Source organism: Solanum dulcamara, chromosome 4 (assembly GCF_947179165.1).
Source record: "Solanum dulcamara chromosome 4, daSolDulc1.2, whole genome shotgun sequence".
Classification (NCBI taxonomy): Eukaryota; Viridiplantae; Streptophyta; class Magnoliopsida; order Solanales; family Solanaceae; genus Solanum; species Solanum dulcamara.
The window spans coordinates 29,796,726-29,940,904 of NC_077240.1; the positions used below are offsets into that span (position 1 = coordinate 29,796,726).

Consider the following 144,179-nt stretch of genomic DNA (forward strand, 5'->3'; position numbering starts at 1 on the left):
ACTTCATCAAAATCTGCCTCTTAGCTTGATCATAAGATTCGTTCAGACCACTCAAAAATTGCATTAATCTCTGCTCTTGCAGGTACTCAATATAATCCTTAGACTTTGGACAGCCATAATTCGAAGAAGGGGCTATCAAATCAAACTCACTCCATAACTCCTTCAATTTTGAGAAGTACATTGACACCGGGTTGGTTCCCTGTTTAAGATTCGCAATGGCCGTGTGTACCTAAAATGTTCGCACTCGATTCACCTTATCAAAGCTTTCCTTCAGGTCCTCCCAAACCAAATGTGCATTTGATGCATATACAATGCCACTCAACAAGCTCTCTGACACTGTATTCATGATCCACGAGAGCACAATCGCGTTCACTGTCTCCCATTGTTCGTGGAGAGATTCGTCAAACGATTCCTTCTTGCATGTTCCAGTTATGAACCCTAGCTTCTTCTTAGCCAGAAGCGAGATCCTCATAGCTCGGCTCCATACTCCATAGTTCTCAGATCCGATGAGTTTCACCGGTGCTAGAACACATCCCGAAGTGTCCGATGGGTGCACATACAAGGGATGGCCATGCTCTATGACTACTCTTTCACCTTGCGAAAGATCTCCCATTTTCTGCAGCTTCTTCTTCACTGTTCGTCGCCTCCGAGCTCTTATGGCTTCTCCGGCTAATCTCGTCCTCTTCGATAAACTCCAATCTTCAATTGGTGACCTGCTCTGATATCATGTTCGATGATCAACGAAAGCTGTGAAAGAAGAAGAAGAAAGGAGATGAAGAGAAGAGATGAAGATGAAGAGAGAGGTGGAGAGCAATTAGGGCTCCTCTGTATGTATTCCAAGTGGAAATGAAATTGTACTCAAAAATATCTACCTTTTCCTGTACATATACAATCCTTAATTAGTGTGGGCCCCACTATCTTAACAAACTATTAACAACTATTAACAGCTAACTAACAACCAATCTAACAACCAATCATCTAACAAGAATCAGCTAACTATTCACAACTAACAAACAACTAATTATCTTCAATAACCCATGATCAGGAAAGTCGGCCTCTTATTACTAATTTGGTCTAACAGTTCATATTTACAATATTAATATGATTTAATTTCTTAAATAATCATCTAACGTATAGTTTGTTTTTTTCTATAAAGAAAACTAGAGTCATTTTTTATTGTTTTAAAATTACAAAACTATTGTAGTCTTCTACTCATAAAAATAAATTTCATCGAAATACTGTGATCGGAAACCAAGTAGCTATGCATTCCAATCATGAACGGAGCCACCTTAGAGGAAGAGTGGCCTGCTGCACATCGTTTACTGAAAGATTATGTGGGGTGTTACAAAGATTAAATGTTATTTATATGAATATATATTTAAGTTTGCACATTCTTAATACAATAAGAAGAAAATTTGCATTTCGTTCACCAAGTTCTAGGCTCTGCCATTGATTCCAATAAATGAAAGTATCATGTTGTAAGTTTGATGATCATTTGAACGTCAATATCACTAAACTTGTGGCTTTTTACTCGTGAATTCGATGTTGTATTTGTTTGAATAAAGGGGAAAAAAAGGTCAAAATTATGGACATTTGGATGGAAGTCAAAAAAGAAGGTTAATGGTTTTCATATATTTTATCAAATATGGTGGCATAAATGTGTTCATAAGCATCAATCATGGCTCTAAATTGCCTATAGAGAAATACATGTGAGATTTAGAGAATTTTCTCTTGGAAATTTATTGGGTGTAGTATTTTAGGTATTTGGGTGTGTGAGAAAAATATTGTGTATTGTATGGTGTAATAGTTTTCATATAGTGAATATTTTTCTGGTTGATCCGTGGTTTTTCTCCAATTGAAGAGTTTTTCACATTAAATCTTTATATTGTTATTTTCTTTAAATTTCTCTGTTATTTTTTATTTGAAGGCAGTCCGAAAGGAATGGGAAAATAATCGGTGCCTTTTTTCCAACATTCGATTCTATATATCTTCTTTTTTTATTGGTTAATTTCAAAGCAAAATGTATGATATTTTAATCTTTACTAACTTTAGGAATTAGCAATCAACAGATAATATCATCTAACATAAAATATCGTACCATTAATTATTTCCAGTAGATTTCTCCACTTTTGTTTATTTACTTAAATATAAATCATCAAAGTACAGACAACTTGCCTATCACTATGACACTATCAACAAGGTTTTTGGGGTAGTTCGTCAAGAGAAAAAGAAAAGTGTCTATCACTAATACATAAAGTTGGAACAGTTTATAGTATACAACTAATTAGCCTAAAGGAAGAGTCTGGCAAAGTGCATATCACTATCACTCAACTTTTTTCTGGTCTTTACTGTATTTTTTTAGCCATCCCACCCTAAAATTCTTGTTTTTTCCACTTTATAGTGCCAAAAGATTTTTTTTCTATATATAAAATCACTGCCTTGCTTGATTTTGACATATTTACCTGTTTTAATTAAGTGAAATGTTAGTAATTATTCAACCAATTGATTTTACTCTGAGGAAAATGTTTTTCAATTAATTTTTTAATATTTAATTGATCAAAATATATAATATATAATATGTTATTTTTTATGAACAATTTTAAATATCTTACTTATGTTTTCACCAAAATTTATTTATACTTTAAGGGGGTTTAATGGAATCAATTTTGGGCCATGACTCAGTTGTTGACTCTTTCATTTTGATTTCATTTTCTTCATTGTCAATTAAGACTCAACTGGAAAGAAAAAAGTACATTATGGTAGATGACGTTGATTGTTGACAGGTGTTTTTTTCCTACCTAATTTATTTTTCTATTCATTCGTTTTGTTTTTTCATTTTGTTTTCGTGTATGATTAATAATTAAATCAAATTGAAATAAAACTGATAATAATAATCAAATCGAATAATGTATATTATATTTACTTTGATTTAGTTTAGTTTTAATAATTTAAAAATTAATTTTTTAATTTTTTTTTACTAATAACCGATCAAAATTGATCCATAAACACCCCAACCTTGTACCATTAATACTTGAGTTAATCAAGGTTTGAATTATTGACTAATTCCATTTTGATCCTTATATTATTGGACCAAGCACATAAAACAAAAAATTAATAAATAAAGCAAAGTGTGTAATTTTAGGCCGTAAACCAAAATTGGTAATAACAACAGCATTAGCGGGCGTCAAATCCCCTGCTTAACATATTTCTCGAGACAAACTTGATCAACTATACTCTTTCTGTTTTAATATAATTGTTTTTTAGAGTCAATTTGACTAATTTTAAAAGCAAAATTAGATTATATTAATTTAATATTTTAAATTAAATTTAAATATTCAAAAACTATATAAAAAGTACTATAAATTGTGACAGATATTTTCAAATGGAGGGAGGATATTCCATAGTCTTTATAATTTACCTACTACTTTCACCGAGATTAATTTTTAGTGATAAGTACAGTAAAGGGAAAACTACATAAATTGAACTCATTAGTGAAATTATTTATTTAAATTAGATCTAATCCAAATTATTTATCCTTAATAGATATATGTCCCAAACTATTTACGCGCCTATCCCCCTTTTTTTTTTATTTCACGCATGACGTCAGAATCACAACTATGAATTAATCCTATGTGATACTCCATTGGTATATTAATATCATATCGATACCATATAGGACTGAGCTTAATCTTCTGTGATACTCCGTTGGATATTGATACCATATAGGTATCATATAGGATTGAGCTCTTTTTTTAAGAAATAAATAAGAAACAATTAAGAGAAAATTATGAAAGTCACAATCTTATTTATTAAACTCTAAATTAGTAGAAAATATATTTTTATAATTTTTTTCTCTTTTTGCAAAAATTTTTTAAAAATTGTATCTAAAGTATGAATTTTTTTTAATTATTTTTAATTTAAAATACCGAATAATTGAAACATACATCAATGATACCATGACCGTATGTTGATATACCGTAATGGTATCATAGATGATTGAGTAATCTCATCGAAGAACTGAAAGTAATGGAGCATTTAAGGGTGTTTGCAATAAATTTTTGAATACTCAAAATTAACTACAATCAAAATAAATAACAAAAAATAATTTTTATTGATGAATCTTATTGAGTACAATTATGTTGTTCTCTTGATTCTTCTTTCCTAAACTTCTATGTGATTCGAGGGCCTTCATTAGCATATTTCTCGAATTGCAGAATGATTTGATCCTCCTTGATATGTGTTTGATCTCCAACAATTTTGGACATCGCTTCATTGTTTCTGGGTTGATCTCCAAACATAACTCCATTGACTAGTCCTTTGAAAAATTGTGCAGTCGATTCTTTCTCCGATGCTTGATGAATGAATTAAAAAATTATATAACCCTTCTATTTATAGTTGCTCGGCTTCATTTTGATTGATTCATGCAAGCTATCAGACTTTCACAAATCACAAATAGTTTTACTTATCATATTTGAAATTTGATTTCCGTCCAAAATGGCATGTTTTGATCAATCACGAGTAAATTCATCACATAATATATATCAATTAATTCAAAATTAATTCTAATATCAGACTTTCACAAATCACAAATATTATGTGATGAATTTACTCGTGATTGATCAAAACATGCCATTTTGGACGGAAATCAAATTTCAAATATGATAAGTAAAACTATGATTTATTTATCGTTATTGTTAATCACGGTGTTAAATAAACAAAAATCAATTTTCACTTATGATTTCTACGTCCCCAATAAATTAATCTCACATTGCACGTAGTTTGCAATCAATCATAGTTGTCAAAGTACTACTAATATTAAAATGCAGTATGCCACTAGCCTAGTATTTGACATGTGAAGTAGTAGTTAGTTGTACGCAGATTTTCATAATATGATCAATCCATTAATTGACGTATGTACGGCGGATTATGTACTAAAACAAATCCAATCCAATTAACATTTCCGTCCACCAATAATTCAAAATCTTACTACTACTATAATAATTCAAGTTGCAAGTTAAAATAATTACAAAAATTATTAGTATACTTTAGAAAGATCCATGCATCTTGGTCTGTCGTATCACCACATGTTTCTTGTATTTTTTTCAACTTTATACTGGACGAAGCTAGTAGTTCACATGCGAGTTCGATCAAATTCAATAGATTTTATTTTAACAATGTATTTGTGTTATTAAATTTATATATATATATATATATATATATATATATATAATCGTCATTATAAAATTCAGACCCTAGAACTTAATCCTCACGAGGTTTTTTGTAATTTAAATTTCAATTCAACGGTGGATATAATTTGTTTTTTTTTTAAAAAAAAATAATAAGAAAAACAACAAGTGGAGTGCCTCAAAATGAAGGGGGCTGTGTATATCTGTGGTTTCCATGATATAGACCCGTTCCTTAATCTATTAGTATACCTTTATGAGTCTTAAAAAAAAAGAAAAAAAAAATTGTGTTCACAACATAAAGATCGAAGTGTTTTATTTGTTAGTATATATATGAAATTCATAAATTAATTTCTTAATTGCTTTGAAGTAAAATGCACGAGAAATGATCAAACTTGTTCTTAGTGCATGAGGTTTGGATTATTTTAGTCTTTCATATATTATGATATTATGCATAAATTGGAGTGTTCTATTTGAAATAGAAAATTAAATTATATCTCTTGGATCTCTTAATGCAATTCCAGTTTAGAATTAGTTTAAGAATTATGGAAAGTCCATAAGGACTTGACGCATGTATACACGGTAATAATGCCAATTGGAAAAGGTTTTCAATAGGGAAAATTACAACTAATAGACCAATTGTAAAATTATTTACTTAAATTGGATCAAATCCAAACTATTAACCCTTAATAGACTCATGACCCAAACTATTTACCCTCTTACCCCACTTTTTTCCTTTTAATTTCGCGCATGATGTGATGCTGACGTCAGCATCACTGCTCCTCTAATATATTTTGATGATATCAAGCAGTTTCGCTGAAGCACTGTCTCTTCCTTCTTGATACCATCAGAGTATATATATATACTCTCATGGTATCAAACGTGTATTTATGTCAGTCCCCCTTCCCTTGTTCCTCTCTAATACCATTAGAATATATTATATTTTGATGGTATCAAATAATTTATCAAACAGTTTCTTCTTGATACCATCAAAGTATAATATACTCTGATGCTATGAAGAAGGAAGATATAGTGCTTCAGTGAAACTGTTTGATACCATCAGAGTATATTATATACTTTCATGGTATCAAATGCGCGAAATAGTTAAAAATAAGGGGTATGAAAGTAATGAGTATCCAATAGTAAATAATTTTCTTTTTTGGGATATAACAATAATTATCCCTTTCCAATATCATAAAGTTTATTGATTTTCGTAATAATATTTTATCCAAGTAAATTATCATCTTAACCAAATAGGAAAAGGGTTCTAAGGTGATGTTATATAAAAGGTGTTGTCCAAACTGTATTACTGAAATATTTAGAACAATAATTTTGCAGAACTTCATAAGAAATAACAAAGTTTAAAGTATATTTTCAAAATCAAAAAGTTAAAACCAGTAAAGAAAATCAGTAAGAAATAACAAAGTTTAAAGTATATTTTCAAAATCAAAAAGTTAAAACCAGTAAAGAAAGTATAATCTGCAACAAAACAGAAATACTATTGAAAAAAAATTGAGTTTATTGAATGCATAATGTACTGTATTTAAGGAAATTACACTTGGGACATAGTCAACTTACTAGAAGGGAAGAAGCCAATATGTTGCAAATGGATATACAAAGTCAAGTATAAAGAAACTGGAGAAATAAAAAGATTCAAAGTCAAATTAGTTGCTAAAAGCTACAGTCAGCAGGAGGATATTGACTATCAGGAGACCTTTTCTCATGTAGTTGAAATGGTCACTGTCAAGACTGTGCTAGAACTTGCAGCTTCTAAACATTGGCACATCCATCAAATGGATGTCTACAATGCATTTTTGCAAGGTGATCTTCATGAAGTGGTATACATGAAACTGCACATTGTGTAGACTCATCAAATTCTTGTATGGAATGAAATAGACACCATGACGATGGAATGTCAAGTTAGCAGAAGCTTTGCTAAAACTCAAGTTCAAACAGAGACAGTATGATCATTCTCTTATTATGCAAAAATCTGAACATGAAACTATAATAATATTTGTCTATGTTGATGACATGCTAGTAACTGGAGATAATTTGAAGCTGATTGAGGAAACAAAACAAAAACTTCAACAAGTGTTCAAAATGAAGGATTTGGGAGATCTAAAATACTTTTTTGGAATAGAGTTTGCTAGATCTATTTAAGGCATATTAATGCATCAAAAAAAGTATTTATTGGAATTGATATATGAGCTTGGTTTTGCAGGTTCTAAATCATTTGATACTCCTATAACTCCCATAGATAAAAATGTCAAATTGACAACAAGAGAATATGATGAGTGTACAACCAACAACAACGGAGAGAATTCCTTATTACCTGATACTAGTTCATATCAAAGACTAACAGGCAAATTATTGTATCTAACAATTACAAGACATGATATTTCATATAGTGTACAAACTCTAAGTCAGTATCTTCAGCAACCTAAAAAGTCACATATGGAAGTAGCATTAAGAATTGTCAGGTACATCAAGTCACAGCCTGGTTAAGTTATACTCATGTCAATAATTCTATACAAAATGTGACTGCCTTTTATGATGTTGATTGGGCAGCATGTTCACACACAAGATCGAAGGTCTATTACAGGCTTCTTAATCAAACTAGGAAATTCCTTAGTATCCTGAAAATCAAAAAAGCAAACTACCGTCTCTAGGAGTTCTGCTGAAGCAGACTACATGAGCGTAACATCTATTATGTCTGAACTCATTTGATTGCTAGGTTTACTAACTAAATTGGAAGTCCAGATTGAACTTCCAATGGACATATTCAGTGACAACAAGTCAGCACCACAAATTGTTAGCAATCCTGTTTACCATGAAAGAACAAAACATATAGAGATTGATTGTCACTTTATTAGAGAAAAAATTCAGCAAGAAAAATAGTCTGTTTGGATTGACTTATTTTTAAGCAGCTTATAAGTTGAAAACTGCTTATAAGTTTAAAAAAAAGTAGGTGCAGGCCAACTTTTTTTTTGACTTATAAGTTATTTTCAACTTATAAACTGCTTAAAATAAGTTTATCCAAATAAAATCAACTATTTATTGGGGCTTATTTTAAGCACAAAATGACTTTAAGTTGGTCAGTCAAACACTCAAAAAAAGCTGAAAACAGCTTATAAGCCAATCCAAACGGCCTCTTTAAAGCTTAATATATTCCCACTAAAGAACAACCTGCAGATCTACTTACAAAGGGACTAACTAAGGTCCAACATCATAACCTTAATTCTAAGTTAGGTGTTCTTAATATATTTGGAGTACCTAACTTGAGGAGAAGTGCTGAAGAAAGGCAATAAGACTAGCTATGCAAAGTCCCCAAAGTCAGCTAATTAGTTAATTAGCTGTTAAAAGTTAGTTAGTTAAATTTGTTAAGAATTGGTTAATTGTCTAACTCACTCAGTTAAATGTAGCCTATATAAATACTGTTAATCAGTATATTGTAGGTGTAACTTTTGATACAAGTTGATTCAAATGAGAATGTAGTACTCTTCTCCTCTGTTCTCTGCATCTCTTCTTCCTCTTCAATTTGTTACAAGTTCATTAATGGTGAACTAAATAAGTTCACTACCTTCCAAACAAACTTTAAAAATATTACTATATTTTTAAGAAATAGTCCATTTTTTACATATTGATGCATTCTTTCTGCCCAAAATCCTAACTCAAATTAAAATATATCATTTGACACTATCAATCTAACTCAAGTATTGAGTATTAATCTTTTGCAATTTGAAAATAAAGATAAAATTTGCCCCATTTAGTAATGCCACGAATATGTTTGACCTCAATTATTAACTGAAAGAAAATATAATTTTTTTTACATAGTTCAAAGTAAAAATTTGACACATTATCCTCAAACGAAACGCAAAACAGTTTACCAAACAAACAATGCAAATTAGTAAAGTTATCAATTATGACAAAATGATAAAAGGAGCCACTGATCACATGTACCTAATCCAGTTAATTAACTGTGTTAATTGATGCTTAGCCAACACTTAATTAGTGCTTAGAAGAATTTAGTTAGTATGATCAGTCCAAGTCAATTTGTTATGGAGTAAGGCAGTTAGTTTGATGATCACTAGTGTGATTAGTGATTTCTTATTGATCAAGTAATGAGACTCTATAAATAAAGCATGTGCAGTGTAATCTTTCCATTATATTAGAATAATGAAAAATCTCCTTTCTCCTCTCTTCTTTGTTATTCATAGGAGTTAGATTGATAGATTTTTTCATGGTATCAGAGCTGCGATCATTGTAGCTTCTTCATCAAATGATTCTCACCATTGTCAAGAGCTAAGAAGCCATGGTAAATTCAGAGAACACACAGGAAGAGCCTACACACATCTCGCCGATAGATTACACTCATCATCTATTTTTATAGTCATCAAATACACTAGGAGCAGTGCTAATTGATTTGAAGTTGACAGGACCATAGAACTATACACTATGGAGTAGATCGATGGGATTAGCTTTACTAGGAAAGAACAAGTTAGGCCTGATTGATGGGAGTTGTCCAAGAACCTTATACAAAGGAAAATTGGCAAAACAATGGGATCGATGCAATGCACTTATACTATCATAGATCAATAGTGTGGTGGCACTAGAATTGATTTCGAGTATAGTGTTTGTTATGTCCTATTTTCACGGAGGTTAGATAAAGCACAACTTATAGACTCTAAAAGGATTAATTATTGTATAGAGTCACCACCTAATTTATTAAGAAAAACCTATTTGATGCATGACCTGTATGACTCATGTTTCAATATATGAAAAATCAGTTTAGATTCTAGATAACAGTTTACATTATTCCAAAGGAAATGTGTTAAGCATCCTTCGAAATCCACAAATGAGGTACCCGACTAGACTTAATTTATCAAAAAGGGAGGAGATAAAATTATTATTTGTAATTATGATACACATATATATAAAGAAATTACTAAAATTGTATAAAAATATATGTATAAAAGAGTCTGTACCAAGTAAGTAATGTATATTATCGTCAACTATGTGTATGAAAATATGAGAAAGACGGTATAAATGTATATAAAAAAGGGGGTAGTTTTTTACGCAATATTAAAAGAATTACACTTTATTAATATAAAAAAAAGAACTCTTTTAAAAAAAATCTTTTGTAATGTGTGAAAAGAATAATATTTCTTTTATAAAAGAAAAAGAAAAATTATTCTCAAATAACAATTTTTAACTTACAATATCAATGAGAGGATAAATTATGAAAAATATTTTAAAGGAAAAAGATTATTTAATATTGTCTAAAAATGTGAACTAACTGATTAAATAGTTAAATCAATTAAATTTCTCTATGAAAGTATTTACGGCCTAAGTTTTGCCTAATGTCAATAATATACAGAATAATAAATTAAAAATAATATTCGAACTTCATTAAATTTGAATAGCTTCCTCGGGAAGCAACTTTGGCTGGATACCTGTAAAGACACTTAGTAAAAGTATTAGTAAGGTATAAATAATAATAATAATAATAATAATAATAATAATAATAATAATAATAATAATAATAATAATAATAATAATAATAACTAAAACAAAATCCCTCTTATAAACATGTGAGGCCCTGAAAATCGACAGTAATTTCTTCATCGGTCACTTTTAAATTACATACAAAAATATACAATAAATAAAAATACATCTCTGTAATACATAAATAAATAAAAAAATGGCCAAACAACGACAACAAACATAATTGACTACGGAAGAACTAAGTAAACATCAACAACCAATAAAATCAATCAAGTTCACCTAACAAAAATCTTATAAAAATGTAAATCATCAATTCCAACAAAATTAAAAGTGGTCAAACATGAACAAAATAAATAATAATAGTAAATGAATAAAGTAATGGGGAATAGTGAAAGTAATAGCCAAAGTAAACAAAATAATGGATTTCATTTAATCATTAATAGACTAATGTAAAATATAAACTTAAACTTAATATGAGCTTACAGTATTGGTCTGTTGGTTGTAGTTCATCGGAGCTCGAAGCAAGCCATGTGGAGTTCTAGATGTAAATTTGTGGTAAATTTTGATTGACTCTCAAAATTTGCCCAGTGTTGAATTGTGATGAGACTGTTTTCTTTTGTGATAATAGTAGAAAAGATTTAGTACCAATAGAGGAAAAATGTAATGTAAATGGCAATAGAGAAATTGGAAAGCATGTGACGTAAATGACCTCTGATTGGCAGGACAACAAAATGTAAAAGCTAGAGTGTAGATACATGCATTAAAAGATGGGTGCATGTAAAAATGTACTGCAATACCCGCATTAGAAGGTAGGTGCCTGTAAATGTACTGAAATACCTATATTAGAAGGTGGTGCCTCTAAAATGTACTAAAATAGCTGCATTAGAAGGTGGGTGCCTATAAAATGTACTGAAATATCCGCATTAGAAGGTGGATGCCTATAAAATATACTGAAATATCCGCATTAGAAGGTGGATGCCTATAAAATGTACTGAAATATCCACATTAGAAGATGAGTGTCTATAAAATATATTAAATATCTGTATTAGAAGGTGGGTGCCTATAAAATGTGTTGCAATACCGGCATTAGAAGGTGGGCGCCTATGAAAAGTGTTGAAATACCCACATTAGAAGGTTTGCGCCTATGAAATATAATGAAATACCCGCATTAGAAGGTGGGTGCCTATAAAATGTAATAAAATACTCGTATTAGAAGGTGGATGCCTGTGAGAGGTATTGAAATACCCATATTAGAAGATGAGTGCCTATAAAATATAATAAAATACCCGTATTAGAAGGTGGGTTCCTATAAAATATGTTGCAATACCCGTATTAAAAGATGGACGCCTATGGAAATTGTTGAAATACTCGCATTAGAAAGTGGGTGCCTATAAAATGTAGTAAAATATCCGCATTAAAAGGTGGTGCCTATAAAATGTATTGAAATACTTGTATTAGAAGGTGGGTGCCTATAAAATATGTTTCAATACTACATTAGAAGGTGGCGCCTATGAAAACTGCTGAAATACTCGCATTAAAAGGTAAGTGCCTATCAAATATGTTGAAATACCCGCATTAGAAGGTGGCTCCTGTAGAATGTAATGCAATACCCCTATTAGAAGGTGGACACATGTGAGATGTATTGAAATACCCATATTAGAAGGTGGTGCTTATAAAATGTAATGAAATACTCTTATTAGAAAGTGGGTGCCTGTGAGATGTATTGAAATACCAATATTAGAAGGTGGATGCCTATAAAATGTATTGAAATACCCGCATTAGAAGGTGGGCTCCTATATTTGAATTTAAAATGCCTGTATCAAGAGGCTAAAAACATGAGTTTTTTTGTGTTTATTTTTGTAAGAAATATTAAAAAGTAAACAAGACAGAATCACATCTTGACTTTAGTTGGTACCAACAATTAACATTGTGCATAAGAATTCCGCCATTTTTTCTCAGGTAACCGAGATCAACATCAAAGTAATTTCCTATAGTTTCAAGTAGTACCTCAAACATACCTAAGTGTCGCACGATTTGTTCATCTTGTTTCAAAACAAAGTTTAGAACTATATTTGTCCCTCATGTTTCAAGTGTCCTCACCAAAAAAAAACTCCTACTTTTCATATATTGGAATATTATAATTTTAGGACATTTTGAAAAGTACGTTCATGCTCAGAAAGATATTCATGCATGCAATTGTGATACCATAGGCTTGATATTCATGTAAATCTCCACTAATGTGAGAACATTTGAAATGATATCATGTAGGACTTGTTACTGTCTTGTAATGTAGGCTTAGGGAAGGGTAGGATAGTCATTTGGGATAAAAGTCACTTAATTCCTTTCTGAGCATTTCACTTAATTTGTGTTTTCAATGTTTTTGTGCTTTTAGCGCTTGATCCTCATTGTTGTCCCTTTCTTGCGTACTTTTGGACTTTTTTGAAACTTAACTTTTCTGAGTTTTTCCCTTCTCATCATTTTTTGAAGTTTCTCCTATTTGTTTGGAGTATTCTTCTTCTTTTGTTGCAATTTTGCTTGCTTGAATTTGTGGGAAATTTTTGACTTTCTTTTCTTTTGAAGGCATTCTTGCATCCTAAACTTTGAAGGAATTTTCATTTTTTGTCTTTAGCAACTTTGAATCTTGAATATTCTTTTGCAACTCACACATCTTCAGTGCGCTCAAAAGGTTCAGGCCAAGAGAGAGATAGTGCATATAAGCACTCAGAAAGGATATAGGCTAAAATGTGGTTGTCCAAAAAAAAGACTTAGGCTCAAAGTTGGATATGATAAGGATTAATGTCATTTGGTAGGCTTTGAAAGGCACAAACGGGTCAAAGAAGGCCTACAATCATTTTTTAAATCAAGCATTACTCATAATTTTGCCTCAATAAATATTTAGGCCAAGTTCTAGATCAACATTGCAATGTAATGAATTAACCTAAGGTTCATCACACAAATGCATATGAAAGAATGAGGTAGATTTCGTTCTTGAATTAGATGTATGGAAGAGAATTTTCTCAAGTGTCACTAAGGTACAATTAAGAGGTACCAAAAGAATCTATGATTTACCATGAAATTGATCCTCTACATCATAACAAATATTTCTTCCTCATGCACACTCCTAACTATGCTGGTACCAATCAAGTTCAAACTTTGATTCTTTTATTTTTTTTAAAAATAAAATAAAATAAAAATGGGACCGAACCCAAATGAGGGTTGCCTACGTATATTGTAGAAAATAAGAATCAGGTCTGCATTGTTCAGGCATAAACATACCTATGCAATTTTTGTAAGATTACTATGGATTAGTCCACTAATAACATCAAAATAAGAGACGAAAATTAATTAAATATCAAAGCAAGAAACATCAATAATTAACAATGAGTAAATAAAGTAATGATACAACCAACTCAACTCATCATGAAAGTGACTAAAGAAAAATCAACAATGCACAGAGAAAATCTTATAATAGAGAAATATCAACTAAATATAGCAACAATTAAAAAGTGGAGTATAACAACAACAATTAAGTTTTGTGTTCGACGAACCGGAATAGTTAATTTAAAATACGATGAGCCAAATATTAGGTGTCAACAATTATACTAAATAAAATACTAAAAATTTAAAATTATGAAAAAATCAATATTCTAAATTAATAACCAATGAAAATAAATAAATAATATTATTTATATAATAACGACAATAAAATTTTGAATATTATACTAAATGTAAGGTTAAGCATACAATAAATAAATAAAAATTTAAGAATACACATTTAATTAAATAGCAATCTAAAAATGGGCTATAGATCAGTCAAAATTGGGTGTCAACAGTGCTTGCTCCAACTGCGAAGAAGGTTGTGTAGAGAAATTGCTATGCAAACACAAAGTACATATTCAATTATTGTTTACTACTCGAAATTGAAGAATTGTTGGGATGAATTAGATCTGTTGGCACCTCATCCTCATATGTGTGAGTGTGTAGGATCAGATGTATATATGTTGCACTTGAATAACCAACGTTTGTTACAATTTTTTATGGGACTGAATGAGAGTTATAGTCATGTGAGAAGTGATATTCTATTAAGAACTCAGTTTTAAATGTTAATCAAGCATATTTTGTTGTTATACAAGAAGAAAGTCAGAGAAAGTTGGGTGTAGTTGATCTCAATAGAGATTCTCTAAGTTTGCTAGATGGAAGAGATAATGGATTTAGATTCATAAAGCCACAGACTGGTGGTATAATAAGAACCATTCATGGCACAGTTTGTGATCACTGTGGATACAAGGGACATTTAAAGAAGAAATGTTATAGATTGGTAGGGTATCCATCTGATTTTAAAAATAAGAGGAACGTAGGGACACATACAAGTAAAAATATTAGATCATCATCAACAGAAAAGTCCTATCCACATGTTAATCATGTTGTTGTAGAGGGAGGAGAATAAAGTGCTGGATTAGGAGGACACTATATTACAGATGAGGAGTATCAACACTACATGAACTTGAAAGGCAAATGACATGACTTGCAATCACAAGCACATGATCATACAAGTGAATATCACTATAACTTTGCAGGTATATCCTCTTTACTATCTAAAGTAGAGCAGTGTGAATGAATTATAAATTCAGGAGCATATTACCACATGACACAACTTAGCAAGGTGCTAAGTGACCTTAGACAAGTTGATAGGCAACAAGGTAATGGTGTTTAGGCTCCTACAGGAAACAAACGCAGTGTAACTAATACAGGGGACACATTTATTTTAAAGAATCATAAACTTAGAAATGTATTATATATTCCTGACTTCAAGTTCACTCTATTGTCAGTTTTCAAGATAATCAAAGAACTCTGATGTTCAGTCAATTTCTATCCAGACTTTTGCCTCTTTTAGAGACTTTACAATGACAAGGTGATGGGAGTATGATGGTCTATATTGACTACAAGAAGATGAGACAATAAATATTGCAACAACAATAATAAAAGACCGGCCAGACTCTATCTTATGGCATAACAGGCTTGGCCATCCTTATCTGAAAGTACTCAATAACATTCTGGTTTAAAGACTAAGATATGTAAGACAACTCAATAACTTTGCATAGTGCGTCCTATGGCAAAGCAAAGCAGACTCAAGTTTCCACTCAGTACAACTTCCACTACTAGTTGTTTTCAATTGATTCATGTGGATGTTTGGGGCCTTTCAAAGTTTCAACCTATGATAGAAAGTCATATTTTATCACAATTATAGATGACTTTAGTAGATACACTTGGGTTTGTCTAATTCAGTCTAAGTGTGAGGTCATTATTGTGTTGAAAGACTTTTTTGTAGAGTCAAGACTCAGTTTGATTTGAATGTTAAAATTTTGAGATCTGACAATGGCAAAGAATTCTTTAATTCTAGTTGTTCTGAATTATTTTCTTCCTTTGATATTATTCATCAAAGTAGTTGTTCATATACACCACAACAAAATGGTGTTGTGGAAAGAAAACATAGACATATTTTGAAGGTTGCAAGGGCCTTGAAATTTCAGAGTGGTGTTCCACATAAATTATGGGGTGACTGCTTGAAGACATCTGTATATCTTATTAATAAGCTACCAACTAATGTATTGCATGGGAAATCTCTTTTTGAAGTACTACATGGCAAACCTGCAGTCCTCGATCATCTTAGAGTGTTTGGATATCTTTGTTTTGCTAGCATGTTTCCTAAGGGAAGTAAGTTTGATTCTAGAGTTAGAAAAACAGTGTTACTTAGCTATGAGGAAACACAAAAGGGATATAGATAATATGATCTAGATGTTGGGACCTTTCTTGTAAGTAGAGATGTTAGTTTTAGAGAAAACATCTTCCCTTTTAAAGGAGCAAAAAGGGATATTAATGATTTTATCATCCTCCAGTTTCAGATTATAAGCAGGAACACAGTCTAATATTGCCTTCTAATGAAAGGTGTATTCCTCCTGATGAGGTTCCAACTCACACTGCAGCAAGTGAATTTATTGTCATGCCATCCATTATTCATGAGGAAATAGTTGGCATAGATGTCATGCCATCAATAACAGCTGAGGAAGAGATACCAACAACTTTTGCAGGCAATACTCTACTTACTAAAGAACCTACTATGATTACACTTGTGGTACCTGAGCAAGCACAAGAAATCAGAACTAGTAGAAGGATAGCAAAACCTCCTATTTGGATGAAGGATTATGTCATACTTAAGAAGACAGCTAGTCAAGCTTCCTTTCTTCCCATATCTGACTACATCTCTTATTCCTCTCTATTCTCTAACTATCAGGCATATTTAACTGCATTCTCAGTCTCTTTAGAACCTCAAACATTTAAAGAAGTATCCCAGGACAATAAATGAAGTAAAGCAATACAACAGGAGATTCAAGCATTAGAGGAAAATCACACTTAGGACATAATTGATCTTTCAGTAGATAAGCAAGATATAGGCTCTAAATGAGTGTATAAGATCAAATACAAGTCCAATGGAGAAATTGAAAGGTATAAAGTAAGTTTTGTGGTAAAGGGATACACTCAAAAGAAAGGCCTGAATTTCCATGATACTTTCTCACCAGTGGCAAAAATAATTTCTATGAGAACAATTATAAGTCTGGCAGCCTCGAAGAACTGATCTATATCTCAAATGAATGTTAGCAATGCCTTCTTGCAAGGGGATCTGTATGAGGAAGTATATATGAACTTACCACAAGATTTTTGTAAGAATGGAGACAGGAAGGTTTGCAAGTTAGTCAAGTCCTTGTATGGACTTAAACAAGCATCTTGACAATGGAATATCAAACTTATAAAAGCACTGGTGACTGCAGAGTATTCCCAAAGTACATATGATCATTCTTTGTTTACAAAGAAAGCTGGTACTGATATAGCTATTACCCTTGTATATGTGGATAACCTGCTGATTACAGGTAGTACCACTGCACTGATTGAAGAAGCAAAGCAAACACTACATCAACACTTCAAGGTTAAAGACTTAGGAGATTTGAGATACTTTCTTGGCATTGAAGTCATGAGGTCAGGGAAGGGAATCCTTCAAAATCAGATGAAGTACATCTTGGAGTTGATCTTAGAGGTAGGAATCAGTAGTGCTAAACCATTCCTTACTCCCTTGGAGGCAAAGCATAAATTTATCACCATGGATTATGATGTCTATGTGGGAACCAAAGGTGATAATGAGTAAGAAGATGGAGTTAGCTATAAAAAACTGGTTGGAAAGCTGATTTACCTCACCATCACTAGACCAGACATATGTTTTGTTGTACAAGTGCTTAGTTAGTTTATGAAAAGACCAAAGCAATCACATTTAGAAGCTGCTATGAGAGTGGTAAGATATCTCAAAGGGACACCAGGTCTTCATTTATTGTTTCCTTCTAATACAAACATGCGTTAACTGCCTATTGTGACTCTGATTGGACTGCATGTCCTAACACTAGAAGGCCAGTTACTGGTTATGTTGTAAATTTAGGGGGTGCCCTTCTGTCTTGAAAGTCAAAGAAGAAGCAAACAGTTAGTAGAAGTTCGGCAAAAGATGAGTATAAAAGTATGTTAGTGGCAGTTGTAGAAAGGACTTGAGTGTGTAGTCTCCTACAAGAATTGAATTGTCCCCTGCCTACTCCTATTGCCTTGTATTATGACAACCCAGCAGCTATACAGATAGCTTCTAATCCTATCTTTCATGAGAGGACTAAGCATATAGAAATTTTTGTCATTTTGTTAAAGAGAAAGTTAAGAGTGGTCTGGTTCATCCTCAATTTATTTCTACAGCATCTCAACTTGTAGATGTGTTGACAAAAAGTCTAGTACTGCACAACATCAATTGTTGATTTCCAAGCTTGGTTTGTTCAATTCTTTTCACATACCAGTTTGAGGGGGTGTGTTAATTAATGTCTAGTCAACAGTTAGTTAGTGCCTAACAAAATTTAGTTAGTATAATAAGTCCAAGTCAGTTAGTTACGCAGTAAGGCAGTTAGTTTGATGATCACTACTATGATTAACGATTTTTATTGATTAAATAATGAGACTTGATAAATAGAGTATGTGCAGTGTAATCTTTCCATTGTATTAAAATAATGAAAAATCTCCTTTCTCCGCTCTTCTTTGTTATTCATAGGAGTTAGATTGATAGAGTTTTTTCAAGCTAAGCCCTTAATTTTTATGAGGTTTCCTTTATAATTACACAATTATAAATGTTATTAAGTTGATTGTACAACGTTTATAGTTACCATAAATTTCCTTTATCTCAATTTTGCAATAAATAAAAAAAATAAAACTTCAATCTGATATCAATATTATCTTACGTGGATCAATATCATAAACCTTCCGGGTTTTTTTCTCTGTTTGCAAAAACTGTGTCTACTATTTTAATCTTACAAATAATTGAATTATATACTTTAAATTAAAATTGTAACGTCGACACGTAGAGCATCCTTTTGGGTTTAATATGGGTTTACTACAACCCCCCCAAAAAAACATTCTAAGTACAATTTTCTACATATAAATAAATTTAGTACGCACATTTTTTTTTAAAAAAAATTAATTTAATTTCATCAAGCCGCGGGGTTGTAGTAAACCCATATTAAAATTCATTTTTTGTCAAATCTAAACTAAACATGTTGGTAACATAAACTTATGGAAAACAGAAAATTTGACGTCTTTGATAGAGTAATTTCAGTTATTCAAGAATTTAAGCTCGGGTGAAAAAATGAGTAAAGTTTATGGTCATCCTTGCTATTTAACTTATTTTAAATTGGTTGATTATTCAAGTCATTTAATAATGAATCAATTCATATTATTCATCATAGAATATGAATAATACATGAGTACCCATTAATTGTACTCTCTTTTAAAGTATGTAAGGGTGTAAAAGAATTTCTAAAAACGTACATTTATTAAGAATATGTTTTGTATCAAGAAAAAGTATTTTTAAAAAGTATTTTTCAATTTTCTCAATTCGCTGAAACATTTTGAAAAATATTAATAAACTTATTTCTCTAATTTTTTTTAAAATGACTTCCATACATAAAGTAAGGGAAAAAAAATTCAAAACTTTTCTTCAATCAAGAAAATATTTTTTAACTATTTTTTAGCCTCATCACTTGAAATGGGTCTAGATCTGAAATCCGACTTCCCATTCTGACCTGAAATTCAAATTTTGACCTCCCGACATCAACTCAGGAGGACTCATTGTCCATAATTTTTTTTTCTAAAAGATCATAAAAACATTTTCCTCCATACCAAACACATTCTAAAAGAAAAAAAAAATCTTGTAATCTGAAAATAGTTATTTCTTTACCTAATAAGAAGATATCTTATTATCCATTGGATTTACCTATTTTTATTTATATCAAATATAGATTAAATTGAATATTTTATCCATTTTGTGTGACTCATTTTCAATCCGCTTACATCCAAATACAATTTCTTTTTTAAAAAAAAAGTAAAATTTGGAAGAGGGAGTTGTACTAAAATTAGTTTAGATAAGGTCTTTATTTGCATAATTACCAAAAAGAACAAGGAGCAAAAAACATAGTAGAAATTCCAGTTGCATATGAACACACAAAAACAAATTACACGTCAGTGACACTTCAATCCCACATGCATCCTAATCTTCTCCAATTTGTTTACAGCTGCTTCTATTTTTATTTGTTTATTGCTTAAATATCTTTCCTTTTTTTAATTATTTTTATAATCCAATCGTTGAATATAGTTGTCAAAAAATATATCTGTCTTTTTTTGCCTTGTAGCTACTGCATGCATATAAATACCTCCCAAAATTTCACTTTTTCCCACTCAACCTCTTTTGTAGTTGAAAAGAGAATAAACAAAAGAACCCCTTTTGTTTAATTTCTCTAATAATAATAATAATAATAATAATAATAATAATGGCAATTAATGAGTGCAAAGATATTGAGAATGGTCTAGAAAAGCCCTTTCTTGAAAATGCCAAAATTGTTGATTCTGAATATAAAGAAGCTCAAGATGGATCTATTTGGATGGTTTTATTAAGCACTTTTGTTGTTGTTTGTGGTTCTTTTGAATTTGGATCATGTGTAAGTATTTCTATTTTCAATTTTTTTTCAAGTGAGGATATTAAAAAAATGATTTTTTTTCCTTCTAAAACAAGTTTATTATATTTTTTTATTTTAATTTGTATGACTTGCTTCTCAATTTATACGATTCACTCTCAGATGTCTTTTTGCAGGTGGGGTACTCTGCACCCACACAATCTGAAATTAGAAATGACTTGAATTTAACTCTAGCCCAGGTTGGTATTTATAAAATTAATTCTTCATGACTTCTAATTTATTTTTCCATTTTTTATAAACTGAAGGTAATTTATTTTTTTTGCAGTACTCCATGTTTGGTTCCATTATAACTATTGGTGCCATGATTGGAGCAATCACAAGTGGAAGAATTGCAGACTTTATTGGGAGAAAAGGGGTATGTAATTGTAAAAGAAACCAGAAAAAAACTTTCAAAAAAAAAAAACTTTTTATTAGCTAAATTAATGAGATTTTGGTATGGTTTTTTTGGAACAGGCAATGAGAATGTCAGCTATATTTTGTATTACTGGATGGCTAGCTGTCTATTTTTCCATGGTATGAATATATATACGGAAAAGGGTCTAAAATAATTTGAACTATTGGAAAAGGTATAAAAATATCTCTTATTCATCTATTAGCCTAAAATATCCTTAATATCCACCTTTAAGTCTAAAAATTGACCTTTTCTTTAACAGAAAAGGACATTTCAGGTCCAATAGATGGATGAGGGGCATTTTTGTACCATTTTTAATAGTTCGAAGATATTTTAGGCCCTTTTAATAGAATTTTAATTAAATAATTTAAATGATTTTTTTTAAACACGTGGCGGCCATCTATTGATTACAATTTAATTATATAAAATTAATTATAAATCAAAATTTATTTAACAATATTTTAATTAAATAATTTGAATAATTTTTTTAAACACGTGGCGGCCATCTATTGGTTACAATTTAATTATTTTAAAATCAAAATTTATTTAACAGAATTTTAATTAAATAATTTGAATAATTTTTTTAAGCACGTGACGGCCATCTATTGGTTTCAATTTAATTATTTAAAATTAATTATAAATCAAAATTTATTAAACAGAGTTTTAATTAAATAATTTTTTAAACACGTGGTGGCCATCTATTGGTTACAATTTAATTATTTAAAATTAATTATAAATCAAAATTTATTTAAAATAATTTTAATTAAATAATTTGAATAATTTTTTTAAACACGTGTCGGCCATTTATTGGTTACAATTTAATTATTTAAAATCAATTATAAATTAAAATTTATTTAACAAAATTTTAATTATGAAAATTAGCCTAAAATGCCCTCAAACTATTGAAAATAGTACAAAAATGTTCTCCATCCATCTACTGGACCTAAAATGCCATTTTTCATTGAAGAAAAGGTCATTTTTGGACCTAAAGGTGGATGTCAAGGCATTTTAGGCTCAATAGATAGATGAGAGACATTTTTGTATCATTTTCAATAGTTCAAGGACATTTGAGGCCCTTTTCCGTATATATATATATATAAATAATTATTATTTCTCTATGATTTTTTATTTTTTTTTTACCCCAATTTTGAAGGATTTATAGTGTTTCCACACTTTCCCTCCAGTGTGACTCAAACCCAGGACCTACCGATTGGGTGGAGGTGCTTAACCAACTGAGTTATTTCTCTATGATGATTCAGGGAACTTTGGTACTTGATATGGGAAGGTTCCTCACAGGATATGGCATTGGAATATTCTCATATGTGGTAAATATTTTTAATTTTGTTTTTACTCTTAGATACTAAAATAAATTCAAGAATTCTAATTTCTTGGTAAATCAACCAGGTTCCAGTGTTTATTGCTGAAATAGCTCCAAAGAATCTACGTGGAGGATTGACAACAATTAATCAAGTAAGAAAACCCAAAAGTCAAGTTCTTTGTTTAATTAAGACCAACCTGATACTATAGATTAATAAATTTAGAAAAAGGGTAAACGTAAGATAAAAAAGCTTCTTTTTTTTCTTTTTAACTTTAGAAGTTGTGGGGTTCTAATTTTTGTGGTCAATTGTTCACTTTGCAGCTTATGATTGTTTGTGGTTCATCAGTTGCTTACTTACTTGGAACCGTCATAACATGGAGAAATCTTGCTTTAACTGGTAATTCTTGGATCATCCCATATAATTATTGTTCTGATTCAACCAACTGATCCACTAAAATTTTTCAAAGAAGTAAAGATAATTTACCTTTTGAGTCATAAGAAAATGAACTTAGAGATGAGGACTGAATGATATGTTTCATTTGTAGGAATTCTTCCATGCACTTTCTTGCTAGTAGGTTTATGCTTTATCCCAGAATCTCCAAGATGGCTGGTGAGTTTTCAACATAAAATGGATTACATTTAAGTTTCATCATGAATGAGAGGAACAAAGTGAAAAATATATTATATTGCAGGCAAAAGTAGGTCTTGAGAAAGAATTTGAAGTGGCATTAAGAAAGCTTCGTGGTAAAGATGCTGATGTTTCTCGTGAAGCTGCTGAAATCCAGGCTTATGTTGATACTCTTCAAAGCCTCCCCAAGACTCGAATCTTGGATTTGTTCGGTAGCAAATACATCCGATCTGTGATCGTAAGCCATTTCCTGAAATTACGCATTTAGAAGAGCTTAGACAGAGCTAATATTCTTGAAATTCAATTCTTCAACTTCTATTTTTCAGATTGGTGTTGGATTGATGGTGTTCCAACAGTTTATAGGAATAAACGGTATAGGTTTCTATGCTAGCCAGACTTTTGAATCAGCAGGTAACGCTGTCCTTACACTTTTTTACTCCTCCATTGACGAAGAAGTAAAATGCTCCGAACAACGTTACTAATGATGTGAAAGAAAAAATGCAGGACTCTCTAACAGCAATATTGGGACTATTTCCTATGCTGTAGTGCAGGTTTGTAAATCTTGACAACTTGTTAAAAAACTGATAAAATTCCAAAGTGTGTGGAAGTGTTGGATTACTATCTAGTCTTATTACTTTGACAGGTTCCCATTACTGTTGTTGGTGCATTTTTGATGGACAGATCAGGAAGAAGACCACTTCTTATGGTAAATTCAATTTTTTTCATCTTCTGATAACGCTAACTAAATAAAATTTGGTGGAGATAGAGCATTTAGACGAGCTGTTTCATCGTTTTCAGGTGTCAGCAACAGGGACGTTTGTTGGTTGTTTTCTGACTGGAGCTTCTTTCTACCTAAAGGTAACTCACTGAAAGCACAAAATTTCAATTAGTTAGTAATAAAAGTTGTTACTTCTTATTTGACAATATCTTTCCTTTTGTTAACCAGGGAAATGGCATCTTACTTGAATGGGTTCCAATTCTAGCTGTATCTGGTGTACTGGTTTACATATCGGCTTTTTCAATTGGAATGGGAGCAGTTCCTTGGGTTATTATGTCAGAGGTAATTCAAATCAGTTGCTTTATTTTAGTAGAAGGAGCCGTTCTCAAGTAGTGTTCCATCTATTACGCATTATTCAATATCAACTAGTCTGAGGTTATTTGACATGAGCTTAAGCTCGATATACACAATGTGTTATATCAAATACACCTTTAACCCTTGATCACTTCTATCCAAACATTGTGTAAGCTTGAAATAACTTGAAAAAATTTCTGCTCTAATATTGCAGATATTCCCAATTCATGTAAAAAGTGCTGCTGGAAGCCTGGTAGTTTTAGTGAACTGGTTGGGCGCGTGGGCTGTTTCTTACACTTTCGGTTTCCTCATGGCCTGGACTGCCACTGGTAATTTTCTACATACTCTGCATACATGAAAATTCTAACACCCTTTAGGCTTTTCTTTTGACTTAGCTTTTTATTTTTTGGGGGGAATTTTCAGGTACATTTATGCTATATGCTGGATTCTCTGTACTCACTATACTATTTGTAGCAAAGGTAGTGCCAGAAACAAAGGGGAAAACATTGGAGGAAATTCAGGCCATCATCAATTCTTGACTGGAAATTTCACAATCTAGTTTAGCCAACTAGACAGACGGACCTCGGATAGCACACATTATTAATCGAGAAATGGTTCAAATTTTTTGATGATGGAGAAACAAAAGAAGGAACGGGATCAACGGAAACTTCCCTCTTGTACTAAAACCGGATATCCCAAGAAGAAGGGAATTCGACTGTGTAGATTTTATTCTAGGTTTTGTAGCAAATAATTTTTTGTAGAAAATACGTTGTTGAATGAAAGATGAAGTTAAAGCTGCATTGAGAAGGGAAAAAAAAAAACTTGATCCTGCTTTACTCAATTAGTCCAATCATTTGTTGAACTATTTGGCTTAGTGTCAGATTTTAGTGCTTTAGAGGTTGTTTCATAGTGTGCATAAGAGTATCGGTAATACATGTATTTTCCCCTAAAAGCTTGATCTTACTTTTTTTTAAAATAAGCATTTTTGGTCCCTCAAAAATTTGACCAATCAAACTATAAATCAATAAAAATATTACAAAATTAGCTCATGGATACGCAGGATCTTCAAAAGTTGTTATAGATGTAATTTTGTCCTTGTTTAACTCGTTAACTCAAGAACTTAAATCAATCAAAAATAGATTATTTTTAACATGTATGTATCTAAAGTACATCAATCAGTCAAATTAAATACATGTATTCGAAACTAATCTCAAAAAAATTATGTAATTATTAAAACTATTATTTCATTCGACGATGAATTTATGAATTTCGGATCGAAGAAGAGGCAGATCAAAATATGGTGCGCCCAAAGGTGCTCATTGAGCCGCTCCCTAATGGCAAAAATCATCTCCCATTATCCTTATGTTCTGAACTTGCTTCTTGGTACAAGGGGAGGGTTTTTTCCCCTGTGATGTGTACCTCTGTCTTTGAAGAAAGAGTGGAGGGGGACTAGTTTTGTAGAGAGGTATTCAACAAGCGTCACTCAACTGCGCTAACTAAGCCGTGTTTGATCGTCGCGTACATGCTCCGTTACAGCTTCGTGAAGACATTCCCGCTGCTACAATTGGAATTGACGGTACTAGTTCTATTAGAGTAAGAGCTTTCGCTGAAATAACCATGTTAATTTTGAATCACGGGAATCCGTGGTCCTCCGATTAAATTCAATATATTACTTGTATTCTTAAAGAATATATTAACTATTAACAAAAGAAACCCATGCTCAAAGTAACTAGATGGTTCATTGGTTTGAGGGTTTGTTTTTAACATTATGGTCTCTCGTTTGAATTTAGCCAATAGCATATTTTGTTCATTAATTTTTATTATTTTGAAAAAAAAGTCAGTAAGCTCCAGTATAACATTAATTAGTAAACAATCAAATAAAAATTATTTCAATCAAACGCCTTCTTTTTTGCTCGTCAAGTTTTTTGGGAAAAGGACCAGATATACATACCCCTTAACTTTTCATTTAGTATTGATGTACTCCTTGTTACAAAATTGACTCACATATATGGGCCGTTACAAAAGTGGCTCATATATAATATACCTCTACAGTTATAAAAGTAGCTCACATATACTCCTACCATCACAAAAATAACTTACATATACCTTTTCATCTAACAGAATTGAAAAAAATTATTTGAAATTATTTTTTTATTTTTAATTATAATAAATTATGTAAGGGTATATTTGATCTTTTTCACACATAAATTATCATTTGACTTATTTAACTATCATTATTTGAGTTTCTTATTCTTATTTCATTTTTTTTCATTCTTTAGTGTAAAAATAAGAGAAATAAAAAGAAAGAAGTGTGAATTGAAAAAGAGAAAAAAGTAAGAAAAAATTATAAAGCATTTTTTTGCGGCTATATGGTAATTTAAACAATTTTCTTCGACTATATTGTAATTTAATTTTTGTATCTATTAAAAAAATTGGGGCATTTATAATAAATTTTACAATAAAATTAGTGAGAAAAATAAATTTGATCATCAAAACAATAAATCCAAATTATCTGTTGAATAAAAAAAAAATTTAAAAAAAAGTGAGAAAGATCAAATATATCCATATATGGATTTTTTTAATATTATTTTTTACACTTTCATTAGAGGAAAATTGTATATGTGAGTCATTTATGTAATAATAGGGATATATATGAGTCACTTTCATAACGAGGGATATATCAACTTTAAATACCAAAAATTAAGAGGTATATCATGTCATTTTTTAAATTTTTTTTTAAAATCTTATCCTTAAAATAATAATGCATCCATATATTTAAAATCCTAAATTCTCCTCTATTTTCATCGAGTAATTAGCACGTATAGTAGTGTGCTTTGTGAAATTTTCTTGAATTTATTTATAAAGCTCAAAAATAAAAGTACAGGAAAAAGCCAATTCTGGTTCAAGCACTAAACGAACAAAAACAAAACAAAAGCAACAACAACCAATTATGATTTCTTATTGCCAGATAAAAATCAAACCTTTTCCAGGTTTGCAGGGATATAACGAGTGATTGGGGTTGCTTGGTTATCATTTATTTGCTCATTAATTTGTTTTTCTTCTCTCCTTGTTTTTTGATTTTATTTTAGTACATGATTAATAATTGAAAAATCGAATTAAATTAAATTAAAATTGATAATAATGAAACCAATAAATATATATTATGTTATATTTGATTTATTTTTATAATCAATTAAATCAATTTGATTTTAATTTTGAGCAATAACCGACTTAAATCAATCCGTGAACACCCTATTCTAAGTTATAAGTCATCCAAGCAGAACCTCAATGAAAGGCCAAACAACACAAATTTCACAAGTTTAGAGCTTAATTACGTGTTTTTTTGCGAGTTTTTGAAATTACAGTTCGAGCTAGATTTTGTTCCTCAGATACATGTTTATATGTGGTGCGTCCAGATACATATATATCGAATATATGGGATCAAAATTAAGTATAATTTATTTTAGATATACTATATTTAAGTGAATTCACATGTATCTTTGGGTACACTGATTCTCTCCCACCTCTCTCCATATGCATTTGCTATCCTAGATGATTTTTTTTTAGTGTAATTCATATGTATATGAGATACACCGACTCTTTCGCTTGCCTCCCTTCTATCTTGCTTGCCTCCTTTTTATGTCGCTCGCCTCTCTTCTTATGTATTTGTATTACCAAGTAAATTTGATAACATAAATACATGTATGTAGATTGAAGTCTGATATGAAATTATTAATTACATAAATAATATATAATTCAAAGTATAGAAAGAATAAATAAATATTATAAAAATATTCATGTAATTAGTCAGTCTAGTTACCAAAACACCCCAGCTATTAGCAAAGTCCAATAGGTGTTGCAGATTTTCCAACTTCTAGGAGTAGACCTTCTACTTCCACGTATTTGCTGCACAAACCGTCAGCCCTTTGCTCCAATTCTTCAACATTTCATCAATACTCTTCAACAAAATCCAAATTTACTTCCACCCAAATCACTTTCTTGGATTCTGCGTATCCTTCTCAATCCTAAGGAATCAAAGTTTTCTTAATGCCCATTTGAGTTCACTTATTTCCATGTTCTATTGCTACAACTGTTTAATTTGATCCTAAGAAATTCTCTCTATATCTTGTATGAAAAAGTTACAATCTTTTGGAATTTGGAGCTAAAGGGTTTGTTCAGATTACCTCAGTTTATTTTGATAGCTAGTGCTTCCTGGGTGACTTTATCTAGCACCATTTTATGTCAATTTCAACGCCGTTTTCTCTTTTGTTTGATCTGATTGCCCATTTAATAAGGTCTCTTACTTAAAATTTGTTCTTCAGTTTGGTGTAGCATGGTTAGGTACTTTGGAGGGAAGTGAAAAAAGACAAGACCATGAGCAGGTCTAGAAGGTTCTTGAATGAAAGTGCAAGGGGAGATGGGATAAAACATATTGATCAAAGAGGTGGAACAAGTTTTCTTGATCATGAAATTTCTCAACTCACAAAGATTAGGTCAAACCCCCATGAAAGAATGAGACACTTGCTTCCTGGCAAGGCAAAAGAACCAGTTTCATCTCTTAAAATGTTGGCTGCTAGGGAAGGGAATTATACAGGCAGAGGAAGATTTTCATCTTCTGACTGTTGTCATCTTCTGAGCCGGTATCTTCCAACAAATAGTCCTTCTGTAGTTGACCAAATGAGGAGCTGTGCTTATGTTTCACAGTTTTCGACGAATGGTTCTCTTTTTGTTGCTGGATTTCAGGTTTGATCCATGTACCCGAATTTTCTATTTCCAAAAATATAGTGAGTTCTTATCTATGTTTCGTGACCATTGTCATGTTATGATCTCATTGTTATTCCTGGAAACAGGAAAGTCATATTAGGATATATAATGTTGATCAAGGCTGGAAAATCCAGAAGGATATTAGAGCAAAAAGTTTAAGATGGACAATAACTGATACATCGCTTTCTCCTGACCAACGTTTTCTTGTAAGTTCGTGATGACTAACACAACTTTGTGCATAACTAGTCCCTGTCCATGTGGTTGTAAATGGGATTTTGTTGGTTCTTATGCTTCCAGGAATCTGCTAAAAGATACTAAAGTATTTCTTGACTCTGTATCTGTTGTTTTCTTGCATTACACTGTTTATAGATATTGAAATGAATGCCTTCCCAATAAATCTGGCTACTTTATTTCTATTTTGCTTCAACAGAGTCTGTGACAGTGAGGATAAGCTTTGTTTTCTTGTTACATCATGAAAGATATTTTCAGTACATTATCGCAAGCTCCTAATATGTGATGCATCTATAACTTATTGAATTTGGTTTACATAGCATCTAGTCCACCATGGTTTTCTGCTGTCATTTCTTCTGTCACAATTCTGAGTTGGTTTTTATGTGTTGATCACAGGTTTATTCCAGTATTTCACCCATTGTCCATATTGTTGATGTTGGATCTGGCATGAAACAGTCTGTTGCAAATGTTACGGTATGTTTTACTTGTTATATGTCGAACCATGTAAAAGATAGAAGACTTATGATAACATATCCTGCATCTTTGCTGCACTATTCTATCACCTTTTGATATCATAGAAGTCATTAATGGGTACTCCTGTGAATTTCGTGATAAAAAGTGACTGGAAATTTCCAATACAGAGGAAATAAGTTTACCAGTATTCTGGTTTTCAAATGAAGAATCTGAAATTTTGTTATAATTTCTGATCACCTATACAAACAGTGAAGACATCATTTGCTTCCCCTTTCTTTTTAGGGTAATAAAGGTGATGATGCTAATTTAATGTATCCTGTACATCGTGTTATATTAGTTGGTTCAGCAAGAGGTGGTATGTTGTGCCTCGTTTTAGGGCAGTAATAGTGCCACTATAATTTCCATTAGGGCAATTGGAGGTCTTATTTAAGGGATTCATTGGGTATGAAATGGTGTATATCATGATTGTCAGTTGTCATAGTGAACTTCTATCATCAATGACCACTAGTGTCAATGTAGCTTTTTGAAAGCCATATCAAAAGACTTCATGTAGTAATAGAGATGTTTTTAAGTGTGATAGTATTAAATTTCAACTATCTTTTGCATTTACAAGATCAACAAAGTAAAAAAAATACACCAAGAATACTAAATTCTAAAGTTTCATACTTTGGTTTTGTATACTTTGAACCCTCTTACTTCGGTTATGTATACTTTGAACCCTCTTACATCACCCCTTCGGGAGTTTCTTGCATACACTAATGTATATCAATGATGTGGTGGAGGATAAACAACAGAAGATTCTTGCTTTTTGTTGTGGTATCATGGATATTGGACCTCATTTGGCACTTCAATTCTTGTCACTATTTCTAAAAGAGGATTAATGTTGAAAGTGAACAATCAACCACATGATGAGAGTATCTAATACCTTGCAGTTCAGCAATACTTCAGATCAATTTCTAGTTAACTAGTGCCTTAAAAGTAGTTTTTACTAGTTCTCCGAATCTGTGATCAAAAGTAAATTAGTTTTGAAGCTCTAGTGTGTAGCTGACTCCTCTTCAGATCTATAATGTGAAGCTGTTGTACGGAAGTCTGACCCCAGTAGTCCTCCTTAGATATCCCTATAGATGGGTAGCTTCTTTACAAAAGGGTTTAGTAATTAGGTAGATGAGCTTCGGCTGCATTTGTCTGAAAGCTCAATTTAAGGAGGTTCATCTGGTCCTTGATGAGGTGGCCACCCATCTTGACTTGGTGTATGTTAATTTTTCTGGTATTTCCTCTTTTTCTGCAGGAAATTCATGAAGGCTTGGAATTTACTTCCCCTACCTATGATTATGACAGTTATACATTTGGAATATTCTCTGTGAAGTTTTCTACTGATGGGCGAGAACTTGTTGCTGGTAGCAGCGACAGTTCAATATATGTTTATGATCTTGAAGCAAAAAGGCTAAGTCTCCAAATTCCAGCTCATACGGTATTGTAATATTCTTCTAGTGATAGCAGATATGGCTAACAATCCATTTTGGTATCATTTTCATACAATGTTATTTTCCAAGTTTATCTTCTCATGAAATCTACAAAGAATTTGGGTGTTCCCCTGAAGTAGGTACCTTGAAATAATGTTACTGTCATCAGGTGATTTAAATATTATGTGTGCTATATCTAATTAGATAGGAAGGAGGGTGTGGAGGACACGTATTAGGATAACATGTTAGTAGGTAGTGTAGGGTTGTCTTGCTTAGGATGGTTGGTGTTTCGCCATTTTACTAGTTGTTTTATTGTAGTTCGTGTTTTTTGATATATAGCATTGTTTATTCTTGTTTTCATGTTGTTTATTGATTATCGCACTATTCTGTTGTTGTCTCTGCTCCCTTTTGGTAGACTTTGCACCGTTTTCTTGTTGCTTACTATCTTTTCTTCACTGTCTCCTTTTTCTTCACTTGAGCCGAGGGTCTTTTGGAAACAACCTCTCTACCTCCACGAGGTAGTGATAAGGTCTGCATACATTCTACTCTCCCTAGACCCCTCTTGTGGGATTTCACTAGGTCTGTTGTTGTTATTGTGTGCTATATCTAATTAGCATTTCTTTTCCCTCTTCTTTTGGTGAGGGAAAGAGTTGAGCCTACAAAAGTTAATTACACTGAAGTGAGAACTGGTTCTTAGAACCTGTGTATACATTTTTATTACATTTCCTTTTTTGTAGCATTTCCCCTTAGTAAGTCACTTTTCTTTCTGTTCTTCTTGCTGATCTGGGCAGTTTTACCCTATCACTTTCCTGAAAGAGGACATTAGTATTTTAGCATGATCATGGAGCTTGTGACTTGTGGATTTAGTGTTGATTTATGTTCTCAGTATATGCATAGAGTAAAATGCTTCCTTTAACGAATTAGTTCCTAGAATATCATAATAGAACTTATTTTGGTACCGCAACATTTCACCTTGTTGTGCTATGTTTCTAAGTAACTTTAAAGTTATTAATCTCCTCAAGAACTTTGATTCACAAGTTTGACCAAAATATCCATTAAACTTGGCCATCTGATGTTGAGAACTCGTGAAGTGGGTGTCTTATGCTTAATATTATATGCATTACGTGCTATAATAGACGTCTTGTATCTACTCTTTCAGGTTCTTAGATATTCCCCTACACAGATGTGCAAGCATATTGTAATTCGATTGATGTTTTTCATTGCAGTCTGATGTTAATGCTGTATGCTTTGCTGACGAAACTGGACACCTCATATATTCTGGAAGCGATGATAGCCTGTGTAAGGTAAGTTTATCCAACTTTTTGATGGGCTTAATTAATTTCTTATGACAATTTTCTGGGCTACTTCTGCTGTTACTTAACCAACCCCGGACTGGCAAAATGTCTGTTCCATGAAAGCTGTTCTCTGTTAAATTCAGATATATGGGTCATATGGAACCCTTTTGTCTTTTATACTTCTGTTTACTGATGGTGTTTGTACTATCACTAATATCAGCTTCGTACCCCTTAATGATTCTGGTAAGTTGTTAAAAAATGCTTCTTTTTAACTAGCGTTGGAGGATTCATTAGGATTCTCATGGCCCGCCGAAATACTGATGGAGTCTCTTTTCGTAGAATTTGCAAGTATGTATCTGTTTGACTAGAAAGGGCTCTTGATCATATTCAGGTCTGGGACAGGCGTTGCTTTGGTACTAGAGAGCAAGCAGCTGGGATTCTCATTGGACATCTAGAAGGCATTACATCTATTGACACTCGAGGAGATGGCCGGTATCTTATCTCAAATGGGAAAGATCAGGCTATCAAACTCTGGGATATAAGAAAAATGTCTTCTAACATTAATTAGTATGTCTCACTTTATCCTTTTTTCTTTTCTTCATTTTGTGCTGTTTATCTCCCTTTCCTACTTTTTCCTCAACACATCTTCCTTTCTGCACCCCATGGGCATACTTAGTCCTTGAAGTGGTTTTCTTTTCCTGTCCACTTGTGCTTCAGTGCATGACTAATCAGTTCATTTGAGTCACGAGGGACTACAATGTCTGACTAATGTGTTTTGCCCTTCATCACATAGAAATATTTGAGTGTGTTGTGCACAGAGTGGGCTTATTGGTTTAACCTGTTTGGAATTGTTCTATAATGGTTGCCACTTGAGTCCAAAAGATCTCATCGGCACTACTAATAAGACTACTTTCTTTTATGTAGCTCCCCAAGGCCTAGAAGTTATGACTGGGATTACAGATGGATGGACTACCCAGAGCATGTTAGAAACAAGAGACACCCACATGACCTGTCATTGGCTACTTATAAAGGCCACTCAGTCTTGCGCACTCTCATACGCTGTTATTTCTCTCCTGCACATAGGTTGGTGGTTCATGGTATTCTTAATACCTGTCGAGTTTTCTTTGCTAAACATGTTTTTGATTAAAATATTTAGATAACTTTTCTTGCTTCCTTAAGTATAATTTGTCAGCTTTGGAAGTTTTAGTGCCTCTGCATGAAATTCCAGAATTTTGAATGTTCCAAGTTAATTGGCATCAGTTTTGTTGCTTGTATTACAGAACCATGACTTTTGTATTGGACTACAAATAGAGATAAATCATGGAACTGATTTTCTTAACTTCATGGTTTTTTCGTGAGACATCTTCACCTAAGGTCCAAGACCGATGTCCAATATTTTCTTGGTATAATCAACAGTTAAATCGAGGGATTACTTCAGTGTGCGTTTGGTGTGAACTGTGAAGGAAAATATTTTCGTAGAAAATGTTTTCTTGAAAAACAAGTGAGTTTTTTTACTTATTTTCTAGTGTTCGGTAAGTAAGCAGATTTGTTTTATCTCACGAGCATTTATATGTAATCTAGTAAAACAATATGAGGGTGGGATGATGTGGGGAGTGGGAGTTTGGGGGTGGGATGGTCAAGGGGTGGGGGTCAGAGGTGTTTGGTGGGTGGGGAAGGAGACAATTAACTTGGAATGTCACTATGCAACTTGTTTTCCCTACTTCCATTAGGGAGTTCATTTTCCTCATTGTTAAGGAACTTATTTTCCTATAGAAAATGTTTTCCAAAACATTTTGACCAACCAAACATGAGAAAATTAGAAAATATTTTCCTCCATACCAAAGACACTCATAATATTGAATAGTTTTATCGTGATTCATGAATCTATTAACCCTGTGATCCATGTTTCTATAGTTTGTTACATTTTGGTCCTTGATTCTGGTATTTGATGGCACCTGTAGAACAGTCATCTAATCAGGAAAAGTTCTAATTTGCAGCACAGGGCAAAAGTTCATCTACACTGGATCAAGCGATTCTTCTGTTTATATCTATGATATGGTATGCGTGGAGTTTTATACCCTTAGTTGATTTGCTCTTTTTTCTTTTCAACATATTACTTTCTTGCTTCATAAATCATAAGCTGATATATTAGGTTCATTGGTAGTGAATCTTTTGTCGCAATCTGCTAAGTGCTTTGAGGACTTGGATAAATGCATTCTGCTTGGAGTTTCTGCACCTTTGAGTGATTGGATCAGTTTAGGCCAATTACTGATGGCTTGATAATCTGAAAGACTAGTGAAACCATGGTCTTGAACTCCCTTTTATCTAACTTGATGATTAAGCAGGCAAAGATTAGCTTAAGAAAAATGTTATGTATCCAATTAGATGGTTGATGATAGAAAAAGAGAGTTTGCTAGTCAGGGTTAAGGTAATTTCTCATTTGGTTTGGTAGTTTGAGCATGAAGAATTGTATGTCTACTATGCTCTTTCATATATTCTTTTTTCTTTGGATGATGTGTGGTGTCTAGGGTAGCTTTGCGCATGTCGCATTAAATTTTGTTTTGGAAGCAAGGGACTTGATAAAATCTTGCATACCATCATGCATCTCGTTCATTCCATTTGTAGGTGAGTGGAGCTCAGGTTGCAAAACTTGATTACCATCAGGAGCCGGTGAGAGATTGCAACTGGCACCCTTACTACCCTACGCTCGTTAGCTCTGGATGGGACGGTATGATTGCTAAGTGGGAGTTTTCTGGTACTGGAACAAGCCCATTGCCAGCAAAGCCGTTATCCAGACGATGGAGGCGATCTTAAGTTGCTACTAGCTAGCAGCATGCATGCAGAAAGATGTTTTTGGAGTACACTGATTTAAATTTCCAAAGCACAAGTAGGTATGTCCATGTTCTGGTTGCCCCTAACGGGATAGTCCAATGGCAGCGCCGATAGGTCAGAATATCATGAGTTCAAATCCTAATGGTTGCCTAGTTGGGCATTGTCATTAGCTATTATGTGAAAAGGGAGCTATGATTCTGTGACAGGTGTTAATTGAAAATTTATATGAAAGATTAGTGTAAAAAGTTAAAAACATTTACATTGAAGGATGTGATGCACTGTACTACTTTTTATATACTATTGGAAGCTAGGTAAAAAATATTGAAGGATTTCAGATGAACAATTGATTTGGCTGTCTAGCACGGTAGATGAAGCCTTTGGAAATTTTACCCTTCATCGTCTTCCCTGGGATGTATACTTAGTTATTTGCACCCAATAGATATCTTAATCATTTATATCACAACTTACTTGATAATTGAAATTGGTTTAACATTAATTACAATCACCTATTTGTTTCTCATAATGTATTGTTTGGTTGCACAAATATAATTACACATTAGATATTTAAAATACATATTATCTCACGAAAATAATTTATATATATATATATATATTTCAAATTAGAAGGGGAGCCTTGGAGTAACTGGTAAAGTTGCTGCCATGTGACCAGGAGGTCACGGGTTCAAGCCTTGGAAACAGCCTCTGGCAGAAATGCAAGGTAAGGCTGCGTACAATAGACCCTTGTGGTCGGGCCCTTCCCCGGACCCTGCGCATAGCGGGAGCTTAAGTGCACCGGGCTGCCCTTTTATATATATTTCAAATTAATAATATTTTAATTTAGTTAATCATAAAAGAAGAATACATATTTCTAAGAACATTGTGAAATGCGTGGTTGACAAAAAATATTAGTATTATAAATATAATATCATAAAATTATTCAAATTTCACAAAAAAATAACCTATCAATTTTAACTCAAAATGAACGGAATGCAATGTTAAATAAAAAGTCAATATATTTGTAAAAAGGAGAGATGGTTGCCATCTCCGTCGACAAGGATGGGAACAATCCTCGGGCTTTACCTGTTACCAGATACATCCGCTTAAGGCCACCCACTTTAGTGGACCTTACCTATTTTTATTTTTTAAAAAAAATAAGTAAAAAATCAATATTACTAAAGCAAATAAATTTAAGGGGAAAAGATTTGATATACCTAAAACCGTCAATAAGAGCTAGGCTCTTGGTCCAGTCCGATCGAACCCATATTTAATAGGGCTGAACTAAGATTTGTAGAGCTCATTTAAGAATAAACTTTTTAACCAGACCCGAATAAATCCACCAGGTTGTAGAGCTTGAACAATGTGCGTTGGATCGGCTCGTGGGATAAATAAAAAAATAAGTAAAAAATAAAATGGAATACTAAAAATAACAAGAGGAGTCCAAATTTAAAATCTTAAATCGATTTACAAAATTCAAAAATCCAAATATAAAATGTATTTTTTTGTACGGTTGTATTCAAAATATATAATTTAAATTATAAAAATTATATTCTTTTTTAAAAAGTGGGATGGCTCGGTACGGCCCGTAGCCCACGTAGTCATGAGTTGGGCTGATTGTATTTTAGCCCGCCAAAATAATGGATCAGTCTGGCCTGATCCGTAAAATTTCAAATCATTTATGGGTTAGCCCGAATGGGCTGGACCGACCCATATAGACAACTCTAAATATACCCATCAACTTTGCCAATTAGAATTGATATATTTCTCTTCACAAACGTGGCTCACATAAGCCTCTACCATTATAACGGTAGCTAACATATACCCCTGCTCTTACAAAAGTTAAAATATTAACTTTAAAATATATTTTTTATTTTTTATTTTTACAAAATTCATGTAGGGGTGTATATATGATCCTTTTAGCAAAGTTCAAGAGTATATTTGATCTTTTTTACACAGAAATTATTTTTTGACTTCTTTGGTTATTATTATTTTAATTTTTTATTCCTATTTCATTTTTTTTCTTTCACTCTTTAGTGTAAAAATAAGAGAAATAAAAAGAAAGAAGTATGAATTAAAAAAGTAATAAAATAAATGAAACTAATTTTTTGCAGCATTGTTATTTTTTGTAAATGTAAATTTTTTTGGGGGCGTCTATAATAAAATTTACAAGAAAATAAGTGAAAAAAATATTAAATTTGACTATCAAAATAATAAATTCAAATTAATCATTGAATCAAAAAAGTCAAATAATAATAATGTGTGAGAAGGAATAAACATACCCCTACATGAATTATTTTTTTAATAAAAAAATTTAAAAATAAATTTTTTTTAAAAAAAGAGTATATGTAAGTCATTTGTGTAACCATAAGTGTATATATGAGCCACTTTCTTTTTAAACAAAGTTGACGGATATATCCGACCTTTTTTCTTCTTCAAAACGAAAATAAAATAAGAAAAAAATACACAAAATTCATCCTGATCTTATCCACTAAAACTTACTTTACAACTTTAACTTTAAAAAAATCTTTATCTCTCCTCCCCCCGCCCTTCGTCTAATCTCATTTCAAGTGAATTTAAATTCAACCAAACATCTGACATGACAAATCAAAAAAATAAGAGTGCGTAAATAGTACAAAATTAAAGAGAAAAAATAAGTGGGCTCCCCGTTTTTTTCTTTTCGGTCAATAATTTTCCTTTCCATTCTTCTTCCTCACACCCCGCTGACCTTAGCCACCACCAATGCTACCCCTTCTTCTTTCTTACAGCCCACCACCCCCGCCGTCCTTTTACTATGTCAGGAACATCTCCCACTGCACATAATTCTTTTGCTATGTCTTTCCCTCTCTTAACCTTGCCTATCAACTGCCTGTTAAACTTACATCCTCCAATTCTTGTTGTGGAAGACATAATTTCTCCCTATGTTTAGGGGTTGTAGTCTTGATTATCATATTGAAGGTGAAGAGGTGATTCCAAAACAACTTCTGGATAACAATCAGCCCAGCCCACCATATAATTCTTGGGTAAGAGAAGATCAACTTGTCCTAAGTTGGATTGTTGCTTTAGTCTCTGAAGGTATATTATCTCAACTAGTTGGTGCTGAAACTGCTCGAAAAGCATGGGCTGAACTTGTGACTGCTTATGATTCTGATTCAAAACAACAAATTCGTGAGCTAAAAGCTCAGTTGCATAATTTACAGAAAGAGAATGCAAGTATTGAGTCCTATATAATAAAGGTGAAGGGGATTTCAGACAGGGTGGCTGCTTTGCAGCATCCTGTTACCAATGATGATTTGGTCGAATTTGTTCTTGCTGGATTAGTACCAACTTATCATCCTTTCACAAGATCACTTGAATCACGTCAAGAGGAGATTTCTTTTGATGCTTTATATGAATTGTTGTTGAATGAAGAACGCCAATTAAAAATAGATGAAGCTCTTACTTTTATTGCACCCATAACACAATTTACCCAGAGTTCATTCACTCCAAATCGTGGTCTGGGAGAGGAAGCAGAGGTAATCGAGGTCGTGGACGCTTCAGACTCAAGGATTCTCTCAGTGGACTCAAAATCATGCTTTCTATCATCCCTCTAATCCAATACCTTCAGACATGTCAACAATTATTTGTCACAACCGTGAAGGCAAAATGCATATTGCACGAGTCTGTCCCTCAGCTAAAACTCCTAATGGAATCAGAATATCTGGCTGGCCTGCCCCAAATTTGGCCAGCACCCAAAGCTCACCTAGACAGAATTGGTTGATGGATAGTGGTACCATGCATCATCTTACCTCTGGTCTTGATAACCTTGCTATTCATTCTGAATATCAAGGTCCTGAGGAAATAACTCTAGGTAATGGTTCTAAATTACCCATATCTCACATAGGTAAAAGTTTCATCACTGCTTCTAATAAAAAAATTAAACTTGATAATATTCTACATGTTCCTACTGCCACTCAGAATTTGGTCTCTATTAGTTCTTTTGCTAAGTCTAATAATGTTTTTGTTGAATTTTTTTCCTACCATTTTTTGATTAAGGACTTGATAACGAGGGGAATACTGCATACCGACTAGAGTGATGATGGAGTCTATTCTCTTTTGGTGACGAAATTACTCTCACCAGCTTTCCTTGCTGCTTCTCTTGGTGTTTGGCATGCTCGTCTGGCGCATGTATCCTATCCTGTAGTTCGTCAAGCGTTACCAGCTGTTGTTTTAACGTTTAGTAAATCTTCTAGTTTATGCACTACGTGTGCTGTTAGTAAGAGTCATGAAGTCCCATTTAGTGAGTCTACTTTTAAGGCCTCTGGCCCTCTTGATTTAATTTGTTTAGATGTTTGGGGACCTACTCCAGTCGTTTCTAATGATGGTTATAGATATTATATCATCTTTTTTTTATCATTTCAGTAAATACACTTGGATCTACTTTCTTCGTTTCAAGGCTAAAGTTCTTTCTATATTTATCCAATTTCATACTATTGTTGAAAAGTATTTTGGGCGACCTATTAGATCTTTTTAAGTTGACTGAGGAGGTGAGTTTCAAGCCTTGACACAATATTTTCGTGACAATGGGATTACACAACGATCTTCCTGTCCCTATACTCCTGAACAAAATGGTTGTGCCGAAAGAAAACATAGGCATATTTTTGAAACAGGGAGAGAACTCTTGCATCATTCTAACGTTCCTTCTCATTTTTGGACTAATGCTTTTAAATCAGTCGTTTGTAATAGACTACCTACACCAAAACTACAACATCAACCTTATTTTGTGTTCTATTTTAAACAAATTCGGTTTACTCTTTATTACGCGTCTTTGGTTGTCTTTGTTTTCCTTGGCTTCGTCCTGAAGCAAAGGACAAATTGTCACCTAGGTCTAAACCTTGTATTTTTCTAGGATATAGTAAAATTCATAAGGGGTATAATGTTTTGACCCTGATTGAGGGAAATTTTTTATATCTCGTCATGACATTTTTGATGAAAATGTGTTTCCATTCTCCTCGCAGGATGCAAAGGTGCCCAAACCATCGACTAATTCTACCAGGACCCAATAACTTTACAACTACCCTTGTTTCCTTTAGAACCAACACCTCATGCTTCCTCTGAGACGGATGTTATCACTTCTCTGTTACCTTTACCTCGTCCATCCTTGCACCAACCTTCAGCCGGAATACACATACACTCACTATTACCTAGCTCCACCCCACTATCTGTGTCAAATACATCAAATTATAATGATGGCCTCCCCTTGAGTATTGACCTCTCTCAAACTGCCGTACCTACTACCCCATATGATACGTATTCATCTCTGGCTCCACTGCCTCCTATTCAGCACATTGTTACTTGTACTCAAACAGGTTTGCTGAAGCCTAAGCTTCCCTTTTCCTTGTCTGCTATTACACGTTCTAGTAAGGAACCTACTAGTTATTCCCAAGCTGCTAAGGAAGATCATTGGTGTCGAGCGATGGTTGAGGAGTATAATGCTTTAATTCATAATGGAACCTGGGAGCTTGTGCCTCCATCACCTTCTCAGAATGTTATTGGTGGTCGTTGGGTATTCAAAACAAAGTTGAAATCTGACAGATCATCACAAGGCACGCTTAGTTGCCAACGGTTATCATCAACATCTTGGGATTGACTTTGTGGACACATTTAGTCCGATGGTGAAGGCGAAAACAATCAGATTGTTACTCACCTTAGCTGTGACTAAAGGTTGGCATATCACATAACTGGACATTTCAAATGCATTCCTCCATGGGCACTTAGATGATGTTGTTTATATGTCGCAACCTCTCAGATTCATTGATCCATCTCGTTTTGATCATGTTTATATGCTGAAACGCTTTTTTTACGGTCTGAAACAAGCACCTCGTATATGGAACAAACGACTAACTAATGTACTTTTCTCTCTTGGATTCTTGGGTTTCAAGGCTGATAGCTCTTTATTCTACATGTCTACTGCTACTGATAAGTTGTTCTGTTTGGTATATGTAGATGATACATTGTTAATGGGTAATAACCCTACTCGAATCAAGTCGCTCGTTACATAGCTTCAGTCCTACTTTGCTATTTGTGACCTTGGCATTCTTTCTTATTTTTTGGGCATTGCAGCAACCTGGACCAGTGAGGGATTATTTTTATCTCAACGTAAATATGTTGAAGACCTTCTTAATCGAGTACATATGGCTGCTTGTAGTCCTATTTGCTCACCCATGCAACCTACATCGAAGCTATCCTCTGCTTATGGTGTTCCTTTCAATGGTCCCACTTTATATCGCAGCACCGTTGGGGCGCTTCAGTACCTCACCTTCACTCGACCAGACGTTGCTTATGCTGTGAACAAAGTATCCCAATTCATGAATTGTCCCTTGGATGTTCAATGGATAGCTGTGAAACGTATTTTACGTTTGTTAAAGCTACTACTTCCCACAACTTGTTCTTCAAACGTACTTCCAATAGCTTGCTTCGTGGGTATTTTGATTCAGATTGGGGAGAGATGTGGATGATCGAAAATCCACTACTGGATTTGCTCTATTTCTTGGTGATTGATGTACCGTGGATTTATAGTACTTTTAATACTTTAAACTTGAGAAGTTACATGTATTTCAAGTGTTTGTAAGCATATTTGATGTTAGTTGTGCTTATTTTACAGGAAACTAAGTCGGAGAATGAATTGAGGAAGCATAACACTGAGTCTTAAGGATTTTTGGTATTTACGTCTTTAATTTATGTTGATCCGACATGCTTAGGATGTAAATGTGAAATAAGAGTAGGGATCTATCGAATGATGGCTAGAAGGTTTTAAAACGAAAACAAATAGACCCCTCCAAAATTTTACTTGAAATGTTGTGTCTGTTTCTTTGATATATTGACTATGTAGGATCTTTGTGTGACATGAGGTAAACTGATATGATAACACATGACTTAGACTGAAACATGAACCAAAAATTGATAATTGACAATGAAACTTGATGTCAAGTGTGTGTGAGGTATTTGTGTGTGTTCTGACTATTTGTGTCAATCTAGAACTTGCCCCGTTAGTCGTACTATGATAATTGAACTGTTGATTAGAAAAGGATCATAGGCCATTTTTGAATTATTCCACTTAGCCTAAAAAGAACCAATCAAACATTATTTTACCTTTTGAACCAAAGATATGAGCTTTTAAAAGACCTTTTTGATCAAGTAACGCATGTTTCAAATGTCCCTAATCCTAATTGTAATCCTTTGTTTTGACCCTAATTCCTCCTAGGATAATGTGCTCCTCAATTCAGGCCAAAAATCTAAGTTGAGGGTGGCTACTATGAGACGAAAGCAAGAAGAGAAGGGGTATGAAAAAAGAAAATCAAGAAAAGAAAAGTTTTGAAAAAAAATGTGTGATAAGGAAGAGCAAAAAGAAGAAGAAAAGGGTGCTTGACTAATATGAATAAAGAGCTTAGCAAGAGTTAGAAATGAAAAGTATAAATCATAAGTAAAATGTTGTGAAATGAACAAACAAAAGCCACACCTAAAGCAAAAATGAAAAGCGAAGAAAAGGAATGAAATGAGTTGTGGGTTATAAGATGTGGATTCCAGGTTCATGTAGTGTTTGAAGAGGGCCAAAATTCACTAAATCTAAATACACTACACATGTCTCCGAGCCTACATTACAAGCTGAAAAGTCCTATAGTAATTCTAATTCAACGGTTCAAGAGTCTAAGTATTGAAAATAAGGGCAAGCCAATGTATTGTGCATGAAGGTCTGAATTTTTTTTGTGAGAGTAAGTATTTTCCACGTCCCTGAGTTTTAAAGAAAAATTTAAAATATGTGTGAAAAAGGAACTTCTTTTCAGTGAGGGCACAAGTGACAGTTTCTAAATAGTCATGAAAATGGTGAATGTTGTCTTTGGCATGTGAATTTATCTATTGGTGTTGAAGTGTCTAATATTGATCCACATAAGTTAGTTTGATTTGAAATAATGGTTGCAACGGTATCATGGATGGAAATTGGAAGGGGTCGGAAGTCAGTAGCCTTGTGATTGTTGTACATCCTTGATCTTATATTGCATTGTGTCGTTTTAGTGTTTTAGTATAGTAGTGTCGCCTGAGGATAAATAACCACTTTAAGTTGAGGGTGTCTATGTAATGTGGATTTACGGTACTTTTAATACTTTAAATTTGAGAAGTTACATGTCTTTCAAGTGTTTGTAAGCATATTTGATGTTAGTTGTGCTTATTTTGCAGGAAACTAAGTCGGAGAATGAATTGAGGAAGCACACTAAGTCTTGAGGAGTTTTGGTGTTTAAGAATTCATCCTACGACATGTAGTTACTTCTAGGGGTCGTAGGCATCAATCGTCAAAAAAGAAGAGAAAAATAAAGGGTAAACTGAAGATTACGAGTGAAATACACGACTCGTTTGAAGCCTTACAGGTCGTCAAGTGAAGTCGTCAAGAAGAAGTGAAACACTGAGGCCAAAGTGAAAGAAGACGAGTTAGTTCTATGGCTCATTCATATTTTTACGAGTCGTAGAACATACTTGTAGCTAAAGTTACTAATGATGAAGTAAGGGATATGTCTATGACTCCAGTTGACGAGTCGTCCTCAGATTTACGGGCAGTAGAAAGTTGTCGTGAAGAAGAAGAGTTTCTCAATGCAATGTGGTTGATTACGAGCTGGGTCTACGACTCATCAAAGTTAGTACGATCTGTAGAAATGAGTCGTAGACCCGAACTGACTTAAAGTTTTCTATGTTCTCCAAATTCATATTTGCTTAGGATTATTTGTCTATAAATACACTTCTTAGGTTTATTTTACTTTATGCATATTTTTGGGGTTTGAGAATAGAGCTTGAACTACTTTTGGGTTTTTATTCTTGAATTCTGGTTTTTTGTTATCGATATTTTACGTTCGGATTTTATTAAAGATTTTTGGATTCTCACAATTACTATTGTAAGTTCATTATTGCTTTTAACCTAAATATTATTGATTGTAACAACATAGTTATGAGTAGCTAATTCCACAACTAGGGTTGTGGGAACCATGAAGAATTAACAAAGTAGAACTTAATAAAAAGTAATTCTTGAATAGTGTGCATGCATGTATTGTTTCTCCATTCGTTTTGATTGCTTTTTAACGGTGGCCAACGTTAGAAATCGTCTTATCCTTACTTGCCGAATCAAGGAGGTAACAGATCGTAAAAGGGATTAAATAATGAGATTTGGATCTAAACATCCTCATATAATTAGCTTGAACGGATCCAGGGATAGCTAAATTTGGGATTATTGGTAAGGGTTAGTAAAACATACGCTCGTAGACGGATCAAGTTGCGTAGTGAAATTCACTTATTTGTCGGATGAAGGTGTCACGACCCAAATTCGGGTGTGATGACACTCATCTCAATCCATCGAGATAAGTCAGCCTAATACCCAATGGAAAGCAGATACGGAAGAAAAAAAATAAATTAAAATTTAACTTAATCAAAAACACATAAAACAAACTCAAATTCCACCAAGATTGGTTGTCATGTGTACAAGCCACTAATACATTACCAAAGTACAAAACAAAATACAGTCACAATGTCTTTGTCTCTCGAATAGGACTAAAACATATTAAATGAGTAGGAGGTATCCGCTAGATGGATGTAATAGCTACTTCAACACTCGAAATGATAGCCTCAAATGTGGTAGAAAAAGTAGGAGATCAAGCAGGTCCGGGCCCACAACCTACACAATTGTAGAAGCAAGGGGTGAGTACCAAACAATACGGTACTCAGCAAGTGGATAACTAAAACTAAGCAAAGCTTAATAGATACAAGTACTCCTGTCATTCCAACCGAACCTCCTTAACTACAATCTGCATAAAACCAGCCCAACTCCACACTCTACGCAATAATAATAGTACAGTCCACGAATACTCATCAGTAGTCTCATCAAGTGAATCAATCAAGTCAAGTTCAACATATACAGAGCAATAAGTGGTAAACACGAATTTACAAATATCTACAGAATGCGATGGAATGCAATGAGATGATGCATGTATGCCCTATCAGTACACATCCACTGAATTACAGTCTGGAACCCATGGGGGAAATTACAGTCCATGTTACCTGCCATGGAGCGTGTGGCCCGTCCCCTCAATATACATATCTTGCCACGGAGCGTGTGGCCCGACCCCTTTGTTTCATATTATTTTCGATCTCAGCACAGTATGTCAGAACCAATGCAATTTATTCATATTCATATGATTCACGATAATAACATGACAACAACAATAATTTTTCCTATCTCACATCAACATAATCATTTCACATGTCCAAAATAAACTCTTAATCACAACATATCAATTTCCACCAATACATGTCATTAGATCACTATGTTATACCCCTCATCTCCATTTTTAAGGCCAATCATACAGTCAATAACCCAGTCAAATTTTCATTACTCCCCAATACACATAACACGAAAATACAAGCATCTACAAGCTTAAACTGAGGTTTAGAAATTCACTTGCCTCAATTAAATTGAATAATCACTTTAAAACTTGAGCCTTTTGTAATGCTTCTGAACGATCAAAATCTATTCAAATACATAATCTTCATAAGAATACGAATCCAATGACATTAGTAATCTGTAATTTCAACAGTAATAAACAAATAGACATATATGAATCTCAAATTTAACAAATCCCAAAGAACTAAAGAAAATGAAATTGGAACATACCTGAGACGGATCTTACAAATCTGCGTCTTATACACCAAAATCTCGAGTTTTGAAGGGTCTTTTACCTGCTGGCTGGAATTTTTCTTGTTGTCAATGTCGCTCTTTCGCCGTAGAGATAGTAAAGGGAGGCAGCGATGAGAAAAGAGAATGGAGATGGAGGCGGCGACCTGTCCTCTTTTGTTTTCACCGGAACTGTCTCGTTTGGGGGAGAAGAGAGTGACAAGTTTTGGTGGTTGTCTCGCCGGTGAGTGGAAGGAGGAGTGTAGGTGGTGCAGCGGCGGATCTCTCTTTGAGAGAAGAAGAAAGGAGAGAGGGAATAGAGAAAGAGGAAGGGCGTCTCAGAGAGAGAAGAGGGGAGGTGGGAATGGGTTTAGGTTTAGGGTGTTGGTCGGTAAGAAAAGATTAAGTTGGGAATTTTGAAATTAGGCCAAAATTTAGTTCAATTCGACTAGAATTGCAATGAATTGTAAAGGAATTGACTAGAATTTAAATAAATTAGATAAAAGGGCTATGCTTATATATATATATATATATATATATATATATATATATATTACAATAAATTAATTAAGTAATATTTTTTATATAAAGAAAACACACACATATGCAATATATACTAAATAGACATGAAAAAATGAACGTATGAAACTTGTTATTTTAATAAAGAATAGCAATAATAAAAGATAAAAGTAATAATAATAATAGCAAAATATTGAAAATTATAAATGTCAAAATATGTAATTTATTGGGTAAAACTAAATATAAACTCATCTACTTTATAAATTTTGAGAAATGCATGTTTAGTAAGATAGCAATCTGAAAAGTGCTTATAAGGTTGTCAAAATTGGGTGTCAACACCCCCATTCTAGGGATACTTCCCACCCTTCGTTTCAGGCCAAAACCCTTTCGCAATGATCACCCACAAATAATTATGGGTCTTAGGAAATCAAATTACAAGTTTAGGGAGTAATTTACTAAGCTTTGACAAAATTGTGGTGAAAAGCAATAGAAAATTGCCTTAGGTTGCTTTTGGTCTTCTAAGAATGAAGTGGGAATGGCTAAACCCGTTTTTGAACTTTTTTCGACTTTAAGTCGCGTCTGTCCCACCACAACGGGACCATTCTACTTTGGCTGCCTTGCCCTGGCGGGATTATTCCCTCTCTGGCAGTATACGTAGAGACATTGAGCTTGTGAAGAGTCTCCAAGTCTCTCATATCACAACTTACCCTCACCCCAAGACACCTCAAAATATACCTTCCACACCATGTCCAGTTTTGGTAGTTTTACTCACCTGAATGCAATTTCGTATAACCATACAAGCTTCGTATCGTCTTAGCTATCAACCGATTCAATAATCTTAAAGATTCAATCCCCCATCCATATCTAGATCACCCTAGAGTTCTCCCGACATAGAATTCATCCAAGTCTGGCCTAAGCTCAATTTTTTTGAAATCACTACCCAAACTTTTCTGTCTTGAATTCCTTCCCTATTGGCTTACCCATAATAACGGACACAAGTCATTACAATAGATAATAATTTATCCATCACTCGTCTTCGAGTGACTAACTAGGAAAAACAGGCTAAGACAGAGATAGAGTAGTACCTGATTCAACGAATAGCTGGGGATACTTGTCTCGCATGTCCTTTTCGGTCTGCCAAATAACTTCCTCTACTGGATGATTCTTCCATTGAACTTTCATAGACTTAATTTCCTTGGTCCTCATCTTTAAGACATCATGATCTAAGATTGCTAATGGCTCCTCCTCGTAATGAAGATCCTTGTCTAATAAAACTGAGTCTCATCTAATGATGTAGTCTCCATCTCCATGGTACTTCTTCAGCATAGACACATGGAATACCGAATTTACCCCGAGTAAGCTATGCGGAAAAGCCAATTTGTAAGCCACTAGCCCATGCGGTCAAAAATCTCAAAATGACCAATATAACGAGGACTAAGCTTGCCCTTCTTACCAGATCTCATTACCCCCTTAATGGGTGGAACCTTTGAAGCACTTGCTCCCCATCCTAGAATGTCATGTCCCTTACCTTACGGTCATCATGTTCTTTCTAGTGACTTTGAGCTATTAGAAGCTTAGCTTGGATGCTCCTTACCTTCTCCTGAGTATCCTTTACTAAGTCCACCTCCAAGGGCTCCACTCATCTAGTTTCAAACCATTCTATAGGAGACCTACACCCCATCCCATAAAGATCTTTGAACGGTGCTATCTCGATACTAAAGTGTTAACTATTGTTGTAGGAAAACTCACACAAGGCCAAGAACTTATCCCAATGTCCCCCAAAATCCATCACATATGCCCTCAACATGTATTATAACACTTGAATGGTCCTTTATGACTGTCCATTTTTCTGTAGATGAAAGGTTGTGTTGAAAGTGAGTTGAGTGCCCAACTCTTCATGTAACTTCTCCTAAAATTTAGAGGTGAACTTCGTACTACGATCTAAGATGATAGAAAGGGGCACCCCATGCAGCCTCACTATCTCCTTCACATAAATCTTTGCCAACTATTGTGCACTGTAATCTACTCTAACAGGAATGAAGTAGACTGAATTTTTCATTCTGTCAACCATCACCCAAATGGAATCATACTTTCCTAAGATCTTGGGGAGTCCCACCAGGAATTCCATAGTTATCCTTTCCCAATTCCATTTAGGAATGGGTATTCTTTGGAGCAAACCTACAGGTCTTTGGTGCTCATATTTTACCTGCTGAAAATTCTAGAACTTAGCTACATATTCATCTATGTCCTTCTTCATACCCGGCCACCAATATAGACGCTTCAATCCTTGATAATCTTGGTTACCCGAGATGAATAGAGTCTCGTGAACCATGAGATTCAGAAAGAACCTTCTTAATTATGCCATCTACCCAAAGAACACAAATCCTTCCCCTAAAGTTGAGCACCCCATCTGCATCAAGGACTATATTTTGGGCCTTGCCCATTAACACTTTCTCTCATCTTATTCAAGTGCTCATCCTCAAACTGTATGGCCTTAATCTCTTCAATGAAGGTCGGTCTTAGATCAATGCTGGCCATTACCCCCATCTTCTTTTGAGATGTCCAGTCTTACAAATTTGGCCTCCAAGGCCTGAATCTCTCTAGCCAAGGCTGCTTGCAGGCTCCCAAACAGGCTAGATTGCCTATGCTAACCAGTTTCCAGCTTAATGCGTCTTCCACCATATTAACCTTACCTGAATGATATTGGATGGTGACATCATATTTTTTGAGCAACTCTATCCATCTCTGCTATATAAAGTTCAAATATTTCTAGGTGAATACATGTTGTAAACTGCGGTGGTCCGTATACACCTCGTACTTGACACTATAAAGATAATTCCTCTAGATTTTCAAAGCAAATACTACCGCTGCCAACTCTAAGTCATGAGTCAGGTAATTCCTCTCATGCACCTTCAACTACTGTGAAACATAGGTTATAACATTTTTGTCCTGCATCAACACAATACTCAAACTTGAATGTGAAGTATCACAATAAATAATAAAGTCTTTATCTTCAACCGACAAGATCAAGATAGGAGTTGTGGTCAGAAGAATCTTGAACTTTTGGAACCTCTCTTCGCAATTATCAGTCCACTTGAAGGGTACCTCCTTTTGAGTCAACCTTATTAAATGGGTAGTGATAGAAGCAAAGTTCTTCACAAACCAGCGATAATAACTGGCAAGTCCCACAAAATTCCTCACCTCAGTCACAGAGCTAGGTCAAACCCAATTCTTAACCACTTCAATAATTTGTGGTTCTACCATTATCCTTTTCTTCGAAACAAGATGACCCAAGAAGGCAACTGAAGGCAATCAAAATTCACACTTGAAAAATTTTGCATACAGTTTCTGCTTCCCCAGAACACCTAAAACAATGCGAAAATGGTCTGTATATTTTTGCTCTCTTCGAATATACCAGAATATCATCTATAAACATAATTACGAAGGAATCTATGAATGACTTGAAAACTCCATTCATCAAACTCATGAAGGTTGCAGGTGCATTGATTAGTCCAAACAATACCACTAAAAACTCATAGTGCCCATATATTGTTCTAAAAGATGTTTTAGGCATATCCTCAGGCCAAATCTTCAGTTGATGATACCTAGACCTGAAATCAATTTTTAAAAAGACTAATGCACGTTGTAACTGATTAAATATATCATCAATACACAAGAACAAGTACTTATTCTGAAGAATGACCATATTTAGTTGCTGGTAATCTATGCACATTCCCATACTATCATTCTTTTTCTTAACAAACAACACTGAAGCAACCACAGAGAAGCACTAGGACGGATAAATCTCTTATCAATGAGTTCTTGGATTTGCACTGAAGCACCCCACAGAGAAGCACTAGGACGGATAAATCCCTTATCAAGGAGTTCTTGGATTTGAGCCTTAAGCTCTCTCAACTCTTTTAGAGCCATGCGATAGGAAGGAATGAACTTAGGCGAGTGTCCGGCTCCAAATCTATACAGAAACATATGTCTCTATCGAGAGGCATACTAGGCAAGTCTATAGGAAACACATCTGGAAATTCACACACAACCGAAATAGACTCTATAGAGGGATACTTTACATCAATATTCTGATTATGGGCCAAATAGGCCAAACAACCCTGCCCCACCATTTTTCTAGCCTGGAGAAAGGATATGACCTTAGCTGACTTAGGCTTGTACACCCCTTCCCACTCTAACTTTTCCATCCCTAAAATATCTATTGTCACAGTCTTAGCATTACAGTTAAGAACAACATAATAGGGGACAACCAAGTCATGCCTAAAATCACATCAAAATCAGTGATATCTAAAATCACTAAGTCAGCCAAGGTCTGAAATCTCATAAACACAACAAAGCAAGCACGATAAACATGGGTGACTATGACAGACTCTCCAATAGGGGTAGAAACATGAATGAGGGCATAAAATACATCAGAAAGTACATCAAAATCCAAGGCATATCTCACTGAAACATATGAATAAGTGGAACCCGAATCAAACAGAACAATAGTCATTTGGTCACAGACAAGAATAATACCTGTGATCACTGCATCAGACTCCTCAGCCTCGGTCTTGCCCCCAAAAGCATAAAACTGAGTGTTGTCATCCTGACATGTCACCTTCCTGCCTAGTTGCGCTGACCTTGACCTGCATTACCATTACCCCAGCCTCCACGGTCTCTCGAGTTTCCTCCTCGCCCAATTTGTGGAGGGTACCACCGCTCTGGCCTGCTGGGGTTCTGAATCTATACCTCAAGGGTAGGGACACTTCCTCCTGATGTGTTTCGCCTCTCCGCAATTAAAATAACCACACTCAAATGATGACCTACTACCAGCCATAAAAGAAGCTCTTTGGCCTTTCTAGGCCGGATATTGTTGTGGAGTACCTGAAAAACTGCTAGTAAAAGTAGGCAGTGCTGACTGAATCGATCGGAATGCAATTGCTGGAATGACTAGGATCCCTAGAGTTACATGTTCTCTTAGGCCTCTTAGCCAAAGCTTTGACCTGCCCATCTCATCTCACACCCTCTAGTTTCTTCAATAAGTCAGTGACTTCATTGAAACTCCTGCCTAAAGAAGTCATGTACACTGACAACCCATGCAATTTGAGGTTCAACTCCTTCACAAACAACCAGATTCTTTCTTCCTTTGTAGCTACAATCTAAGTAGCATATCTGGACAACGCATGATATTTGGCCTCATAAGCAGCCACTAACATACCAGCATGTCCAATGCCATTGAATCGTCTTTTTTGTGGTCCCTCAAAGTATGTGGCACATATTTCTCCAGAAATAAGGCATGGAATTGAACCCTAGTAAGTGGGGGCAACACTGGCGAGTGCTAATACCCAATTTTGGCTCTCCATATTTAATTAATTAAAGCTTCCATATAATAATAATAATAATAATAATAATAATAATAATAATAATAATAATATTAATAATAATAATAATAATAATATTAATAATAATAATAATAATAATAATATTAATAATAATAATAATATTAATAATAATAATAATAATAATAAAACTCTCATAAAATATGAAAATATTTGTTTTGATAAACTTTCTCATTTCATTTGGCAAATCTATTTCATAAATATTATTTCTTATATAAAAAATAATAATAATAATAATAATAATAATAATGTAAATATTTACTACCTGTTTTATCATTTATACCAAGTAAATATCATTTTATAGGGTAAATTATTATTATTATTTTTTTTATTAAATACTTTTTTATATTGTTAAATAAATATTTTTCGTATATTATTCAAAATTAGGAAGCTTAATTAATTAGTTATTACTTCAAACCAATTCTATTTTTTTTTAAGAATGACTGATTTGGTCAAATAAGTTAGTCTTGCAAAATATTTAGTTAATTTTGATTATTTAATAAAGAAGTGGTTTATAATTCAAAAAGGCTAATTTGAACAAAAATTTGGCAATTCAAATCCCCTAAAATTAGCCAATCAGTGTATGCTTCATAGGATCCACATGAATTGTATGTTTCTTCAGCTTAATCTCATCCCTTTAATTTGATTTAATAACCCTCATAATTTAGCCTTTTTAACTTTTATTTTTGCCTATATATATATAAATAGTTAACTTTTCTTAACTACGCTCCTCTTTCTTTCTTTTTCCCACACCTACACGATCCATTCTTCATCTCCCACACCCCACGCTCCCTCCTCTTCTACTCTCCCATCGCCCTTTTTCTCAGAAAAATGAAGATCTCCCCTTCCCCACCTCTTTCTTCTTTATTCAATTTTCAAAAAATCCGCTGAAATTTTCGCAAACTTTCGGCTCAAATCAAGAAAAGGTGAGATTAGTGAAATCTTTTCCCCACCTCCTCCCTGTTTTGCCTCAAAAAGGCTTTGATTTTTTGTTCAAATTCGGATTTTCAAGTCCGAATTTGCCTATAAATAACAAGATTTTCACCTCAAAAGGATCAGAACAGAGACCCCAGAGAAAAAATTGACATCAAAGAATCCAATTTGAAACTGATTCAGAAAAACAGTAGCAATACTCTCTACTGCAAGCTTTGAATTTCAAAAATTACTCTGTCTTTTTATTTTGGGCTTTGAAGTCAAGTTCGGAAAGGAGTTCAAAGTTAGAATTCTTGACAAAAATCCCTAGTTTGTTGCCCAACACAAGTGCTAGGGGGTGATTAACTTGGCTAAACTTACACCTCACTCTTTTCATTACAACCAGAATACATATTCATGTCAGGCACATTTTAAATGACATTTGCTAGGAAAACAACATTTTGTTTATAAAGTTGAGCCAAATTTTAGCTAGAATATATAATGGACATTTTGCCGGGTGTTTGGATTTATGGAATCCTAAGAAGTATTTTTTACTTGCTGGGTAATCTGCATATAAGCAGATTCTGAATCCTCCCCTCGTGTTTTACTTAGCTCTTTACGGTATTTAACTCTTTATTTTGTCATCAACTCCATGCTTTGTTTCAACTTTTATTCAAACTTTCCCTTTAAAGCTTGATTAGTGTATGTATATTAAGAGAGTCAAAAATATTTCTCCTGTTACTAATAGAGGACTGCCAATATGTCACAATGACAGGATTGCAAGGCTTTAAACTTGTCTTATTATATTTCACTATATGATAACTATGCATATTGATATTTCTTGATGCCATTGAACTTTTCCTATAAATAAAAAGGGCGATAATAATGTGCAAATTTGTCGATATATTGGCTACACTCTTCTTTCGGCTAAACATTTTGACTTTGTTAGCAACTAATTGCTTGTTCTACTGTGATTTCTATTCCTGTTATTATTGGTCATCTTCGTAACCTTGCGATGATAGGATTAAGGGTGTAAATATGTTATGAACCACTGTGACTTATCAATTGTGTAGTTGTGATTTTGCTTGGGTTTCAACTTGTGAATGTGGCTCATGTAATTGTATGCCATGTGTCCAGATACTATTTTTTAATTTGTGTGTAATTGATTTTTGTTGTGCATGATACACATCCATTTTTAACAGTATCATTCCTTTCTAGTTTCAGTATGCCGTTTTGCTCACTGTTCTTCTATGGAATATTGTTTAGTTCTTTCTTCTCATTGGAATATGACTTATACATATGCATATTACCTCAAGTTTACTTTGTCATGCTTTGTTTGCTTGATTTTTATTTCATTTATTTGTTTGGGTCCACAATATGGTATTAATCCTTATTTCTTTTCTATTATGTTTTATGTACAACCGGAGGGCTGAAGTTTCTACTTTAGAACTCATTTTTTGGCCTAAAATATCGGGTCAACAGCTATTAGGATCGTCAGAGCTCGGAGTTTCTTAAATTAGGAGTCCAACGTTCCTTGACCTTTGTTTTTACTACTTTTGATTATATTGTTTTGATGTAGTAACCCATTCTTACGTATGCCTGTATATCTCTTAAGTTTTGATATATTTAATCCCTCGCCTTTTTATTTCGAGTTTTATTTGTGTGATACAATAGTATTTGATAAGGAATTTGATAGTATGTTATAAATTCTTGGCAATATCTTTAGAGTCAAATAATAATATTAATAATAAATTTTTTCTTAAAAAATTGGTTGACGCTTAGTTTACTTGTCAATATCTTTTAGATTTTTAACTTAAGTAAAAAGAATAAGAAAATCTTTTGTTTAGATATCCAAATGTATTCGAAATTAGTTTAAAGGGTAGAATAATTACCTTTAGAAATACTTTATATGAGAACAATAGTTGGCCATGTATTTTATTTGCAAAATTTAATTAACCACTGAATAGGTCCCCAATAGTTAGGTTCTTTAAATAACCATTTTTGTCAAAAAAATCTGATTTATTACCATATCTTAAGATAAATATAGGTCAAATATTTTAGTTTCTTAATATATTTTTTCAAGATTTCAAATTTGTTAACAGGTTCAAAATACAAGATACATACATATATATGTAATACGCATGAAGGTATATATTCTACTCTTATAAAGCATAATTTTAATTATATTTTGGTTATACATAGCTTATTATCTCGTCATACGTATCATTTTTCCTATATTTACTATCCCCTTTATAATTTTTTTTTTATGTGACTTATGATTCTCTACACTTAACTTATATATAATTTTACTACACATGTATCTATCGTCATCTTATAATAATAAGCTCTCATAAGTTTAAGCAACATACATATACATATTTTATTTTTGAATATGTGTAAGATCCCAAAATTTACATAATATTTTAACATTTTGTACTATTATTATTTTTATGAAAAACTCTGTTTTGTCACGTATTTGCTCAAATTATATTTACTATACATTACATATATTTTTATATTTTACACCCCATCTATTGCCTATTATTTATTTATTTTTACATCTTAATCCTATATATGTAAATAAAATAACAAATTCTCATACCTTTTAAATTCAACTTCTACATATATAGATAGAGATATTATAAATTTTCACATATTTCAAATACATTTATTTTTAATTTTTTATTCATTTTTTACAACAAATATTACTATTTAATTTTTCATGGATATTGTAAACATATATATAACATGCCTAGTATTTTATCCTCTTTCGCAAATTAATAAAACTTTTCTTATCAATATTTTCTAAAGTAAATAAATGAATAAAATATCCCTAATTATTTTTCTAAAACTAAATTTAAGGACTATCTTTGGATAGGCTCTGAAGGATGCTTAACACCTTCCCCTCGAGTAACCAAAATCTTTACCTAGAATCTCACTGATTTCGCAAATTAAAACAGAGTTACATTTACATTTTAAAAAAAATAGTTTTCCTAATATTTTTCTTAAAACTAGGTGACGACTCTAAAAAAATTTCAACATCAAAGGCGTAGCCGCTTAATGTAGTGAACTATATTGACCAGTTCGAAAATAGGGTGCTACAGCGAGAGACATTCCCCATAAGTCCTTCACTACTGCTTGGCGTCACCCTACATTTGGAAGGCCACAGATTTCACCCCATACTGATGGACTGTCCCGAGGTTGTGCAACCTCTCATAATAGTCGAGAATGAACTCATATGCATTCTCATTCTCAGAACCGTGGAAGACTGGTGGCTTAAGTTTCAAGAACTTTATGAGAATATCATGTTCAGTGTCGATCATAACTGGGCTCATAAGTGGTCTGAAGAAGGCATTAGTGCCTACCACCTCATCTACTTGAGAAGCTGCAGCAGAAACTGGGAGAGCCACTGGAACTGGTGATGCGGGCATAGTGGAAATGACTCCAGTACTAACCAACCCATGTAAGAAAGCCATGATCTGCTGTGCTAGTATAGGGTCCAAAGAGGTAAGCCCGGCAGCCCCAGCTTGGGCTTCCTCCACCTGTTCAGCAGTCTCTTCTTCCTCAACCACTACATTTTTGTCTACCTTATCCTGGGGTGCGGGAAGTACCTCCTTTCCTGCTACTCCCTCAACCATAGTCTCAACCCTAGCGGGCGCTTCTCTCCCTCAGCCTCAATCGCGTCTTCCTTTTCTACCTCTACCTCGGCTACGTCCTTGCATGGTTGGCTCCTCTTTTGGTTTAATTGGAGCTAAAAGGTGGACACCATTATAGCGAGTGTTTACCATCTGTGGATAAGAGAGTGAAAGAGGTTAGATACCAATCGGAGTCAAGTTATAACATGAAGGAAAAAAGATAGAGAAACTTTTCCTAAAGTCCTGTAGCATCTCGAAGAAAAGTATAGACGTCTTCGTAACGTTCTGCAAGACTTTACTAGACTCATTTCGATACAATGAGATCAACGAACTTAGGCCTCTGATACCAAATTTGTCACGAGACCTGCGGTGCTGACACCCACACTAACCCTCTGGTGGGGAAATTGTTATGACAACCCAAACCAATAATATTCACGAGATATGAGAAGATTAAAGATGCAGAAGCAGGTTTAATAAGAAAAATAAGGCCGAGTGCCCATAAACTTAGCCAAAAATCTAATCAACAACCCAACATACGGAAAATAATACCTAGGAACTGAAAGTCATTTTACCAAAACTCTAGCAACCATCAAGTCTAAAAAAAGGGCAGTGCAATCCTAACAGAAAAGTCATTAAAAGTAAACCAGCTTTGAAAATCTAAGTCCTGGAAGAAGGACTAGGATAAGGAGAGTCCACGGCAGCCTGAAAGAAATGGCTCACCCTTGAACTCGAACAACTATTTGTCTTTTATGCGAGGTCTATCTACAGTCGGCTGAATATGCTATGTACTCAACAAAGACAGAGCTAGTGTAGTATCACTATACAAAATCAACAGTGTACTAGTAAGATCACGCGGCTAGTCCGTAAGTGAGTCATGGACAAGTAAACATCACATGATAAGCATATACATATAGAATAAACTTAACCATTAACATCTCAAAATCAGTACTCAACATGATAATAGTTCATTAGTGTTACACCCCACCCTTTTTAAACTCGGAATATCTCATAAGTTCCTTGGACATTATCATGTGAGCCGGATACGCTACGACACTATCAAATGGCTCTAAGGAAGGGAGAATGTGATACCTCATAGTAGAGAAGGTTGGAGATGAAATCATAAGAGTCCGGAAGGAATTGGAGGCCACGTAATGGGTCGTAGGACTCGATTTATCTACGTAAGCTACTAACTTGAAAGTCTTACATACTTACTCTATTGGAGTACGTACCAATCTTGGGTAGAATGGGTTACATAGGCTCTTAAAATAAGATAAGATTACGAACCTATGAGAGGGAACAAAAACTAGTTTCCGAACTTACGAAAGTGAAGCAAGCAGGTGACAAGCAAGTAGGTGACAAGCAAGCAGGTAACAAGTAGGCAGGTGACAAGCAAGCAGGTGACTCACCTACTTGGGATGGACCCCACGCTGCCACGTGGCAGTTTTGTGTTGGAAGCTTGGACGAGGTGGCACCCTAGGAGGCTGCCACGTGTCACCCTAGGGGGCTGCCATGTGTCACCTCCTAAGAAGGTGTATATATACATGTTGGCTGACTCTTAACTCATTTTCCATCCAAAAACATCAGCCAAATAAGAGGAAAAACGTGAAGAACCAAAAGGAACAAGGCAACCACGTTTTTGAAGAACTAAAGGTGAGTTCTTCGATTTTTCCTCCGTGAATTAATTAGCTACGGTGTTCCTCAAGCACGTAAAGATGTATATATGTATATATATGTATATGATGATGACTAAGGCGTCGTTTCTTTAACCTTACGCTTAGAAACTTGAAAGAAAGTTGAAGGAAAAACGTGAAGAACAAATAAGGAGGGCTACGGGTTTGGGGTATGCCAAGGTAAGCCTCCGAGTTTTGTTCCGTGAATTAATTATTTGAGGTGTTCCACAGTTATATAATAGTGTTTTATAATCAAAAATTTCAATTTGGGGCAGCGGAGAGGTGGCACAAACAGTCCGCCCCATTTCAGCACATCAAGGAGTTTCCGAGATGTAGTTTTGGCGAGTTGTGGCCAATTTCGGGTAAGGTAAGGTTTCTTCATTAAATTTGAGATTTATGATGTTGTTATGGAGCATGTTACACGTCCTATAGGTGGCTGGAAGTGTGTAAATATCATTGGAACACTTGACGTTCGGCATAAACTAAATTGGAGTCACTAAAAGTGCATTGTCGTCGAAATAAAGTGTCGTTCTTGTGAGTTGTTGCTGCAGGGGTGTAATGTGTTGTTGAAGGGCCTAAATGAGTTATAAAAGGGGTGTGGATGCTTCTGGTTTCAGCCACATGACCCCTCGTGTCGTATAATGAAAGGCGTTATAGAATAAAGACTAGACACCCTATTTTGATATCGTCTTTTTGAATGTGTCATTTGGAGTTATGTTGTATATTGTTGGTGTGAATTGCTGCAGGTTGTTGTTGTTGGTTGGATGTAGGTCTTAGGTACCTAATTGGAAATTTGGATAGGGCACATTATAGGGGAGGTGCTGCCCAATTTTCGTTAACGCCTTAACAAACTAAAGAACTAGTCGAGGAAATGACTACGGAAATAGATTCCGTTAATATTAAGGCGTAACCTAAGATGCTGGAAAGTTAAGAGTAGTCGATATTCGTATTAATTTCATATTGAATAGGTTCAGAAGACGACGAGACGAGCAGGATAAAGGGTAACTCCCAAGAGGTATGTAAAGCTTTCTCTTGGCATATTTTGGTATAAGTTCGTACAGCTATCTTTCTTTCCTTTTGGCAATGTTTAGCCTTAAGTGAATTGTATATAAAGTGCGGGGATAATTACATTCCCAGAATTCCGAGTACACCTCATAACCCCTATCCACTGTTCAGTATTAGAGTTCCTGTGAAGATTAAGTATTGCCTAGTAGGGCTTCTATGTGTCAGAATATAATGTATGGGAAGCTATCTCTCATTCCCAGTGAGATGTATTTGATACGAAAATGAGATTACGATTCCATAGAGGTTCACCGAGCCCCATGAAGGGCCGGGTATGAAATATGTATATGAAGATCACCTAAAGGAAAGTACAGACTATATAGAGCTTATTCTCTTTCTTCTTTTGGGCATGTCCTTGTTCTAGTTGTAAGTTGAATTTGATCTGAACTCCGATGTAACTCCATTCTTAAACATCTCTTAATTACTTCTGAATATTGAACTTCTATAGTAGTTAAACTACTTTCCCTGGAAACTTTTATACGTTAAAGAGGTAACAAATGTACAGGCTCCTAGTCATAAAATTATTCGAAGACGGGTACTTTGGAATTCTTAAGTGAATAGTCTTACTTTGGTATAGGTCTAAGGACCTCGAGATGTAATTAATGTAGCCCCTAATGGAATTTAGAGGGCAGCTAGAATGACTATACTGCTACTCGAATTCTTAGACAATAGCTTATTCCTCTTATATAGTTAAGTCTCAGATAATTATTTAAACTGTATTTTGTTTCTCACTACTCTACTCGTGTATACTGTAACACTTCTTCTCCGAGTTCCGGGCCGGTTGTCAGATTTGTGCAACTCACTACATTGTTCATCGATTCCCTCGCTAGAGGGCCGGCATCTGTATGTATATATATGATGGCCTGGGGCCTGATACTGATACTATGATAATGTGTTGTAATAAGGTGACAATGGCCTGGGGTCTGATACTGATACTATGATGATGTGTTGTAATAAGGTGACGACACGGGTCCTGATACTGATATTATATATATGATTCACCGGACCCCTGACGGGGTTGGCTATATTGAAAATTTGAGCATGCATATTTTTATGATTCACAGAGTACAGGTACATATTCGTGATTTGATAAATTGTTCTCCTGCTTCTCTATTTCGGATATACCTCCAGTTGTATTATGTTACGTTTTACATACTCAGTACATATGTCGTACTGACCCCCTTTCTTCGGGGGGCTGCATTTCATACCCGCAGATACAGGTACAGGTTTTGGGAGTCCGTCAGCTTAGGATTCCGCTCAGTTCAGCTGGAGGAGGCTTCATTGTATTGGAGCCTAGTTTTTGATACTGACCGTTGATGTATAAAAATTATTTTGTCTATTTAGGGGTACGGCGGGGGCCCTATCCCGCCATGTGTTGTCGTTAATATTTTTAGAGGTCTGCAGACATGTATATGTGGGTTGTGTATGTCAGTGTGATTCAGATGGGTCTACATGGTATATGATATATGATATTATGTTATGGTAGTCTTGTCGGCTTGCGTGCCCTATCATGTTGTGATACAAACGAAAAGGGCAACAGATTTATGAAAATGTTATCGCCCAGTGGGGCTTTGTTACATAATATTGCTTTATTTACAGTTCAATTTTTCCACAATTGATAGCTAGGTATACGGGGGGTCCAGATCGGACCCTAGTCACGACCTACGGGGTTGGGTCGTGACAGAAGTGGTATCAGAGCAGTTCGTCGTTGGATTATCTGCAGACCGTGTCTAGTAGAGTCTTGGTTATCGATGTGTTGCGTGCCTCATCTATAAACAGGAAGCTACAAGACATTTAGGATATTTCTTTTCCTTCATAACTGAGATCGTGCTATAGATCCGAGTCATAGGAAAATTCCTTATACTAACCTTGGATCTTAACAGAAGGATGACACCAACAGAAGGAGGTAATTGACGACATAAGACATTATGAAACATACAGGTAAGTAAAGTAAAGGCACGGAAGATATCCATTGGGTAAGGTATTGAACTAATATTGAAATGTAAAGTTGAAACCAAAAAGGAAAGCAGACAGGAAGTGCAATAGAGGCAGTTTGAAATTGGACATACGAGGTTAATCCAGTATTTTTATATTATTATTGATATTGAAAGCCCTGTGTGGCTGCGATATGAGATAATATTGAAAGCCCTGTGCGGCTGTGATATGACCTGAATATATATATATGTGTTGGCCCTGTGAGGCGTTGTTGGTATTTTCTGCATGCAGGTTGTGGGATAGTAAGAAGTATAGAGGAAACTCTGCCGAAATTTTCCTAGAACCGGGAAAAGAAAATGAAACATAGATTTTTGAGTTATCTGAGAAATTGATACCAAGTACCCCTATCGTATTTAACTAAAGCTGTAAGATGTACCCCTCTGGTCGTCGATAAGGGGAACCCTTTTCAGTTGAAGAATTTTATCTCAGAGGAACAAAAGCTGATGTAAGTAGTAAAGTTCAGACTACGGTATCTCCAGCCGTATTTGTACTATAGGAATATAAACAGAGGGCTCAGGATGAAGGATAAGATGTCCCGCGAATGAGTTTCACTCTTTTTGAAATAAATATGCCAAGCCCTCAACTCATATTGTAAATTAGACGAGTTGTTCATAACTTGAGATAAACTCAGAAGGGGACCAGGTAGGTCAAGTATTAAAAGGAAAGTACTATGGTGTGTAAGAGGTTCTGGGTTCTCCTCACAGTGGTTGGAAAATGGTTCACGATAACAGTTTATAGTTCTCCACCGACTAATTGGGAAATAACTTCTAAACAGAAGCACCTCAAAGAAATGTCAGGAATTGAACACGAATACGAATTAAAAGGGGGATATGTAAGTATGAATTGAACAGTGTGATACGAGTATGCAGGGATAAAGTGGAACCACTAGTAAGATGCACTTAGTACGCGTTGACTAAGTTAAAGGCCTGCGTTTAGAACACAGTAAGAGCATGGGGCTTAAGATAAAAAAAATGACGCGGGTATACAACGTCGCCCCAAAAATAGTGGAACCCTTAAGGGACCAAGATGGAAAACTTAAGGAATAAATGGAGCAACTTCTATTCGCCCCAAGAAACAAAGGATACAGGTTGGGACAAAGCCACTACTTCATGAAATACCTGGAATAGTTATCATCAGAATACTAGCACTGCTAATTGAAATTGGAACGACTATAAACACCAACAAATGAAAGTACGAGTACCCCCTAAATGGGGGAATTTAATGAGAAAATGGCAAAAGTAGGAGGAGGCAATTGAGATGGCAGTGTGTTTGAGATGGATGTCTAAACTTCAATAAGATATCTTGCCGCACCAAGTTAGAAAGGTCCAGAAGCTACCAGGAATTGGATGGGAGCCAGAATGCTATGTAAAGCAGCGTTAAGAAGTTTTTAATGAGACCCTGAATGATATAACGTTAGAAGGTGGTTGGGTATAAAAAACAAAAAAGTGTAACCATGAAGGGATATCGAATAACTCAAGAAACACTACAAAGGATAATGACAACATGCTAGACCAAAAGACAAAATGTTGGCTGTAGAGTTAGTCGCAAATGATGTTGCGATAGATATATAACCAAGGACAAAGGAATAGAAAGCCTCCTGTGGTAGAAAATGAGAAGAACGCAAACTGAATAGAGGATAGGCAAGCTCATATGTCAAATTCCTTTAATGCTATGCCAGCTAATGATAGACAAAACTCAAAGCAGCTCCAAAGGTCACTATGGGAACGAAATTTAGCGCTACTCAGTAGCCCACCCTAATGAATTGGTGCGTACAAAGGGGGGATACAATAGGAAAAGTTAAACCAAAATGACCAAAAAGGGACATGGTCGTAGTGGAATTAAAAGGTCTACCCCTATGTCGGTTACAAGATAACAGAAGAAAGGACAAGGCAAAACATAAAGACTCGCGAGACAACGCTGAGGTAAATCTGGAGCTAAGTCGAGTGCCCCGCACATTATGTCAAGGATTACAATGAAACGCGACACGAAGACTTCCTAGGGAGGTCACCCATCCCAGTATTACTCTCACCCTAGCACGCTTAACTTTGAAATTCTGATGGAACTTAATGCGTTAGTGCTGGTATGATCACGCGAGATGGAAGAATCTGAACTAGCGACGGAGAAACGATATGAGATTATGTACCCAGAGTATTATAAGATACGTTAAGGAAACTGTAACAAGGGTTTAAGCAAAAAAAGAAGGATTAGCTAATTGCTAACTGACGACACACTCGAATGCCACAGTTCTTCAACATAGTACCTGTTAATAAGAGGCAAACCACCGAAGGGCTATATGGGCCAGTGGGCGAGGGAATTTGGACACCACTGGGCAGCCAACTCTGAGGGCGAGAAAAAGCAAAACCCAAAAGGTAAGGATACCAGCTGATGTAACTTACGGATGACAGGAAGTAATACCCAAGGTCGAAAATTCCATAGTATGACCTGGGCTACAAGACTTACTTCACACACCATCGACAGATGGCTCTAAAGGGAATGTTACCTGTTGATTAACGATATTAACCCCTGCTCCTTCGATTAAAGGCTACATACTCTGCCGAGAAGGGGTAAAATTGTAGGTTAAGGGAGTGGTAGGACCTTACGGAGTACCCACAACTATTATCCCAGGCGAAGGAGCCCAAGTTGCAATTAACAACGGAGAGGTGCGAAGATAGGTTAAGCCAAACTACCAAGATGGAATTAGTACTATGGGTGAAGTAAGACATGGCCACGAGTGGACCAGAGATCTACTCGACATCGAGGGTAGGATAAGGGAGAAAAAGGCAGGGTAAAATGTGAGAACTAGCGAGGTAACGCTAGGATACTTCTTGTACCCTCTCATAATCTCGTAAAGGTAAAGAATGACACAAGATAATGGGTCTAGAGGATTACAAGCGGAGGTAAGGGAAATGGTGAAAGAGTTTAAGTAAAACTAACTGAACTAGCTGGTTACTACAGGATGGCGAGCTTCTATGCCAAAATTCCTTCAGAATTATACCAGATCATGATAGAAAAAGCAAAGAACGACTATGAGATCCATTATATGAGGGGACTTCAGCATTATTCAGTAGCCAACCCCTAAGGATTGGGAAAAAGAGAAGAAGAACCCAAAAGATAGGGTGCCAATTAAAGTTTGGAAGAAAGTCGAGAAGAACTATACGAGGCTAACGATTCCCAAGTTATCAGCGTCATATATGGTTGGCTTTAAGAGTAACTGAGATGATCGTCCACCACTTATTAAGGTTACTTACCATAATGGCTACCACTCTGGTATCCCAATGACTCCGTACAAGACTGGTAGAATAAGACGTGCAAGTCCCCTATTGGATGGGTAGATGTTAGAACGACTAAGTTAAAAAGGCCCCGACATGATTAAACAAGCTATTGACTAAAAACCCAGAGTCGGTAGGAATGATATACTGATAATTGACATCGACGTTCAGAGTTCAAATTGATGATTGGATGTTCATAATAGGGTCACCCAAAAAAAAAGGAAACTTAACCCAAACTATATTAGACGGTATTAAGTTGCTCGTAAGATGGGCAAGGTGGCCGGTAAGTTGAGCTTACCACCTTATTTGGAAACTATACGCCTAGTCCATCATGTAAGGAATGCTTCGCAAAGATACTGACAAGCCACCCAGGGTATATTCTATAAATAAGGTCTAGGAGATGAAGTCTTGTGAGGGAAAAAACCTGTCGTCATCTTAGATTGGCGAACTGGAAGATTGTAGACTAAAGACGTGCCTTCCATCAAGATACGATAGAAAAAACAAAACCAGAAAGAGGATGATTGGGGAACTGAAGAGAACATGAAATACAAGTATTTGCACCTGTAACCGATATTTATAGATAACCCCGATTCCTGAAACATGTATATGAAGTATTGGTATGGAAGTATGTGTTAAGAAAATAGCAAAGAATCTCCCTACGATTTGTATAAGGTGCTAAGAGAAGTTTTGTCTAACATTCGGGGACGAATGTTCTAAAGGGGGGAAGGATATTACACCCCACCCTTTTTAAACTCGGAATGTCTCATAAGTTCCTTGGACATTATCATGTGAGACGAATACTCTACGACACTATCAAACGGCTCTAAGGAAGGAAGAATGTGATACCCCATAGTAGAGAAGGTTGGAGATGAAATCATAAGAGTCCGGAAGGAATTGGAGGCCAAGTAATGGGTCGTAGGACTCGATTTATCTACGTAAGCTACTAACTTGGAAGTCTTACATACTTACGCTATTGTAGTACGTACCAAGCTTGGGTAGCATGGGTTACATAGGCTCTTAAAATAAGACGAGATTACGAACCTACGAGAGGGAGCAAAAACTAGTTTCCGAACTTACAAAAGTGAAGCAAGCAGGTGACAAGCAAGCAGGTGACAAGCAGTTAGGTGACAAGAAAGAAGGTGACTCACCTACTTGGGATGGACCCCATGCTGCCACGTGGCAGTTTTGTGTTGGAAGCTTGGACGAGGTGGCACCCTAGGAGGCTGCCACGTGTCACCCTAGGGGGCTGCCACGTGTCACCTCCTAAGGAGGTGTATATATACATGTTGGATGAATCTTAACTCATTTTCCATCCAAAAACATCAGCCAAATAAGAGGAAAAACGTGAAGAACCAAAAGGAACAAGGCAGCCACGTTTTTGAAGAATTAAAGGTGAGTTCTTCAATTTTTCCTCCGTGAATTAATTAGCTACGGTGTTCCTCAAGCACGTAAAGATGTATATATGTATATATATGTATATGATGATGACTAAGGCGTCGTTTCTTTAACCTTACGCTTAGAAACTTGAAAGAAAGTTGAAGGAAAAACTTGAAGAACAAATAAGGAGGGCTACGGGTTTGGGGGCTGCCAAGGTAAGCCTCCGAGTTTTGTTCCGTAAATTAATTATTTGAGGTGTTCCAAGGTTATATAATAGTATTTTATAATCAAAAATTTCAATTTGGGGCAGCGGAGAGGTGGCACAAACAGTCCGCCCCATTTCAGCACATCAAGGAGTTTCCGAGATGTAGTTTTGGCGAGTTGTGGCCAATTTCGGGTAAGGTAAGGTTTCTTATTTAAATTTGAGATTTATGATGTTTTTATGTAGCATGTTACACGTCCTATAGGTGGCTGGAAGTGTGTAAATATCATTGAAACACTTGACGTTCGGCATAAACTAAATTGGAGTCGCTAAAAGTGCATTGTCGTCGAAATAAAGTGTCGTTCTTGTGAGTTGTTGCTGCAGGGGTGTAATGTGTTGTTGCAGGGACTAAATGCGTTATAAAAGGGGTGTTAATGCTTATGGTTTCATCCACATGACCCCTCGTGTCGTATAATGAAAGGCGTTATAGAATAAAGACTAGACACCCTATTTTGATATCGTCTTTTTGAATGTGTCATTTGGAGTTATGTTGTATATTGTTGGTGTGAATTGCTGCAGGTTGTTGTTGTTGGTTGGATGTAGGTCTTAGGTACCTAATTGGAAATTTGGATAGGGCACATTATAGGGGAGGTGCTGCCCAATTTTCGTTAACGCCTTAACAAACTAAAGAACTAGTCGAGGAAATGACTACGGAAATAGATTCCGTTAATATTAAGGCGTAACCTAAGATGCTGGAAAGTTAAGAGTAGTCGATATTCGTATTAATTTCATATTGAATAGGTTCAGAAGACGACGAGACGAGCAGGATAAAGGGTAACTCCCAAGAGGTATGTAAAGCTTTCTCTTGGCATATTTTGGTATAAGTTCGTACAGCTATCTTTCTTTCCTTTTGGCAATGTTTAGCCTTAAGTGAATTGTATATGAAGTGCGGGATAATTCCATTCCTAGAATTCTGAGTACGCCTCATAACCCCTATCCACTGTTCAGTATTAGAGTTCCTGTGAAGATTAAGTATTGCCTAGTAGAGCTTCTATGTGTCAGAATATAATGTATGAGAAGCTATCTCTCATTCCCAGTGAGATGTATTTGATACGAAAATGAGATTACGATTCCATAGAGGTTCACCGAGCCCCATGAAGGGCCGGGTATGAAATATGTATATGAAGATCACCTGAAGGAAAGTACAGACTATATAGAGCTTATTCTCTTTCTTCTTTTGGGCATGTCCTTGTTTTAGTTGTAAGTTGAATTTGATCTGAACTCCGAGGTAACTCCATTCTTAAACATCTCTTAATTACTTCTGAATATTGAACTTCTATAGTAGTTAAACTACTTTCCCTGGAAACTTTTATACGTTAAAGAGGTAACAAATGTACAGGCTCCTAGTCATAAAATTATTCGAAGACGAGTACTTTGGAATTCTTAAGTGAATAGTCTTACTTTGGTATAGGTCTAGGGACCTCGAGATGTAATTAATGTAGCCCCTAATGGCATTTAGAGGGCAGCTAGAATGACTATACTGCTACTCGAATTCTTAGACAATAGCTTAGTCTTCTTATATAGTTAAGTCTCAGATAATGATTTAAACTGTATTTTGTTTCTCACTACTCTACTCGTGTATACTGTAACACTTCTTCTCCGAGTTTCGAGCCGGTTGTCAGATTTGTGCAACTCACTACATTTTTCATCGAGTCCCTCGCTAGAGGGCCGGCATCTGTATGTATATATATGATGGCCTGGGGCCTGATACTGATACTATGATAATGTGTTGTAATAAGGTGACGATGGCCTGGGGTCTGATACTGATACTATGATGATGTGTTGTAATAAGGTGACGATGGCACGGGGCCTGATACTGATATTATATATATGATTCACCGGACCCCTGACGGGGTTGGCTATATTGAAAATTTGAGCATGCATGTTTTTATGATTCACAGAGTACAGGTACATGTTTGTGATTTGATAAATTATTCTCCTGCTTCTCTGTTTTGGATATACCTCCAGTTGTATTATGTTACGTTTTACATACTCAGTACATATGTCGTACTGACCCCCTTTCTTCGGGGGGCTGCGTTTCATGCGCGCAGGTACAGGTACAGGTTTTGGGAGTCCGTCAGCTTAGGATTCTGCTCAGTTCAGCTGGATGAGGCTCAATTGTATCGGAGCCTAGTTTTTTATACTGACCGTTGATGTATAAGAATTATTTTGTCTATTCAGGGGTACGGCGGGGGCCCTATCCCGCCATGTGTTGTCGTTAATATTTTTAGAGGTCTGCAGACATGTATATGTGGGTTGTGTATGTCAGTATGATTCAGATGGGTCTACATGGTACATGATATATGATATTATGTTATGGCAGCCTTATCGGCTTGCGTGCCCTATCATGTTGTGATACAAACGAAAAGGGCTACAAATTTACGAAAATGTTATCGCCCAGTGGGGCTTTGTTACATAATGTTGCTTTATTTACAGTTCAATTTTTCCACAGTTGATAGCTAGGTATACGGGGGGTCCAGGTCGGACCCCAGTCACGGCCTACGGAGTTGGGTCGTGACAATTAGTCTCAATATCATACAATTTCACATAAAAATCCTCTCATGGACTTGCAAACACTTATTTATGTGTCGGAATGGACACTCGATCCAAGACTTGTGTTGGAATGTGACATCCAATCGAAATGTGTGTAGGAACATGAAACCCGATTCAAAAGTGTGTCGTAACGTGACACCCGATCCAAACATATAATTCAGCCACAACCACAATCAATAGTCAACTATCATATCACCCAAGAACAGAATTATCACAAGTCATTGTCAGTAAGTGATCATTTCACATAATTCATAGCATGCTTCCCTATTCATATACACATATACATATAGTGGAGTAATTTAGCAAGTACGTGAATCACATATGAGAAAAAAATCATCACTTACCTCGAAATTAAGCCTTGACAACTCTTAAGCGTAAGAGTTTTCCTTTTTCAGGTTCGTTCAGCTTGTTCTTGATCTAAAAATAGTAAATACGTACAAAGGATCAACAAAATGGCTTAATTAATATGAATTATAACATAATTCCTCTCCTAGGCCAAAGCCATATCCTAACCCCATACTAAGGCTACTTCCCACCCTTAGTTTCAGGCCAAAATCCATATCCTAACTCCATTCTAAGGCTACTTTCCACCCTTTGTTTCAGGCCAAAACCCTCCCCCAATGATTACTCACCAATAATTATGGGTCTTAGGAAATTAAATTACAATTTTAGGGAGTAATTTACTTATCTTTGGCACAAATTATGGTGGAAAGCAGTAGAAAATCGCCCTAGCGCTTCTGGTCTTCTAAGAACGAAGAGGGAATGATTAAAATCATTTTTGGACTTTTTTCGACTTTAAGTCGCGTCTGTCCCGCCACAGCGGAACTATCCCGCTCTGACGGCCCTGCCCTGACGGAATTATTCCCTCTCTAGCGGGATATGTAGAGACAGTGAGCTCGTAAAGAGTCTCCAAGTCTCCCATATCACAACATACCCTTACCCCAAGACACCTTTAAATATAGCTTCCATACCAAGTCCAATTTCGAGAATTTTACTAGCTCGAATGCGATTCTGTAAAGCCGTACATGTTACGTATTGTCTTGTCTATCAGCTAATCCAATCAAATTAAAGATCAATCCCCCATCTACATTCGGATCACCCTAGACTTCTCCTGACTCAGAATTCGTCCAAGTCTGACTTATGCTCAATTTTTCCGAAATCACTATCCAATCTTTTCTGGCCCAAATTTCTTCGCTATTAGCTTACCTGTAACGACTGAGGCGAATCGTTATAAATTAATTCTTTGAGAAGATTCCAATTGCTTAATATCAGTTTCACTCATTCAACTTTTGTTGAAGGAGGAGAGAAGAAGAAAGTAGTAAACCCGATTACAACTTTTGAATTTTGAAAAAGAAAAAGGTTGTCTATTTGTAATTGAGAAATTAGTTACTTAATCAGTACACCAAATTAAAAATTATACTATTTTTCTATGTAATGCGTTCTTAAACAAATGCATCAGTTGAAGAGTGAAGGTTCTTCTTCTTCCTTTTAATGGGGCTTTTAGGTGAGGTGGGTATGGGTTATTAGGTGGATTCGGATTGTGGATTGGGAATTTAATTAATTAGTTTATTTTTAAGCCAATCAATAGTATTGTGTCACGTAATAAATGAATTTCATAATTGTATTTTCGAAGAGGACTGTTAAAAATAAGGGTGATTTAGAACCTAAAGATTGACATCGAAGGCATTTTTGACGTGAAAGATTAACGAAGGATATTATTGTACCAAAAGCCATAATTCAAAGATATTTTAAACCCCTTTTCAATTAAAAAAAGAAGTATTTAATAGATATTATTTTACTCCAAAAATATAATCAACCAAAATTTGAAAAGTTGATTCCACTAGATATTAAAAGAAATAAACTGTACTCTTTAAAATTTGTAAATGTAAATAAGGAGATAAATATTGAAAAATTCTAAAATAAATATTTACTATAGATTGAACATGACAGAACCCTGTGTTGGTAAAAGCCAAGATCTTACACATACTTAGCTAGCATTTAGCTATAAATTTTTAAATATTTTTGATAAATTATTTTTTGGTAAAATTTTGGTGAACTTTCACCATGGATTTGATCATAATTTTTTTCAAAAATATTATTTTATATCAGTAAATTTTAAAAATTATTAAACATACTCATAAGTTTTTATTATCATTTTGTAATGAACGTGTTCCGTTAAAAAAATCTTATAAACACAATTCATAACAATCAACAACAATAAAATAACAATACGCGCAAAATAATACATTAATCGCATTAAAAATAAATTATTATTTTTTTCAATCTTATCACTTGAACTATTCTTTTCCGGAGAAAGTATTTAATAGTGTTGGTCGGTCATCTTAATGAAATAAGATGGTAGATAAATATTAATTAAAATTAATAAATAATAGGTGTTTTTATAAAATATAAAAGTTTGGAGTAATTTTTAAATGTTTAAAATTTGTCCCAACTTCTAGTTTTTTCTAGAACTTGAAAACTCGGAATGTTTATCAAATATATTTGCTAAGTAATAACACATTATATGATTAAACACTAATTTCCAAAAGAATTTTTCAAAGTTTTTGGCAAAAATGATTTGAGTGCAAACGACACCTTAAACCCTTTCTGAAAATACCACTCTCAACTAGATTTTGAAGTGAAAAACTCCTCACATTGACAACTCTGTAGCTCATTACAGCATAAACCCTAACATTGCTTAAACCCTTTTTGAAAATAACTTGAGGGTCCGTTGAAATTTGTTCACCCAAATATTTGTGCCTTTCCTTTTTTGGCTCCTTACTTTGGCAACTATTTGAGCAATCCATCAGAGGTATATTATTGATTTTCTTTGTTTTGTAGGATTCTTCATTTCCATTTGACATAGAAAATATTCAAACTTACTATTGTTTCTCTTTGTACTATAAGATTTTCTAGTTGACTCAGAAAGCTTCTCTTTGGAAGCCATATCATAGATTGGTCTTTTTTATTTCAAATTTAGTTGCCATCCAGTTCTTGTAATTCCTTGCTATGCGTTGGATTCTCCATTTGAGCTACGAAAGTTTCAAACTTTAAAAGCCAGAAGTTAAAGAATTGATCTTTTGTGTCAAAACTATTACTTCAGTTGTAGTCTATTTTGAAAGACTTCTGCAGGACTGTTGTAGGATAATTTGAATAATTACTTACAGAAAATAGATTCTATTTGCGGTCTATTTGTTTGAATCTGAGGATTTATCAGGAACAACTTCTCTACCCAAAAGTTAGGGATAAGGTGTGGTTACATCCTACCCTCTCCAGACCCTACTTGTGGTGTGGGATTACACTGGGCACATTGTTGTTGTTGCAGCCTTATTTGTTGTCTGGTACCTAGTATTCTACGACCCCACTTGTGGTATTACACTGGGCATGTTGTTGTTGTTGCAGCCTTATTTGTTGTCGGGTACCTAGTATACTGTGTTCCATTTGTTTCTTTGTTTCAGGTTGAAATCATTTTTCCTTTCTACTGTAGGTCAAGACTTCTGGATTATCCGTGCAGGAGGATAATGACATAGCCACAGCTGGAACGTGCTAGGATGAGGTTACAATTGATTAACAGAGGTACCCGATTCTCTTTTTAAAAGCCAAATGTTCCCTAATTATTTGTCTGCCTTTTTCTTGGGAGAACTGGAAAGGCTGGAAGCATTTCTTGTCCAGTGTTGCTTATCTGTGATGCATGGTTCCCCTGCTGTAAAACTGCATATTCTGATATTCATGTATATAGCTCAGCTACAAAATTTTGGTCTTCAAATACCTATGTGATGCAATAGTTGGGATTGATCAGTCTTAAGCAGTTTTTAGTACATAGTAGTAGGCGCAGCGCTGATTCCTGGCAGTCCTGCTTATCTTATTATAAACTTCATTCTGAAAAACCTAGCAAAGACAAATTACTGAATATTAGAATAAAGCAGGTCCAATTGAGCAGAATGGTTATAGGGGATTTATATAGCCCACCTCAATAAGTTAAGGATTGAGCATAATTGTTATTGTTACTGTTTAAGTACCTACAAAATGGTTATTGATTAGGATTTAAAGATACTTTCGTTCAAATTTACTTAAAGAACTTGGGAAAAGAAGAAACAACTTACATAGTGAAGGAAAGGGGGTGGGGAATTGCCTTGGTCTAAATGCTTTTCCAATAGAGGTACTTATCTTTCTGGCAGCCAGGAGTATTTTATTTCGTTGTAGTCTCCATTTCTTTCGTTTCAGCACTGTATCTTAGTTGCTCACTCTTTTTATGTTCTGCTTTAGGATTGCGATCTCAATATGACTTAAGACACACCCCTGTATTTGCTAATTGCAAGAGGTTCTCAGTTTCCAATAATGGATATTCCAACTTGGATAGACCTGTCAGTTCCTTCATTCCAGAGAGAAACCCGGAATTTTCAAGTCGATTAGAGAACATGCAGAATGGAGTAGATATTACGCATGGGTGGAGCGAGGCCTTTTCAAGCAAATTGGAGGGTTTAAGGCAAACAGTGGATAATGTTTGCAAGATCTTGCAGAGTGGTCCCTGGGGACATTCCATAGAGATTGCTTTATCCAAATGTGATGAAAATCCTAGCACTGAATTGGTCACTGGAGTATTAAAACGGCTAGAGGATGTCAACACAGCATTAAACTATTTTCGTTGGGCTGAGAAAACAACTCTCCAGGCACATTGCCCTGAAGCATATAATTCACTTCTCATGGTAATGGTCAGGACTAGAAATTTTGAATATCTGGAACAGATTTTGGAAGAAATTAGTCTTGCTGGATTTGGCCCATCGAACAGTGTATCGATTGAGTTGGTTGCAGGCTGTGTAAAGAAGCGAAAACTTAAAGAAGCATTTGATCTGATTCAAACCATGAGAAAGTTTAAGATTCGTCCTGCATTTTCTGCATATACAACTGTAATAGGTGCGCTTTCTGCTGTACAAGAACCTGATCTCATGCTCACCCTCTTTCATCAGATGCAGGAATTAGGATATGAAGTAAATGTACATTTATTCACGACAGTAATTCGAGCTTTTGCTAGGGAGGGCAGAGTTGATGCTGCTCTGTCCTTGTTGGATGAGATGAAAAGCAATGCTTTTGATGCAGACATTGTCCTCTATAATGTATGCATTGACTGTTTTGGCAAGGCTGGTAAAGTTGATATGGCCTGGAAATTTTTTCATGAGTTGAAGGCACGTGGTATTTTACCTGATGATGTGACATATACCAGTATGATTAGGGTTCTTTGCAAATCTAATAGATTGAATGAAGCTGTAGACTTGTTTGAGCAGTTGGAGTTCAACAGGACTGTTCCATGTGCATATGCTTATAATACCATGATCATGGGTTATGGATCTGCTGGAAAATTTGATGAAGCATATAGTTTGCTTGAGAGACAAAGACAAAAAGGGTCAATTCCAAGTGTGATTGCCTATAATAGTCTTCTTACTTGCCTTGGGAAGAAACAAAGAATGGACGACGCATTAAGGATATTTCAGGAGATGAGAAAAGATGCTGCACCTAACCTTTCAACCTATAATATTCTCATAGACATGTTCTGCAGGGCAGGGAAGCTTGATGTTGCTTTAGAAATTCGTGACACCATGGAATCAGTTGGCTTGTTTCCTAATGTATTGACTGTGAATATAATGATTGATCGTCTATGCAAGGCTCAACAACTTGATGAAGCATGTTCTATCTTCGAAGCTATGGATCATAAAGTTTGTAGACCAAATGAAGTCACATTTTGTTCTCTGATAGATGGACTGGGTAGGCGAGGGAGAGTTGATGATGCATACAGACTCTATGAACAAATGTTGGATTTTGATCTTACTCCTACTGCCATTGTCTATACATCTCTCATCAGGAACTTTTTTAAGTGTGGGAGAAAGGAAGATGGCCACAAAATTTACAAGGAGATGGTGCGTCAAGGAGCTTCTCCTGACCTTACCCTCCTTAATACTTATATGGATTGTGTTTTCAAAGCTGGTGAAACAGAGAAAGGTAGATGTCTGTTTGAGGAAATCAAGACTTGGGGATTCACTCCAGATGTCAGGAGCTATTCTATACTAATCCATGGCCTCATAAAAGCTGGCTGTGCTCGTGAAACATATCAGCTGTTTTATGCAATGAAGGAACAGGGGTATGTGCTGGATATTTTTGCTTATAATACTGTTATAGATGGATTCTGCAAATCAGGTAAAGTTAATAAAGCTTATCAGCTGCTGGAGGAGATGAAAGTAAAAGGTCTTGAGCCAACAGTAATAACATATGGCTCTGTCATTGATGGGCTTGCTAAGATTGACAGACTTGATGAAGCCTACATGCTTTTTGAAGAAGCAAAATCTAAAGGTGTTCCTTTAAATGTGGTTATATACACTAGTCTAGTGGACGGATTTGGTAAAGTGGGTAGAATAGACGAAGCATATCTAATCATGGAAGAATTGATGCAAAAAGGCTTGTCACCAAATGTATACACATGGAATTGTTTGCTTGATGCACTAGTGAAGGCTGAAGAAATAGATGAAGCCCTTGTTTGCTTCAAGTCGATGAAGGAGTTAAAGTGCTCTCCAAATACTTTTACTTATAGCATTATCATTAATGGTCTCTGTAGAGTAAGAAAATTCAACAAGGCATTTGTATTTTGGCAAGAGATGCAGAAAGAAGGATTAAAGCCCCATACGATCACCTATACAACCATGATCTCTGGGCTTGCAAAGGCCGGAAATGTATCAGAGGCTGATAAACTCTTTCAGAAATTCCAGGCCAAGGGAGGTAAACCAGACACTGCTTGTTACAACACTATGATAGAGGGACTAAGCATCGCGAACAGGGCGATGGAGGCATATGAGCTATTTGAAGAAACTAGATTAAAAGGATGTAACATATATACCAAAACTTGTGTTATTCTTTTAGATGCATTGCACAAGGCAGAATGTCTTGAGGAAGCTGCAATCGTGGGTGCTATATTGAGAGAAATAGCAAAGTCGCAGCATGCTTCAAGATCTTTGTAATGTAGAAATAGGTACTTGTCACAATAAAGAAATTTTTGATTCATAATTCAAAGGTCTGATCTTCTTTTATTTCTTATTTCTAGTTCAAACAATTGCCACACAAATGTTTCTTTTGTCATACTTTCTGTTCTTCCAATTTGCTGCACACTCACGCTTGTTTACATTTTTAAATGTCTTCTATGGGGAGTCAGTTGAATCTTCTGTAGTGAAGCAGCCTCACATACATGTCGTTTAGATGCCTAACAACACTCAGTGCTCACCATTGAACAGTGGAGTTACTCGGATGGTGCGCGCCCCTCAGCTCCAACCCTAAGGTTGTGGGTTCGAGTCACCAAGGGAGCAAAAAAGGTGGTAGCTCCTAGGGAGGGGTAAAAATACATATCTAAGTATCATTCTCTCTGCTGAAACTCCAAACCCTTGCTGAATTGGAAATCAAAGTTGCTCACTCTCAAAGCCACTCCTGTATCTGTAGTAGTTTGACTACTTCTACACTTCATTGGCATTTCTCAAGCTTAATGGTTGTGAGATTAATGTTTTGAAGTTATAGCCACTGTATATTTCAGTGTGTGAATCTTGACAAGATTAGCCTGACATTGATTCGTAGTATATTTAATAAAAGGTGTTTGACTGTTGAATAATGCTTGACAGGTTATACTGGTATCAGTCATGAGATGACCTGGATGATTTTATCTTGGCTTGCTTTCTATATTTGTGAAAATGATGTGTTTTATGGATGGGAGAGAGTTAATGAATGTCAACTAAGTTGTATTGATGAATTCTAGTTTGGATTTGCCCTATGAAAAATATTCTTCATGTAACTTGAAAGCTCTGTTGTGCGGGTTGCTCGAAAAGCATATGCTTCGTTCTATTTTCCAGGCTGTACATTTCCTGTTTTTGAGAGTTCCCTTCACTCTGAGAGGTTGTGTCGGATTTCGAAGCTACTGTCAAAGCACCACAAGGAGAAACGATCAATTAAACTACTTGATAAGGTTAGTCAAGGTCATTGGAACTTCATGTTCCTTAATACATCTATGTTTCTTGCCTTAAAGCTGTGCAAGCCTATGAACAGAATCCATGCTTTGAAACTGCAAAAGTTCCGGCGGTAGGTGATGTTACAAGATGTCTGTGATTGACAAATTACGAATTCGCCTCTCTGGAAATTCACACAAAAAGAAATGAGGAATTCTCAATGAAAAAGTGGCATACTAGCCTTTGTTGTATGTTCATTTGTACATTCTTGCTTGTGATTGCTGTGCCAGACAATTATTTAGAGATTGTTCCCATGATGTTTTTAATGTAATACGTTTTGCTTATGTACCGAACACAGAAACAAGTAAGAAATTTATTTATTTTCCCTGATAACCTTTGCCTCTCCAGAATTCCAATCTCCCAACTTGTTGGATACATTTGTCTTTCTTATATTTCCTGGTTTTTTTTTTTTCCTTTTGACTCCATTTCACCCACCTCCTTTGTGGTTTTTGATATTATATTTACCTTCCTTGTTTTGCTTTCTTCGGCACACTTCTTTTAATTAATTTATTATTAATTAAAAAAATATGATCAGATTGTTTTGCCCCTTTTTAAGATACTATTATTTAATTTAATTAATAAAAAGGGTCAAAATGTCATTAATTGAACAAAAATATTCTCAGTTAATAATTTGGTCTAAAAATGTCTTGCCGACAATAGTTTGGTGCAAAAATATTTTTATTGTTACTTAATGGGTCAAAAATGATCCTTTCAAATAAATATATTATTTCTATTCTTTTTATATACATTCTTTTCCTAATAATGATTTTTTATAAAAATAATAATTTCTACCTCACTTCAGAAAAGAATAAGAATTAAAGACATTTTCTATTTTACTAAAAAAATAATATTGTTATCTAAAATGAAAATTAATGATGGGGTTACTATAATCTTGTATATATATCTTATATTATCGATTAAAAAGGTACATAGAGTTGGTCTATTTTAATTGTTAAAATGAGATTAAGAAGAGAACAAGATTATTTTCTGCTTATTTATTAGTTAAAATAATTTAAAAAATAAATAAGAATTGAGTTCTTTAATAACGATATTTTGATTAGGAATAAAATACTAGTATATTTATTAGGAAAATGTCATTTTTGACCCATTAAATAATAATAAGGGTATTTATGAATCAAACTAGTAATAATAGAAACATCTTTGGACCTAACTATTAACTTAGGGCATTTTGTTCAATTTCACATAATTTAAGAGCATTTTTTATTCTTTTCCATTGAATTAATCATGTAAATTTCTTTTAAAATTAATTTCCATCCTCCGCCATTGTTAATATTTCCAAGTCAGGTTTGCAAATCGAAGCACATATTACTAATATTTAATTTATATAATTAGAGTCAGAAGACATAGGTATTGAAGTCTTAGAATAGGCAAGTTTGATTCTATATAATAGCCCATTTACCATAAAAATGTAAAACATGTATACACCATCAATATATGTAAAATGATTTTTTTAAAAAAAATAAAAGGAAAATCTAGTATATTATATAGTTCCCCCCTTCACTTTTTCAATTTAGGATTCCTTGTCACGAAATCCCAAAAATAAAAAAGTGACCGTTACAAAAGTCCCTCCTTGATGAACCTTATCATTTTTCTTGATTTTCAAAAATTCAAAACTGACCGTTGCCAAAATCTTTCCTTTTTCTAATGCCCTAAAACTCCAAACCCATTTCATAAATCCCACTCTCATCTCAGAGAAAAAGCGTAAAAATCTGGATTCAAATGGCACTCAGATCTCTGGACAATGCTCTCCCAATTGCAGTCGAAAGACCCAAAAAGCAAGCAAAAGTCGTAGCAACAGTAACCCAGAATCAGAAACAGACTGATTCTGTCGTCAATGACGAAAACAAGGCCCCTCTGCCATCCGGAGATGCCACCGTTGATTACATCCCATCTGAGAATCTTGAAGCCATTGATGACCCAGATAGCGAAATCCAAGTATGTCTTTTTAATTTCTTCACTTTTTCTTGAAATTGAAGTTTCTTATAACCATTTTGATGGATTTTGTAAATTTCAGGGACTTGTTGGAGGGTTGGAATCTAAAGATTGGTTGGAAATTTGTCGCTCACTGAATGACACGAGGCGATTTGCTCTGTTTCACTCTGCCCTGTTGCTGCCAATTCTGTAAGTTTTCTATCCTTTGGAATTGTGAATATCTTTTCTTTGATTAGAAGTTCTGATTTTGATTGATTTAGTTACTGTGATTTGTTGAATGAGAGAAAGGGATTTACTTTTTTCGCGGTTTAAATAATTGTAGGGACAAAGTTTTACTAGTGATAGTTAAGTCGATGAAAAATCCAAGAAGTGCTCTCTGCAAGACTTCTGTCATGGCTTCAGCTGATATCTTCAAAGCCTTTGGTGATGAGTTATTTGAATCACCTAATTCTGATGCATTTGACAATGTGGTATATATATAGTATATCTCCCCCTACCTTCCTTCATTATCGAGTTGTTTAACGTTCTAGTGCACTGGCTAATATGCAGTTTTTTTTTGTTTTTTTGTTTTTACAGATTTTGCAGCTATTGTTGAAAGCTTCTCAAGATAAGAAGTTTGTTTGTGAAGAAGCAAATAAGGCACTCAAGGCAATGGTGGAGTCTATGACTCCTCTTCCTTTGTTTCATAAGCTTCATACCTATGTCAAACATTCCAACATGAGAATCAGAGCAAAAGCCGCAATCTCAATATCACATTGTGTTTCTAAGATGGTTGGTTGTACATATTTCTCTCTATCATGGCAGCATTTTGCTAGCACAAACTTAATGGTTGCTTTTCTATTCTAGGAACTGGATGGAATGGAGGAGTTTGGATTCGTTTCGTTGGTTCAAATTGCTGTAAATTTGCTTAATGATCGACTCCCTGAGGCAAGAGAAGCAGCTAGAAGTATCGTGGTTTCAGTACACGAGGCATTGACCCAGGATGAGGAGCAGAAACAAGAGGCATGGCAAAACTTTTGCCAGTCTAATCTTCCAGCTATTCATGCCCAAGCCATAGTTAAAATTGTCTCCTCCTAGTAGACCTCATTCAAGCTTAGCAGTAAGTAAAGCTCTTGTTTAGTCAGTCACTATTGTTGTTATCTTTACATGTAACCTTTCCTTGGGGAAGTACTATTGTTTTGTTGCTAAAAATAAAATAGCCTCTCGTTATCATCTTCTCGAGCTCAAGAAAAATAATGCCTCGTGAAATTTCAATGAGGTTTCACAATGCTTGCTGCATCATAAAGGTTATTGAAACCGCTCAGAAAAGGGAACTGATATCTCACCCAACAATGCCAAAAAAAAGAACGTTATAGCTCAATAAAATGTACATTTTTATACCCACACAATGTGTGGGGGATATACAAATGCACATTTTGCAAGATTGTGTATATAGACAAAATGCTCTATAGATATGTTGATCCATCCCTCATTCTTGTATCTGCTGCAACCACGGATTCCGACGGGTCCAATCTCTTACTACCATATCTCTATAGATATGTTGATCCCCTCATTCTTGTATCTGCTGCAACCACGGATTCAGACGGGTCCAATCTCTTATTACCATAGATGCCAAGACATCCCCAAAAATTTTCCCGAGACAGGTCAAAATTTTTAACCTTCATTCTCGTTCAATCAATGAGCGCAAAGCCATTTCAGCATCAGCTAATGGTTGTCCAGCATAAAGCTTCAGTTTCCCCTTCTTCACCACAATTACCTTCATAGCATGTGATCTAATTGCCTCACTGAGTTCCTGAAAATATATACAAGTATATTATTGTATGTGACTTCTTAATATGTGAAAGGTCAGCATAAAAAATTCCGTGGCACATGCATTAAGTTGAAAAATTCAGTTATACATGCAAAGGTTCATATAGATACTGTCATTATTTCAGAGTAACAAATTAACCAACTTTTCTCGAGTGTCAGTCTCAACAGTGCTAATAGTCCTTGAAAGGTTAGTAGGGCTCATCATAAAAAAGTTAGCAAGACCCTCCAAATGCAGTGGAATAGAATATTTTATGCACCGCGTGGAAATGACATAGATACAATACAAGCTTCATATTCTTACTTTAACTGGTAAAGGAACAATTTCAGCACTGAAATCTCCCAAGTCTTCAAAGAAGGACTGTAAGAGATAACAAAAATTGGTGGCATCACCACGATCTTCAAAGGCGACTGTATGAGATAAGCTACCATACACTTGAGAGCTACTTTTTAAGGTAAATAATCCTTCCGGTCCTTCATCATCATGACCTCTCCGCATGCGTATAACCTGCATAGAACAACGCACTTAGTGACAGAAAAGAAAGATAAGCAAATACATATCCATTGTGACATTAGATGATTAAGATGTGTCCACACAAAAACCCATTAATATATAAATATTGTTTGAATATCCAATATAAGGTCGATGAATCAGACTAGACATTTGCCAAATACCAATCTTGCTAACCTAAATGACAGATACCTAACTGGATGTCAGCAATACCCAACTAAAAAGGTTCTCTAATCTCAGCACAGATATTCAAGTGCCTCAGTAAGGGATATCCATAAAGTATAAACAAAAACAATTATAGAGGAGAGCAACAAACAAAGAGAAGGGTACCATAATAAAATTTGCGAGGAAGACACAAATGACTGGATAAGCACTTCTAGCACAAAGCTATATAAAATCTGACTAATATTCTCACATGATAAAACAATGATTCCATTTATAAAAATAATGACAAGGCAATGATCCCTACTTCCCTAGTTCAAGTAAACTGCAATAACATTAGTCTTGGTTTCAGTTCCACATATTAGCTTCTTCCTTGGACTCGCCACACGCCATGTTTTGTATACATAAGCAGGGCTCAAGCATTTTTTCCCCTTTTGACAGCACCAAGTTTGCTATAATACTTAGAAGTTAGAACTACATGTATAGATGCTATCAGAAAGTAAAACAGCCACAAAAGAAAACATTTATAGTAGGAATGCAAGCTGTCGAAAACAAACAAGTAAGAAGTGGACATAAATCCCATATACATACAAGAACATAAGGAAGACTGAACCACCAAAAGTCAGTATCATTTCCTGATCTCGTACCCTCCTTTGGATTCACTACTTTTTGGTCCTTAACCTCCTTCATATTTGAAGTTCTGTTTCTATTTGACTTCTTGCGTCTGTTCATCATTGTAGTACTCTTTATATGGTGTGATTCTCCTGAGTCCATAACTTCAACCAAAGTATTTCCAGTATTTGAAATTGTTGCAGTCTCCTGAATGCTTGATTCTTTTGAGTCTACAGCTTCAAAGTTCAAACAAACTGCTCCCATTATTTCTATCTACCGAAATATCTGTAGCTAAAAACCGAACAGTGCTACACTAAAATGCATCTCTTACTGATTGCAGTAACTAGTGCAACCCAATACAAAATACTGGTTCCCCAATTGCTCACATTGTTTTTCAACAGGTATTCAATAGGTGCAAGATATAAAGGCTTAACAGTATAAACTACAAATTCAGAAGGTAAATGATAGAAAACAAAACTTAGGCAACAATATAGCATGTGATCATACAAAAATGAGTTCTTTGCATTTTGCACCCATAACATGTGCACAAAGTTTGAATTTGCACCCTGTCCTTTTAATTTTGATGATTTACCCCCTATCCTATATGTTTCTTTTCAAAACTAGTATAGTTTATTTCAGAAGGGATAAAATATGAATTAAAATTAATAAATCAAGATGCTTGGGAGAGAGTGCAAGGAGATGGAAGAAAGATCTAAAGTGGGGGAATAGAGGGACAAAACACGACTAAGCACAGCTAATCTCTATTACAATAAGATATTGAGTCGTGTATCCATTAGTTTGTACCCTAAGGGGTCGTTTGGTATGTGAGATAAGGTGGGATGTCCCAAGATTAAGTTTGAGATTAGATTTATACTGTCAACCAAACACAGTATAAATCTAATCCCAAACTTAATCCTGGGATATTCCATCTTATCCCATTCAACTTGGAATTATTTTATCCCACCTGGGAGGTGAGATAAATTAGTCAAGAGATTACAATCCAGGACTATAGTACCGGGATAATTTAGTCCGTGTACCAAACGACGCCTGAGGTTCTAAAGAATTACATTCATAAAGATGTTTGATGACTTGACATATTTATGAAACTAGCCGAGAACATACACACGGCAAGTAATTTGGAGTTTCTGCAATTCAAACAACTATACTGAATATTCTCCCCATTATTTGCAAAATAGATTTTTCCTTTAGAGTACCTTCTTCTTTGCAGTATTTCTTTCTACTTAGGAACTAGTGGATGAAATGAGGAGAAATTGAAAATCTTATTCTTAATTACCCCAGCTCATTGAAACTGGGAATGAAACTGCTGACTATTAATTTATGGATCACAAATGCCACCACTTTGATGACTTGCAAATTATTAACGTCACTGAATTGGCATTGTTTACAAAGTAAGCTCAAGGAGAAGGAATGGAGTAGGCATTTTAGTACACACGGAGCTCAAGGAGCAAGTGGTAGAGGTTAGGATGGTGAATGATAAGATGATGGCCATTAAGCTAGTGCTGGGAGGGCCAAGTATTAACATAATTTGTGCATATGCACCGCAGGGGGTTTAGATGAGGAGGTCAAGTAACACTTTTGGGAGGAGTTGGACAAGGTTGTGACAGATATTCCGCCTACCGAGAAACTAATTTTAGGAGGGAATTGTAATGGTCACATAGAGACCAATTCAAGAGGATATGATGATGTACATGGAGGTTTCGGCTTTGGAGATAGAAATGAAGGAGGAGTTCCACTCTTGGTCCTTAGACTTCGCGAAAGCTTTCGAGTTGGTCATAGCAAACTCAAGCTTCCAGAAGAGGGAGGAGCACTTGTGACCTACCATAATATGATGGCTAAGACTCAGATAGATTATCTACTCCTTAGGAAGTGTGATAGAGGTTTATGCAAGAGTATTTCGAGATCATAAGGATTTGGGTATTGTATTGTAGAGAGTAAAAAGGGTATTCGTAAGATGAGGAGGGGAAGAGCTATTAGGCCAAATGGGATCCCGGTAGAGTTTTGGAAGATCACAGGCAAAGCAGATATGGAGTGGCTGACCGGGTTGTTTGACGTCAGTTTTAGGACAGCTAAAATGCCAAAAAAATGGAGGCGAAGTACAATGGTGTTGTTGTATAAGAGCAATGGTGATATTCAGCATTGCAACAACTATTAGGAGTATCAAGCTACTAAGCCATGCTATGAAAGTTTGGGAGAGAGTGATAGAAATAAGGACGAGGAGGGGTGTATCTGTATCCGAAAACCAATTCGGATTCATGCCAGGAAGATCAACTACCAAAGCCATCCATCTTGTAAGAAGATTGTTGGAGCAGTATATGGAAAAGAAAAGGGATTTACACATGGTGTTCATCGACCTAAAAAGGTGTACGATAAGTCCCCTAGGGAAGTCCTCTTGATAAGTTTGGAGACTAGAGGTGTACATGTGGCTTATATTATGACAATTAAAGTCAGGTACGATGGAGCCACGACTCAAGTTAGAACAATGGGAGGTGGCTCAGAGTAGTTTTCGGTCATGATGAGGTTGCACCAAGGATCAGCCTTTCACCCGTCCCTATTTTCCTTCGTGGTGGACGAATTGATACAACATATTCAACTTCAGCTTATTGAGAACATGATCCTAGATAGAAAGGTATGAAAGTCGATGATTAGGGTAATAGATTAGCAGGTAGGTGAGTGTTGTCTCACCTTAGGTGGGAGAGGCAAAGGCTAGCCCTATCTCCTCTCCTCCTTATCAATAGTAGTATTTAGCAATAGTGTAGTTTCTTATTCTTCAATGTGTTTTATCATTTGTTGTTGTATTTGCTTTTTATCTTGATATTATGTTGTCATATTTTCTTGCAATTCGGCTTCGAATAACTTTCTCTTTTGAGCCAACGGTTTATTGGAAACAACTTCTATACCCCACAAAGGTAGAGGTAAGCTTTGTGAATATCTTACCCTTCCTAGACCCCACTTGTGGGATCACACTAGGTATGATGTTCTTGTTGTTTATAATTGCCATTGTTGGCTGGTCTTGGTTTGGACACTTCTTGCTCCCTCTCTTTCAGTTCCTTTTCTTTAGTTAATCATGTAAGTTTCTATTTTACCCCTCACATAACAAATTCTTGTAAGGTTTTGCAATGAAATATATAGATTAGGGAGTAAATTGTAAAAGATAAGAGGATAGGGTGCAAATCAAAAGGTTATACACACATTGGGGGTGTAAAATGTGTAGAACTTCATAAAAACAAAGCCAGCTGAAAGGGTTTCTTTAGAATATTACCAATTTCTGGTTCAGCTTCCTCCAAATCTGATGCAATTCCTTTTTTCTTCCTTCCGCTCTTCTCCAATGAGTTCTTCTTGACAGCTTTGATAACATCAGCTTTTCCACCTTTGACTTTTTTAACACTGCTTGCATTTCTTCCTCTCCCCTTGTTTTCGGAAGATTTCTTCACCCCTAATGGTGTTACCGATTCTGCATCTTCAGTGTTTCCTTCTCTCTCTATGTTTTCACCAAATTTAATGAAAACACCTCTGTGAGAATCAAGGGTGAGCAGGTCTACCTCATCATCGCCCAACACATCGACTCCACCTTCTCTATTTCCATTCTTCTTCACTTTGGTGTTGTCTTTCAATTTTTTATCTCCATTTGTACCAGCACTTTGATGGTCCAGGGCCATAAAACCCTTTGGTTTATTACTTGGTTTACTGGCGAACTCTCTAAATTTCTGCTTTCTTTTAAATATTAAAGCAGCACCAAGCTCTTTCTCATCCAATTTACCACCATCATCCTTGACATTTTTATCAACATCAACCGTTGGATAAATAACAGAATTTGTAGGCTGTTTGTTGCTAACCTTTCCCAGTCTCTTTCTCAGCTTGATTAACCGTTCATCAACTTCCTTTTTTATCTCCATTTTAACATCACTATCCTCAATTTCTTCCTCGAGCTCCTCATCGACGTCACTTCCCTTCAACTCCAACCTTTCCTTCTCTCTTGCCTCCTTTGCCATATGTTGAATTTCCTCTATCTTCTTCTCCATTTCAGCCTCGTCCACAAAAACCGTTCCCCCATTTTCAATACTCTGCTTTCCATCCCCATTCACAAACATTCTCAATTTGTACTTGCTTGTACCTTTCAAATCCAACTCCAAGACCTCATTTTTATAATCATTCCGATCCAAACTTCTATTTTTTCCACTATTATCAGCTGAACCAAATACCCAAACAGCACAAACTGTTTGAAACACAAAGGCTCCAACTATCCATAATCCAAATTTCAGCAACGAGCCTTTACCAAAGGTACCTACAGTGCCATAAATAACTCATCTTTAATAATCAATTGATCGACTACCCAAACAGCATTAATCGTCTGAAACAAATTGCTCCAACTTCCCACAACCCAAATTTCATTAATATGTTGTTAGAAAATGTACCTGCAACGGCATTAACACCTCCGGACGGATCTGAAACTTCCGACAGCCGGAATTCTTGAGTTTCCGACGTTTTCAGCTCGTCGCCGGCGGCTAGGTCGGAGGACAAAATGTGGGTTTGTTGAAGTGGGGATTCATAAAAGGTACTTTCAGTATCATTAACAATTCCTTCGGGTTCTGAAACTTCCGACGGCCGGAGTGCTTGATTTTCCGGCGCTTTAGCTACTTCGTCGGAAGGCAAAATATGGGTTTGTTGGATTGGGGTTTCAAGGGGACTTATTGGTTCATTTTGGGGTTTTAGGTAGGGTTTAGTACTGGTTTTGAGTATTTTGTGGCGGAGATAGTTTTTTCTCTTTGTAAATTTTCTTGGGCGCGGTGTCGTTAAGGCAGAAGCCAACAGAAGAGGTTTCCTCGAAAGGAGAGTGGGAGGTGTGGAAGGCCGAATGAGACATGGAGGAGTCATGCAAGCTCCCGCCATGGTTGTGGAATTGGAACCTCAAAACTCGAAGGGCAATTTGCAAATTTCGTTTCACTACAATGTACTTTAATTTAGCATTCATTTTATATTTATCTCTTTTAATTTTAGGGGTACATAAATAAATATTTAAATTTATATAAAATTAAATAAATAAATATACGTATTTTAAATAACATAATACACATAAAACAATACGTAAAACACAAAATTACTATATAAAATGCCATATAAGATGATATGTCTATTTATTTAACTATTAAATAGTTAAAAAATCTATTTATATACAAATAAAATTAAAGAACATAATTGTCAATTAAATTCAAATTAAAAATCATATTAATATATTATATCTAAGCATTATGCTGCTTATTAAACGATAAAATAAACTTGCAGAGCATTTTTTTTAACCCACCTTTATTTGAACCTTTTTGACTTATAGTAGTATTTGACCATTTATTTATAAATTATATAAAATTTTAATTTTAGATCATGATTCTAATTTTTTCAAAAGTGAGATTTTAAATTTCAAATTGTGATTTAATTATTTTTAAAATAAAACTTATCTCATTAATTTATATTTTATGTTTATATAAAAAAAAAGATTCATAATTTTAAATTTTACAAAAAAGTGGAGGTGAATCATATAGATATAATAAATTTCAGAGGTTTTTTTAGTACTATGATAAGGGTGAGACGACGAGCTTTCAAAATCTCAAGGTCTTATTGATTCTGATTTCTATTTTGATCATGTCTTTGGAAGGTGAAGATTTCATGATGTATTGTGATGCCTTACGAATTAGTTTTAGATGTGTTTTGATAAAGATGGTAAAGTTATTGTTGATGCTTCAAGACAATTGAACATGAGAAGAATTATTCCATTTATGTCTTGTAGTTAATAGCTTTAATGCTTGTTTTAAAGACTTAAAGGTGAGGGGTATTGTGAGATTTTCACCAATCATTGCAGAGTATATATTCAATCATAAGAAACACCAAATATTAGAGTTTCGTAAGAATTATGACATAACTATTCTTTATCATCCGGGCAAGACCAATGTGCGGATACCTTGAATAGAAAAGCAGTGAGTATGGTTAACTTTGCTTTGTTACTAGCGGAGGAGAGACTTTTGACTACAAATGTTGAGACCTTGGTTAATAATTTTGTGAGACTTGATATTTTCATTCCCGATAGAGCTTTTGCTCTAATTGAGGCACTGTCACTTTTGATGGAGTACATTAATGTTAAATAGTTTGAAGATGAAAATTATATTTGATTTAGAATAATATAATGTGTTAAAAGTTGAAGCTAAGGAAATAATTTTAAACCAGGAAAGTAATTTGAGGGATCAAAAGTCGAATTAGTATTTCTAAGATTGACGATTTGACTAGACTGATCACGAAGAAAACTCACCGTTCAAAATATTTTATTCATATGATAGCTTTAAAGATATATCATGACTTGAGATAAAATTACTGATGATGTAGGATGAAGAAGGACATCATGAAATTTATGTCCAAATGTTTGAATTGTAAACAGGTGAAGTATGATCATCATAAACATGTGGTGATAGATATGACTCCTAAAATGCCATACTCAAGTGAAAGTGGGAATGTCTTGCCATGAATTTTGTAGTAGGTTTTTCTTAGACTTTGAGGAAGAAGTTATATGGATCATTGTAGACTAGTTGATCAAATTTGCTCACTTCGTGTCCATAATACTTACAATTCAAAGAGGTTGGCTAAGATTTACATTCAGAAAATCGTTTACTTGCATGGTGTGCTTATTTCTATCATTTTTGATCGAGATACCTGAATTTTTTAAAGGTAAAATATTAAGTGGAGAAGAAAGAATACAGAAAAAAAAAGAGAAAATTAAAAAACAAACAAAATATAACTTTTTGGGGCTCTTCAATGACATGTTTGATGTGAAAATCATATACGTTGCCAAGTCAACAAGAAATGTTAACGTAAATAGTCTATTACAATATTTTCTTCTTTCTTTCTTTTTTTTTTTCTAAAAAAACCATTTTTATACATTATTTTTGTTATATATAATTCTTTTTTATAGGTAATGTCAAAAATAGCTAAGAGTCAAAATATAATGAGCCTCCTAAGACAATTTGCCTAATTACGTAGTGTAGCTATAGTTTTAATAGCTATGCATTATTCCGTTTATATATATTAGCAATTCTCATTTGTATATCTAATGCAACTATATCTTTGTTAATGATATTTATATATGTTTGATTTGTATATTTATTAAGTCATTTTTTATGTTTATTTAGGAAGTTAAATTTATGCTACTTTGTATAATAGGGCAAAGGAAAAGATATGTCTATTTATGCAGGGTATACAAATTCGAACGGCTAAAATAGCGATAATTATTTTAAGCTGTAGCTATTATAAATAATTTAATAGTATAGATTTTCTTAATCGCGTAATTTCTCCTTTTTTGTTATTTCTTTTATCTCAACAAAATGCTCAAAATATTTCTTTGTAAATTGACACATGTTATTCATTAATGCGGGAAACGCATGTAAACTTAGAGAAAAAATATAAAGTGACATCTGAAGTTATCTCGAATTTTCAAAAAGAAATTTTAACTGTGCGGGTGTCCTATTACCCCCCCGAAATAATTTTGAACTGATATTATTACGTCATTTTTGGTTCACCTGACATAGAGAGTGTATGCACTCTCTTAAAAAGCGTGACCAACCTAAAATAATGATATAATTTTGTTTTTGATGTATTTTGTTATAAAATATATTTTCTCGTTTATCTAATTATTTTAACTTTTTTTCCTTATTATTTTTTCTTTTTTCTTTCTTCTTCAAAAAGTCATTGTCATCTCCATCGAAACTCCTCCCTTTCAATGTCATCATTTTTATAACAACTCCAATCCATCTTTTACTATTATTAATTTAAATCCTTTTAGTTTTAAAACTTTATCTAAATATTTCTTTTTTATGTTTCAAACAATTTGATAAACCCATTAGATTTCAAGATGATTAGGAGGTATCACTTAGTTTTTTTTATCCAAATTTTAATCAAGTTTCTTTCAATTTTTGGGAAATTAATTAATTCTTTCAAAATTGTCATTTTTAATTTTGAAGTTATATGAAAAGGAGATAAATTAATTGATTATACCTTCAAAATTTTGAATTTGCTTGAAAAAATAATTAATTTTGTTATCAATAACTCAACAAAGCCTAGAAAATAATATGATTTTTTTATTAAAAAAATCACTGAGAAAAAAGAAGTTGGTTGAAGAAGAAGAAAACAAATGTGGGAAGGGCTCAGCCTGAACGTGAGGAGTGGGGGTGAGGGTAGGGAGTGAAGAAGAAGCAAGAAAAAAAAGAAAGAAAATGAGGAAAGGGAGGAGTCAGCTTGAACGTGGAGATGGGGGTTGAGGAACTAACTACTTATACAGCAGTCCCGTGATGACACTGTACCAAATGATTAGTTAGTGTTAATTAAGCAGTTAGTTTGCTAGATGAAAATTAGTTAGAGTTAGTTAGATTGATTACAATGAGTTGGATTCTAGAAAATTCCAACTAGCTCTATATAAACAATAGCTTGTACAGAGATCATAATTCAATTCAATATGGAGAAAAGCTTTCACAAATGTTCTTCTGCTCTCTTCTTCTTCTTCTTCTTCTTCTTCTTCTTCTTCTTCTTCTTCTTCTTCTTCTTCCTCCTCCTCCTCTTCTTCCTCTTCTTCCTCCTCCTCCTCTTCCTCCTCTTCCTCCTCCTCCTCCTCCTCGTCCTCTTCTTCCTCCTCCTCCTCTTCTTCCTCCTCCTCCTCTTCTTCCTCTTCCTCCTCTTCCTCTTCCTCTTCTTCCTCTTCTTCCCCTTCTTCCTCTTCTTCCTCTTCTTCCTCTTCTTCCTCTTCTTCTTCTTCTTCCTCTTCTTCTTCTTCTTCTTCAAATAGTTACATATGGCAGGTGAATTCAACACAACTTTAGTTCCAGCAGCTAGGACGGAATCTGCAACTGTACTAGATTACAATCACCCACTGTATTTGAGTGCATCTGATGGACCAAGTTTATTGCCTATATTAATTCAGCTTGTAGAGATGGAGAATTACATGTTATGGAGTCGTGCAATAAAGATCGCAATTCTAAGGAGAAATAAATTAGGATTCGTGGATAGATCGATCACTAGAGAGACGTATGGATCTGCGTTAGGACACTCAGGGATCGTTGCAATGCAATAGTGGTTTCATGGTTAACAAGGAGCGTTAGTCGCGATTAACTGAGTGGATTTCTATTTGGTCCAGATGCGCATCCAATTTAGAAGGAACTCAAAGAGAGATTCAACAAAATCAATAGTTCAAGGTTGTATGCATTGCATAAGGAGATATTCACACTAACATAGGGAACTAACTCTGTATCAGTGTTCTATTCTAAACTCAAGGACTTATGGGATGAATACGACTCAATGATGCCCCCTCCTTCATGCAACTATGAAAAATCTAGGGAATATCTAGGTCAACTTCAGTTCCAAAGGTAATTGCAGTTTATGATGCGATTAAACGATAGCTATAGTCAAGTTCAAAGTCAAATCCTCATAAAATCAAAGATGTTGAGTGTTAATTAAGCATATGCCTTGATTGTACAAGATGAAAGCCAGAAATTGACGGTTGGTAGCAGCTTCACTGTTCATGATGGAGGATCTGCTATTATTTTTTTCACTTCAAAGAGTGCAAACACAAGTGGTAAGAAGAAGAATTGGAGTTCTGTGTGTGATTTTTGTCATGTCAAAGGACATATGAGAGAAGATTGTTACAAATTGATAAAGTGTGATCATTGTGGGAAGACTAGACACTTGATTAGGAAATGCTACCAATTGATAGGCTATCCAACAGACTTCAAATTCAAGGGGAAGTTAAATTTCCAAGCTCACTTTACTAATGCACAATAGGATGGAAGTTTATCAGTTCCTAAGGATCAATACAATAACTACATTAAGTGAAAACAAATAAAGAATCAGAATCCAAGTGTTCGTAAGGCGAGTGCAAACATGACAGGTAAGTGCTTCCCAGACTCAAACAACCAAATTAGTTGGATAGTGGGCTCTGATGCAACTAATCATATGACTGAAAATAAACATTTGCTATTACATGATGGAAAAGTAGGTAGCATAGGGAATGATCAATTGCCTATTGGAGAGTCTGCCAAGATCAGCCATATTGGAAACTATCCATTATCAAGAGGTGATTTACTTAGGAATGTGTTGTGTGTACCAACATTTAGGTTCAATCTTTTGTCAGTATCATAGGTGGAAAAGAATCTGAACTGTTGTGCTAAGTTTTATCCTGAACATTGTGTATTTCAAGATCTTTGCACTGGAAAATGAATGTGTCTGGTAGAGTACAAGATAACTTGTACATATTGAACACACAACACACTGGTAATCTTATACATAAAGGGAAATCAATGGCAGTACATGGACTATTTGATCCATCTGATCCTGAACTATGACACAAGAGGCTAGGTCATGTACCTATAGCAGTCTTAAAGCGAATTTCTATTTTTAGTAATGAAGAAAAATTTCACTTACAACATTGTGAAGTTTGCCCTCCATCTAGACAAACCTAGATTACTATTTCCTAGTAGTAGTAGTAGTAGTAGTAGAGCAATAAATGCTTTCCATCTAATTCATTTAGATGTATGAGGTCCTATCCTGTTGAAACTTGCTATGGTATGAAATATTTTTTTACTATAGTTGATGATCACACTAGATGGACCTGGATATTCTTACTAAGATTAAAATCTGATGTGTCTGATATACTTAAAAATTTCATAGCCATGATTTTCACTCAGTTTGGAAAAAGAATCAAAAGCTTCAGATCAGACAATGGATCAGAGTTCTTTAATAGATCTTGTGCAGGTCTGTTTCAGCACCATGGGATAATACACCAAAGTTTATGTCCTTATACTCCTCAGCAAAATAGAATAGTGAAAAAAAAGCATAAACACATCCTAGAAACTGCTAGAGCTATCAGATTTCAAGGCTCTTTGCCACTTAGTTTTTGGGGTCATTGAGTTGAAGCTGCAGTATATGTTATTAATAAACTGCCATCCTCAGTATTGAAGAACAGATCACCTTTTGAGATGTTATATGGTCATACCCCTTTAGCTCACATGAGAGTGATATGGTGTCTATGTTATGCTACAACACTACCTAAACATGACAAGTTTGCTCCCAGATCCACCAAGTGTGCATTGTTAGGATGTGGTATTCATCAAAAAGGATAAAAGTTGTACAACTTGGCTACTAAATCTTGGTTTATTAGTAGAGATGTGGTGTTCTATGAAGATCATTTTCCCTTAAATCATAAGTCTCCAGTTATTGATGATCATGTCTGATTTGACACTTTCCCTTCTGCTTCTATTAGTGCTTGTTCTTCTCCCCTTGATCCATTTAGAAGTACACCTTGTTGACACCTAATTTTGATTCTCCACAATGAAAATTAGCTATCGAGTTTTTTTGAATTTCAAACATTTTTGAAATAATTAGCTTTTATAAAAATAAAGATATTTTCATGTTATTCTTAACTATTTTTATTTTTTTTTATAAATTTTAGTATAATATACATATTTCTATAAACTATCTCTTTGATTACTATTTATGTAGTTATTCAAAAATTATCTCAAAAAGATTTTATTTTTTAACTAAATACAATGTTAGTTAGGTTAGTTTAATTATAGTTTGCATTTTTGAAAATTTTAGTTTTTTCTAAAAAAATAAATAAATAAAATCCCCAATATCCACATCAAAAATTGTATGAAAATTTGAAGTTTTTGAAGCATATATAAAGGTTCATATTCTTATTAAGAAGGGAGAAGAGGTGGGAGGATTTTTAGTCACCCAAAAGTTAGAAATTTTCTTAACTTGGCTAGGATTTTGAACTTTTGTCCCCAGCCTAAAAGTTGTGAAATTTCTATCTTTCAATCTATATTTTTCTTCAAGAAAAATAGGAGATTGAAGTCAAAATTTAGGCTAAAAACAGTGTTCTTATAACATCGAACCCACGAAGGTTCGAGTCTAAATTTTAATCTTTTTTTTTTGTAGATTGGAGTTTTATCAAGCTCTTGGATGGTGGTGAAGTTGTCTTCCGCTCATCGTCTTTAGTCTTGCTGCCTGGAAAGAGATTGGAGTTCCATCAAGCTATTGGGTGGTGGTGAAGTTGTCTTCCGCTCATCGTTTTCAGTCTTGCTGTCCGGAAAGAGGTAAAATCTTTTCTCAGCTTTATTTTATTTAATTATTTCTTATTTTATATTTAGTTAATTCGTAGTCTTTTTTTTTAGTTAGCATGTATTAAGAATAATTAGATTAATGATAGAAATTTTTCACAGTTAGCATGTGTTAGAATTAATTAGCTATCATGTGTTAGGATTATTTCATGAAAGATCTTAGTTTTGTTCATTAATTTTCCAAATAGTTTCATTTGACAATATAAATTTTCATGTTTTTAATTTCTTCTTTTAACATGATTTAGTTAACAAAAATATGCTTAAAGTTATTATTCAATTAGAACTTTCATGGCCTAATTGATTTAATTCTTTCTTTAAAATTTGAGCTAGTATAACGTATATATTAAATCCGTTTTCTTTAATTACTTGAATATATTTCTTCTTTCCTTTCCTTTGTCCACATATATGCATGTTGTTAGTCATTTCTAGGATGCTCATCAATTTGATAACTTAAAATATCATGATATGTTTCTTGGTTTAGCTTAAAATAAGTAAATGCTTATGTAATTTTATTTTGGTGCATATGATATCAATTTGAGTCCATTTTTGGACCCCATCATTGCATATCGTTGAGTTTTGAGTCTCCCATCATTTTATTTGAATTGTTGGAAAGTTGATAAATGGAAAAGAAGGTAATATTCATGATTTATATGGTGATATTGGACTGTATACATGGAGTACAGGTGGAAAACAATGTCGTATACACTGATATACAGTATCTATATAGTCTGATATGCAAGAAAATAATATTGTATACACTGATATACAATATATATATATATTCTGATATACAGTGATATACAACAGATACAGAAAACAAACAGGTGGTATATTGTGTGTATACAGTTCGATATACAGAAATAAAATTGTATACACTTTATATAGGTTATATACATTCCGATATACAGTGGAATTGTGTTTAAGACCCAAAACGCAAATGGCCCAACAGCTTAGTCCAGGTGTAGAGAAACTAAGTGTCGGACAATATTTTCATGTGTTATTTATTGTTTATTTCTATTAATTCGGGTTGTAATAATTTATTAACTTATGTTATTTATGTTCGCTTAGATATTAATTTTAATTTGTTTTAACTTAATTAGATTCCCCTAAAAATAAACCAATTCATGTTAATTTACTCTTTAGATGATTTTCTACCTTTATTTAGGCATTTGATAAACTTTATTCTTTTTTTATACATGTATATTATTTTCAATGTTTAAGTTTGATCATTTTTTATAAAAAATAATTTTAAAGTCTTCGTTTCTTTTTAAATTAATATTTTTAAAAGTTAGTCAAATAATTTTCAAATCGTCGGATAACCACGCGTTAGCGGCCACTTTGAATGCTTAACACCTTCTCAAAGTGGAAATAAGAATCTCGTACCTTTTTCTCTGAATTTTTAAGACTTAAATCTGTTAGGATCTTTTAAATTAAGTTTTTTTAATTTCTTTAAAAAATTAAGTGGCGACTCCTCTTTTCTAAATTTATTTTTTTTCTCTATAAAGTTGAAATTAATTTTAAACCATCTTTTTCAGACATAGCACACGTCAAGTTACTAATCCAATTACTCCAACATTCCCAAGTGTGGATCAGCAGGTAACACGTAATTGCACTTTACCAGATACAGGATAGTAGAAAGTATCTGATGATGTACTTGGCTTATTTCCTTCAGATCAGCCTATAGCTGACACCGAGACATTAATGGTTCAAGTTGAAGTAGGAACAACTGGTGGTGTGTCACTACTTGCTCCAGCACCAAAGAAGTCCTACAGAACCACCAAACCTCTTATTTGGCTGCAGGATTATATCAGCACCAAACTACCAGGGGCACATGCTTGTGTCTATCCTCTATTAGATGTGTTAGGATACAACAATTTGAGTCCTAAATACCAAGCCTATATTGCACAACTTTCCACTGAATGTGAGCCTAAGACCTTCAAGGAAGCTATCAAGGATAAAATGTGGATAGATATTATCCAAGCAGAAATCAAGGCATTAGAAGACAACTTTACTTGGATTGTTGTTAATCTTCCACCAGGAAAGAAAGATATTGGGTGTAAGTGGGTCTACAAAATCAAATTCAAATCTACAGGAGAAGTGGAAAGATTCAAGGCCAGACTAGTTGACAAAGGGTATAACCATAAAGAGGGACTTGATTATCAAGAGACTTTCTCACCTATAGTACAAATGGTGACAGTAAGGATTCTTGTATCCATGGCAACTACGCAGAAATGGGACATCCATCAAATGGATGTATACAATGCATTCTTACAAGGAGATTTACATAAGGAAGTTTATATGGATTTGTCACTTGGTTTTGCAGGAGATAAAAGACATCAAGTGTGCAAATTATCTAAGTCACTATATGGCCTTAAGCAGGCTTATAAACAGTGGAATATCAAGTTGACCACTGCCTTGTTGAATTCAGGATTTATCCAAAGTCACATGGACTATTCATTATTCACAAAGAAAAATGATCAGAAAGTGATTCTAGTTTATGCAGATGATCTCATGATCACTGGCAATGATGCTGCATTAATTCAAAAGACAAAAGACATTTTTGCAGCTATGTTTCAAGATGAAGGATTTGGGAGAGTTAAAGTACTTTCTTGGGATTGAATTTGCTAGGAGTAGAAAAGGCATATTGATGCATTAGAGGAAGTATGTTGTTGAACTTATTTCTGACATGAGGTTCACTGGTGCTAAGCCCTCTCAAGCACCTTTATAAGTAAATAAGTTCACTTCACTTGAATTTGATCAACATGTTCAGGATGATACTGATCACTTGTTGAGTGATCCAAGTGAATACCAAAGGTTAATAGGGAGACTTTTGTACTTAACCATCACCAGACCAAACATTGCATTTGCAGTCAAATGTCTCAGTTAGTTTATGCACTCTCCAAAGGTCTCTCATATGATTGCAACTGCTAAAGCGATTAAATATGTGAAACAATCACCTGGACTTGGTGTACTCGTGTCATCCTCTACATCTCCTTATCTTACAGCATATTGTGATGCTGATTGGGCTTCTTGTGTGAATACAAGAAGATCAGTCACTGGATACTTACTTAAGCTTGGTAATTTTCTTATTTCCTAAAAATCCAAGAAGCAACAGACCATCTCTATATGCTCAACTGAGGTAGAGTATAAGAGTCTTGCTTCCACAGTGCTGAAGTTGTTTGGTTAACATGCCTATTTGGTGAGTTGGGAGTGACTCTTGATGGTCCAGTGGCTATGTTTTGTGACAACAAGTCTGCGATTCAAGTTTCTACTAATTCAGTTTTTCATGAACGCACAAAGCACATTGACATAGATTGTCATTTCATTCGAGAGAAAGTACAACTTGGTTTGGTAAAATTACTACATATTTCTACTATTGAGAAAAAGGTTGATATACTGACAAAAGAGACTTGGTGTGGGTCAACATACATATTTGGTGTCCAAGCTAGAAATGAAGAATGTCTTCACACCTAGCTTGAGGGGGTGTTGAGGAACTAACTACTTGCACAACAATCCCGTGAAGTCACTGTACCACGTGATTAGTTAGTGTTAATTAAGCGGTTAGTTTGTTAGATGCAATTAGTTAGAGTTAGTTAGATTCATTAGAATTATTTGGATTCTAGAAGATTCCAACTAGCTCTATATAAACAATAGCTTGTACAGAGATCAGAATTCAATTCAATATGGAGAAAAGCTTTCACAAATGTTCCTAGAGCCCGTTTGGATTGACTTTAAGTTGGTCAAAACCAACTTAAAGCCCCATTTTAGCTTTTGGACGTGTTTGCCTAATGCTGACTTTAAGCCATAAAGTTCTTAAAGTCAGTCAGAAATAAAAAGTTATGATTTCTAACTTTTTTTTCCAAAGTGCTTAAAGTCATTTTCTTTGACCATGGAAATTACTTTTATATCCTTTATATTTTAACTAAATTCTCAAACTACCTTTTTTTATTCTTTTAACCCTAAAATTCACATCATAAGCACTTTTATCCAAACACTCAACTGCTTATTTATAAAAATAACTTTCAGCACTTCAAAGTTCTAAAAACACTTTATACATAAAAGTTACTTTTTTAAGCCTATCCAAACGGGCTCCTACTCTCTTCTTCTTCTTCTTCAAATAGTTACATTGGAGTGGGGGTGGAAGGTGAAGTGAAATTTAAGGTGAATTCAAAATTAAACTAAAAAAAGAAAAGAAAATAAGTCAAATAGCAAGAGAAAGAGAAAAATAAAAAAAAACTTAAAATAAAAAAAATATTATAATTTGTGTCTGCTGTATTCCTTTACAACTTGTATTACTATATCATTTGCACGCGAATACAATCAAGGCGAAACACAAAAATATAGGGGTGTATATATAAGGATACAAACAACAAAAATACAACGGTGAATACATGGGTACTAATTATTAACCACAAAAAAATGTAGTCAAAAACAAGGATGCACCCATGTGAATACCGTCAAATAAGAATACAAACAATAAAAGTTCATTCCATACCTTAAGAAAAGGCGGAATCTATCAGTGGCCTCCTAAAATTGGTACCAACTTTCACTTAGACACCTCAACTAAGCTTTGTTCATTTTAGACACCTCAAGTAAGACCCCGATGTGTCATTTTGACACTTTTTTGACAATTACCAAAATATATTAAGTGTGTAATGCACTCGCCAATGACATGTCAAATGAAGCGAATTAAATAAAGACACGTGGTATATTTATCAAAAATAATTATCAAATAATGACTTTTGAATAAAAAAAATGATCAATAACTTGATGATACATGACATTTTTAAATCCAAATAATATTTTTTTAAAAAAAAGAAAAATTAACAACTTCTATTAACCCCCACCCCACATCCTATCAGTGGTCTCTCCAATACCACCCACCCCTCCGTCGTCTTCTCCAACCCCACCCACCCCAACCTTGCCCAGCAATGTCCGCCATTCTTCAAACCTCAGCATCTTTTTATTTATTTATTTGATCGTGTTTTAAATAAAATTTTATTTATTTTATAGAACAAAATATTTTGTGGCATAACTTTATGTGTTTCTGGGATGAGAAAGGGAGGCAGGAAGAAGAGTGGTGGTGTTCACCATTATTTTAGGCGAGCAAGGTAGTAATAATGACGTTATTGAATTTTAAAATGAAAAAAATATGAAAATAATGGTGATAGTTTTCAAATCTAAAATAGATGAAGAAAATGGTTATTGAAGTGGTGGAGGTATTGATGATGGCGGCGGCACTTGGATGAGTTTAAAGAAATTTCTTCCCAAAATGTAGCTACTAGAAGCACGCTAAATATATATGTGTTCTAACTTCATTGGAAATTTATGGTGTTGAAATCGGAGAAATGCGAGATATGGTGTTGATGAAAATGGGTATAAAAAGGAGGGGTAGGTAGTAACTATGGTGTTGATGGCAGAAATATATTATAATGGTAGCTAAAAAATGAAGAAGAAGAAAAACAAAAAAATATATTTTTTAAGAAAAAAACGCTTTTCACGAGCTTAAAATAGGTGCAACACATGTAATGTGTCAAGTCAGCACAAAGTGTCAAAATGACATATCGGGGCCTTACTTGAGGTGTTTAAAATGAACAAAGCCTAGTTGAGGTGTCTAAGTGAAAGTTGGTGCCAACTTTAGGGGGTCACCGATGGATTCCGCCTTAAAAAAATACTACATACATGGTATAATCAAGAAAAAAACAGAAATATAAGAATTTGTCAAAAAAAAAAATCTTTTGGAATACAGAAATACAAGTGAAATTATGCAATGGAACCAAATTGACATACCATTTACAAACTTAGAAGTTAATCCGTGCAAGAAAAATATCTCATAAAAAAGTTGCATACTCAAATATAGAAATCATGAACATAGAAATAAAAGAATCATAAAACTTGTCAAACTTAATGAATGAAATAAAGAAAGTAATACAATTTCAAATGATTAGGATGCACTATACAAGAATGATTCTCTCATTGATAAATTTGAGTGTTGCCTTAGTGGTGTGTAGACTTGCTCTTTTTTCTTTTATTTTTCTTTCGTGGTTGTGCATGGAAGTAGGGCTGTTCAAAATCGTCCATTACCGATAACCCAACCGCAAAATTGGCTTATTGGCTTATTGGTATTGGGTTATCGGATTAGCGGGTGGGGAATGGATTTAAATTTTATAATTAACGGCTTATCGGTGTGGGGGACGGATTACTCAATTTTGTTATTGGGTAAACCGTTAATTCGTTAAGAATTTATTATATTTTAATATATTTTATCCCTAAACATATAAAATATGCATAATATTGATAATTTTTATTTGTAAACCTAAAATAAGGGCCAAGCCCATTTAATTAAACAGGCCAAACCAATTTAATTAAATAGGAAGGCCCATTTCTACTAGAAGCCCTACTTGACTACTTCAAGTCTTCAACTCTTCTACAGAGTTCTACAAAGACTTACTTTAGCAGTTCCGCCCCTCTTTAGACTTTAGGTTTAGCGAATTTGTGACTATTTCCGCCTCTTTCTCAGTCTCTCTCTCAAATTCTCATCTTGTGCCGCCTTGTCTCATGTTTAGCTACTCCATAGTTCATGCAGCTTTCTGAAGTAAGAACTGTTTCTATCTGCTATGAAGAGAAACGAAGAAATCGTCGGATTGCGGTGATGTTTTTCATCTCCACAAGATGAGGTTCTATCTTCTATGGTTCGTATTCCCTGAGCAGATCTTCTTCTAATCCCTAATCTTTTTCTCTAAAACATTCTTTCTCTTCTTCTCAAACATGAAAAGATTTTGCAACAGTTCCAATCTTTTCCCTCTCATTTTGGGATTCTTGTTATGTTAGTTCATGTTGATTAGTTGAACTCAACTTTCTTGTTTTTTTTTAGCTTCCTACTTTTTGTAATGCTTGATTTGATGTTCATATTAGTCCTGTATTTGGCTCAAGTCTAGTCTCCTTTATGTTTTCTCCCTTCTTCCCTTTTTTCAGTAATCGTAACTATATTTCATTGAAGTAATGACTGGTAGTTATTTTAAAATGTAAACTCAACAATTATGTTGGGACTTGTATACATTCAAATGGTATCTTTGCTTGAATATTTGAATATCCTGTCTGTTGTTTAGCTACTCCTTGAATGCAGTACTTTAAATTAATTAAAGTGCTTCTTGTGTAGCTATATCGTTTGTTCTTCTATTAATTAAAGTGCTTCTTGTTTAGCTATCTGCTTACCTAAATTACATTGTGCATGCCTGGTGTGAAGGGGAATTGAAGTAAGTGGAAGAAATTTTACATGTTACCATACCACCGATACACCGCCCGATAACCGCCCGATAATTGCTAATCCGACACCAATCCAACCGATATCTTATAGGTTGGCTAGCGGATTAGTACTTTTAAAAGCCGATAACCGTTAAGTCAAACCGTTAAGCATAATAATCCGTCCGATCCGCCCGATAAGCACCCCTACATGGAAGCAATCTTTTGGTCTTAAATATGCTAGCGAAAAATTAAAACTAAAGAATTGCCAATAAAGGAAAAAACTGTTATTTTTGAAACATATAAAAATAAATAAATAAAACAAACAAATTAAAACAAAGTGAGTATTTCTTATAACCAATTTCTTTTGATATTGGCCACACATCACACGGATACTAATACTAGTTAGACTAAATATAAAACAAATAAAGTGTACACATTCAATACACTGTTCCAAGTTGAGAGGATAGTTAGATATCATGCTCTAAGATTTAACATACTTGCAATTTGCAACTGCTCACTTAAAATTACTTAGTGATTTCACTATTGCAAAGCTAGCAAATGACAAAAGGAGCCACAATTAGATCATTGGATTTGGAAAGTATTTGGTTGTTTAGCTTGAGAAAGCATCTGGACTACTTCCCTCATTGTAGGCCTCTCAATGCTATACTCTTCAACACAAAGCATTGCTACAAAAAATACTTGCATAGCTTCTACAATTGCAACATTTTTGAGACTCTCATCCAAGATTTTCACCACCCCTTCTTTGCTCCAATTTGTTTCCATTTTCGCCCATTGTACGATGTCCATTCCTTCTTCTCCAAAATTTCCCACGGGCCTTCGTCCTGTTATAAGCTCCAATAACACCACTCCAAAGCTATACACATCGCTTTTCTCATCAATTTTCAGCGTGTATGCATATTCTATACAAAAGATAACATGTAAAGACCATTATTAGTAGGTAGTAGTAGATTGGTCCGAGTGCATAATAGGACAGTAGAGAAGAAATTAAATCAACCAATATATTTAAAATTCGAGAGGCAAAATTAATGGGACGAAGAAATACCTGGAGCAATGTAGCCGTATGAGCCTGCAATTGCAGACATGCACTCAGAAGTACCATTATTATGAAAGTACTTGGCTAATCCAAAATCTGCAACATGAGCTTCAAGTTCAGAATTCAACAAGATATTGTTGGACTTGACATCGCGGTGGATTATCATCGGGGAGCAATCATGGTGCAAATAAGAAAGGCCCTTAGAAGCTTCTATAGCTATTTTTAGCCTAGTTTCCCATTGGAGATGCCCGGCGTTCTTCCCATGAAGCATTTCACCTAAGCTTCCATTTGGCATATACTCATAAACTAGCAAATTGATTTCCTTGTTTGAACAAAACGCGAGCAGTCTCACAATGTACCTATGCCTGATCTTTCCTAATGTTTTAAGTTCAGCAGATAGGCCATTATCGTGGGAGCCTTTGCTTATTCCCAATTTCTTCACCGCCACATGATCACCATTTGGCATAGTTCCTTTATACACTATCCCTGCTCCACCTCTTCCGATGATGTTGTTATCTTTCAAGCACTGGAAGACGTCTTCACTTCCGAATTCAAGCTTCTGAAATGCTGTCAGCTTCCACAAATTTGAATTCTTACTCCCCTTTCTTGTCTTGATTATTGCTAAGACAACAAAAATGAGGGAGCAGAATAAGAGCCCAAATGCAAATATGAACTTGTATATTGTTGGAACCTTAGTTTTATTGTCACTTCCATCTCCAAGTTTTGACGGTGAGTTGGATGTAATGTTGCAAGGAGTCGAGTCAGATCCAGAGAGATAAGGGTTGTCAATGAAGGAAGTTGAGTTGAAAAATAAATATTGTCCTGTTTCAGGTATTGATCCAGATAAGTTATTATGAGAAAAATCTGCAGAAGTTAAGCTCTTCATTGAGCCAATCTCCTCGGGAAGGCTCTGATTGAAGTGATTCCAGGAAATATTGATGTAATTTAAGATGTGAATTTGAGCAATTTGAACTGGGATAGGACCAGAAAGTTGATTTTGGCTCAAATCCAAGTAAGTTAAGGAAAAACAGTTACCAATCTGAGGAGGGATTGTGCCAGAGAAGTTGTTCCTACTCAGGTCCAGCTTTAAGATGCTTTTCAGTCTGCCAATATCAGAAGGGATATCTCCTGAGAAACCATTTCCAGTTAACAAAAGATTCTTCAGCCCTGAATAATTTCCAATAGCACTGGGAAGTGCACCAGAGAAGCGATTGTTCGACAGGTTCAGCCCTTCAAGTTTAGAAGATGCTGAGCTTTTATCGTTCGAGAGTTGTCCACTGATGTAGTTGTTCTGCAGTTCTACCAGTGACAACTCAGGCAAATAAAGAAACCCTGTTGGTATTGATCCACTCAAGTAATTCTGTCCCATTCTGACTCTGGACAAGGTGTGACACTGGCCAAAATCATCAGGTAAAGGCCCAAAAAGAAAATTATCAAGCAGAATCAAGATTTTCAAATTCCTCCCAAAACATAGAGATTTTGGTATCAAGCCAGTGAGTCTATTACTAGAAAGATCAATTTCAACTAGTTTACCATTCATCCCAAGCGTTGAAGGTATGGATCCAGTGAAATTATTCCTCCAAAGATTCAACATTTCCAACTTTGGCAGCTCCGCAATGCATTGAGGAATCTCACCATGCAAATTGTTGATGAAGAGGTTCAACAACGTGAGCTCCTTCAGTCCTGACAAGTCAATTGGTATCTCTCCTGTGAGTTCGTTGACAGAGATATCAAGAGATTTTAAGCTTGTCAAATTTCCTAACTGAGGAGGAAATACCCCAGTAAGTTGATTTTTTTGCAAGAAGAGAGTGTCCAACATATTGAGATTGCCCAATTCTGGTGGAATCGGACCTGTCAAGTTGCAGCTGGAAAGATCAAGATGAACCAAATTGACTAGTTTTCCCAAGTCTGGTGGAATCCCCTCATCAAACTTATTATAATAACCCAATTGTAACCATCTGAGGTTTGTAAGGTTGCCCAGCTCCCTTGGTATAGGACCGCTCAAGTCATTTCCAGCAAGAGACAGGAACTCAAGCTGATTTAAACTACCATAGCTCAAAGGAATTTTCCCCGAAAAGTAATTGCCCCCGAAATTCAAATGCTTCAGCTGCAGAAGTTGAGTTACTCCCAAGGGGAGTGGGCCAGAGAAATTATTGTTATAAGCATCCAACACTTGAAGGACATTAAGCCTGGAAAACTCCCAGTTCAAATTTCCACCTAACAAGTTATTGGAAATATTCAACACTTGAAGTTTAGTGAGCTCGTGAATATTAGGTGATAAAGAACCAGAGATGTTTAGATTGGATATATCAATGGAAGTTACTGATTTGGTATTGTCACAGGTGATGCCGCTCCAATTAGAACAGAGATACATATAATTTGACATGTTCCAATTAGACAGAGTACTAGGAACAGAGGCTACAAATGCTTGTTTCAAAGAAATTAGAGTTTTGGCCTGTCGTCTCAGAGACAGATTACGCGATTGAGATGGGGTAGCGAGGAACACAAGGAGGAAATAAGTGAAAAAGAAGAGACTTGTGTTAGAAGCAGCCATTTAGATAACTAGTAATTGAAGTTAGAATACTTGGGAAAACATCAAAAAGAAGAAGAAGAAGAAGAAGAAGAAGATGCAGCAGGTATTTGGAAGGATTCCATTGATACCAATAAAAGATGCTGGTAATTTTCAGCCTTGGATGCTGTTGATTTGTAGCTCGAGCTTTTCTCATTTTAAAATCTTAATTAATTTTTTTTTCCTTAGTATTTTTGATTCATCATCTTTAACTTTATGGAGGAAAAGCAAAAGCTAAAGCTAAAGAAAAAGTTAAAGAAAAAAAGCAAAGTTAACATAAAGATGCATTGGCAATATACCATTTCCATTTGAGATACTACATTCTGAATTCAATTGCTTTTAAGGCAAAATTACTTGTGTGTCCACAACATGAACTCATTCCCTCACCAAACCTACACTCTCGAGCAACTGCAGTTAAATTTGGTAATTAAGATAGGAAGTTTATGTAATTCAATTCTTTACCTTTTAAAGCATGAATTTTAAACCTTCAAGCTCAAGTAATATTTATTGCAATTTATCTGACTCTGTAAAAAAATGATACACTTAACAATTGCACAAAACTTCATTCTTTGAAATTATTGATGACATAAAATGAATGAAAAACGGGTGAAGGGCAGATGCAAAAGTAAATGCTTATACTCCCTGCTTCCTACCAGCGACGGAGCTAGGATTGTCAATAGGATAGGAAAATTCAAAATCTGAAGAAGTAGACACAAGAACTAACCGAAGGGGTTTGACATCTACTATTTATACATAAAAAATTATTTTAAACATATATAAATAATATATTTTTTTGTCAAATCCGAACCCCCTAACCACTATGTGGCTCCGCCCCAGCTTCCCACACATGTGACTTTGACTCTAAATATAATTTAATAAAGAAATAAATACTATTAAATCATGTGGTTGTTTAGATATGTCATAATATTATCTGATTAGAATTTATTTTAATAGTGTACAAACAAGGAATCTAACTAATGATCTCCTTGCCTTTGGGGATATTCGATAAAATTGAAATGATACATAAAAAATTAGCATAGAATGACATGGACAATCGAGAAATGCTTCAAACACCCAAGAATATGAGGGTGTGTTTATGTGGAGTACCACATCGACTCATTAAGGGATGATAGTCTCTTCTTGGACAATCATCACCTTTCATTAGATTTTTACATTCATGAGTTAATCCCATAATCCATGACAATTACAGCGATGTGTTTGCTTTATTACTTTATGACTGTAATTTGGTCATTAATTTCTTTAAATATTATAATACAGCTTATAAGAAATTCCGTATGCATGTAATGGTTCTCCTTTTGTGTAGTGGGAACTAGGGCAGATACTCTTTTTTATCTTTAACAAATTTGCATGGAAATGAGCAGCAGGATCCCACCACCCTCTCTCACTTTAGACCGTTTCAAGAAAAAGCAAAAGATACCCCTACTGTTGCATCTCTTCGTTTCAATCGTTTATTTCATTTTGATTTGAAATTTAATAAAGTATAAAAAAATTATAATTTTAAATTAATACATAAATATATTAAAATGTCACTTAATTTATATTCTTAAATATGATGAAATATAAAAATTAAAAAGTTTTTAAATTAAAAAAAGATATTTTTTAAAACAAACTAAAAATAAAATAGAATAAGCAAATTAAAATGAAATTGAGTAGTACAATATTCTTGTAACGCCGCTGTCTTGCCATATCATAACTCCCTCAGGCCCCCTATTCAAATTAAAGAAAGTCAGATTCATATATATATATGGAGTATTGGTCATATTAATTTGGTCAAACGGTGGAGGAGAATTAAGGATTGAATTATATCATTGATTGATTAACTTTTAACAATATTCACATAGAATACCTTATATTTTTTTGAAATTATAAATTCAGATCTATTACTTGTTATAATTTTAATATTTTTATACACATTTTTTTTTTGTATTATTGAAAGAACTAGATTAAGATGAACCCATATTTATATAACTACACATTTGCCCCTGGTCAATCAAGGCGTAATGGGATTCTAGCACGTGTCTACGTGTATAAGTTCATATTCTCATAAATTCTAAAATATTCTAAAATATGCCACCAAATGGTTCTAGTATTACCAATATCATAACTCATAAAATTATTAAAACTTCTTTCTACTATTTTTTTAGTTTGAATTTTTATTTTTATTTTATTTTTAAAAAAATGACAATTAACACAATACAACCCTGCAAACATGTATTGGACTTCCATCATTTTGACAAATTGATTCCTCATTCAGATATATGTGATAGATATCCAATAGGTTTATTATAGAATTTTTGATTGATTTTAATTATAAAATATATTTCTCTGTTATTTATTTAAAATTTTACACACTCAATTTTCAATTTGAATCAATATACTACGCCGATCTTCATTTTTTTGAAAAATCAACAATCATTTGTGGATATAGTTGTGATAGTTAAGAGAATAAATTCTCCAAACTTTTTGAACTTGATTTAATTTGAGAAATTTATTATGATATTCATTTTCATGAAACATCAACAATCTTAGATGGATATAGTTAGGGTTTACTTCTTTTTTTTAACGAAATAGTGATAGTTTAGAAACAATTTCTCCTATACTATTCATACTTAGTTTATAATCTATTTTATACATGGTGGTACATTATAATTTAATAATTCTTGTAATATTTTGTAAGACATGAATATACATATATAAAAGTTATTGTACGTTATATAACACTACAAATGTTTAAATTTTTCTTATTGATTATAGTTTTGATTTTTTTTAATTGAGACAATTGTTATACAAACTATCAAAATTATTCTAGGAGTATTTAAAAACAAAAGGCATAATACATAAATTGGCCCTTAAACTTGACTTCAAATTTTAAGTATGACCTCCAACTTTCATAGTGCACAAGTAACCACTTTAACTATCTATTTCTTAAACAAAAAAACACGCAAAACCAACAGCCTTAGTGCATGATGTACAAACGCTCCTACATGGATCTTTTAGCCACTCAGTGGCTGCCACATAATTACAACCTTTACACATATTTTATAATTAAAAAAACAAAGAAAATGAAGGAAACAAAAGAAAATCCTGCCCCCACCCCTTCACCACTAGCCCATCTGTCACGACTCGAGAGGGTACCCTGGGCGTGGCCGACACTCAAAAACGAATCACTTGGTCTCATCACTCATTCGTTCATCAGCGGAAGACTTAAGAGAAAATAAGAATACTTATGTAGGCTCACCATCATCAACATCAAAGAAAAGAAATAATCCTTAGAAGAAGTAGTTTCAAAAGAGAGCTGCTCCAATTATATCATCAAACTCTGTCTATGAAGCCTCTAACACTATCAGACGGTACCAATGACATGTTCATGTCTACCTCAAAAGAAACATAATACTCAACAATAATAAAAGGATAAAGAGTTCCTCCGAATACAATTAGAAGGACTCACCAAATAGTTGAAAAGTAATGATCTTCAACGATGCGCCTGTTGATGATCTCTAACACCTTTATCTACATCATAAAATGATGCAAGTCGAATAACGTCAGTACATGAAATGTACGAGTATATAAAATGGTAGTAAATAAGGACATATATCAAAAAACTCCTCTCAGGAAGACTTAGCTCAAAACTCAACATCATCTCAACATCAATATGTAATGCAAGTTTAAAAATAATAATAAGCAATGCTTACTCAGTTAGGAGTTTCTCTAATCAATAACCATCACTTATGAGCTAGTGATGATACAATGAAGCGATGTCGTTGCCACATTCATCCAATACCTTGCTAGGGTAAATGGCATCACCATCTTGGATCCAATCATCAAAGTCCTCTTTTTGGAACTTAAGAGACATAGCCTCCATCCTACGCTGGCTACGTAGTTCTGGGGTTTGAGTCAATTAAACTCTTATCCAACTTGGTGCTCAATACTACTCTCAAAATATGTGCTCATATTAACCTCATCATCTAGTCTTATTGGACTTTTATTTAAAACGTCAAACTCATCTTATTACCTCTTCATCAATCATTACACTTCAAAACATCATTTACATCTCATCAAAACATCTTGCTCAAACATCATTTAATCCAAAGAATCAAATTCATTTCAACTCAATTCTTTTGCTCTTTCAAAACTCAATAAAATACATATATAATATTAATTCAAATCACTCTTTTTGTCAATGAATATTAAAAGCCAATATCTTTACTCAAAACACGCATAAAAATATTCATGAACATCAAATCAATTAGGGCTCATGGGAAAGTAGCCACGAATAATAATTTTAATTATATGAGAGATAATAATAATAATAATCTCAATGTATAAATATATCTTACTCAATAAAAAAAGAATTAGTTAATTTAGAATTCAAGAATTAGGGTAAAACTCAACTATAACTCAATTATGATGAATTTAAATATTGGGCGCATGGACGAACTCAATCCAATGCTATGAATAGCCTTACTTACATGGATTACGAAGCTTTACTCTGAATTGCAGAACTCAATGAACACTCTTGAACCCCTAACCTTTTCTCTTCGTCGGAGCATTTTGTGTACTACCCGAAGTATACGAATTACCGGAATAGTATTTCTACACTACTAAAAACTAAAACTATATTTGAGAATGAATAAAGAAGTGCATAGAGAGAAGAGTTGATTGATGAATAAAATGAAAAAATAAGGTGGGTATTTATAGGTGCGGAGGAGGGACCTAACAATAAATAAAAATAATTACAAAAGATGATCTTGAAAATTCAATGGAGGATTGTGATCTCATGGATGATGTCAAATGGAGGACTATTGATGTCATGGATGATGTCAAATGGATTTAGATCTTTCCATGGTTGGTGAGATAAACCTTCGTTTAACGGAATATCCTTTTTCGGAGCTGCGTTTGAATAAGATAACTTCCTCATTAGAATTTTGTGTCTTCTCTCGTGAAAATGGTCTTTTCTCTCCTCTCACTGTCAGGTTTGGTTCTCATATGAATTGTAGCTCTAGAAGTCAACTTTCATGTCGTTCAAGAATCAACTAATTTGGAGTAACCTACAGTGAGATATGAATTTTCTTCAACAAATACTCTATTTCGTCAAAGTACCATGTCTTGCACAATTTAATTTATTTGACATACTTAGTCCGGTCCGAATCTTAAGATATGGTATTTGTAGGTAATGATGCTGGGGTTATTCAAAAATTTAAATTACCTAATTTGGACCAGCCTATGAAAAGTTATGCCTAAAATACAGAAGCAACATCATTTTCGTCGAGAATTGAAACACCACATACAACGTTTTAGGGGGTGTTACACCAGCTCAGCCCACCCACTCTACCCTCCCCCCCCAAAAAAAAAAATTATTTTTAAAAAAAGTTTTAAATATTTTTTTATTGCATCATCCCATCCAGCCCACCTCGCCCCTCTCAAAAAAGTTAATTTTGTCTTGAAATGAAATTATTATTTTTTTTGTTTTTTTGGACCACCCCATCCCCATCCCCACCCCACTCACCCCCTCCCCCGTCAAAATTAATTTTTTTTTTGAAAAAAAATGTTTTGAATTTGTTTTTTGGTGTTTTGCACCACCCACTTGTAATGACTTTGAAGGTCATTTTTTAAAAAATTATGTGAAATTACCATTTTACCCTTATTATTAGTGCCCTCGAGTATTATTTGATCGGTTTGTGTAATTGAAAGTGTTAAAATCTTAATGGTTTGTATATTGTGCAAATTCTTGAATTTTATAGAGTTAAGAGGTTATAGAGTTAAGAGGTTGAAAAAGTGATTTTCGGTACAAACTAAAGCTACGAGTCTTGGAATGAAATTTCGTCAATTTCAGCAGCTCCAAAATGTGGAAATTGGTCTGAAAGAGTTTACGAAATTAGTTTTAGAGTTGTAATGAAGATTTGAGGTCTTGAGTTGGGGATTTAAGGAATTTTAGGTCAAGATTTGACTTTGGTCAACTTTTGGAATTTCGATACTCAGAATGGAATTACGATAACTCTGTTGGATTCAGGAAGGATTTTGGTCTAGAAAAAGTGTTGGCTGAATTTTTAGAGGTCCCGAACCCATTTTGATATTTTGAAGACCTAAGTTGGTTTAGTTGCAACTTTTCGAGTTTGGGGTCAAGGAGACCCCAAATTTGAATTTTGATGGTTCCATCAGCTCCGGAATGACCAAATTAGAATAGCAACATTGTCGGCATGACTATCGAGGCAATCAATACGAGTTTGGGGCCATTTGACGCTTTTAACTTTAAAAGTTAGCTTATGGTTGACTTTGGTCAACATTCTTGGAAAACGTACTTGGATGAAAATTTTGACAGTGCGGCTAGTTCCGGAATATCAATTTTGGTCTAGAATGACCCTTCATTTGCTTTTCGATGTTTTCGTTCTAATTTCGAGGCCCGTTGTGGAATTTGGCTTAAAATAATACTTTGATGTGAGATCAATTTTTTATTAAAATGATCTCATATAATAATTTTGAATGCACCATAGAGTCCAAAATATCAAATTTAGTGGGGTAGCATATCTGATTTATTTTTATCGGATTCCGAACGAATTCCGAAGGTCCATTCAGAGACTTTAAATAATGCAAAAATCAAAAAAATCTGGTGCAAAAGTGCAGATTTTTCAGATTTTTCTCTTAACTTTGGATCCTTATTTCTTAAGTTTTTCAATTCTGGCGATTCAAGAGGCTATCTTTAAGAGAATTTCATGGGGAGTACATTGGGGAGCTCGGAATCTTGATTAGAAGCTTCATTGGAGGTAAGATTTGATGTTTTAGATGATGCCTCGATCATTTTCGGATTCAGATTTTTGTAAATTTTGGAAGATGATTTATTGGCCATCTTAGATCCGAATTCAGTGATTCAAAGCTCTTAAATGTGTAGTTTTTCCATAGAATTCCAGTGGTGTGCTCAGAAACTTGATTAGGAGTTTCATGTGAAGTAAATTCACTAATCTAGCTGCTACCTTTATTATTTTTGAGTTGGGATTTTAATGGATTTTGGAGGATTATTTCTTGGTCATCTTAGCTCCATTTTTAATGATTCTTGGGTCTAAATTATGAGTTTTTTCGCTAGGAGCATCGTGGTGAGATTATTTTTTGCCAGTTTCTGTAATTATTATCTTCCAAAACATCTTTAAATCAAGATTTCAAAGGTGGGTTATGGGGTTTTCTTCAAAGTTAGAAGATTGTATTTTTATGATTTGGAATTCGATTCTTACTCGATTTTAATGAATTTTTCAGCCACGAACTCTACTTGATGTGTAGAGCATAATTTTCAAATAAAATTTTAGATTTGACCTTTTTCAAAAATAATTAATTTTTGGATCATTTACCCCAGTTCCGAAACCTATCAATATGGGTGTCATTGGACTCCTTGTGATGTGTATTTTCTATTTTTGATAGTGGGTTGTCATTTTGGATGTTGAATTCGAGAGTTTCTTATTCGGTGGAGATGTTCGAGTGCAGTTTCGATAATTGTGGTAGGTTTGACTATCCTTCTTTGAGACTGAGATGGGGTAATTAGTCATTCATATATTATAGACTTTGGGATGGGGTTATAGTATAAGTTGAGAATATTATATATATTGTGATGCCTGTGTGAGAGCTTATTTATTTATGTGTTGCCATGTGGGGGCTTATTTGTATTACATAGCCGTGTGGGGGCCTTATTTGTTATCTTGTTTGCTTTGAGAGCATGTGATTCATGATTTGTCTGGGAGAGAGACTTGAGGGTATTATTTGACTTGTAATGCCCGCCTGTGGTTGAGTTAAGAGTTTTGAGCATGCATGAGTATTGAAATATTGTTGAGAAAGTGGTGAATACTTAAATTAAAATATTTCCTTCCCATTTATATTTATTGAGGGTGAGTATCATGTGTAGGTCAAGTTTTATGAAATTTGAACCTTGTACAACATGTTGAGTTGAATATTGCTTCCATTCCATATGTGTTTTGATGCATTCATCCTCATTCATCATATCATGAAACATGAGAAGTTGAGAAATATGAAAATTCTTTTTGAGAAAGAAAATAAAACATCTTTAAACCTTTGTATTTTGAGTCCCTGACTCAGAAAGTTTTACGGCAGGGTAGTGGATGCATTGTGATCTCTTGATCACGAGGAGCTGGCAAGGATAATGAGATATTGTGATTGAGGTATATGGTCTGCGAGACCCCCATGGGTCCTGCTTGGTAGCACATCTCAGCAGGTGTATATGATAGGCTGTGCGACAGTCTTGATTCCACTGTACCACCACATCATTGCATCATCATATTGCATTGCATTGATATCTGTGTTGCTTGAATTACCTAGTTAATTGTGATTATGAGATGTTATTGTGGGTTTACTTTACTCGTGCCATTATATATATAAACTGTCGGCACCGATGTCGCAGTGGGACTTTTCTATATGTAGGTGGAAGCGTTTCTTAATTTATTTCATAGGTTTGATTAATTTCTTATACTTAGTCGGCTAAAACCTAATGAGTAAATATGAATTGTACTCACTCTTACTTCTGTGTCCCTTTTTAATGCAGATACTAGTCAGGATACCTCACGTGACAGCTGATATTCAAGCAAATTGTATATTCTCAGATTAGTGGTGAGGTCTCGAAATTCGGATCGTCACTAGTCTATCTTTATTTCTCAGTCTTTTGTATCATTCAGAGACTTATGTTGTATCTTCAGACTCGAACCTTGTATTAGATGCTCTTTATACTTATGACACCAGATTTTGAGATAATTTCTTCATTGTCTTTCTTTTCATTTAAATTGTGGCATGACTTTCCCTTTGAGAGTCTCGTATCAGTTTTACTTTTAGGCTTACACATCAAGTTGGATTTTGAGATGTGTGTCATCATGACCACGGTTTTTGGATCGTGACACACCCCTGCCCTAAACCCACCCCACCCCCTCCCAAAAAGAACAAAATAACCACTTAATACATATATATATATATATATATATATATATATATATATATATATATATATATATATGATTAAGGGTAGAGTTGTTATTTCCTCTTCTTTTTACTGTTGTGAGCTTCAAAAATTACACCCGACGCGCTTGAATTGCGTTCCAATCACTTGCTATGCCAGGTTGGATTCGCGTATTTTTTTGCTTAAGAAATGAATAGTTAAAGGGCCTATTTGTGCACTATGAAAGTTGGATGTCATATTTAAAATTTGAAGCCAAATTTAAGGGCTAATTTATGTATTATGCCAAAATAAAATTAAGACTTTACTTTATTTAATATGCCTATAAGAGTATCATTTTTACTTGTATTATATGTTTAATTAAAGAAATAGGTTTTAATCATAATAGTATTGTGATTGTTACCTTTAGAATACATTAAATGTTAAGATAATGTCTTTTTAAATTTAATTAGTTGATAATCTAATTAGGTTGAGCTTGAAATGTCTAAGAAGACACCTCAAAGAAGTGAAGACAATCTTACAAAGTCAATACTAAAATATGGTTGATTCAAATTGACGTAAGTCAGACAAATTAAAAATAGAAAGTAACTGCAAATTTAATTGTTTACGACTTTTAATTATGATTGCACCAATTATATTGTTTAAAAATAGTAAACTATATCATTATAGTGACCTAGTAGACAGTGCACTTTTGTCTTCAGTGATGCTAGTTCTGACGGTGTGACAAGCCGTCAAGTTGACCGTCGTGTGGCCTTTAAAGATATAAGCTTTTGTTTTAAGTTGACGACAAGGCTGACAGTCCGTCGAACAAGTGACGTACTGTCAGATTTTCCTCTTAGCATATACTTATCTCTATTTTTGTTTTGGGTTGATTTGATGTACAAAAAATATAAAATCATTAAATAACATAATTATTTATAAATTCACATTTATTCATAGTTAAAAGTATCAAATATGCTTTTCAATATCGATATATCATCTTGATCTTGCCTCTCATGTACTTGGCAAGTTCCTTCAACAAATGCTATGATTTCTTAGATAACTGATGTTTTGATATTATTAATGTTCAACAATTAATATGTTTGACTTGATTGAAAACGAGACCTGTAAAATAGTTATGTAAGGTTAACTTCAAATTGTTCGTGAGTTTGGATTTTTAAAATGAACGATGTAAATTTTGAAGTTGAGTCAAAAGTATAGGTGGATCAATAAGTTAAGGCCAGTGATTTAATTAAATGACTTGGACAATGCCATGTCATTCTTCTGTTAATAAAATGACATTTATAGCCCTAAAAATAAAAATTTTAATATTTTTGAATCAATAGGTGGAAAAATAGCACTTTTGAACCATTCTTTATAAGTTAAGGATATTTTTGATCATTTTTCAAATTAAAAATGAACAAAATAAATTGGAAAAATAATACCATGATTCAAAATAGTGGATAGATGTGATTATAATTGACATTAAAACATCCGACTATGACTGTACGTTTAAATAAGATAGAAATAAATAAAATTATTTATTTTCAATGTCTTAATATGCATTGCTTGGTTATTTGTAAAATATAATATAAATATACAATTTGATCATTTTAAAATATATAATTTTAATAAAATAAATTTATTATTTAATTAAAAAATAAAATATTTATGTTCAAGTTCAGACCTTCGTTAATACAATAATATTAAATTTTTAATAGCTAAATAAAAATGATATCTTCTAATTAATCGCATAAATTAATAGAGTTCTAAAATAAGGGAAATGGGCAAAAGAAAAATATTACTGTAATATTAATGGAATGGTGTGTGAATAGTGTTACATCAAATCACACCAATTTTATTTTTTAAATATTTTAATATTATTTTATTGTACAATACTCTTAATTAAATATTATATAAATTGTATGTTTTAATTAAATATTTGATTATTTTTATGTAATATTTTTATAATATTTATTTAGATTAAAAGTTAATTTTTTTTATAAACTATTTTTCAATACATGACTTTTTAAAAATATTTAATATTTTCTAGCAATTTATATTATTTAAAAAATTATGATATAAAATAATTTTATATTAAATGACTATAAAAGAAAATATTATGAAAATTATATATAGTGAATGTTTTAGAAAGAATTTTGTTTCATGAAATAAGAAATAATAATATAATAATGAAGAGAGAGAAAAAAATATTTTTGATGTAAAATTTGATGCAGTGAATTAGAGTTGATTTACGATAAAAATAGTGCTGATTTGATTTTTGTTTGAATCAATTTTTAATTAAATCATCAAACACTCCTAGTTGTTATATTTCTTTATACTGTGTTAAATTATTTTAAAGAATATAATGTTAGACAAATCGCATCACTTTCATCGTCACATAATATAATACATTAATAATTAACAATAATAGAATATGAGCTAAAACTATTATAAAGTTTTATAAAAAGATAAAAAGTAATGAGATTGTTGGGAAATGATTCTAATATAGTTTAAAGGTGTATTTATATTATTGTCTAGGTCATTCTTTTATACTATTTTCGTTTAATTTGACTTGTTTTATTCAGATTTGATACATTCATTAAGAAAATAATGATTGACATGGATATTTTATTACATTATTTTTATTAATTGATGCTTGATATTAAGTCTTTGAAAATGATTTGGGGAATAGATAATAAATGTTAAGGGTAAAATATAGGGAAAGATTATTATCTTTTTTTGATATGTAATTAAAAGTGATAAACAAAATAAAAATATATTTTTGAAATAGTGGACAAGTAAAAATGAACAAAAGAAAGGAATATCTTGTCAATAAATACTCCCTCCATTTCATATTAAGTGAATTTTTGAGGGATTTTTCATTGTTCAAAATAATTGAATTGTTCAAAGTTCAAGATGGATGTTTGAAACTTTTTCCATATTTGCCCTTTCATTTATTAAAGTTTGTATTTTCTAGGAGATAAATCACAGTACTTGCATATTTATATTTATGATTTTACAAAGGGTAATAGTGAAAAATATGATTCAAATTATGTCCTTAAATGTTTTTCTTAATATTTATGCATTGCCTCACAAATCCACTTAATATGAAATGGAGGGAGTATTTAATATGTTTTATTGTAATTGAATGATTTGCTTTGGTAAGCCATAATTTTAGTACAATTCCTACGATTAGCAACAATGATTTTTCCACCCATTAAGAAACCATTTCAATGTTGCCTTTTAAGTTTTAACTTTGTAACTGACCCATTGGCTATTATGACATTTTGCTTCCTGATTATTTTTAATTTTATATTAAAAAACTTTGTTAAATTTTGAATATTCTTAAAAATAATATCGTATTTAATACGCCTCAAGCTTTCAAGAATTTGATGTATAATATGATGAGACATATTAGAGGGAAGTGGGTGTGGAGGGAATCAAACTTTTGCACAACATATATATGATGATACATAAAAAATGAAGTCATGGCATTGGATGGTCCACTTATAGAAGTAGCTTATATATAGTTTCATATTTTCAATCAATTCTATGTCTCTTCAGCTTTGTATACTTGGAACTTCATTTATAATTACATATGTTCCTTTGGGGGAGAATATCATATAAATTGTCTCCATAATCAATTCTTGAAACAAATAACATATTTCTTATTACAATTAATTATATATGAATTGCACATAAGACTAGCTAGACTGAGAATTATTTTTCAGTTTTATTTCTTTCTTTTTAATTCTGTTTACAAAAAGATATAATGACTTTCTAAGTATTTAATTACAAAATTTACAATATCTCACCTGACATGTTTAAAATCACATACATATTAATATCTTAATTACATTTTAATTTAAGATTAAAAGATTCAAAAAAATTCTTTATTTAGTTTCTTAAATTATGTGTTCAGACAAACTGAAACACTTAAAATGAAATGGAGGAAGTATATTAAACCCAATTTTTTGGAAGATTAAATCAAGAATTATGTCAATGAATTCAATAAACAATTAGCAAATGCATAATTCCCTACAAGCTGCATGTCCAACACATGCATCAATATTCTATTATCTTTGTGTTAAATTTTAAATTCATCAGAAAACTATAATTAAGCAGCACTAATATCCAGCGATAATTAATTCTGATGGCGCCACTTCTAAATGCATAATTTGAATTTAATCGGAGACTTCACATACTCCGAACACCAAGCGAGATTTTTAAAACTCTGATGGCAGATTCGGTATCTACGACCAGGCATTATATATATGACCATTGCACTATGAATATGACTTTTTGAAAGGGAATTCTGTAGTCACCACCAGATTTGACACGAATCACCATATCTTTTTTAAAAAAGTGACTTTAATTAGTGAACGCACTTTAACAAACCCCCCACCCCACCCAATTGAGAAACCAAACAAGATTCTTCTACTGTCCAAAACATAAGCTGATTTACCATACTTTTCTACTCACAATATAGTAATTCTAGTTTACCAGATTTGTCAAAAGTATGTTGTAGTAAATTTATACTCCCTCCGTTGTTTTATTGTCATGTATATTAAAAATATTTATTTTAAAATAGTTATTAATTTAAATAATTAAGAAAAAATTAATTATTCTCTTTCAATTTTGTCCTTAACATTAATTGTTCTAGAATTAAGTGTACGTAAATAGATAAATATTAAAGACTTAATAAAGTATATATTAGTCAAACCACACTCTCAATTATGTTTTTCTTAAGAATTATACAAAATTTGTCATGACAATTAAAAAGGGAATGGAGGGAGTATTATTGAAAGTTACTTCCTCCGTCTATTTTTATTTGTCCATGTTTGACTTAATACATTTCTTAAGAAATAATAAATAGAGGAATAATTTTACTATACCATCCATATAGTTAATTATGAGTCATCTAGATATTGAAAAAGTATTTAATACATAGCAAGGGTAAAAAATAAAAAATAATAAATAATCTCTTGATTTTTCAAACTACACAAGTAAAATTGGATAACTATTTTTAATATATTAAACAAGTAAAAGATGAATGGAGGGAGTACAGAAAATAGGTGCATATGATGTATTACTACTTCAGATAGAAAGATCCATCGGCAAAATAGCAACAAATTTACGTACGATTATCAGTCAACAATAAGGTTAAAATCAAGAAATTAATTAATTGGGTGATTAATTAATTAGAAACTTTTAAAAATGACTATAGTTGGGGCTTAATTAGAGATTTATATAGCTATAATTTTGCTCTCTGAAGTCACTTTCAATTGCAAGTAGTAATAGTAGTTTTTCGTATACAAATCAATAGTATTTTTTTTTCCAGATTCATATTAATTGTGTTTACTATCATGACTTTTTACGAAACATGTTCATTATCAAATGATAATACAAACTTATTTGTATTTATAATAGTTTTTAGAACTTATGGGTATAAATCATATTTCCTTTAAAAGTCAGATATTTTTATCAAAAACTATGGCCAAATGCATGGTGAAACTTCACCCAAAATTAACTTGCCAAAAGTTTTTGAAATTCTAGCTAAATGTCAAATGCATGGTGAAACTTCATTTAAAGATAACTTGCCAAAAATATTCGGATATCTATGACCAAACGTATGGTGAAACTTCATCCAAAAATAACTTACCAAAAATATTTAAAAATCTATGGCCAAACTGGAAAAATATAATGAAAAGTATGATGGAAAATAAATATATTTTAGTAATGAACATGATCTAATTACATTAGTATTCTTCTTTTATGAACGCGCGCACTATCATTCGTATAGTAATCAACAAGACGTAAAATAAAGTAGTACATTTTAAAGGTATAATAAACAACAAGACGTAATACATGACTATTATTCGGATAATAAATAACAAAATGTAATACATGACTATTATTCATATAATAAAAATGAAACACGTGTCACTCATCCAAATAAGAAATTGAGAAAATGGAGACAATAAAAATGGAGAGAATCTAAATTGCGTGTATTAAATCTCTCATGTATTCAATATGTGTTGTAATTCATTAAACATTATAGTATTTATCGGCTTTTTAATGATGGTAGTTCATTTGTCACATTTGCGCATAACTGATGTGTCGGCATTTCACGATAAATTTCATGCTTTTAACAATGAATAAATGCTAGTTTTTGAGGTACGATAAGAGTTTTTAAATAATTTTTCTACAGTGTTAGATAAAAAATCAGTCATAATGAAAAAGGAGGCAAAATGAAGCTAAGTGATGTCAAAGAAGGACCTTGGCGGGCGGCCATCGCATTCTGACGGACTGTCAGTGCAACGTCAGAGGTAAACAAATCAACTGGGAAACAAGGATTTCTTATGGTCCACCTGAAGGTCTGTCACACCTATGACGGGCCGTCAGGCAGACCGTCGCTTATGATCTTTCTATTGAGCTACTGGGAAGGCCTGAAGGCATCGGCGATGAACTGTCACACGTGTGACAGGCCATCAGGCGAACATTGAGAAGCCAAGTTTCGCATTATAAATTTCAAATCTTCTGAGACTATAAATAATATTTTTTAGGGTTAATTTATCATCTTGTCTTTTAGCGAATTACAATGCGCTTGAAAGAGTTTGAACGATAGTTTTGCATTGGTTTTTGAAATCAAAGTGTGTGATTGAGTACCTTTTATTAGTAAATTCTTATTTAATGAATGCAATTACCTTCTTTATTTCAATTATTATGAGCGGCTAAACCCCACAATCAAGGATTGCGGAATCCATGATAACTTGACTTATATAAGGGTTTTTATGAAATAAGCTTTGCCTTGCAATTGTATTATTTCTTTCATATTAATCGATTTCTAATTGTTGCAAACATTAGAACCTGCCCTATGTTTGACTTGTTTTGAGTAAAAAAATATAAAATCTGGAAAAAAAAGTCAATAACGAGAATTCTAGAATTAGAACTCGTTTAATGATTGATGTTGTAATAGGATGAACCAACTCAGAGTAAATATTATTGAATTAAGATAAACACTTTTAGTTCGAAAGAATAAAAATGACACACACATTTAATTTGGTTGAAAAACGATTAAATGTAGCATGAGTTTGATAAACTGGTATACTAGCAATGCAAGGATTAATTCGACATTAGTCAAACAATCTTGGTGAACACAATCCTGATTAATTCTCTCTATAAATTTTCAGTTAAGCGCTGTAGTTGATTGTTACATGTTACAAAGTGATAATAAAAAGAAATCCCAATCTTCCCATATTTTCCCATTTATTCCGACTGAAAATAAATAACTAATAGTAAATAACCGCATATGACTTAGTTCTTGCCTTATTCCCTGTGGAATTCGATGCTGACCTAATTGGATTCTATATTTGACAACGACTATATTATACTTTCTAATTGGATTCTATATTTGACAACGACTATATTATACTTTCTTTAAGGAGGTGTGATTTGGGCGTATCAATAACAAGTAGTTTTACAACAAAAACTATGTGTAGGGTGGTAGAATTTCTACAATAAATAGTTATTCTATTGACCACCTAGAACTAAAGAGTGTTAGAATTGACTTATTTTAAGGAATTTTTAGCTTTTAAACTTTTTATTTATTTATTTATTAAGGTATTTGGGAAAAACAATAAAAATAGGGAAACTTACATAAATATACAATATTAAGAATTTTTTTTACCATTTATGACAATAAAAAAAAATCAGTGAACACTTATAATACATTTATAATAGAGTTTTAATACATATTGCAGAGAACTATTTATAAAACATATATAATACAAGTTTTATAGATTGATAATACATTTATCACATACTTTAACAGACTTATAATACATTATGTCAGTTTCTTACTACACAAACATAATATATATTTTAAAACACTTATAATACATTTATATTGTATGCATAATTCACTTTTAATATAAGTGTAGATTTATCATAGTATTACTATATATTGCTATAAATGGTAATAAATAAAAAAATATCACTAAAAACAGTAATTAATTTTTAAAAAGCACTCAATCAAGTAATATTTCCATAAAAATACTTTTAACTACTTACTTTTAATTTTTAGCTTATAAACTATCTAAAAACAAATCAATTCAAACACCCCTAAGTAGTGCAAGACTAGTTAACATTTCCACCATCTCTTTAATGGCTTCCAACACATTATAGAGATTGCCGTAGGATATGGACTAAGAAGGTATTAACAGTGAGAAGTTACTATATTAAAAGTTGAATTACGATTTTATTCCTATATTAAATAAAATATTATAAAATATTTAATTAATTCAATATTAAATTATAGTATATTAAATAGTTGCACTACTCATCAAAACACTCCTATTCTCTTCAACCACGTTAATAAACCAAGATGACATAATTCCTCATTAAACTAGAGCTAGCATAATGACCTTTTCACTAAATGAAACGGAACAAATTATTAATACTATTATGACCATGCAACCAAATAATGTCAAATCAGTTGCAAACGGAAGAAATTATTAATACTATTATGTGCACACATTAATACTAATAGATCAAAATTTGTTGATTCTTTATTTTCTTTCATGTTTACCTGAATAAATTAAAAGGGCATAATTCCTCGTTAAATAATATAATGTCAAATCATCAGTTACAATTTTTTCTACACGCAATTCATTTATTTTTTAGGTTGGCCCATAAGTATGTATATATATACAAATTCAAGGTTATCTTTTCTTTTATATGCATTTATTTATTGCAGTATATAATTTTTGGTTCAGTAGTGAATTAGTAACAATTATATTGTTTTCTTTATCCTTCTAGCAAATTCACACTTTTATTCTTTTTCTTGATGTAATAAAGTGTTGTATTTTTTATGAAGTATGACAATACCTACTATTAATATTTCACAAATGATTGTGTTGTATTTCATAATTCAATTATATGTATATAACTTAACAAATATTTCTTTTGTCAAAATTTACAGATGATAGAATTAATAATTTTGAATGAGCCAAAGAAGATGAAGGGTACATATACATCTAATTATGATTTATATATGCCAATTAAATATTTAAACAATGATTACTTTTATAACAAATAAATACTATTTTTTGGTAGGTGTACACTATGGAATTGATAATGATCTACTAACCATCCTAAGTAGGGCAGTCAAATCGATAAACCGCACCAAACCGACAAATTGAATCAAATCGAAAAAAAACCCGACTAGTGGTTTGGTTTGGCTTGGTTTGGTGTTTGAAAAAAAAAACCCGACCATTATAAAATTGGTTTGGTTTTAACTAAAAAAAGTCAAACCGAACCCAAACCGACCCGATTATAGATATACTACTTTTAAATTATGCTATACATAAAAATATTTATTAAAATATAATTTATAAATATTTTTTAAATTTTTTTCATAATTTTTGTTTTCTTTCTTACATTTAGATTTGGACTTGAGAAGCTCATCTAAATAATATACAAAAAAAGCTCATCTTATAAAGTTATATTATAAAGTTAAAACTTCAAACAATGTTTTACTTCCATCTTTTATGTTGATATTTATTACTAGAACTCTTTTTAAGAAGCACAACTCTGTGCTTTTTATTAGATACTATGAAAAATACGAGAAACTCAAAAAAAAAAACCAAAACCCGAAAAAATCCGAGAAAAATTTATATCGAAAAACCCGACTTTATTGGTTTGATTTGATTTATAGATTTAATAATCCGACAAAAATGATTTGGTTTGATTTATAAAAAATCTGAACCAACCCGGTCTATGTACACCCCTAGGCATATGTTGTTCGAATTTCTCTACAATTATTACAAGAGACTACTCTCCTTCAACGACAACTTCTCGATATGTATGTATTTGTAAAAAGTGGAGGCTACTGTTTCTTAAAAAGAAGGCGGAAACTTTAAGGCATTAAATATTTTGCAACCATAGTGCCCAACATTTAATATATGTGTTGTGACATATTAAAAAAGAGAGCTTTTATCAAGTTGAATACTTGATATATTATTGAAAGTCGTTAGAGTGTTATTTTTGAAATTCACTTGATAATAATATTTTTGTATGATGTGCCTTGCAAAATACAATAATATCAGTTGAAGATGGTTATTTTTCATCAATTCAAGCTTGTATTTTACACATTGCACACTTATATTTTAAAAGTATTTATACTAATTAGTACGATATACACGTGGTCTTTATTGAAAAATCGAAGAAAAGCCTCTTTCGTACGTGTTCAAAAACTAGTCTGTATAAATATATAAATCATTTATCATTGATACTATTTAGATTGTTGAGTAATTTTATAATGTTTACATCTGTCTGCGAATATTCTTTCACACTATTTAAAAGAACACGGTTACATGTAACCTCCAAATCAACAGTGTAAAGAAGTGTATATTAAGCATGTAAGAAATTTGGCCCTACCCATAAAAACACACACGAGCAAATATACATTTACCTTTCCTAACAATTAATACTACATTGATACTTTTCCCCATTTAAGCTTCTCATATGATTTTCAAAAAGACCATTAATCCTGCACAAGTTAAGTGTGATCACATATAAAGGGCTATACACATAAGTTTTCAACGATTACATACATAGCAATTCCTCATAATTAAAGCATAATGCTTTATTTAATAAAATAAAAGCTAATTACAGGCATTTTTTTTTACAAAACATTTGATAATTTCATTCTCATCAGTACACCAGCCATAAATATTGATTATAGAACATCTTGTCATTTTTCCCCTTATGTGATGCATCCTTCAGTAGTTTGTAACATGAATGAGTCCTTCAATTAGAGAGTGAGTAATTGGAGTTGGCCAGATTATTATCAAATCATCAATAACATAAAAATTATACTGATATGAACTCTGCAGATATACACATATTCAGCTTTAACTCACTAGCAAGAGAAGCTAGAGGGTCTGTGCAACATTTTTGATAATCAATGGGTAACCTACTACAGTTTTCGAATCATCTGATATTCAAGAGGAAAATTTGCAATGACAGAGTTGAGAAAGTATTTTCCAATACAACTAAGGATTAAAGGGGCATGCAACATTTTCATTAGATTTACGGCATATTTTAATTCGACTGACGGGACATGAGGATTTTGCTGCTGTCTATTCGTCCAGCTATTTCATCAATTGATGTTAAGGAGAAATCCAAGGAGGAAGACTATCAATTTAGAATTTTTCGTAGGATCCCTTGGTTTACTCGCAAAGAAGAATCATCCATTGCTTTGACTTGGATATCGTTTCAGAATTTACTGGTGCAATTTTTCGTTCGAGAGGCATTATACTCGTTAGCATCAGCAATGGGCAGACCTTTGGTTGTTGATAGAGCTACCACAGATGAAAGAAGGCCAAGCACAGCAAGAGTTAAAGTTGAAGTCAACTTACTGGCTTCTTTGCCTGAACGTGTGAGATTGCTCATTAGAGCCAAAGTCGAATGAACTGATAGTGTACCAAAATATTACTTATGATTATTTACCTTATTGTCATACATGCAAACATCAAAGTCACAGACATGAAGTATGCAGATTAAACAATGTCAAACCAGTGGGGGAATAATTAAAGAGGATAATATGCTAGGGAAATTATTAATGAAAGACAAGCTGCACAGAGTGTGCGTTCGTCATTTGGGTGAGAAATCAGATGCTACAGGTTCTGAAGTTGGTACGACCATTCATGGCACCAAAGCTGAGGTACAGATTTTAGGCAATCAAGTGTTAAAGAAGGCTGCTGGGAACAACGAGATATTACAAGACAATATTCAAGGGAATGAACTTGTCACTTGGGCAATCGCCTGAAATCTTGAAAGATGGAGTGTTGAGTTCAAAAGAAACTGCAAGTTCAAGTGCTAGACAGATGCACCAGAAACAGGGACGTCATACTATTTCAAAACCGGCAGATTTAGTTACTGAAGTAGCTGAAAAATCTGCAAATTTGATTGATGCATCAGCTGAGAATTCTGCGCAGCAAGCAACTAGTAGTTCTAATGTTCAGAAAATTAATACTATAGACAGGGCACTTCTTGATGCACTGTTGAGTTCGAACATTGAAAGAGCGAATTCTCTACTTCTATTAACATAAGTAAGCAACTACTTGTTGTTAGACCTAGTACTTTTTTCTCCAAGAAGTTTTCGAGGTGCAGACATTTTTGAGAGAGGCAAGGAGGATGCCATACTGGATGAATATTTTTAAAATGTAGCTAAGGAAGCTGCAATATAGGCAAATGATGAAATGGAAAAAACAAAAATAGAACTCATGGAAGCAAGTACAGTTGGGATGGTAAAGTGACTGAGGAGGTTGCTATTAAAAAAATTTAAATAATTTTTCTTCCTGAAGTACTTAAGATTAGAAATATGTTGATACATATCATCTTATTCCTCCGGTAAAGTTGTTTGATATGAATAACATGAAGTAACAGAAATAAAGGTCTAAAAGAAACTTACTCTTTCATCATGATTGTAATAACAACCAATGACCAATGTCTCGAGATCTGATGAACTCTGTAGAAAGCTGTAAATTCCAGGGAAGTCCAATTGTATTACGGCTATGTTCAGTTCTAAGAATTTCCGGCTTGATGGTGGAGACCGCCACCCTTTCAACTCTAGGATGGGCAGGCACTTAGAAACAAAAAACAGACAACCAAAATATGTCAAAACAAGCAAACACGGCATACTTAATAAATGAAATGCGCATTGTTGAATAATTGATAAAAACAACTAGGACTTTATGACTGTGCACATATCAAAGTGTTCATGGTTGGTTTGAAAATCCAAAGATGGGCCTTTAAACACTTGGAAAAACCTATCAACATAACTTAAAAACCTATCAACATATCAAAGTGTTCATGTTGTATCCATTTCAAACTAAAGATCTTAGTACTGACCAACTCATTTATCAGATCATAAGTAGTACACTGTTAAAGTTACTATAGTGATGATACAATAGTAAATAAAAATTCAAGATTGCAGTATGAAGAGTATGAAATAAACCTCGGTGCACCAGGTACCCAATGCAAGATTCTCGACATGGGCAACACTATGAAGAAGTTCCTTCAAACAGCTAAACTCCTTCTCCATGTTTTGTTCTTCAGTCTCAAAATAAAAAATTTAAACTAACAATTGCAGTTACAACTGAAGGCACATTTCTCTGGCCGATACGTATCTCACTGCACAATCCCAAAACTTCTAAATGCTGAACATGGGGGGCTACTAGTTCAAGACAAATCTCATGATTGTCATTTTGGTAATTTTCTATCCTCAATTGTGTCAGCTTGACAGAAGTGATTTCAAGACGCTGTAGGGCCGAAAATTTTTCTAGTTCCAAACTTTTCAAGTTAGGGGACCCAGATAACAGCTTTTCCATAGCATCATCTGTCAAATTGATGAACCCAATCTTAAGAGAACTGAGACTAGTCCAATTAACAGTGGCACGAGGGTTGAGTTGGCAATTCCTCAATTCCAAATCCTTGATCAACGAATTCTTAAATGCATACTAAGGGAAGTCATATGTTTGGTCATTAATAGATAAAAGTGCAAGCGTAAATTCTTCCACCTTAGCAGCTTTGCTAGCGAAATTTACCCATAAATCAACATGTTTAGCATAATGGTGTTCGTACATAAATCGCCATATAGTGAATTTGGGGATTTTGTGGCAAGACTTCCAGTAATGAAGTTCTGTAAGGGTGGAACAGGTAATCAAGAGTGAGGGTTTGATTTACAGTATCGGGAAAGGTGAAATCGATTGAAATTGGAACGGACATCCAAAGAAACCTCCATCGTTTAGCCAGTACGCTGGTTCGCACAACTTGTTTTCCTTCCGGCACCATAGAGAGGATGTGAAGAAGAATGGGATCGGGCAAATCACTGATTCGGTCTGTTGCATGCCTTCCTTTCACTATCAATCTCTTCCAGCCTCGGCATTTCCATGGATTTTCCTTTGCTCTTGCCTCCTGTTTGAAATTTGAGGACCACTAAAACTAGGGCAGGAACAAGTATGAAGGCTTTGTGTTTATGTAGCCAAATCAGAAAATAATGGATGAAAATTACTCTTTATGTCTTCTCAAAATAATGGGACTCCGTTACTTGGAAAAGTCAGCCCATTTGTCTTCTTATCTTCGTTTAGAAGCCTGGACTCCAACCCATCACTTTACGCTTTCTTTCTTCTATTCGAAATAACCTTATATTTTTGGAATATTCCTGAGGCAAGAAGGTTTTTAACTTGTAAACTACTAGCTACGCACCTATTGCTTTCTAGCAGCTCTATTACTAGGTAAGTAAACACCTCAACAACTTAATTACAACGACACATCTTAACTTAATTAAGATTTTATTAATTGAGTTCGGAGGTAATAGAACTTTAGTTAAGTTAAAGTGTGTCGCTGAAATTTCGGTCATAGTTCAGGTTACTTATGCATTATCCCTAAAATAATCTATAAGTCACTATTTAAATTAATTTATCAAAATAATATGTTTTTTTTTTAATTTTACAAAACTAGAATAAACGTATTTGATAGTAACATATTAGGTTTTATTTTACTCAATAAATTCAATGACAAAAAATATAAATGATTGACTGAGTAAACATACATAAAATGTTATTATCAGCAACGTTTTATTAATTCGTTACTTTGAAACACGTCTTTTTTTTGTTTTACTAAAAGAGTTACTGACACAATAAAGACTCTTTAAAATCTAGTCATGGACAATCGAATTCTACAAATTTAAAATCGACTCCTAAAATCCTGCAAATTTGAAATCGATTCGTGCAAATTTATAATCTTACATATTCACCTATCAAACGATACAGACGGTGACACTTTATTTTTAAAATGTGACTGTCAACTATGACACTCTTATAAAACAATACTCCTCCATTTCTCAAATTAACCACAAATGATTATAAATTAAACATTGTTGCTGCGAATGTTCAACACATTCCAACAATTTTCAGCAAAGTTTTTACTTGTGTGGCTTATTATTAGAACAATATTCACATAAGTTTTTGAATAAAATAATTCAAGTTAATATATCGTTATATGTTAAAATTTTAAAATAGTTTTAAGATTATATTTTTGATTTATTAATTATAAAAAAAATAATCTTATTTTTATGTGTAGAAATAAAGATGACGAACTTTAAACATAATGTGACGGTTCCTTTATATTGAGTGGCAAAATAATTACCGAAATGAACGGATTCAAATATATCGAATATACTAGAATGATTATCAGCATGTCTACTTCAACGACCTATGTTGAATTTGTTTGATTGTTGTACGAGAAATTGAGAACAAATAGTGAAAATATTCTTTTTGAAAAATATCCATGTTTAATTCAAGGTAACAATACAAAGTTCATTAAGTTTAAAATTGTGCATGACTGGATTCTAAAAAGGTTTTACTGTCAATAACTATTTTAGTAAAAAAAATGTGTTTCAGAGTAACAAATTAATAAAACATTACTGATAATAATATTTTATGTATGTTTACTTCGTCAAACATTTATATTTTTGTCATTGCATTTATTGGGTAAAATAAAACCTAATATGTTACTGTTAAATACGTTTATTCTAATTTTATAAAATTAAAGCAATATATATTATTTTGATAAATTAATTTAAATAATGTCTTATTTCGATCAAATAATTAAATTGTTTTAAAAAGGCATAAATAGGTAATATTTATTCATTATTTTCTAATTTGGCTACATAAACCTAAGCCTCCATCCTGATTCCTGTCCTAGTTTTAGTCGTCCTCAAATTTCAAACAACAGGAGGCAAGAGTAGAGGAAAATTCATGGAGATGCAGAGGCCAATGAAATTGATTGTTATAGGAAAGAATAAGATAGACCGATTCTGTCACGATTCAGCATGATAGGGTGGACAACAACAGACGTAGTATCATGTACAAACGAGTGCCACAATACCTGGATCAGTATGTGGTCCCAGATACAAAAGAAAAACAGACTCTGCATAAAATGTTAGCAAAGGAGCAAGAATAATAGCTGTTACAGTAGTATAAATAGTGGCATATTTCACTAAAGAATGCCATGGATGAACTTGCTTCTCTTTTTGTTGCTTAGAATTAGATCTGGAACCTCCCTTTTCTTCTTTTTTCCTTTGTTTTGCCTTTTGTTATTTCCTGAAGAAGAGGAACAGGTCCCTCTTGTGACCTGCAATCAGTTTATCTTTAATACAAAGTACCTCTTGTTACATTTGGTGCTTTCATTGTCCCTCCTTCTACCATGGGTGATAGTGCACACAACACTAGTCTGAAATCTCTTGATGAGGCTGTGAAACAGCTTCAAGAACAATCTGGTGGCCACTTTAAAGCCGTTGACTCCATCAACGCTACCTTATAAGAAATTGCAACTCAACTGACTTTATTGCGCCCTTCGTCTCCGACGCCGTCTCCGACCGCTGGTAGTCCTTCTTCAGTTTTGGGTCAGTCATCTATGCCACTTTCACAAACATTTTATCAGCATACTATACCAATGCTCACACTGAATCGGCAACCCCCACACCAGGTACTTTCAATTCCACCCTATGCCCTTAATCCATTTCGACGTGATAAACCAGCACTGATGGACTTGTCTAAGTTTGATGGTACCAACACAGAAAGTTGGACCTTCAAGCTCATCAGTATTTTGACACTTACAATTTTCCAAATGAGCAACGGTTGAATGTATGCTCTTTCTTTCTAGAGGGAAATGCACGAGATTAATATCAGTGGATGTACCGGAACAGCCAACTTTGTGGATGGGACCACTTTCTTAGGGCTCTTGTTACTCATTTTGGGTCTAAATCAATGGAGGCACTAGAAAGCTTGTTGGCAAAACTACAGATGCAAACCTCCGTTCGTGACTATCTTTCTCAATTTGAGAAACTAGCCAACCGTACCTCTGAGGTATCGCCACTATTAATGAAACACTTTTTTACCTTTGGACTTCACCCTAATATTAAATTAGATGTCATGGCTTTTTGACCCGGGGATATCAATGAAGAAATCAGTTTGGCCTTTTTGCAAGAGCAAAAAAAAATTGGCCCAAGCTGGGATGCCGACCCGGCCCAACTATCTATCAAAAAACCCTGCTAGCCCATATTTCTTCCACACATCTTCCAGTCCTAAAAATATGACCCTTTCTTTAAGCTCTTCAACCCCGACTGCATTTATTCCAAGCGTTGGTCGTACATTATTCAGAAAGCTAACACCCATAGAGCTTCAGCGAAAACGTGAACTTAACCTTTGTTTTAATTGTGATGAAAAATATCACAAGGGTCACAAATGTTCATCCATTCCTCAACTTTTTTTACTTCTTGTCGATGATGACTCTACAGAGGACACTCCTTCTGACTCGTCTCTACTCCCATCAGATTCGCCACCTCCAGATACCACTACTGAAAGCCCTTCTCTACTTAGCATCAGTTATCATGCCTTGTTCGGCTGCCCTCATCCCTCTACGATTCATGTCACTACATTTATCAAAGGCCTTTCTATGTAGATTCTCCTTGATGGAGGTAGCACACACAATTTTATTCAGCCTCGTACCGCCAAGGCACTCAAATTACTTGTTGAACCTTCTTCTGGTTTTTCAGTTATGGTCGAAAATGGCCAGTAACTACAATGTTTGGGTGTTATTCATGGTGTACCACTCACCATTCAGGGTTTCTTCTTTGTCACAGATTTCTTTATTATTAACATGCAAGGTTCGGATTTGGTCCTTGGAGTTGCTTGGATGGCTACATTAGGTCCATGTTTGACTGACTATGTCAATCGTACGTTTGAGTTTACATTTGACGGGAAACATCACCGATGGCAAGGTGAACCTGCTCCTTCTCCTACCAAAATTAATATGTCCAGTCTTAGGCGCTTTACTAATACATATTCTATTTCATATTTTCTCCGTCTAGATCCTCAATCTCCTACCCTCATACCACCATGCCACCACCCCCTGGCTTAACCTCTCTCTTGAATTCCTATCCAAAGGTTTTTCAACCCCCATCCTCTTCACCACCTCCATGATCACATGATCATTGCATTCCCTTCTTAGCAGGAGCCAATCCTGTAAATGTCCGGCCATATCGTTACCCCCACTTCCAAAAAGTTGAAATTGAAAGACTTATTTCTGAGATGCTCAAGTCTGGAGTTATTCGTCCTAGCTCGAGTCCATATTCTTCACATATATTGTTAGTGTGTAAGAAGGATGGTACTTGGCGCTTTTGCGTTGATTATAGAGCTCTCAATGCTATCACTGTTAAGGATAGATTCCCAATCCCAACAATCGATAAGCTTTTTGATGAATTGCACAATGCTTGTATTTTCTCTATGTTGGACTTATTAGCCGGATACCATCAAATTCGCCTTCATTCCCTAGATATCGAAAAAACTACATTTCTTACTCATGAAGGCCATTATGAGTTTACTGTGATGTCATTTGGTCTATCGAACACTCCATCTACTTTTCAATCAACCATGAATTCCATTTTTAAGCCGTTTCTACGCCAATTTGTCCTTGTTTTCTTCGATGACATCTTGGTTTATAGCACATCTTGGCAGGATAACTTACAACACCTTAGATCAGTCTTTGATCTTCTCCAAAAAAAATCTTTGGCAGTAAAGCAATCAAAATGCCAATTCGGGCAGTCTTTCATTTCTTACTTGGATCATATTCTCTCTGAAAAAGGCTTACAAGTTGACAATGAGAAGATTGTTGCTATCGTTTCTTGTCCTTTGCCTTCATCTATAAAGGATATTCGTTTCTTTCTGGTTTTAACCGGGTACTATCGTCATTTTGTCAAAGGATATGCCCAATTAGCTTCACCCCTCACCGATCTTCTGAAAAAAGACTCATTTGTGTGGTCCATAAGGCCTCTATTGCTTTGCCAAATTGAAAGAGGCTCTTAGCTCTGTACCTGTTTTATTACTGCCTGATTTTTTCAAGGAGTTTGTAGTCAAAACAGATGCATCAGATACTGGCATTGGTGCTGTTCTTTGCCAAGACGGTCACCGTATTGCATTCTTCAGCCAAAAATTGTCCTCTAGGATGCAAATAGCTTCTACTTACAATCGTGAAATGTTTGCCATAACGCAGGCTGTTCAAAGGCGGCGTCAATATTTATTGGACCGTCGCTTTACCATTTTAACTCATCAACAACTTTTAAAAGCCCTCACCAGTCAAGTTATCCAGACCCCTGAACAACAATGTTGGCTTAGTAAATTAATTGGGATGATTTTGAGATACGCTTTCGCCTAGGCAAATTAAATTCCGCTGTAGATGCTTTATCTTAAGTTCCTGCCTATTTTGCTTTATCGTTGGCCATCACTGAAATAACTTTGGTTGACAAGCTTAAGGCGTTGAACAAATCTAATGAGGAATTACTAGCCCTCCAACATAAATTGTGAATGCTCTAGATTCTATGTCCTCATTCTCCTTTCAGAAAGGTCTCCTCTTATTCAGGAACCGTCTGGCTATTCCCAGGGACGCATTTTTGCGTCTAATGCTATTGGAAGAATTTCATGCTTCCAAAATTAGAGGTCATGCGGGCGTCTCTCGCACCTTTCACACGCACCTTTCACAGATTGTCTTCCAATTTTTATTGGGTTGGCATGAGATCTGATGTTAAGAAATTCATCTCGAAATGTCAAATTTGTCAGCAAATGAAAGATTCATAACTCAAACCTGCGGGATTACTATCTCCCTTGCCTATTCCTTCTGAGATTTTTGCTGAAATTTTCATGGACTTTATTACATGCCTTCCTTCATCTCAAGGGTGCACTGTGATTTTGGTGATTGTAGATAGATTGTCCAAGTTTGGACATTTTATTGCTCTATCTGCCAATTTTACCAGTCAAAAAGTAGAAGAAATCTTTGTCCAGGAGTTTGTTCGATTACATGGTTTTCCTACCAAAATCGTATCTGATTGTGATCCCATTTTCATCTATGAATTTTGGACGGAAATCAACAAACTCTAGGGAACTTAATTGGCCAAGAGTTCTGCTTATCATCCACAAACAGATGGCCAAACATAGTCACTGAAAAAATGCCTTGAAATGTATCTCCATTGCTTTGCTACGGATACTCCTTCCACATGGTTTTCTCTTCTTCCTTGGACAGAATTTTGGTACAATACTTCATACCAACACAGGTCCAAGATGACCCTTTTGAGGCAGTCTATGGCCGGCCTCCTCCGATTGTCTCTCGTTTGTGTTAGACAACACTTTAAATCCTGCAATTTCAGGTTCTCTGCGACAACGCAATGAGACATTAGCTCTATTGAAGTCTAATTTACTATAGGCTCAAGATAGGATGAAGTATCAAGCGGGAAAAGGTCGTAGGGAGGTGATATTTGATATCAGTGATTGGGTGTATGTCTGTCTTCGACCATATAGACAGCTTTCAGTTCATCTTCAACGCAATTCCAAATTGAGTAGGCGTTTCTTTGGGCCCTTCCGGGTCATTAAACACATTGGTGACGAGGCTTATAAACTCGATCTACCACCATCTTCTCGAATCCATCCTGTGTTCCATGTTTCAGTGCTACGAAAGTGTATCGGCAAACCAACTAATTAGATAACACCTATTGATTTGTTGGACCAAACTACCTCTGTCACACTTACACTTGAAGTTATTTTGAACAAGAGGGATGTCACCAAAGCGGCGCATCAGGTGTCTCAATGCCTTGTCAAATGGCCAGGCTTGCCTATTGAAGATGCCACTTGGGAGGACTCATATACCCTCTTGCAACAGTTTCCTCACTTGAACCTTGAGGACAAGGTTCTTCTCCATGGGGGCGGCAATGTAACAACTCAGCAGGACAACAACAGGCGTAGTACTGAATACAAACGAGTGCCACAATACCTGAATCAGTATGTGGCCCCAAATGCAAAAGGAAAACAGACTCTGCCTAAGATGTTAGCAAATGAGCAAGAGTAATAGCTACTAGAGTAATATAAATAGTGGCAGATTTCACTAAAGAAGGCCATGGATGAACTCGCTTATCTTTTTGTTGCTTAGAATTAGATCTGGAACCTCCCTTTTTTTTTTCTTTGTTTTGCCTTTTGTTATTCCCTGAAGAAGAGGAATAGGTCCCTCTTGTGAACTGCAATTAGTTTATCTTTAATACAATGTTCCTCTTGTTACAGACTCAGTGATTTGCCCGATCCCATCCTACTTCACATCCTCTCTATGATGTCGGAGGGAAAAAAAATTATGTGAACCAGCATACTGGCTAAACGATGGAGATTTCTGTGAATGTCCGTTGCAATGTCAATCGATTTCACCTTTTTCAGATACTGTAAATCAAACTCTCACTCTTGATTACATGTCTTCCACCCTTACTGAACTTCATTACTGGAAGTCTTGCAACAAAATCTCCAAATTCACTATATGTCGATTTAGGTATGAACACCATTATGCTAAACATGTTGATTTATGGATAAATTTCATTTAGTTGCTAAGGTGGAAGAATTTACGCTTGCACTTTTCTTTATAAATCACCAAACATATGTTAACCTCGTAATTAAATTGAAATAATCAACAAATTTATTAATCTCAAGGATAATTACCTACTTATTTTTAGCTAAAACAATCAGATAACTAACTGATTTAACCTCAAGAAGAACCAACTTATTTTCTTCTCAAACAAGCACACAACCAACTGATTTAATCTCAAAGAGAACCAACATATTTTCAGCTTAATTCAAGCACACAATTAAACTAAGTTAATCTAAAAAATAACCAACTTAATTTCAATCATAAAAAGTTATTTAAAGATATGACTACAACCATTTAATTGAATAGAAAAATATGAATCACCTACCATTATTTCATATGCCGTTGAATTTGGCACATAACCTTGTTGTTGATGAGGACACCAAATAGAATTATCAATAACAAGATAAGTAATGTGTCTGAACTAAATAAGGTTTGTGTCATCGTACCGTAGTGGTTCATGAGTTGTTGGTTCCAAAAAGGCAACATTGTGGATGTTCCAACTCCCAATTTGTATTTGGTCTTCCGCGACGATCATGGTAAAAAATGTGGAATCAAATAAAAATTAAGTTGACATCGTCTATTTTAACCCAAATTGTCTATCAGACAAGTACACCTCAACCACATCCTAATAAAAAATCAGAGCTCTACCACGTCATATATCTTGTCCAACGCAAGAATAACCGAAAAGGCTTTTAATTAAGTCATCAGAATATGATTTCCAAATAAACTACATGAAAAGAAAAAGTAAATAAGTCTCAACTATAATATACATGAAAATTAAAACAAATCTAATATAACATCGTACCCGATCCTCCGTATAGAATCAAATGCATCCCTAAAAAATTTCAACATATGCTTGATAATGTTGATCAAACTAAAATATGCAAATCATCTAGTAGCATGTGGACCCTTTGGTAAACTAACATGAATAATATTTCTCATATCTCTTTGTGCTACTACATGAGGCCTGAGGACAGTAACTCCCTCCCATGCTCAAATTTAAACATAATATGTACGTATAATTAGGTAATTATAAATAAAAAAATATTAATAAATAATTTATATTTGTTCATGTTAAGTATAGACACCGTATAATTCGAATATTTTAATCACCGTATAATTTGAATAATTTAATCACTTCTAAGACTCGTGATTGGATGGGATGCTTCTTTACAAGGTCCCAAAACTTTCCGCCACACCTCCTCGTATTTATAATTATATTAACACTTCCATCCCATATATTCTGTTAGGGGTGTTATGGTTTGGTTTGAATCGGTTATTGGTTAAAACCAAAATCAAATCAATTTAATCGATTTTTAAATTTCTAAAATCATACGAAAAAAATTATTGTCGGTTTGGTTCAATCTTTTTTGTTTTTTTGGGTTTGAAAATAATAAATTTGTTGAAGTCATCCGCATCCCGATAGACATAAACATCTAGTATATGAACAATCCACATGAACGCTATTGTGGATTCAATTAAGCAACACTGGTGTTATTATTACACGAAAAAGTGATCTAGTTAAGCAATACTAAATTTATTATACACCAAAGATCAAATCTTTATAGCAAAAAATTAACCCCAAGCTCAACAATTGAGGAACCACCCGCGGGAGAGGTACAAGAAACTTATATACCAAAATTTAAGTGTTGGGCTTGAGAAAATGGTAGCGTTAAAGACCTAAGTTAATTAGAATTTAATAAAATATTTATATTTTATTTATGAATAATATATAAATAATTATGAAATTTATATATATAATTTCTTGGTTCGATTTGATTATCTTTGCGGTTCAATTTTAGTAAAATCAAAATCAAATCAAATACTATCGATTTTCAAAATTTAAACCAAACCTGACCAAACCAAACCAAATATCGATATTTTTTAATCGATTTAATTTGGATTGCGGTTTGATTTGATTTTTTAACCATAACCACGAACAACCCTATTAATTTTGTGACCTATATGGATGAGTTGTTCAATTAATATAGATGGCTCAAGTGGATAGGGATCGAACTGATTGACATTGTTTGTAGCCATAAAAAAATACCTATGAAATAAAAAATACATATGAAATAAAAAATACATATGAAAGTATACTTAAATGGCAACCTAAATTATTAGTCCAAGAAGATTACAAACAAATCAAAACAAAAGTATTAAATAGATTAGGGGCGGCTCAAATAAATTGGTGGCCTAAAGCCGAATCTTAGTGTGTGTAGGCCATAAATTCTAATATATATAAAGTTTATTATAGCCAATTATTTAATCTTTCTTGAGATATAGTATTCAAAATTTATCAAACTTCTATTACTTCTTTCCTCTGAAAAGTTTATATTTTCTACAAATTATACTCAGTATTATTATTTTTTTAAAAAAAATACTTATAACCTATTATTTTTATAAAAAATGAGGCCCCTCAAATTTAGGGTCTTTAAGACAATTACTTTTTTTTTCCAAAGTTGTATAGCCGCCCCTAAAATAGATAGAATCCTATAATATAATATACAGACCAAAAGAGAAAGCACACAAAGATAAGTATTTGATAAAATAATATAGCAGTCAGAGAGAAAAAAAGGCCTAAATGTAGAGATAAATGTTATAATTTACAAGGTCGGGATTCGGTAAGGATAAAAGTATAGCTAATCCCAAGTCCAAATAGAGAAAAAACAATTATTATACGCTAACAACCTGTATAAGATCAATCTAATGGTAGAGTATGTTACTAGAAAATCATAGCTTACATGTTAATTCAGATAAGAATATTTGTTTATGCCACACTTGTATTTTCACCTTAGCTATAATTATGTAGTGGGCAATAGGTGCATGTCTAAACCTTTATTTCTGATTTTCTTTTTGGTGTAGTTAACTGTTTCAAATCATTTCATATTTTGTTCCACTCTTTCTTTTTTTGAGCAATTACATTATCATTAGAAAAAGAAAAAAAATTGACATTAACGATTGGTTCCACTTTTTCATGTCAATTTTTTTCTTTAACACAAACTGCAGAAACAAAGACAACTTTTTTCTCTTTTTAATAGGACAAGTTTTTTCTTCTACACTTGAAAAACAACCACTTCAAAAAAATATTCTCTACTTCATTGGAAAACAACTATTTCAAACAAAAATTGATAGTAATTGATGTAGTGATGAAAAAATTGCGCCACCCAAGATTATAATAACTTAAAGTATGGACCTCCTTAAGCTTTGTACAGACAATGAAACAAGGAATTATCTGCTACAGGAAGCCATTGGAACCACGATCCCCTAACCTTGTGGGAATATTAAAATCTAATCCAAGCATTTCTTCTACTATTTTGTAAAGAAAAATTTTACCTTAAAGAATATAAAAAATATTTCAGTACTAAGCTTTTCGAAAGACTTATGGCAACAAAATAAACGTGAATTTCATTTCGCCGGCAACACAAGCGACAAGAATTGGGAACAAAGTTGTGTGATTTGGGAATGTTGCGACATCAATTGGAAGGCTGCATAAGCTAATGGGTCGTTTGGTGTGACGGAGAAGACAAAAGAATTCAAAGATAAATTTTTAGTACCCCTTAATAGTTTATTTGGTTATAAAGTGTGGATAACTTATCCCAGAATTAATAATTATGACAGGGATAAGTTATTCATACTCGTGAGTTAATCTTAGGATAACTTATCCCGGGATAAAAATATAAATAACAAAAGTACCCCTAAAACCCTCTTTTATACATCACCTTTACATACATGTATATTAAAATAATTTTTAATACCATCTATAATAATATTCACAATCTTCACTACTCGTTATGTTATGATTATGTATTTTCTATTAAAAAATTATACTATATAAATATATTTTTTATTTATGAATATATTATAGGTTGTATTTATTTGATTGACTAGATGTTTATTTATATTTTGATTTCTCTTAATGCTCTCTCCACTATTGAATTACATATTTTTAATTAAATAGTCTTGTAATCACTTGAAAATTTGTATTTTATATATCAATTAAAATGAAGATAACTTTAATATTTTACAATATATGAGTGGTATGTGCTTAAATAAAGTAACATCAACAATAAAATCATTTTTACTTTACAAACTTAAGATGAAAGATTTATTTTTAAGCTAAATAAGATGGATGTTTTATATTTAAAAACACACGACATAATTATGAGAATGCACACAAAAAAATATTTAAATTAAATAAGATGAAAATTTATTTTTAAGAGTGAATAACTTGCAAAGAAAGTGTAAAAAATTTAATTAAAAAATAGAGGGTATTTTTGTAAACAGAGAACTTATTTTTAAAAATTATGTCACGCATATTATTTGAATATGACAAACCAAACACTCAATAAAAAATAACCTCAGTATAATTAATTTCATCATAACTAATTCCAGCATAACTTATCCCGTCATAACTAACAACATAAGTTGTCTTCAAACCAAACAATCTAGGTCGTTTGGTTTGGATACAAGTTATGATGAGATTAGTTAAGATGTCATAAGTTATGTTGGAATAAATTATGATGAGATTAGTTATGCTGAGGTTATTTTTTGTTGGGTGTTTGGTTTGTCATATTCAAATAATATGCATGACATAATTTCTAAAATAAGTTGTTTGTTTACAAAAATACCCTTCATTTTATTTAGTTTTCTATATTTTCTTTGGAAGCTTTAGTTATTCAATATTTATTCTTAAAATAAAACTTTCATCTTCTTCTTAAATATTTTTATATGTACATTTCCATGATGTCCGTATGTATTTAAAAAATAAAACTTTCTTCTTATTTATTTAAAAATAGAATTTCTATTTTAAATTTGTTAAAGTAAAAAAGAATTTATGAGAAATCAAAATATAAATAAACATAAGAATTAGTCAAATAAATTTATAAATAAACATTATATTATATAGTGTAATTTTTTATTAGAAAAAATATGAAGAATTATCATAAAAATAAGGAGTGGAGGTTGTGAATATTTTTATATATGGTATTAAAAATAATGTAAATATATATGAATGTGAAAAGTGAGGTATAAAAAATATTTAAAGGGATATCTTTATCATTTACCTATTTTATCTTGGGATAAGTTATCTCGGGATTAATATATTACCCAAGAGGAGGGATAACTTATCCCAGAACTAATTATTAATTCCAAAATAAGTTATCCCAAATTTATCAACCAAACAACAAATTAAGTGTTACTATTATTTAATCTCAAGACTATTTGGTGTTATCCTTCCAACCATACGACTAAGGGTTTTAGATTAGTAAGGATAAAGGTAATGTCGTCGTTTCTTTAAGTGAGGGGATAAATAATAGATGTGGGCCTAGGTTATGTTTTATGCTTAAAACATTACTTCCAGGAACGTATCTTTATTTAGTACCATCAGCCAGTTATATTTAAGACCGTTGAATTTTTTGAATAAAATATAACCTAAAACGTTACTGAAAATCACATTTATTCTAGTTCTAAAAATTTTCAAAAAAACATATTATTTTAGTGAATTGATTTAAATATTAACTTATTTCGATAAAATATTCAAATAATTGGAAGGAACCGAGGGGTAACAAAATCAAAATTTGCACTCCCACCATCCTATTTTACTTCTCATATGCAATTTCCTTAACGAATAAAGCAGTTTTTTACTACTTTATCTTCTTTTTTTCATTTTTTTTTTACTTTTACCTCATTTTTCTGATTTAAAATTCACGAGGAAAAAACTAATTTAATGAACACATAAAAATATTACTTATTATGGACCAAGTTAAATAATTCTTTATAAATAAAAGAGTTCTCATTCATTGTATTCCATCTCTCAAGAAAAATAAAATGTCTTATCTCTTTTCTCTTGTTAATCCATATAAAGTACAATAGAATTTGTATGCGAGGTTTAAAGGAGAAAGGAACGAATTGATTGAGACATAGAGTAATTTATGCTATCGGTCTCTACAGTAATGTTGCTATGTTGGTTACCTTCCACGTGTCATTATATGATTCAACAACGTATCTTACCTAGTTGTGCCATAAATAACTTTTATTGTTCTCCATATGTCATGACTTGATACGATCGCTTTTCTTGACTATATATACCCCATACAGATAGTCCCTATGTTCTCCTGATTTAAGCCTTTCTTTCGTCTAGTTAACGTAATTGATTTATCTACCTTTCTTAATGGATATTGGATTCCCACTTTTTCTTCGAATCGTATCTTCCACCAGAACAAAATGGTATCTTCCACCGGAACAAAATGAAATATTCTTTTCAATTAATGCTTCTAACACAGATCATTCATGAAAGTCTTTTCTAAGAGACGTGGCAATGTGTGAATGGTCCTTGTAAGGTGGTTCAGTTTTCCGATGTGTTGCCGTTCTACAAAAACCTTCACCTTCCTTCGTCACTTTTGATTTTTCTTTTTTCTTTTTTTAAAAAAGAAAAAAACCTCATTCACTAGGCTGAGAATCTCGATAATATCGTTTCTTCCCATCTTTAGCTTTGATTCGCAGGTAGGATATAGAAATCGGACACTATCTATATGTAATAGCTTCTAACTCCGTAACTAAACTAAATATTTTTTTCACTTTTCAAGGCATTTTTTTTTCATTTCTTTTCAAAATTTTGGGCACTGTTTCCTTCAAATCACTTCTTCCTAAGCCACTATAAATATCTTCCAACTTTGATTAACTTTTCTCCACTCTTATCTTCATTAATTTTCTTTTATTATGTTTCTTAGAAAAAAGAAAGAAGCTCTGCTCTTTTGCTTCTGTCTTCCTTATCCAGAGGAGTTTGGTTTCAAACTTCTCCTCGAACAAGAGGAGTATATAAATACTGTATAGTTGATTTTATATTTCATGACTTTGTTTTAGGTTTATGCTTTGCTTCTTCTTTATATTATCATTTTTTTCCTCGTTATCACATTTTTCTGATTAAAATTAAATAAATTCATAAGAAAAAAACGAATTTAATAAAGACATAAAAATATTACTTATTGATATTAAATGAAGAAGAATGCTTATTTTCCTCGTTGATTATAATTGGTCCAAGATTCATTTATGGTTGAATAACTATTGGCATAAAGGTAATTAATTTGATAAAATTGAATTGCATGAAACGTTTGGAAAACAATAACGTACTTACTCTCATGCATAAAATTGTAGGCATGAGAGTAAGGAAAAAAATTCTCATTCTTTTTGGCCAAGATGCGTAAATGTCACCTCGCCGCTTAAACAAAAATTGAAAGAAAGCATGGATCTTTTATATAGCAAAAGTATTTTCCGTTGATTCACATTTTGAACCAGAACACACGAGAACAAAATATTCATCAAAAAAATGATAATAATCATGATATAGAAACTGGAATTAGGATATCAAGACGTTGCATTTCAACGAGTCACAAAGTAAAGATCAGAATTTTTATAAAGGAAACGGACCTTTAATTGAAGAAAAGTTCACAATTGTGGATCTTGTACAACCTCGATTCCTTTAGAGCTTCAGACCGAAATCCTCAACGGAAAACCTCACCGAACCAACCATTTTTGTTCAGATCGGAGCTACCAGGAGTTCTCAGGAATTGGTTTTAATGGGTTGAGGTGGTGTTATGGTGGAGAACCAATGGGTGTTTTAGTTGAGGTTGGTGGCTGGTTTTTATCCCCATGCTCTAGGTTTTAGGAAGACAAAATATGGTTCTTGCGGCTGCTCCCTTTTTATGTCTAGAGTCTCTTTTTTTTAAAAAAATAATAATTTTAGAGTAGGGTTTGGTGAAGCACTGTCTATCTTTTTAGATTTAATCTGTCCTTAATAACTTTGAATAAGATTAAAAAGTTTGAAAAGAAAGAGTAGAATATTATCCTTTCCAATAGAATATTCTTTTGATAAAGATTGAAATGAAATTTACCAAGTGACAACATCTTATTCAGTTCCATCTTTTTGATTTTTCTTTTAAAAATAACTAACGATAAAATACTGCCTAAATATTAAATATAAAAAAAATTCAAATAACATATTTTTGTGATTTTTCTTTTTCCTCGCAAATCAAAAAATCAAAGTTTTATCTTAAAAAACACGACTATTTTTGTGGTTTTCAATTTTCTCAACTAAAATTTACTAAAAATCAAATAAAATTTAAAAATAAATATTTAAGCCAAAAATGAATTGACACTCGCGGAGGGTTCAAAATTACACGTCTACAAAGTGGAAGACGGATCTAATTCGAAGAAGAGGAAAGAGAGAGAAAGGAGCAACAATAATTTGGGGAAGAGGAGAGAGAGAAAGTGGCAAGAGAGATTTGCATGAGAAGATAATTTACAGATGAGAAGTATCAGTTTGCATGAGGAGATAATTTATCATCACAATATGGTTCAACTTAAGTAGGGACAAGAAAAAGAAGTACAACACTTGATGTGTGAAGTCAAAGATGATACTATATGATTAGATGCACTAAAGGAGAGGTTGAAAAAAAAGAAGTTGAGCATCTCCTAATGGGTTCACAAAAAGCTCTATTGTATGTAACGTCTTATATTTTGTAAATGGTCTAAGATAAAAAAAATAGTGAAAAGTATTATGGAGAATAAATAAATTTAAATAATAAACATTTCATGATTAGTATTTTTCTTTTATGGTCCACTATCATTCGTATGATAATCAGCGAATCATAAAATAAAGTTGTGCGTTTATAAGGTATAAATAAGATTAAGGTATAATAAACAACAAGACATAACACACTATTATTCGTATAATAAAATGGGATTGTGTCAATTATCCAAGTAAAACCTTGAAAAAATGGAGATAATAAGAAACGGAGGGCATCTAAATTCCATGCAAATCGTTTATTAAATCCCTCGTGTATTCGACCTATGTTGTAATTTATTAAACTTCACATTATTTATGAGCTTTGTAATGATGGTACTTCATCTTTCACATTTATCCGTAAAAAGAAGTTTTACAACAAAGTTCCATTCTTTAAAGCTATATGTGTAAGGGTGGTAGAACTTTTACAAGAAATAGT

General features: G+C 33.7%; 7 protein-coding genes, 1 non-coding gene and 1 pseudogene across 14 annotated transcripts; 5 read left to right on the forward strand and 4 right to left on the reverse strand.

The window, feature by feature from the left end:
• The first annotated feature begins 20,587 nt into the window (after positions 1–20,587).
• On the forward strand, positions 20,588–25,174 carry LOC129884936 (sugar transporter ERD6-like 16). Its single transcript, XM_055959201.1, has 16 exons — positions 20,588–20,755; positions 20,908–20,970; positions 21,057–21,146; positions 21,245–21,304; positions 22,442–22,507; positions 22,587–22,652; positions 22,822–22,897; positions 23,046–23,110; positions 23,193–23,366; positions 23,455–23,539; positions 23,633–23,679; positions 23,772–23,834; positions 23,927–23,986; positions 24,075–24,188; positions 24,415–24,529; positions 24,624–25,174. The coding sequence occupies exons 1-16, from the start codon at positions 20,588–20,590 to the stop codon at positions 24,737–24,739; spliced, it is 1,428 nt and encodes a 475-aa protein (XP_055815176.1). The 3' UTR covers positions 24,740–25,174.
• A 2,852-nt stretch (positions 25,175–28,026) lies between these two features.
• LOC129887224 (LEC14B homolog) lies at positions 28,027–35,588 on the forward strand. Of its 2 annotated transcripts, XM_055962227.1 has the most exons (10): positions 28,027–28,369; positions 28,523–28,943; positions 29,051–29,170; positions 29,592–29,669; positions 30,958–31,140; positions 32,359–32,436; positions 32,819–32,994; positions 33,352–33,510; positions 34,425–34,485; positions 35,053–35,588. In XM_055962227.1, exons 2-10 carry the CDS (start codon positions 28,575–28,577, stop codon positions 35,239–35,241), a joined length of 1,413 nt encoding a protein of 470 aa, XP_055818202.1. In that variant the 5' UTR covers positions 28,027–28,369; positions 28,523–28,574; the 3' UTR covers positions 35,242–35,588. The 2 variants fall into 2 exon arrangements, with proteins under 2 accessions (XP_055818202.1, XP_055818201.1); XM_055962226.1 differs by having other exon boundaries at positions 28,027–28,943.
• Positions 35,589–36,271: 683 nt separating this feature from the next.
• LOC129888157 (U6atac minor spliceosomal RNA) lies at positions 36,272–36,399 on the forward strand. The gene has a single exon (XR_008766583.1). It is a non-coding gene; the product is annotated as a U6atac minor spliceosomal RNA (small nuclear RNA).
• A 26,713-nt stretch (positions 36,400–63,112) lies between these two features.
• On the reverse strand, positions 63,113–63,232 carry LOC129888094 (5S ribosomal RNA; annotated as a pseudogene).
• A 7,941-nt stretch (positions 63,233–71,173) lies between these two features.
• Positions 71,174–76,957, forward strand: LOC129887225 (pentatricopeptide repeat-containing protein At3g06920). Of its 2 annotated transcripts, XM_055962230.1 has the most exons (4): positions 71,174–71,411; positions 72,087–72,175; positions 72,866–75,614; positions 76,252–76,957. In XM_055962230.1, exons 2-3 carry the CDS (start codon positions 72,151–72,153, stop codon positions 75,601–75,603), a joined length of 2,763 nt encoding a protein of 920 aa, XP_055818205.1. In that variant the 5' UTR covers positions 71,174–71,411; positions 72,087–72,150; the 3' UTR covers positions 75,604–75,614; positions 76,252–76,957. The 2 variants fall into 2 exon arrangements, with proteins under 2 accessions (XP_055818205.1, XP_055818203.1); XM_055962228.1 differs by lacking the exon at positions 76,252–76,957 and having other exon boundaries at positions 72,866–76,229.
• A 1,197-nt stretch (positions 76,958–78,154) lies between these two features.
• LOC129887227 (uncharacterized) lies at positions 78,155–79,797 on the forward strand. Its single transcript, XM_055962234.1, has 5 exons — positions 78,155–78,588; positions 78,668–78,774; positions 78,908–79,055; positions 79,162–79,356; positions 79,432–79,797. The coding sequence occupies exons 1-5, from the start codon at positions 78,373–78,375 to the stop codon at positions 79,660–79,662; spliced, it is 897 nt and encodes a 298-aa protein (XP_055818209.1). The 5' UTR covers positions 78,155–78,372; the 3' UTR covers positions 79,663–79,797.
• Positions 79,798–79,808: 11 nt separating this feature from the next.
• Positions 79,809–86,641, reverse strand: LOC129887226 (uncharacterized). Of its 3 annotated transcripts, none has more exons than XM_055962231.1 (5): positions 86,110–86,641; positions 84,957–85,979; positions 81,656–81,930; positions 80,696–80,899; positions 79,809–80,377 (listed from the first exon to the last, which is right to left on the reverse strand). In XM_055962231.1, the coding sequence occupies exons 1-5, from the start codon at positions 86,582–86,584 to the stop codon at positions 80,246–80,248; spliced, it is 2,109 nt and encodes a 702-aa protein (XP_055818206.1). In that variant the 5' UTR covers positions 86,585–86,641; the 3' UTR covers positions 79,809–80,245. The 3 variants fall into 3 exon arrangements, with proteins under 3 accessions (XP_055818206.1, XP_055818208.1, XP_055818207.1); XM_055962233.1 differs by having other exon boundaries at positions 81,656–81,906; positions 86,110–86,630; XM_055962232.1 differs by having other exon boundaries at positions 81,656–81,912; positions 86,110–86,630.
• A 14,771-nt stretch (positions 86,642–101,412) lies between these two features.
• On the reverse strand, positions 101,413–104,850 carry LOC129887229 (leucine-rich repeat receptor-like serine/threonine-protein kinase BAM3). Its single transcript, XM_055962235.1, has 2 exons — positions 102,149–104,850; positions 101,413–102,005 (listed from the first exon to the last, which is right to left on the reverse strand). The coding sequence occupies exons 1-2, from the start codon at positions 104,691–104,693 to the stop codon at positions 101,668–101,670; spliced, it is 2,883 nt and encodes a 960-aa protein (XP_055818210.1). The 5' UTR covers positions 104,694–104,850; the 3' UTR covers positions 101,413–101,667.
• Positions 104,851–123,995: 19,145 nt separating this feature from the next.
• Positions 123,996–127,807, reverse strand: LOC129887230 (uncharacterized). 3 transcript variants are annotated; one of them, XM_055962238.1, is made up of 3 exons: positions 126,677–127,807; positions 126,131–126,304; positions 123,996–125,613 (listed from the first exon to the last, which is right to left on the reverse strand). In XM_055962238.1, exons 1-3 carry the CDS (start codon positions 126,761–126,763, stop codon positions 125,593–125,595), a joined length of 282 nt encoding a protein of 93 aa, XP_055818213.1. In that variant the 5' UTR covers positions 126,764–127,807; the 3' UTR covers positions 123,996–125,592. The 3 variants fall into 3 exon arrangements, with proteins under 3 accessions (XP_055818213.1, XP_055818214.1, XP_055818211.1); XM_055962239.1 differs by having other exon boundaries at positions 123,996–125,087; positions 126,677–127,806; XM_055962236.1 differs by having other exon boundaries at positions 123,998–124,462; positions 126,677–127,806.
• Positions 127,808–144,179: the final 16,372 nt, after the last annotated feature.

Excerpts from the sequence above, each read along its gene's own strand:
- LOC129884936 (XM_055959201.1), top strand. The coding sequence starts at position 20,588 with ATGGCAATTAATGAGTGCAAAGATATTGAGAATGGTCTAGAAAAGCCC. Across the intron at positions 23,111-23,192 it reads CAGAATCTCCAAGATGGCTG|GCAAAAGTAGGTCTTGAGAA; the intron begins GTGAGTTTTCAA and ends ATTATATTGCAG. Across the intron at positions 24,530-24,623 it reads CATGGCCTGGACTGCCACTG|GTACATTTATGCTATATGCT; the intron begins GTAATTTTCTAC and ends GGGAATTTTCAG.
- LOC129887224 (XM_055962226.1), top strand. The coding sequence starts at position 28,575 with ATGAGCAGGTCTAGAAGGTTCTTGAATGAAAGTGCAAGGGGAGATGGG. Across the intron at positions 32,995-33,351 it reads ATGTCTTCTAACATTAATTA|CTCCCCAAGGCCTAGAAGTT; the intron begins GTATGTCTCACT and ends TCTTTTATGTAG. Across the intron at positions 33,511-34,424 it reads TATTTCTCTCCTGCACATAG|CACAGGGCAAAAGTTCATCT; the intron begins GTTGGTGGTTCA and ends TCTAATTTGCAG.
- LOC129887225 (XM_055962230.1), top strand. The coding sequence starts at position 72,151 with ATGAGGTTACAATTGATTAACAGAG. Across the intron at positions 72,176-72,865 it reads GTTACAATTGATTAACAGAG|GATTGCGATCTCAATATGAC; the intron begins GTACCCGATTCT and ends GTTCTGCTTTAG.
- LOC129887227 (XM_055962234.1), top strand. The coding sequence starts at position 78,373 with ATGGCACTCAGATCTCTGGACAATGCTCTCCCAATTGCAGTCGAAAGA. Across the intron at positions 78,589-78,667 it reads ACCCAGATAGCGAAATCCAA|GGACTTGTTGGAGGGTTGGA; the intron begins GTATGTCTTTTT and ends TGTAAATTTCAG. Across the intron at positions 78,775-78,907 it reads GCCCTGTTGCTGCCAATTCT|GGACAAAGTTTTACTAGTGA; the intron begins GTAAGTTTTCTA and ends AAATAATTGTAG.
- LOC129887226 (XM_055962231.1), bottom strand. The coding sequence starts at position 86,584 with ATGGCGGGAGCTTGCATGACTCCTCCATGTCTCATTCGGCCTTCCACA. Across the intron at positions 85,980-86,109 it reads AGGTGTTAATGCCGTTGCAG|GTACCTTTGGTAAAGGCTCG; the intron begins GTACATTTTCTA and ends ATGGCACTGTAG. Across the intron at positions 81,931-84,956 it reads GGAAGCTGAACCAGAAATTG|TTTGTTTGAACTTTGAAGCT; the intron begins GTAATATTCTAA and ends TAATGGGAGCAG.
- LOC129887229 (XM_055962235.1), bottom strand. The coding sequence starts at position 104,693 with ATGGCTGCTTCTAACACAAGTCTCTTCTTTTTCACTTATTTCCTCCTT. Across the intron at positions 102,006-102,148 it reads ATACGGCTACATTGCTCCAG|AATATGCATACACGCTGAAA; the intron begins GTATTTCTTCGT and ends TCTTTTGTATAG.
- LOC129887230 (XM_055962236.1), bottom strand. The coding sequence starts at position 126,763 with ATGGAGAAGGAGTTTAGCTGTTTGAAGGAACTTCTTCATAGTGTTGCC. Across the intron at positions 126,305-126,676 it reads TGGGTACCTGGTGCACCGAG|TGCCTGCCCATCCTAGAGTT; the intron begins GTTTATTTCATA and ends TTTGTTTCTAAG. Across the intron at positions 124,463-126,130 it reads ATTACAATCATGATGAAAGA|GACTCATTCATGTTACAAAC; the intron begins GTAAGTTTCTTT and ends CTCTAATTGAAG.